The sequence below is a fragment of the Myxine glutinosa genome, chromosome 1 (genome assembly GCF_964187855.1).
Source record: "Myxine glutinosa chromosome 1, kmMyxGlut1.1, whole genome shotgun sequence".
Taxonomy (NCBI): domain Eukaryota; kingdom Metazoa; phylum Chordata; class Myxini; order Myxiniformes; family Myxinidae; genus Myxine; species Myxine glutinosa.
The window spans coordinates 89836784-89980962 of NC_136261.1; the positions used below are offsets into that span (position 1 = coordinate 89836784).

The following is a 144179-nucleotide window of genomic DNA, read 5'->3' on the forward strand; positions in this document are numbered from 1 at the left end:
ATCGTCCTAAAGGTGAGGAAGTATGTAGAAAATATAAAATTTATTCATCTCAAGAACAGTGTAGAGGTGAAATTTCCCGTCTGTCTGATTTCCCGTCTGTCCGAATCACCTGATCACGGAGGTTTTCAAATTTCAACAGTCCGAGCCACGGAAAGCTTTCTAAATTCTAGACTTAAGTTAGAGTCTGAACTTATATCTAGACTACCCTATTACTAGAATTAAAGTTAGATCTAACAAAAAGTTAGTCAAGATCTAGGTACTTACCTCCCACTTCTTTCATCATCATCGTCGACCTGCTGCGGCTGTTTTGCCGGTGCCTCTGCCGCTGATACACAGTCCCAGCCATAGCGGTCTGCGTTGTGTGCTACTTTACTTTCGGGCGTGTTTTCGATTTCCTTCCAGAGATTAGCACATTCTTTGAATTTTTTGAAGGATTTCTCGGCAAGAGGAATAACCCTGCTGTGCGTTGCAATGACGTGCATACAGCAAAATCCAGATGATGTCCCTTCTGAATCATCGGCAGATGCACCACTGGCATCAGCATCCGAAGACGACATGAGCGTCGCCATGTTTGCTAGAGTCGCTTCTTTGAAACGTGTTATCTGATTGGCTGTTGCTTATGGGATAGTCCGATGCGTTTATGAAAGGACAACTATGACTGGATAATTTTAGCGAGGTCCTTGTCGAAATTATTGAGGTTTTTTTCCACTTTTTAAAATAATGGTGGTTGCCGAGATTGCCGAGTTATATGGTATGCTTTTAAACATGTTTTTGGACAATAATATTTCAACATTGATTAGTTACTCGATGTGGGTCACGAAAGTTAAGAATTCTGACCGACGGCCCACGGTCTACAGGGAGGTTGGCTACAGTGCCATGGGCCTTAAACGTCCTGATAACATTGCGTACGGTGGACACAGGAACATCAAGGTCTCTGGAGATGGACTTGTAGCCTTGAGATTGTCCAATGCCTGGCTACAATCTTGTGTCTGACCTCCTCAGACAATTTTCTGGTTTTCTTTCTTTTTGCGGTAAACACAGTAACGTACACCATGCTCATCGCGGTACACACAGTAACACAAAACAGCAGAATGACTCCTTTTGTCGATTCAAACTGGTTGAATGAGTGATTTTTATATTGCAGGCACCTGCACCTCACCACAGGTAAGTTCAATTCCAACGTAAAGGAGAATCACCTGCTTGAAATCTAATTATTTCTAACAACTTCTAATCGGAGCCAATAATATTGTCCGGGCCATTTTAGGATTTCTGTGTGGAATAAGCTAAGATTTAGTGATTTTGGCAGCTCTTTTTTTTGTTCCACTGCAAACAAAAGAAATACATATGTGGATACCAAAATATTTTTTCATTTCAACAATTTTCTGGAAGAAACGGTGCATTATTGGAAAAAAAGTGCAAGAGCACCAATATTTTTGGCCACGACAGTTTGGATAAATAAATATGTCATGCTAACACCATTTCTGCTCCCATCTTCACCACTGTATCTCAATTCGAAACTGTTCCCAATTTATCTCGACTGGTTTACCCTCCACATTGTTACCTGCCCATGCAGAATCTGTAGACTCCTCCTCTCCATCACATCAGCTATCTCTCTGCCTCTCCAAGACATATTTCCCACATTCAATGTGGCCACCTGCACCTTTTTGCTCTATCACACTCTATCTCTATCTCTCTATATATAAGATATATATATATATCTCTCTATCCCACATACTCGCTCATTTAACCGCATCCACTCTTGAAACGGTAACCCTTGCCAATTTCTCACAGAAACCAGACGATGTGTCTATTCATCGCATATGGGGTACACCCTGGCATGCTCCACATTCCTCAGGATCCACATTCCATCAGTTTCAGCATTTGAGTTTTACAGCCAGATGTCTTCCCTGACGCCAACGCTCTTCCTTTAATCCAGGCCTGGGACCAGCATTGGATATACTGGCTTGCACATCCTGGGCAGAGTTCTTCTTCATATATGCATCTATATATATATATATATATATATATATATATATATATATATATATATATATATATATATATATATATATATATATATATATATATATATATTTATTTATTTATTTATTTATTATATATATATTCTCTTCTAACCTCTGACTCATTCACTCATTCACTTACGTAAATGTGTAGTACATTCTAGGTGGGTGAGAAAGCTGAAAATTCACATGATGATGCAACAAAAGCCAATATCCCAGGGGACAAAATCACAAAAAAATCGGCAGATTTCTGCAAACGAAAACTCTGGCTGAGCTCCAGAGATCCTGTGTGGAGATGGGAGAAACTTCCAGGACAACCATCACTGTAACACTCCACCGATCTGGGCTTTATGGCAGAGTGGCCAGACGGAAGACTCTCCTCAGTGAAAGACACATGAAAGCCCGCTTTGAGTTTGCATAAAAGCACCTAAAGGACTCTCAGACTGTGAGAAACAAGATTCTGTGTTTCAAAAACAAGATTAAAAAAGAACAAGATTCAAAAACAACAAGAGACCTTATACAGACAGGTGTGTGCCTTTCCAAATCATGTCCAATCAATTGAATTTACCACAGGTGGGCTCCAATCAAGGTGTAGAAACATCACAAAGATGATCAAGAGAAATGGGAGGCATCTGAGCTAAATTTCAAGTGTCATAGCAAAGGGTCTGAATACTTATATCAATGTGATATTTCAGTTTTTTCTTTTTAATAAATTTGCAAAACTTTCTAAAATCCTGTTTTCTCTTTGACATTATGGGGTATTGAGTGTAGATTGGTGAGGGAAAAAATGAATTTAAACGATTTCAGCATAAGGCAGCAACATAACAAAATGTGAAACAAGCGTTACGCCTAGGTCCCCCGTCGTTGAAGTGATGTGAGTTGACAAAGTGGAAGACGCAAGGCGGCCATCTTGGATTTCGACATAGTGACCCAATTTTCAATAGCCTTTTTCCTTATGCCTAGATACACCCACACACCAGATTAGAAGTTGGGACTTCGCTTATTTTTCAAGATATTCCACTCACAAGGTTCAGACATACATGGCGGCGGCCATCTTGGGTTTTGACGTGGCGACCCAATTTTCAATAGCTTTCTTGCTTATGCCAAGATACACCCACACACCAGATTAGAAGTTGGTACTTCGCTTATTTTTCAAGATATTCCGCTCACAAGGTTCAGACATACATGGCATCAGACATCCATGACGGCGGCCATCTTGGATTTTGACGTGGCGACCTAATTTTCAATAGGGTTCTTCCATATGCCTAGTTGCACCCACACACCAAATTAGAATTCGGTCCTTCGCTTACGCGCACACGCACGCACGGACGCACACACGGACGGAGGGGAAAACCATAGTCCCCCTTTCGCTCCGCGGTGCGACGGGCGACAAAAAGTGAAGGGGTCAGAATACTTTCTGAATGCACTGTACAAGTGAATAAAAAAATGTATGCTAAATTAAAAAGGCAATGTGGGGATGACAAACTATAGTCTAAAAAAGGTCCTAAACAAGATAGGGATGATGTTGATTTAGAGTTTAGACTCTCGAGTCTAGAAACTAGCTAACAGTATTGCCATCACATAACAATCCCTACATCACTGCCTCATTCACACTTCATCAATTATTGCTTCAATCTTCTACAAACATTTCACTGGTTACCACAGTACTTGATTACTCTTGTAGGGTAGCCACATAATGAGACTACAAATTAGCAGCCTGAGTACAATGTTTTAATATCAGTACATGATCATCAACTTCTCACAAACTGCATGAACATCTCAAATAACAGCATTCTATAATTATCTCCATTTGTGATTGGTTACTCTACGTTGATAAAAAAGAAAAGTGGGAAAGACAACTGAAGCTGCAAGAAGTCCCTGAAATTATACAGGAGCTTCTTATACTTAAGGGGTGTTGAAAAACATTTTACCTTTTTTCCCCCCGAATGCGTGCACAACCGTAACGGGTTCTCAGGGGAAAAAAAGGTAAAATGTTTTGCAACACCCCTTATGCAGAAATGAACTAGAACGGGCACTCGGTAGAGCGCATACCTTCGCCGCAGCTACTGTTCTGTACTTGGCATGGGAGTGTAGGGAACAGAACAACAAAAATACGATTTTGACCTTTTCGTGACCTTGACCTTTGACCCGATTGCTCCCAAAATCTAATCAAATGTGTCCCGTATAATAACCAATCATCCCACCAAATTTCATGCAATTCGGTTGAATACTTTTTGAGTTATGCGAATAACATACACACACACACACAGACATACAAATAAATACACAGCGATCAAAACATAACCTTCCGCTTTTGCGAAGGTAAATATAGGAGCTTCTAATACTTTTAGCTCAGCCTAGCCATAGACAATAGTCTGGAGGCAGTGAAGTATGCATTGTTATGTGATGGCAATACTGTTAGCTACTCTCTAAACCAACATCATCCCTATCTTGTTTAGGACCTTTTTTTAGACTGTATTTTGTCATCCCTACATTGCATTTTTAATTTAGCATAATTTTTTTATTCACTTGTTTCTGTAATTTTTTGCAATGTGGAATAACACAATGGTATATGGTACTCAGAGGATACCCAATCTTGGAGCAAAAGTGCCAAAATATCTTAGTCAGCAGAGTCAAACAGTGCACATGTGTTCCTACGTAACCCTGACTGTATCTTGCAGCTCTGTCTCATTGCTCGTTTCTCAAAGAGTAATGTCTCATCCAGCCTCAGGCCACACAAGGACCTGCACTTAGAAATGCCAAAATAACTGGTGTGGTTTCCCTCTAACCAAAAGGGTGGGGACAGAAGGGAGGGGCGGGGCCTCTCGAGAGGTATTTATTCATACACGGCCGGACATGAAAGACACTCGTGGTTTTTACTGTTTTGTTTACTTGGTGTCAATAAAACCTATTATACACAAACTGCAAGTGTCCTCGATAAACTACTACGAGAGTACAAAGAGGTACTCCAACTTTTGTTTTGTATCAGAGGGTGGGGCCGGCATTTTTTATCCACGTCATCCCTAAGTTAGTACGTCGAGTCGACAGTGCCAGTGCACTCTCTGATAATAGTTTTGTAAAATTAAATTCAATGAAGAACTTTATGAAGACAAGACATAAGTATTTATCTGAAGTATCCAAATCCTGGTTCTGAGAAATCAGAAGACCTCAGTAATACTTGAGTAGATTCTCGCCAGACAAAAATACATCACTATACTGTATATCATCAGAAAGACATTAGTCCAACACACTGTACACGTGACACGCTTTCTTATCTGAGCATGCGCATAGCAAGGTTCAGGGTTGATCGAGTAGGCGTGGAGAAGGGCGTGGCCTTGCCAAACGACGATGGCCTCGGTTGAGTACGAGAGAACACGCTCTCAGAGAGTATCTGTAAATATTTAACTGGAGAAATAAACTGGAGAAACAAATTATTAAAGCGCGGCGTTACGCGCGCTGCTTGTGAGCAAGGAGGAAGCGGACAAGCGGTAACATATAAATGTCTTTATTGTAAGACTACACTGTAACACTGTACTGTCCCGGGCTGGGCGCCCGGTGTATATCATCAGGCCACGCCTACCCCTCGTGCGTGGCCACCGCCCGCTTGGTGCGCGGAATGATGTCACCACGCCAGTGGGCTTTTGTGTCCGCCACACGCGCCCCCCCAGAATTCCCGCGCACCTGGAGGGCCAGTTTGCGGGGCAGACGAATGACCCGGCCGAAGCGCCCCCTGGCGATCGGCGGCGTCCGGGGTGCAGGGATGCCAGGTGGGATGCCCCTGGCTGCCCCTGGGATGGGTGCAGGACCGGGGGGCGGCGTGGCGGCGGGGCTGGGTGGTGCCGGGGGTCCGCCCGCAGGAGGTCGGCCCCGACGTGGGGGTCGGGCCACTGGCGGTGGATGGTCCACATCGAGGTGGGCCGGCTTGAGGCGGTCTACCGAAACGCGGTCAGGAGTACCGCCGATGTCCAGGGTGAAGTGCTTCGCCCCGGTCTCCAGCACGCGGAAAGGCCCGTCGTATGGGGGCCGCAGTGGTGTCCGATGGGCATCGTGGCGGACGAAGACGTACTCCGCCGTGCGAAGCTCCGGGGCGACGTGCGTCGGTGGGTGCCCGTGGCATGCCATTGGCACCGGGGCGAACCTCTGGGCGGTCTCTTGCAGAGCGGAGCGCTGCTGTGCCGCGGACCATGGTGCCGTGGAGTCGGGGAGGAACTCGCCCGGCACCCGCAGCGGTTGCCCGAAGACCAACTCCGCCGCGGATGCGCGCAGGTCCTCCTTGGGCGCCGTCCGGAGGCCCAGCAGGACCCAGGGGAGCCTGTCGACCCAGCCGCCGTCGCGGAGGGTGGCCCGGAGCGCGGCCTTCAATGAGCGGTGAAATCGCTCACACAGGCCGTTAGCCTGGGGGTGGTAGGCCGTGGTTCGGTGCAGCCGGACCCCGAGCCCCTGCGCAACCGCCCCCCAGAGCTCCGAGGTGAACTGGGGGCCGCGGTCGGATGAGATGTCTGAGGGGGCGCCGAACCGGGCGACCCAGGTGGCGATGAAAGCCTGCGCGACATCGGCCGCCGTTGTCGACGCCAAGGGCACGGCCTCCGGCCACCGGGTGGTGCGGTCCACCATGGTGAGGACGTAGGTGAAACCCCGCGAGGGGGGCAGAGGTCCCACCAGGTCCACGTGGACGTGGTCAAACCGGCGTTCCGGCACCGTGAACGGGGCCAACGGGGCCTGGGTGTGCCGGTGCACCTTGGCGCGCTGGCACGCGAGGCACGTCCTGGCCCAGCCGCGGACGGCCTTCCGGAGGCCATGCCAGACGAACTTGTCGGCGATCAGCCTTTGGGAGGCCCTCGCGCCCGGGTGGGACAAGCCGTGGATGGCGTCAAACACCTGGCGCTGCCAGCCCGCGGGCACGATGGGGCGAGGACGCCCGAGAGAGACGTCGCACAAGAGGGCCGCGCCCGCGCCGTCGAACGGCACCTCGGTGACGCAGAGGCCCGTGACGGCGGTCCGCAAGGCCTGGACGTCGGGGTCAGCGGCCTGGTCCGCTGCCATCCGGGCATAGTCGATGCCGAGGTGGACTGCGTGGGCGACGGCCCGGGAAAGGCAATCCGCCACCGGGTTGTCCTTCCCCGCGACGTGCTGGATGTCCGTCGTGTACTCGGACACGGCCGAGAGGTGACGCTGCTGCCGGGCCGACCACGGCTCGGTGACCTTGCCCATCGCGAAGATCAACGGCTTGTGGTCGACGAAGGCAGTGAACGCACGGCCCTCGAGCAGATGGCGGAAGTGCCTGACCGCCAAGTGAAGTCCGAGCAACTCGCGGTCAAAGGTACTGTAACGGCGTTCGGGCGGGCGAAGCTGCCGGCTAAAGAACGCCAGCGGTTGCCAAGCTCCACGCACCCATTGCTCGTGCACCGCGCCCACCGCGTAGTCCGAGGCATCGGTGGTGAGGGCGATCGGTGCATCGGGCGCCGGGTGCGCGAGCATGGTGGCGTTAGCTAAGGCGAGCTTCGCGCCCGTGAACGCCGTGTCCATCTGCTCGGTCCAGGTAACGTCGCCTTTGCCCGGCTTACCTCGGAGAGCTTCGTGCAGGGGGCGCAGGAGCTGGGCGATACGGGGCAGGAACCGATGGTAAAAGTTCACCATGCCCAGGAACTCCTGCAGCCCTCTGATCGTGCGGGGGCGCGGAAACCCCTTCACCGCCTCCACCTTGGCCGGCAGGGGGACGGCTCCGTGCCTGGTGACACGGTGCCCCAGAAAATCGATTGTGGTGGCGCCGAACCGGCACTTTGCGGGGTTCACAATTAGGCCATGCTGGCCCAGGCGTTCGAAGAGCGTGCGGAGGTGGCGTAGGTGCTCTTCGCGGGACGCACTGGCGACGAGGATATCGTCCAGGTAGACAAAGACAAAATCCAAGTCGCGCAGGACGCTGTCCATCAGTCGCTGGAACGCCTGAGCCGCATTCTTCAGACCGAAGGGCATGCGCAGGAACTCGAAGAGTCCGAATGGCGTGATGACCGCCGTCTTCGGGACGTCCTCCGGCCTGACGGGGACCTGATGGTAGCCGCGTATGAGGTCCACCTTCGAGAAGAAGGACCTGCCCGCCAAACGGGCGGAAAAGTCCTGAATGTGGGGGACGGGGTAGCGGTCGGGAGTCGTAGCGTCATTGAGACGGCGATAGTCCCCGCACGGTCGCCATCCCCCGCCGGGCTTCGGCACGATGTGCAGCGGCGACGCCCAAGCGCTCTCTGAGCGCCGCACGATGCCGAGTCGCTCCAGGGTAGCGAACTCCGCTTTTGCCACCGCCAGCTTCGTCGGCTCGAGGCGGCGTGCCCGGGCATAGACCGGTGGCCCGACGGTGGGGATGTGATGGGCCACCCCGTGCTTGACGGCACCCGCCGAGAAGGTGGGCCGCGTGAGGGCCGGGAAGCCGGCGAGGAGGCGGGTGAATGCGTCCGCTGCCGGAAGCGTACAGCCCAACGTGGCCGGAACCGAATCGTTCGGCAAGCCGCTTGGCAAGCCGCTCGTTGAGCTGGGCAACGCGCAAGCGAGCGAGCTGAACGTCTCGGCCTGGACAAGCCGTCTGCGCTTGACGTCGACCAGGAGCCCATTAGCGCACAGGAAGTCCGCGCCAAGCAGTGCCATGGGCACGTCGGCAGTGACGAACGTCCATCGGAAAACCTGCCCTCCAAACCGCAGAGAGAGGCAGCGTTTTCCGTACGTACGGATGGGCGTCCCGTTCGCGGCAAGCAGCGCAGGGCCCCCACCCGCGGCGTGCTTGTCTGACGTGCCGGCGGGAATGACACTCACCTGCGCTCCCGTGTCGCACAGGTAACGTAGCCCGGAGAAGGTGTCCGTTATGAACAGCAGGCTGTTCGAACGGCCGGCGCTCATCGCCACTATTGAGCGCCGGCCCGGGCGTTTCCCGACCCGTGGAAGGAGCACGGCGGATGACACCGCCGAGCTTCGTGGCCGAACTTGGTGTGGAACCAGCACCAGGTGGTGGAGCTGGAGGAGCGCAGCTGGCTCCGCCAGGCCGGTGGAGTTGGCGGGTTTCCCCGCGGTGGCGGTTTTCGCCGCGGCGGTGGGCGGGGCGTGGCGGCGCTCACGAGGCGCGTATCAGCGTGCTGCTGAACATCAGCGTGCTGCTGAACATCAGCGTGCTGCTGAACATCAGCGTGCTGCTGAACATCAGCGTGCTGCTGAACATCAGCGTCGAGGGCCGTGAAGACCACGCCGACGCTCGCCCGCGTGTCCGAAGCGGCGAAATACCTGTCCGCCTCGGCTGCCAATGCTCGGGGTTCCGTTAGCTCTGTCCCGGCCAACGCAAGGCGAACCTGCGCTGGAAGTTGGCGCCGGAAAAGCGCCCGGAATAGCGAACCGGGGGCTTCGTCGCCCAACAGTGACAGCATATGGTCCATTCGGACCGACGGGCGCGTCTCACCGAGCTCGGGGAGATCCAGGAGGCGATCGGCACGTGCGTCGTCCGTGAGGCCGAACGTGGCTAGGAGTAGCCGCTTGAGTGTCTCGTACTTGTGGCCGTCCGGTGGGTGGCGAAGGACGGACACAACTCGAGCGGCCGTGCCGGGCCCGAGGGAGGCGACGACATGGCAGTAGCGCAGGTCGTCGTTGGTGAGGCGCCGAAGCTGAAACTGGGCTTCGGCTTGAACGAACCAGACCTCGGCCTGGGCCTCCCAAAACTCGGGAAGTTTAATCGCCAATGCCATGGCGTCGTGTTCGGAAGGATCGCTTCGGCGGATCCAACGTCGAGGGTCACCAGTAAAGCGCGGCGTTACGCGCGCTGCTTGTGAGCAAGGAGGAAGCGGACAAGCGGTAACATATAAATGTCTTTATTGTAAGACTACACTGTAACACTGTACTGTCCCGGGCTGGGCGCCCGGTGTATATCATCAGGCCACGCCTACCCCTCGTGCGTGGCCACCGCCCGCTTGGTGCGCGGAATGATGTCACCACGCCAGTGGGCTTTTGTGTCCGCCACATTATAACAAAGGATTCTGCACCAAGTAAAACTCCAGTCATTGCCATTGAGAGAGGCCCAGCTGAGAAATACACCGTCTGAATAATTATTGTAATATTCGAGTAGATGATGTTCTACTACTGATTTACAAATGTTGCAGTACAAACTTTATAGACGTGCTCACCTGTGGTGTACCGAGGGTGTCTCGCATAACTTTAATTTTTTTTTAAACAACAATTTTCCCTCTTGCCCCCCATCTAACCTCCTCTCCGCCCTCTCCCGCACCCCCTGCTTCCACTTTCCTCTCCCAAATCCCCAAACCCAGTAGCCATAGGAAAGAGGGCATAGACATAAGGAAACTTGAATCTTTATATTTAAACATTAATTAATTGACCATTGACCTCTCCAGGCGATGCAGTATGCCAAAACAAAGATGAAAGGATCACTAAATGTCATTTCAAAACTTATTAAACGAGGGGGCCCGTTGGTCCATTGGACCAAATTTTAATTGGGGACTTTTGGATCTTCGGGAACTTTTGGGTCTTTGGTGACTTTTGAGTGTTTGGGGACTTTTGAGTCATCAGGGTCATCTGGGTCTTTTTGGTCCTCGGGGACTTTTGTATCATCCTGGTTTTTTGGGTATGTTTGGTTCATCGGGACTTTTTGGTTATCTGAGTCTTTTGGGGGCCTTTGAATCTTCGGGAACTTTTGGCTCTTCAGTGACTTTTGGGTCATCAGGGTATTTTGGGTCATCAATGACTTTTGGGTCCTTGGGGACTTTTGGATCCTCGTGGACTTTTGGGTGATCTGGATATTTTGGGTCATCAAGGACTTTTGGGTCATCTGGGTGTTTTGGCTCAAGTATTTAGGGTCCTCAGGGACTTTTGAGTCATCAAGAACTTTTGGGTCCTTGGGGACTTTTGTGTGATTTGGGTCCTTGGGGACTTTTGGGTCATTAAGGACTTTTTGGTTCCTTGGGGACTTTTTGGTCCTCGTGGACTTTTGGGTGATCTGGGTCTTTTGGGTCATAAAGGACTTTTGGATCATCTGGGTGTTTTGGGTCCTCGGGGACTTTTGGGGCATCTGGGTCTTTTGGGTCATCAAGGACTTTAGGGTGATTTGGGTCATCAGGGACCTTTGGGTCATCAAGGACTTTTTGTGTCCTTGGGGACTTTTGGGTGATTTGGGTCCTTGGGGACTTTTGGGTCATCTGGGTCTTAAAGGTCATCTGTGTTAAAGGGTCTTCCAAGGTCTAAGGGGTCTCAGCAGTCTGAAGGGTTAAAAGGTACATTTTAATAGTACTTAATTAATTGACCTCAAAAAGTATGACACACATACACACACACGCACGCACACACGCACACCTCCATTTATAGTAGATTCAATCTACTATATCCCGTGGATTCCTTGTTCAGGCTGTTTATACGACGCCATCCATGATACGCCGATGTAACGAATCTGGCGCCGAGAAACAGTGACTTGAGATGGTTATTGATCACGTGGTTTGCTTTTGCCTTGACCCACGACTGGAGGGATGGTGATCATGTATCCATGTGCGGTGTATAGCACTGGTACCTCGCTATTATTTTAATTTCATAAATGTAACAATGAAAAACAAGAAAAAGAGCAATCAGAGATTGCAAATCCTCACCAGGATGTACTTTCAGTGGTTTTTAAGGCTTTTGTGTTAAAACAGGTGGCTGAGCCACGTGACTGATGACGTCATTAATGTTTTTTTCCTAAACTAATTTATTCCTAGATTAATTATGCTCAAGAAATTTCATCTTCATAGGATGAAGTTTTGTACTTGTCGAATTATGACAACGTCATAATGGAGGCACCTATGACATCATCATTAGCATTTTATTCCCCATGGAGAGTTCTTTACAATGAGCCATGTTTCAATTTTTTCTATTCAGCACTTTCGGAGATATAGAGGTGCAAATTTTTTCGGTTTTTCCAAGATGGCGGCCGGACCACGTGACTGATGACGTCATCATTAAAAAAAATTCTCCACTAGTTTATGTTGAAATGGCACTCAAGAAATTTCATCTTGATTGGATGAAGTTTTGTAATTGTCGAATTATGATGTCATAATGGAGGCACCTATGACATCATCATTACCCTCGCCAAAGGAGAGGGTATTGCATTTGAGTCCGTTTGTTACTTGCCGGAAAAAATTCCGGCCGCGAAAGGTAAAAATTGGGCACAGTCTATTCCAGGGCAAGGCAAATATGTGTGTATTGATGATGTCAAAATTCTTGAAATAGACGGTGGAGTTGTCTCCACAGTCGCCACCGGAAAACATCCGGAGGCTATGTTTTCACCCCTGTCTGTGTGTCCGTTTCTTACTTGCCAGAATAGAATCCGGCAAATATGTTGGTTGGTTGGTTACTTGCTGGAATAGATTCGCCGGAATAGATTTTGGGTGGTGAGGGGGCTTGAAGCCAGATTTTAATCTTACAGCCGCCATGTTGGTGCTCGCCGTCACTGCGATGCGAAGCGAAAGATGCCTCAGAGCTGTCACATTCACAATCGCTATGTCGTATGTACTCCCGATACGTGTTTCCTTCATTGTAAAAACTACCAAGTCAACAGTTAAAAGGATTTTGAGCCGATAGGTGTTACGGCCTTGGCAAGATCGATGGAGACAGCGATCTGTTAGCTTATACACCACCCAAATAGCTATGTGGAATTCTCTCATGTAGAGATTAAACCCACGTCGTTTGAACTTTGGCAGAGGTCATTATTTACTTTTAATGATGTTTATATACGAATCAAAAAGAAGATAATTGGTTTTGGGTCGTCTTTTCCACATATCTCGTGGGATTGTGAGTTGGAGAGACGACCGTGATGGCGGGGAGTGGGTTGGCATTCTCTCAAGCAGGGATTCCACCCATGTCCTTATGTAATATTATTTTGATCTAAAATGGCCGATAAAAAAGTACATTCCGGCAAGTCCTTGGTCTCTGACCGATTTTCTATTTGTCTGTCTGTGCACAGTACTACGTCTACATCGTTGCACATAGCATCGCCATACTTGACACACATATTTGCCTTGCCCTGGAATAGACTGTGCCTTGATTTGAAAACATACCTTGATTGATTACAACAGCAATTAATGAAAACATATTATAATTAGAAATTCGCTGCGGGGTTTGCCTCGTCACCGCGCCGTCTGGCGGCAAAAATATATCAAAATGGCGCGGGCGAGCTGAACTATAAATATATATATATAATGATTTTTGTCCGATATTGGTGAAATACTGCTTGTGATACCTCACAGGGGAAGAATAAGTACATTCACAGGGGAAGAGTAAGAATAAGTACAAAAGATTTTTAAAAAGTACATTCCGGCAAGTCCTCGGTCTCTGACCAATTTTTCATTTGTCTGTTTGTTTGTCTGACAGAATAAATATGATTTTCTCTGCAACTGTTGGTCTGATTGACAGGAAATTTTCACCATCGGTGCAACTCCACCTGTGGAATTTTTTAATGATAATTATGACGTCATAGGTCACGTGGTTTGGCCGCCATCTTGCAAAAATCAAAAAAAATTGCACCTCTATATCTCCGAAAGTGCTGAATAGAAAAAATTGAGACATGGCTCATTGTAAAGAACTCTCCATGGGGAATAAAATATAGTAATGATGTCATAGGTGCCTCCATTATGACATCATAATTCGACAAGTACAAAACTTCATCCAATCAAGATGAAATTTCTTGAGCACCATGTCGGCATAAACTGGTGGAGAAAAAAAATAATGATGACGTCATCTGTCACGTGGTTCGGCCGCCATCTTGGAAAAACCAAAAAACTTTGCACCTCTATATCTCCGAAAGCGCTGAATAGAAAAAATTTAGACAAGGCTCATTGTAAAGCACTCTCCATGGGGAATAAAATATGTCAACAAGAAAAAGAGCAATCAGAGATTGCAAACCCTCGCCAGGATGCATTTTCAGTGGTTTTAAAGGCTTTTGTGTAAAAACAAATATCGCGGCCCAACCCCGTGACCGATGACGTCATCAATATTTTTTTCTAAACTAATTTATTCATAGATTATGCTCAAGAAATTTCATCTTACTCTCATATGTAGCCGAAGCGAGTTTTTAAAGAAGGTAATCCTACTATCCCCACATCGAGTGTTCTTCCCCGACATAGAGTTTTCTTCCGCACCATCCCTACATAGAGATTACAACCATACTCTCTGATATATATATATATATATATATATATATATATATATATATATATATATATATATATATATATATATATTGTTACAGACGCGGATTAAAGATGTTAGTTTACCGAGCGGTTTGGTATTACCGCGTCCGAACAGTTACTCCCCGATTAGAACCCGATCCCGCCCGACATTGACCAAATCGGGCTATGCTAAATCAATGAAGGAAAGGACACAACGGCTGGGATTAATGAAACGACACAAGGGGGTACAGTTCTCAAGACCTCCGGAGGAGGATATAATTGGTGATGCAGAAAAGGGTAGATTACAAGGTAAGAGGTAAAGCACACAAAAGATGGGCACTTAGACACAGTCTTATCTATCCCCGACAGACCACAGACAAACGGGACAAGACTGACTTACACAGGGATTGATGGCAAGGAAGGACAGGCAGTCGATAGCACAAGGTGCACCTTGGCTCAGGGGCAGAATCAACACGGTCCGGTCCAGAGATGCGGGGAGGTATTTCAGCACTCGGAGGTGGCGTCTTCTCTCTCCAAGCTGAGGGCGCATCTGACGTCACCTCCCTCTTCCTGCGCATGCTCAGCGGGGAGTGACACGTCCTCGGCTCGTTAGCTCCGCCCCAGATGGAATCGGTCCGCCGCTTCTATTGGGTGCGGGGGGTTACCGGGCTCCGCCATTGACGAGAAGCTGACAGCGAGCCCCTGCGTGGTAACCCCGTCGGAGCACATGTTCAATGGCGGCTAACCAAGCCGGAGTGAGGACGCACACTCCCCGCGCCGCCGCCGCTGTTGTTGTTGTTGTTGTTGTACCATGAGGAAGAGCTGCGGGGAGGTATTGGGAGGTCCTAAACTTTCTAACGGTGCCATACAATCACATTCTGGTGCAACGAAGAGTCAGAATTAATGGAAACGAGTCCTTAACTGACATAGACTAAGAATAACTAGCAAGATGTCCTATAGTTGTCTACGTGAGATGTGGTGGACCTGGATGCGACATTTAAATGGGGGAAATAGGGGGAAGGTCGGGTCTACAGAGTGTTGTTTACAGAAAATGGGACTAGGGAATGGGGGGATTGGGGATAGTTGGGAAGTATTGGGGAAATAGGGGAATATTTACAAGCGGATATGGATGGAGGCCAATCTCATATCCGCAACATTGCACCCTTCTCTACCTCGGGGCGTCCCGACCCGATAAATTTTTACTTACTTTAGTGTGGCACTCAGATGTGGTTCCCTCTACTATTAACTCAACCCTGAGTGCGACAGTTTTACAGATGTTCACAAATGAGTAAATATGTCCCCCTGCGACGTTGCACCCTTCTCCTCACAGAAACACACCCACAGGATAACCGAATCGCGGAAAGAATCCTCAAACTAAACATACAGCCGGTAGGGAGCATTATTTACACAAGACTGATATTTACACTACGATCCAGGACCTGTTCTTTGAGGAACACATGCAGATGTTATGCATAGCGAGAGAGCACGCATGCCAGCATCGATACACCAACCCACGAGTGCCCTGTGGCCCTACGGCCTTTAATAATGTGCAGAGCACCCCATCCAAGCACCAAAAGCACCACCCCATACATACAGTCAGCACCATCCGGTGCACCAATAAAGTGTTCAATAATCACCGGTGGTGTCGCAGCCGGCCGATGTTCTGCCGCTGGTCTTGCCTTCTTGGAGCACTTGGCCTTCTGGCTTCCTTCGAAATAAAGAAAGGCGCCAACCGCGTCCATTTCTAAATTGTGGCCGTCAGGGGGCCAACTATAGTGGTTCACCTCTATGGCATAGGTGCCACGTTGACCCAGAGGTCCATCAACGGGTGGTGCTTGCCCGCAAAAGAACTGTGGTCCATGGTGGGCGGCCACAAAAATTGCGGTCCATATGGTGTATCGATCCAGGCAGCAAGCAGCGAAAGTACAGGCCCACAACTGCAGAGCCAGCACCTCTCTCTCCTCTCTCTCTGCCCCAAAGCCAGATCCTCAGAGGTGGGAGACAAAAGAAGACAAGCGAGTAAGGTGGTAAGGGCGCAAAAGTGCACGCAATATTAGGTAATGCACACTAGGGGCACATGGGAACCAGGTGAGACAGGTACGTTCCTACCGTACGCCCCCCCCCCCCCCCCAACCAGGTAACCTACATTGCCCCTCCATTACCCCTTACTGTATCCACAAAACACAACACTACCCATAAACATCTACTTTACACATCAACTAACGTCCCTACTGTCTTCCCCGTTCCTCCCATAAACCAAATTCGTCTTCTCTCCCTCCTAACCAATCAAATTTGCCATTTCCAACTCTCATCAAAATTTGCCATCTCCAACTCAACATCAAAATTTGCCATCACCAATTCATCATCAGTCCCTCCTAAGGAGGGAGAGATGGAATCACCCCAATGTCTCATCCACGTCGTGATGCGTCTCACAAATCCAACAGCAATTCTCATTTCCTGCAACACAGAACAAAGAAAACACAGGTGTGGAGTCATCATCACCACAGGTAAGTGGCTGCGTATGGGGCGACAGGTTCATCAATCCTAACTATTTCCTAAATGACTTTAACACACTTTACACTACCCGGGGTCTCTCCCTGCCAATCCATTGGCCAACTTACACTATGGGTTCTAAAAACCAATTCCCATTGACCAAACTGTGGTGCCTCTCAATTTGGGGTCTCACTCCCCCGATTCATCTCCCGGTGCCCTCGCACAATTTCTGGGCTGTGACGTGTAGCTCTCCCAGCAGGTCTACCCACCTGCACACCTCCACCACTGTAGTTGCCACCCGAGCTTACCTAGCTCCTCACCCTAACCTAACTAACTGGGGAAGGCCCTCTCCTGGCTCTGTCACCCCTTGGTGCCCTCTGGCACTGGGCTACCCGGGTCCGTCCTCCGGATCCTCAGGCCCCATCCACAACTACCGGCTCCCAGAGCCCACCTGCGGCCTCACCTGGCCGACATCCTCACAGTGGTGGAGTGCCCAAACCAACTACACACACTAACAGGCTACATGCCCAGCCATTTCCACAACACTAATGCACCCATCCACAATACCATTCTGCAACCGCACCACAAATGCCAATATCCAACCACAATTTACCTATACCCTCTACCTAACACTTACACTACCCGCCCCGGGTACTCGTGAAAGGGGTCCACTCTTCCCCCATCCACACCTTCGCACCATGCACACCACTCCGTACCACTTACTCCAACTCTCTCCACACCACTCATTCCAATACTCCATGTATTCCACACACCTGTACTTGCACACCTGTGCTCTCACACCTGGTGCCACCTGCACCCTTCTCTCCCCAAGCGCATTTGCGCTGATCCACAACATTCACTACTCATACACTGCTCCACACACCTGTCCAGTTCTCACACAGCATCATCTCATCTAACTACTCCCCTCTGAAACTTGCGCTTCCCAGTCGTCCCTTTAAACTATTGCGCTCCCTCGTCATTATCATCCACACTAATCTACCTGCGTCCCCACTACAGGTATCAGTCACTAACTAACCTTAACGTCACCTAATGTCATCTTCGCTAGATCCCTACACACCATATCCTAACCCACCCGGGCTAGTTTTCACTGCCATACACCCCATAAGCTATAGCGCATTTGCCCCACGTTTGTGAGGGATGACAGAGTTGCCATCCCACCACATCGGGCACCTCCCACTACCAATTTTGCACATCAAATTTCAACAATTCAAAAATTTGCCAATCACTACTCATCATCTGCCAATCATTACTGCCAATCCTTTGCCAATCATCAAATTTTGTTTTTTTTTCTAATTTTGGGTGCAAAACACTAACCTCATCACACAGTCTACTCACTAATGCCTCTCGGTGCGCCAATTCCTGTCCAAAGCCCGGCTTCGTAAAGCCGAGCAATGAATGCGGGTTGTTTGGTGCCAGCGGCTGGATACGTCCCGCATTCGGTGCAGGGAAGGAGGTTTACCCGGGCCGAGATCCCACGCACCATCTCGGCACGGAGCCATCCCATGGCCCGATCTCGACCTGCCGGAATGCCTCAACAAAAAGTGGTCGCCATGGCGACCCTTCCTATCGGGCTGCCCGCTCCGCCTAGTGGAGCACGGACGCGGCCGTTCAAAGCGCGGCCCGGCGTGGATCGCGTACGGCGGTTCTTTCGAAACCGCCGTGGTTCGGATCCCCGCTGGTCCTCGCGGCACGCGAAGCTGCCCGACGCGCACCGAGGGCCCGATTCGGCTATAAGTCGCTCTAACCGCTAACCCGGTTACCGTCGATGCTTCACCTGCATGCTTACATGCATACGCTACCCCTTGCTTGCTCATACCTCCAGCCGTTCCCATGCTCCTCGTACCTTTCCTTACACACCCAGGTACACTCATTCCACTCACAGACTTGGTCACACACCTGACCACCGAACACTTTGGCACACATTCGTCGCTCGCACACCTCACCAACACACCTCTTCGCGCCCCTTCCTCGGTCACCTCCTCTGTGACAATCACAGGTGTGCTCTTACTCGCACACCCAACCACGTGCCTCACTACCAATTCCAGCGTGCATTCCCACACACGCTCTACCATTCCAGGTGTGCATCCTTCCATTCCAGGTGTACATCCTTTCTCACCTGTCACAACCAACTCACGCTCCGTGTCACTCTTACTACTCTCACCTCCACTCTTGACAGCGCACTCACCCTTACTCTTGACAGCGCACTCTTTCCTCATGCACCCGTCCGTTACACACCTCTCTCGCGCACACTCTTGCGCACACTCTCCCGTCACACCCTCTGTAACACTCACCACAGGCGTGCATTCTTCCTTGCCTTTGACAGCGCACTCTTTCCCCATGCACCTGTCCGTCACACACCTTTCTGGCGCACACTCTTGCGCACACTCTCCCGTCACACCCTCTGTAACACTCACCACAGGCGTGCATTCTCCCTTTACACCCTCCGTAACACTCCTCACTACGTGCTTCCATGTGCTCCCTCGCACCCGCGCTACGACCGACTCACTCTCAACAGCACCCTCACTCCTTGGCACGCACTTTTTCCGCACACACCCCAGAGTCGGACTTTCTCGCACACCTCCTTTTTCGCACACCAGACCTGTCGCACACTTCACCAACGGCCTCTCACGAACACCCGGGTCCATCTCGACCCCCAAGCTTATTAAATCACCTGGCGCATCATACGCACGACCATATTGGTCACCACTTACACCGGGTCCTCTTCCTCTTCGCTTCTCCTCCATCACCTGCGAATCCCTCATCCGGTTAATGAGCACATCATCACGATCCGAACACAGACTTTGGACCAATTCTTTTACTTCCTCTTTTATCTCTTTCTTATCCCCTCTCCGTCGCTTCTTAATTTCGCTCACCCCTTCTTCCACTTCTTCTAATTTCTGCTTCACCTCTTTTATTTCCCGGTACGTCTCCTCAAGTTCATCCTCTAAGGCCACCTGGACCGTTTCCATGTGCGTCCTCACCTGCCGGTCCTTCGTCTCCATTACCTCTGTCACCTCGTCCAACCTCGTTGTCAGTCCCTCACGTACCATCTGACATTGCCTCTGTGTCGCTATCAAGTCATTGTTTAGGTCCTTTTGTGTCGCTTTTAAACCCTCTATTACCGCTGTGTTCTTCTTTACCTGGTCCCCCAACTCCTTTTGTCCCACTGTCAGTTGTTCTACTCCCAGCGTCAACTCCTCTATACCACCTTGCAATTTTACAGTCCCCTTTCTCACCTCCTTCTCCATGCGCTCCTTACAGTGCCTCACCTCCTCGCGCACTCCTCCGACCTCCTCACTCACACCTCTTCTGATCTCCTCTCCCATCACTTGCATCTCCTGCCCAGATGCCACCCTCATCTGCTCCATTTCCTCCCTGTGAGCATCCAATTTAGTTTCTACCCCCATTCTGATCCCCTCTATCTGCTGCCCCATTTGTTTAACTTCCCTTTCCGCTTGGTCCCTCATGTCCCTCAATTTGACTTCCATACTGTTTTCTAACCCCTCTAACCCCTTTTTCATCCCTTCCATTTGATTCTCCTGAACGGCCATTCTGTTTTCTACCCCCATTAACCCCTCCTGTATTTCCCCTAATCTATTGTCTAATCCCTCTATTCTACTCCCTAGCCCTCCGATCTGGGCCCCCATCCTTTGTTCTAACCATTGGCTATTGGCCCCCATGTCCTCCCTCAATTTCTCGCTATTGGACCCCATTTGGCCCTCCAATCGCTCACCCAATCGCTCACTATCAGCCCTCATTTGCTCACTATTAGCCCTCATATCGTCCTACTGTAGGTTGAGGGACGCCTGCATTTGCGCCATAAATTGCTCCATGAGGGCCTGCATTTGGGCCATCCCTCCCACTTGTGCAGCGGGTGCGGCCGCCGCAGCCATGTGCGAGGCGCCATTTTGCGAACCTGCCGCCCTCCCTGCTTCGCGCTCCTCTTGTCCCTCAATTTGGTCCTGGATCGACCCTGCCTCACTCTCCTCTACCGGAACCCAGCCGTCTTGATCCGCCATAGCGCGACTTTCAAAATTCGGGTTTTTATTTTTGTAAAACAAAATCAAATTTCGCCGTTAATAATTTCGAGCGTGTGAAGCGCGCTTCGGGTCCAATCCCACTTCCCGACACCAATTGTTACTTAATAACACAATTGGTGTTCCAAAATTTGGGCCTAACAAATTTAGTCCCAGGTCCGAATCCAACTCCTGACAACCAATTGTTACTGATATAACACAATTGGTGTCCAAAATTTGGGCCTAACAAATTTAGTCCCAGGTCCGAATCCAACTCCTGACAACCAATTGTTACAGACGCGGATTAAAGATGTTAGTTTACCGAGCGGTTTGGTATTACCGCGTCCGAACAGTTACTCCCCGATTAGAACCCGATCCCGCCCGACGTTGACCAAATCGCGCTATGCTAAATCAATGAAGGAAAGGACACAACGGCTGGGATTAATGAAACGACACAAGGGGGTACAGTTCTCAAGACCTCCGGAGGAGGATATAATTGGTGATGCAGAAAAGGGTAGATTACAAGGTAAGAGGTAAAGCACAGAAAAGATGGGCACTTAGACACAGTCTTATCTATCCCCGACAGACCACAGACAAACGGGACAAGACTGACTTACACAGGGATTGATGGCAAGGAAGGACAGGCAGTCGATAGCACAAGGTGCACCTTGGCTCAGGGGCAGAATCAACACGGTCCGGTCCAGAGATGCGGGGAGGTATTTCAGCGCTCGGAGGTGGCGTCTTCTCTCTCCAAGCTGAGGGCGCATCTGACGTCACCTCCCTCTTCCTGCGCATGCTCAGCGGGGAGTGACACGCCCTCGGCTCGTTAGCTCCGCCCCAGATGGAATCGGTCCGCCGCTTCTATTGGGTGCGGGGGGTTACCGGGCTCCGCCCTTGACGAGGAGCTGACAGCGAGCCCCTGCGTGGTAACCCCGTCGGAGCACATGTTCAATGGCGGCTAACCAAGCCGGAGTGAGGACGCACACTCCCCGCGCCGCTGCCGCTGTTGTTGTTGTTGTTGTTGTACCATGAGGAAGAGCTGCGGGGAGGTATTGGGAGGTCCTAAACTTTCTAACGGTGCCATACAATCACATTCTGGTGCAACGAAGAGTCAGAATTAATGGAAACGAGTCCTTAACTGACATAGACTAAGAATAACTAGCAAGATGTCCTATAGTTGTCTACGTGAGATGCGGTGGACCTGGATGCGACATTTAAATGGGGGAAATAGGGGGAAGGTCGGGTCTACAGAGTGTTGTTTACAGAAAATGGGACCAGGGAATGGGGGGATTGGGGATAGTTGGGAAGTATTGGGGAAATAGGGGAATATTTACAAGCGGATATGGATGGAGGCCAATCTCATATCCGCAACAATATATATATACATATATATATATATATATATATATATATATATATATATATATATATATATATATATACATACATACATACATACATATATATGTATATATATGTATATATATGTATATATATTGTTACGTGGTCCCCTCGGTGACTACCTGGTCTCGGTGACCCCCGGACCGTGAGAGGACCTTCGCCAGCAAGTAGTATTATATATATGAGCTTTCGTAACGCAATCAATAGGAATTCCAATCAAAAGGAAACCCCACACCAAGGATCCGGAATAATCAATGATATATTCCCCGAGCAATCAACCATCAACAATCAGCAATCAATATCACAAAGATGTAAACTCATCTACACTAACTCTAAGATGGCCATCTTATACATTCCTCACGTGAGCCCCACTCCTGACTCCCTCCGTGGTCAATGTCTCTCCCAATGTCTCTCTTCTCTGCCCACGGGCGGTTGAACGAACCCCGGGCGGACGTGCTCCAAACGTGCCGTCTCGTACCGGGGACAGCTGCTGCAGCGCACACCTCCTTGCCAAGCAACGGGGCAAAACCCAGCGCGGCTTCCAACGCGCGCGAGGCCCCAAAGTGCGACCCGTACGCGTCCTTGTAGACGGGGCAAAACCAAGCGCGGTTTGCAACGCGCGCGAGGCCCAACGTGCGACCCGTACGCATCCTTGTAGACGGGGCAAAACCAAGCGCGGTTTGAAACGCGCGCGAGGCCCAACGTGCGACCCGTACGCGTCCTTGTAGACGGGGCAAACTGTGCCGGACGCTTGGTTCCGTGCACGAACTCACGGTGACTTGCCGTGTCAAAAGGTAGTTACACGTCCAGGTAACTCCTCTCGCCAGACGGGTTTCGGAACGCCGCTTTTTCACGCAGCGCAAGGTCGATCCCACCTTTTGTCGGAGCGGGCGAGGAAGAATAAGAATCGTCCTTTTTCCTCGTGTCTTTTCTTCTTCCGTTTCCGGTCACTTCCGTTTCCGGCCACTCCCTCAGAAGGGCTCCTGACCCTCCACCCACAACAACTACCCAACAACTTAATATACTACACACGGATAAGCAAAGACCTGAATGGTAATTCACATACATTCACATAAATATGTAACACTCCCCCCCTTCAAGAAAGAAAGTTTGAACCCAGCGAAAACTTTCTTTGCCGGCCAATTTGGAGAAACAAACCAGATAACTCAACCCCCCCCCACATTATCCGTTCCCCCCGGGCACAGTTATCACTTAAAAATAAAGCAACCAAAATTTCACCACAACCCCTCCAGATTACTCCCTCTGGACTAAGTACCAACAACGACATTGTCCCTGCCAAATCAAACTCCATCTCATGACCCTCTGACTTTGACCGTCAGTTTCTTGGGAATGAAGGTTAAGGGGTTGATCAAAGATCCAAAGTTAAGCAACTCGATAGCACTTTTTCCGGGAGGCCAAGCCGAGTATTCACTACATGGATGCCTTTAGGAACGCGGAGTTCACGGTTAGTCCGTGCAGGAAAGTTCTCTACATGGGCGCCTTGAGGAACGTGGAGTTCACGGTTAGTCCGTGCATGAAAGTTCACTACATGGACGCCTTTAGGAACGGCGTTCACGGTTAATTCGTGTAGGAATCTTGGCTCGGCGGCTCCGCCGCCTTCAGTGCTTCAACTTCTCAGAACTTCCCTAATAATTAGGGTGGGACCACTGGTCCCTGTAGTCCCATGAATAGCGGTCTCCTTCTCGGCCACTACCAAAACTACCACCCAGTTGTCCTCTCCTGTAGACCTCTCGACGCCTACGAAATGCCTTCCCTACTGTTATGGTCCGACCCTCCAAATCCTTGCCATTCCAATTCTTCTCTGCCTCTCTGGCGTCTTTTGTGCTGGCAAACGTGACAAAGCCGAACCCTCTTGACTGTTGCGTTTCCCAGTCTCTTACCAACCGCACTTCCACCAGCGGCCCATATCTGTTGAAGACGGAGGTCAGAACTTCTTCCTCTGTTTTGAAGTTCAGTCCCCCTACAAATAACTTGGCACTTTTGTCGCCATCCCGAGCTGGTGTGGTGTTATTTTCCCTGCTGGGCTCTTTACCAACCCTCAGGTTACCATAAACTTGACCCCCGGCCAAATCATTCCCGATAACCACAGATACACCCTCTACAGGAAGCGTGGCTTGTAAACCGACGGTGACCGGTCCTGACACCAAATCGGACTCCAACTGGATGACCTGAAGGGGAGCACTAACACCACCCCCGATCCCCTGTAAACGAACACTATCCCCCGTTGCCGTCTCCTCGGACCATGGCAAAATGCCTTCAAGCATTAAAGATTGATGGGCCCCTGTGTCCCTCAATATCCTAACCGGTCTCCGGTTAGTCGAGGCTCCATCCAGTGACACAAACCCCTCTGAAATAAATGGTTGGTAACCCTTTTGATGGCGATTTCTTACGCTAGCCATCGCATTCGGAGTTGTAATAGTCGGACTCCGCTCTGGGTTGTCCCTTTTCATGAGGTAACAACTGGACATCAAGTGTCCAGGTTTCTTGCAAAACGCGCAAGTAGGCCCGGAGGAAAAACTCGGGGTCTGCCTCGGGCCCCCCGAACTATAAGTTTGTCTTGGGCCCGCATCCCTCTGATTTCGAACCGGTGGGGTATCATAGTTGTCCCCATAATCATCTCGAGGCCGCCGCCATGTATGGTCGTTCTCCGCACCTGCTGTTCCCCACCTCCCCTGCGGAGATCTAGGCGAGGAGTTAGGTTCGTGGACCCCTATTCGGTGGGTTAAGGCATAATCATCTGCCATGGTGGCTGCGTCCCACAACTTTGGTACCTTCTTTTCCTGTAGGTACACTTTGATGTCCTCGTGGACACACTGCTGGAATTCCTCCACCAGGATCAAGTCCCGCAATGTCTCGAAGTCTTTCCCGACTCCTTTTGACTCACACCACCGATCAAACATGTTTTCTTTCACTCTGGCAAACTCCACATGGGTCTCACTCTCCCTCTTCCTGGCATTCCTGAATTTTTGCCTGTAAGCTTCCGGAACCAACTCATACGCTTTGAGGATGTGCGTCTTCAGTACCTCATAATCTGCACATTGGTCCATTGGTAGCGCCGAATAAATTTCCTGAGCTTTCCCCACCAGCACACTTTGCACGAGTATGGTCCATGCCTCCTCCGGCCAGTTTAATTGTCGAGCCACTTTCTCAAAGTGTGGAAAAAATTTCGCGACTTCTTTTTCACTGAACGCTGGAACCAGCCTCACATGTCTGCCCACATCCCAGGTTTTCTGGTTAGGTGTCGACCCCGTCAGCAAGGGTGGTGCCTCTCCCCGTTCTCTCATTAACTCCAGCTCCTTGAATTTGATTTCTTGCTGAAGCTCCATGTCACGTTCCTTTAATTCCCTTTCCGCTTTTCTCTCCTCTGCTTCGAGGTCCCTTGCAGCTCTCCTTTCCTCTGCTTTTTTGTCTTCTAACCTTTCCTGGAGTTCTCGTTCCACTCTCCTTTCCTCTGCTTGTTTCTCTTCCCTCCTCTCTTCTGCTTTCCTTTCTTCTTCTGCTCTTTCCTTTTCTGCTTTCCTTTCTTCTTCTGCTCTTTCCTTTTCTGCTTTCCTTTCTTCTTCTGCTCTTTCCTTTTCTGCTTTCCTTTCTTCTTCTTTAATCCGTTCCTGGCTCCGTAATTGCAACTCCAGTTTCCGGAGCTCAACGTCTTCTGGTTCTTCGGGTAGCCACTCCCAGGCTAACTCGTCCCATGTTCCTAATCCCACCATAGATTGTATCACCGTGGCCTGCAACTCTGCCTTCCTCAAATTAGTTCGGACCTCCAAGTTAAAATGTTTGGCCAATTTCAAGAGGTCCGACTTTAGCAACGCTCGGAACTGTGCCTCACTCGGGGTTACCCCAAAGTTCTGTGCCACGAACGCCATGGTGCCTATCGTTAACACCTGTTAACCTTCACCCAAGACTTTACCCCAATTTCTCAAAAAAAAAAAAAAAAAAAAAAAATAATAATTAATTAATAATTTTTAATTAATAAAAAATTATTATTTTATTATTTTATACAATTTTAAATCCCGGACGTAGACCCAATTGCGAAACCGCAAATCGTAATTTGGACGAGCCCCCAATTCTGTTACGTGGTCCCCTCGGTGACTACCTGGTCTCGGTGACCCCCGGACCGTGAGAGGACCTTCGCCAGCAAGTAGTATTATATATATGAGCTTTCGTAACGCAATCAATAGGAATTCCAATCAAAAGGAAACCCCACACCAAGGATCCGGAATAATCAATGATATATTCCCCGAGCAATCAACCATCAACAATCAGCAATCAATATCACAAAGATGTAAACTCATCTACACTAACTCTAAGATGGCCATCTTATACATTCCTCATGTGAGCCCCACTCCTGACTCCCTCCGTGGTCAATGTCTCTCCCAATGTCTCTCTTCTCTGCCCACGGGCGGTTGAACGAACCCCGGGCGGACGTGCTCCAAACGTGCCGTCTCGTACCGGGGACAGCTGCTGCAGCGCACACCTCCTTGCCAAGCAACGGGGCAAAACCCAGCGCGGCTTCCAACGCGCGAAAGTGCGACCCGTACGCGTCCTTGTAGACGGGGCAAAACCAAGCGCGGTTTGCAACGAGCGCGAGGCCCAACGTGCGACCCGTACGCGTCCTTGTAGACAGGGCAAAACCAAGCGCGGTTTGCAACGCGCGCGAGGCCCAACGTGCGACCCGTACGCGTCCTTGTAGACGGGGCAAACTGTGCCGGACGCTTGGTTCCGTGCACGAACTCACGGTGACTTGCCGTGTCAAAAGGTAGTTACACGTCCAGGTAACTCCTCTCGCCAGACGGGTTTCGGAACGCCGCTTTTTCACGCAGCGCAAGGTCGATCCCACCTTTTGTCGGAGCGGGCGAGGAAGAATAAGAATCGTCCTTTTTCCTCGTGTCTTTTCTTCTTCCGTTTCCGGTCACTTCCGTTTCCGGCCACTCCCTCAGAAGGGCTCCTGACCCTCCACCCACAACAACTACCCAACAACTTAATATACTACACACGGATAAGCAAAGACCTGAATGGTAATTCACATACATTCACATAAATATGTAACAATATGTATACATATATATGTATATATATATATATATATATGTATATATATATATATATATGTATATATATATATATATATATTGCATCCCTGGTGTTGGGCTAGCGGCTAGGGTGTCAGCTTAGGATCCTAGGATCCTGGGTTCGAATCTCGGTCGATCGCTGAATTAACGCCAGGGGGGTTGACTCAGCCTGTCATCCTTCCGAGGTCGGCTAATTGAGGACCAGTTCACTGGTATATTCCCTGTTTGTCGTTAAAGGCGGCATTGTCGTTAAAGGCGGCAAAAAGGGTTGGCGTCAGGAAGGGCATCCGGCCGTAAAACATTGCTTCAAAAAGGGGACCGAAAAACAACAGCCACGGTTCCCGAAAAAGGCCAACCCCCGCTTGCAGGGAAATATGGCCTCTAAAGGTGGTTATATATTGTTACAGACACGACTTTGATGTTAAGGTGGGCCGAGCGGAATGGCCGTCGTGTCCGCACAAATTACCCGATTGTACTCGAACGTTGACGAAGCCGCGCCACGCTGGCTCAATAAGAAAAAGAAGACACCCGGCTGGGTTATAAAATGACGACAGCAGGGATACGGTTCTCAAGACCTCCGGAGGAGATTATATTCGTTACGGAAGGTCAGATTACAGGGACGAGAGGTACAACATAGAAAGACAAGCACTTAGACACAATCTTATATTATTCCCCAACAGACGACAGGCAAACGGGACAAGGCTGACTCACACGGGGGTTGATGGCAGGAAAGCGGTTGTCGATGGCTCCAGGTCCTCCTGGGCTCAGGGCAGGATCGACCCGGTCCGGTCCAGAGATGCGGAAGGTTGCACAGCGCTCAGAGGTGACGTTCTTTCTCAGGCGGGCCTTTCTCTCTCAGCGCTCGCAGGTCCTTCTTTCTCCAGCTCGGGGCGCATCTTTTGTCACGTCCGCTACGTGGCCGCGTATATCCGGCGGGGAGTGACACGCCCTCGGCTCGCTAGCGCCGCCCCAGATGGAATCGGTCCGCCCTTCTGATTGGGTGCGGGGGGTTACCAGGCTCCGCCCTTGAGGAGGAGCTGACAGCCAGCCCCTCCGTGGTAACCCCGTGGAGCGCGTGGTCAATGGCGCTAATCGAGCCGGTGTGAGGACGCATCCTCCCCCGCTCCGCCGCCATCTCCTCTGTTGTTGTTGTAATTGTTGGGGAAGAAGATGGAAGGAGGTATGGGAAAGGTCCTAAACTCACTACTGATGCCATATAATCACATTCTGGTGCAACGAAGAGTCATAATTAATGGAGACGAGGCCTTAACTGACATAGAATAAGAATAACTAGGAAGATGTCCGAAAGTTGTCTACGTGTGGTGCGGTGGACCTGGGCACGACATTTAATGGGGGAATAAGGGGAAGGTCGGCTCTACTGATTGTTATTTACATGCAATGGGACTAGGGAATGGGGGATTGGGGAAAGTTGGGGAGTATTGGAGAAAATAGGGGAATATTTACAAGCGGATATGGAGGCCAAATTCCATATTCGCAACATTGCACCCTTCTCTACCCTCGGGGCGTCCCGACCCGATAAATTTTTACCTACTTTAGTGTGGCACGCAATGTAGTTCCCTCTACTATTAACTCTACCCTGAGTGCGACAGTTTTACAGATATTCACAAATGAGTAAATATGTCCCCCTGCGACGTTGCACCCTTCTCCTCACAGAAACACACCCACAGGATAACCGAATCCGGAAAGAATTCTCAAACTAAACATACAGCCGGTAGGGAGCATTATTTACAAGATTACGCTGATATCTACACTACGATCCAGGACCTGTTTTTCGAGGAACACATGCAGATGTTATGCATAGAGAGAGCGCGCTTGCCAGCATCGATACACCAACCCACGAGTGCTCTGTGGCCGACGGCCTTTAATAACGTGCAGAGCACCCTTTCCCAGCATCAAAAGCACCACCCCACCACCAATCGGTGCAGTCACCATTGTTCATTGGAATAAAAATAAATTCGACAACCCCTAACCCTGCAGGTGTCTCTTGCTCTTCTTGTGGTGCACTTGGTGTTAACTAAAAGTGGTTCACCTGTATGGCATAGGTGCCACGTTGACCCATAGGTCCATCCCCGGGTGGTGCTTGGCCGCAAACGAACTGCGGTCCATTGTGGGTGGCCACAAACATTGCGGTCCATATGGTGTATCGATCCCGGCAGCAAACAGCGAAAGTGCAGGCCCACAACTGCGCAGCCAGCACCTCTCTCTCCTCTCTCTCTACCCCAAAGCCAGATCCTCGGAGGTGGGAGACAAAAGAAGAAGACAAGTGAGTAAGGTGGTAAGGGCGCAAAAGTGCACGCAATACAAGATGATGCACACTGGGGGCACATGGGAACCAGGTGAGACAGGTACGTTCCTACCGTACGCCCCACCCCCACCAGGTAACCTACATGGCCCCTCCCTTACCCCTTACTGTATCCACAAAACACAACACTACCCATAAACATCTATTTTACAAATCAACAAACGTCCCTACTGTCTTCCCCGTTCCTCCCATATACCAAATTCGTCTTCTCTCCCTCCTAACCAATCAAATTTGCCATTTTCAACTCTCATCAAAATTTGCCATCTCCAACTCAACATCATAATTTGCCATTACCAATTCATCATCAGTCCCTCCTAAGGAGGGAGAGATGGAATCACCCCAATGTCTCATCCACGTCGTGATGCGTCTCACAATCCAACAGCAGTCCTTATTTCTGCAACACAAACAAAGAAAACACAGGTGTGGAGTCATCATCATCACCTCAGGTAAGTGGCTGCGTATGGTGCGACAGGTTCTTCAATCCTAACTATTTCCTAAATGACTTTAACAACTTTACACTACCCGGGGCCTTTCTCCGGCCAAACCATTGGCCCTCTTACACTATGGGTTCTAAAAACCAATTCCCATTGGCCAAACTGTGGTGCTCTTCAATTTGGGGTCTCACTCCCCCGATTCATCTCCCGGTGCCCTCGTACAATTTCTGGGCTGCGACGTGTACCTCTCCCAGTGGGTCTACCCACCTGCACACCTCCACCACTGCAGTTGCCTCCGAGCTTACCTGCTCCTTACCCTAACCTAACTACCAGGGGAAGGCCCTCTGGCACTCTCCCCACTCGGTGCCCTCTCTGGCACTGGGCTACCCGGGTCCATCCTCCGGACCCTCGGGCCCCATCCACAACTCTACCGGCTCCCAGAGCCCACCTGCGGCCTCACCTGGCCGACATCCTCACAGTGGTGGAGTGCCCAACCAACTACACACACTAACAGGCTACACGCCCCGCCATTTCCACAACACTAATGCACCCATTCACAACACCATTCTGCAACCGCACCACAAATGCCAATATCCAACCACAACTTACCTATACCCTCTACCTAACACTTACACTACCCGCCCCGGGTATTCGTGAAAGGGGTCCACTCTTCCCCCATCCACACCTTCGCACCATGCACACCACTCCGTACCACTTACTCCAACTCTCTCCACACACCTGTACTTGCACACCTGTGCTCTCACACCGGGTGCCACCTGCACCCTTCTCTCCCCAAGCGCATTCGCGCTGATCTACAACACTCACTACTCACACACTGCTCCACACACCTGTCCAGTTGCACACCTGTGCAATCACACCTGTTCAATTCTCACAAACACGGCATCATCTCAGCTAACTACTCCCTTCTGAAACTTGCGCTTCCCAGTCGTCCCTTTAAACTATTGCGCTCCCTCGTCATTATCATCCACACTAATCTACCTGCGTCCCTACTACAGGTATCAGTCACTAACTAAACTTAACGTTACCTAATGTCATCTTCTAGATCCCTACACACAATATCCTAACCCACCCGGGCTAGTTTTCACTGCCATACACCCCATAAACTATTGCTCCTTTGCCCCCCACATGGGAAGGATGGTGGATTTGCCATCCCACCACATCGGGGGTCTCTCACTATAAATTTTGCACATCAAATTTCCACAAATTAAAAATTTGCCAATCACTGCCCATCATCTGCCAATCACTACTGCCAATCCCTTGCCAATCACCAAATTTTGTTTTTCTCCAATTTTGGGTCCAAAACACTAACCTCATCACCCAGTCGACTCACTAATACCTCTCGGTGCGCCAATCCCTGTCCAAAGCCCGGCTTCGTAAAGCCAAGCAATGGATGCTGGTTGTTTTGTGCCTGCGGCTGGATGCGTCCGGCATTCGGGGCAGGGACGGGGGCTTACCCGGGCCGAGATCCCACGCACCCCCTCGGCGTGGAGCCATCCAATGTCCCGATCTCGACCTGCCGGCACGTCTCCACAACACGTGGTCGCCATGACGACCCTTCCTATCCAGCTGCCCGCTCCACCTAGTGGAGCCTGGACGCGGCCGTTCAAAGCGAGGCCCGGCACGCACCGAGGGCCCGCTTCGGCTAAAAGTCGCTCTAACCTCTAACCCGTGTAACGTCGATGCTTCACCTGCATGCTTACACCCCGCAGCCCGTTCCTTGCTCACACATCCAGCCGTGCCCATGCTCCTCGTACCTTTCCTTACACACCCAGGTACACCCATTCCACTCACAGCCTTGGTCACACACCTGACCACCGAACACTTTGGCACACATTCGTTGGTAGCACACCTCACTAACACACCTCTTCGCGCCCCCTCCTCTGTCACCTCCTCTGTGACAATCACAGGGGTACTCTCATTCGCACACCCAACCACGTGCCTCACCACCAACTCCAGCGTGCATTCCCACTCACGCTCTACCATTCCAGGTGTGCATCCTTCCATCCCAGGTGTACATCCTCGCTCACCTGTCACAACCAACTCACTCTCCTTGTCACTCTCAATACTCTCACCACCACTCTTGACAACGCACTCACCCTTACTCTTGACAGCGCACTCTTTCCTCGTGCACCTGTCCGTCACACACCTTTCTCGCGCACACTCTCCCGTTACACCCTCTGTAACACTCACCACAGGTGGACACTCTTCCTTACTTCTGACAGCGCACTCTTTCCTCATGCACCTGTCCGTCACACACCTTTCTCGCGCACACTCTCCCGTTACACCCTCTGTAACACTCACCACAGGTGGACACTCTTCCTTACTTCTGACAGCGCACTCTTTCCTCATGCACCTGTCCGTCACACACCTTTCTCGCGCACACTCTTGCGCACACTCTCCCGTCACACCCTCTGTAACACTCACCACAGGTGGACACTCTTCCTTACTTCTGACAGCGCACTCTTTCCTCATGCACCTGTCCGTCACACACCTTTCTCGCGCACACTCTTGCGCACACTCTCCCGTCACACCCTCTGTAACACTCACCACAGGTGGACACTCTTCCTTACTTCTGACAGCGCACTCTTTCCTCATGCACCTGTCCGTCACACACCTTTCTCGCGCACACTCTTGCGCACACTCTCCCGTCACACCCTCTGTAACACTCACCACCCCGCGCTTCCACGTGCTCCCTCGCACACGCGCTACGACCGACTCACTCTCGCCAGCACACTCACTCCTTGGCACGCACTTTTTCCTCACACACCCCAGAGTCGGACTTTCTTGCACACCTCCTTTTTCGCACACCAGACCTGTCGCACACTTCACCAGTGGCCTCTCACGAACATCCGGGTCTATCTCGACCCCCAAGCTTATTAAATCACCTGGCGCATCATACGCACGACCATATTGGTCACCACTTACACCAGGTCTTCTTCCTCTTCGCTTCTCCTCCATCACCTGCGAATCCCTCATCCGGTTAATGAGCACATCACGATCCAAACACAGACTTTGGACCAATTCTTTCATCTCCTCTTTTATCTCTTTGTTATCCCCTCTCCGTCGCTTCTTAATTTCGCTCACCCCCTCTTCCACTTCTTTCTGTGTCGCTTTTAACCCTCCTAATACCGCAGTGTTCCTTTGAACCTGCTCCACTAACTCCGTCTGTCCCACCGTCAGCTGCTCCACCTCCTGCGTCAGGTCCTCTATGCCCCCTTGTAACTTTACAGTCCCCTTTCTCACCTCCTTCTCCATGTGCTCCTCACAGTGCCTCACCTCCTCGCGCACTCCTCCGACCTCCTCACTCACACCTCTTCTAATCTCCTCTCCCTCTACCCCATTTTTCACTCCCTCTATCTGATTCTCCTGGGCAGCCATTCTATTTTCTACCCCCGTTAACCCATTTTTTACCTCCTTTATCCCGTTGTCTAACCCCTCTCCGGTACCCCTCGCTTCGTCCCTCATTACCCCCATCTGGTTTCCCATTACCCCCAATCGCTCACTCCGAGCCCTCGCTTCGTCCCTCATTACCCCCATTTCGTTTCCCATTACCCCCATTTGGTTATTCATTACCCCCATTTTTGCTTCTAGCCTCTCCATAAGGGCCCCCATTTGCAACATAAAAAGGTTCGGATCCACCAGGGGCGCTGCCACGGTCGCGGGCGCGGTGACCAGCGAGGCGCCATTTTGCGCTCCCGCAATGTCGGGCACAACGACGCTATTTTGTGCGTCTGCTACCCTCGCTGCTTCGCTCTCCTCCTGTCCCTCATGTCCCTCAATTTGGTCCTGGACCGACCCTGCTTCACTCTCCCCTACCGGACCCCAGCCGTATTGATCCGCCATAGCGCGACTTTCAAAATTCGAGTTTCGTAACACCAATCCAAATTTTGCTGTTATAATTTCGTCGAGCGCAGTAACCGCGGGACCGCGCTCCGGATCGATTTGGTCGAGCGCCGTACGCACTCCGGCTCGATTTTCCCTCCCAAAATTTGGGCCTAACTAATTTAGTCCCGGGTCCGAATCTCACTCCTCGACACCAATTGTTACTCTAATAGTACAATTGGTGTTCCAAAATTTGGGCTAAATAAATTTAGTCCCAGGTTCGAATCCAACTCCTGACAACCAATTGTTACAGACACGACTTTGATGTTAAGGTGGGCCGAGCGGAATGGCCGTCGTGTCCGCACAAATTACCCGATTGTACTCGAACGTTGACGAAGCCACGCCACGCTGGCTCAATAAGAAAAAGAAGACACCCGGCTGGGTTATAAAATGACGACACCAGGGATACGGTTCTCAAGACCTCCGGAGGAGATTATATTCGTTACGGAAGGTCAGATTACAGGGACGAGAGGTACAACATAGAAAGACAAGCACTTAGACACAATCTTATATTATTCCCCAACAGACGACAGGCAAACGGGACAAGGCTGACTCACACGGGGGTTGATGGCAGGAAAGCGGTTGTCGATGGCTCCAGGTCCTCCTGGGCTCAGGGCAGGATCGACCCGGTCCGGTCCAGAGATGCGGAAGGTTGCACAGCGCTCAGAGGTGACGTTCTTTCTCAGGCGGGCCTTTCTCTCTCAGCGCTCGCAGGTCCTTCTTTCTCCAGCTCGGGGCGCATCTTTTGTCACGTCCGCTACGTGGCCGCGTATATCCGGCGGGGAGTGACACGCCCTCGGCTCGCTAGCGCCGCCCCAGATGGAATCGGTCCGCCCTTCTGATTGGGTGCGGGGGGTTACCAGGCTCCGCCCTTGAGGAGGAGCTGACAGCCAGCCCCTCCGTGGTAACCCCGTGGAGCGCGTGGTCAATGGCGCTAATCGAGCCGGTGTGAGGACGCATCCTCCCCCGCTCCGCCGCCATCTCCTCTGTTGTTGTTGTAATTGTTGGGGAAGAAGATGGAAGGAGGTATGGGAAAGGTCCTAAACTCACTACTGATGCCATATAATCACATTCTGGTGCAACGAAGAGTCATAATTAATGGAGACGAGGCCTTAACTGACATAGAATAAGAATAACTAGGAAGATGTCCGAAAGTTGTCTACGTGTGGTGCGGTGGACCTGGGCACGACATTTAATGGGGGAATAAGGGGAAGGTCGGCTCTACTGATTGTTATTTACATGCAATGGGACTAGGGAATGGGGGATTGGGGAAAGTTGGGGAGTATTGGAGAAAATAGGGGAATATTTACAAGCGGATATGGAGGCCAAATTCCATATTCGCAACAATATATACATATATATATATATATATATATATATATATATATATATACAAATACTTACATATATATATATATATATATATATCTACATGTATATATATTATATATATATATATATATATTGTTGCGGATCTCAGCGCCGGCCCTTTCCCCTTACCAAGGGGGGATTAGTCCCCTTGTCTTTTACTAGCCAACGGGACCCCGGACCTCTGACGTCACTCCTGGACAGCGCGAAGTCGGATCGTAGGAATAATCACTAATACCTAAGTACTCGCGCCGCCCAGAAACGAGGAAATAAGCCCCGCCCAAATCACGGGTGTTGGTGGAAATGCCAAGCGGTAGCGAACCCGTGACCTGAGCCGTTAGCAATGACTAAACCCGATCCAAGCGGTTCTTAATCGTGCCACGCTTACCCAATGGAAAAATCATGGAAACGGTCGAATTTGGAAGAACAGGAATAACAGAATTTATTTACACTTTGTACAAAAAGAAGAAGAAGAATACACAGTGCAGCCTTAAACAGTCTTAATTTATCCCAAGACAAACGGGCCCGACACACTCAGACACACTCACACAGGGGTTGCAGACGAACAGGTCGATGGTCCAGGGATGGCGTCCAGGCAGCTCGCTCTCCGGTCCCCAACTCGCACCGCGAAGCAGATGAACCAGACGGCAGGAGCTCTCCACGTGTCGTTTTTATGGGGCGTATTTTATGGTTTTTATGGGATTATTATGGGGCGAACGGTCGGGCTGGCTTTGGCGGTTACACTCGCGGGGCTGCGTACGTAATAAATGGACAGTTCAATACGCGCTTCTCAATGCGCTTCTCAATCAATGCCTCAAAACTGTCATGTGCACACCGGTCCTCTCAGTGCTGTTCTCACACAAGTGCTCCGGATCAGTTCTCTCGTATCAGCCAGTTTGCTCGGTCCTCATACAGTCCTTTTACAAAGCGCAATTCGTTGCAGTCCTCTCAGCACACCCTCTCCCCACGAGTCCTTTCGCACGAGTCCTTCTGGCCAGTCCCTTTTGCATCCAGTCCTGATAAGTCCTCATACCAGTCCTCTCAATACAGCCAGTCCTCTCAGCACACCCTTTCCCCACGAGTCCTGTTCAAGGGCTTTGTGTGAAGACTTATATAGCCTTGCCCAGCGAACCCTCTCGAACTTACTCGATGCGTCGTGCCACGCCCTATCAAGCCATGCCCTCTCAGCCCTGGTTGGCTGTTGCTCTTACCGTCACTGCCTTCTGACGTGCTGCTTGTCGCGGCCACACCTCGACCCTCGCGCTCCGCCGTCTTTTCAGGCCTACCTCGTGGTTACCCGACTAGTTTGAGCGAGCAAAATGCAGCTAATGCTGCTGGCAGCCAAAGCACCACACACGGAGGGATCATCCAAAATGGGTCGCGAGATCGAGTTTGCCCATTGATGAAATTAGAGGGTGGCCGCAAAATGAAAGGACCTCCCGGTAAGCTTAATTCTTTACACAACGCAGATGCCACGAGGGAAATGGCCTACTCTTACACATACTATGACATAACTAATTCTAATGGGCCTACGTGTTGCTTGTGGACGAACTATGGGGGGCAAACCTTTAACCTTTAATGATGTTATATTTACAATCTCAAAACCTCAACAATACATATATATATGTATTGTCCTTCCATATATACTGTATGTATGTATAACGTCTCCGTTCACGAGAGCAGTGTGATACGGTTTCATTGGCTGTCCAGCTTTGCCAACCCCACTTTGCATATACCCCGCCCACTTTGCATATAAGGGGATGTTGAGATGATTTTATCACTCTTGAGGAAGATTAACGGATGCGTGTGGCTTCACATGTTGTTAATCGAAACGTTGAGTCATTGTTTGTTCAATTAAAGGTTGGAGATCTTACCATGGAGTCATATATATATATATATATATATTGTTGTGGATATGAGAATGTTTTTTTATTTTTTTGTTGTGGTAAAATGTTGTTGTAAAAGTTTGTTGTAAAATATCACCCCTCCTCCCTCCGTTGTGGTTGTATAAAGGTCAAAGGGCGTTCCCGTAGTTAGTCCATAAAAACATACATGCAGGACACGATATATCCTTTCTTTTGACAGTTATATCCTTATTATGTGTATTAGCGTAAGGCTGTGTCTTCCATTAATTGAAATACTCCATTGCACCAGTGAAAGAGATAGATTCCCTTCCATTCCCCCCTTTCCGTCAATTGCAATTCGAAGCGCCTTCCGCATTTTGGTCGGTTTTTCCCAATAACCGCCATTGACCACGAGGCTCGAGTCGGGGAAGAAAGGCGTGTCTCCACCTCGTCATAGAGGGGAGGAGTGAGCCGGCCCCAATCGACCAACCATGAGCCAGGGGTTTGGCTAGAGAGGGCGGAGGAAGAGCGATCGGGGAGGTTGGCAAAGGTTGAGGGGCGGGGGCCTATATAACCCAAGGCAAGGGCGTGTCCACCAGGAGATGCGTTTTTACAGAGTCGAGCTTGGAAGCAGAAACGGAGATGCACTTTTGAGCCGAGACAAGGAGGGTCACAAAGAGCTGAGTTGGTCGTCAGTGGTTGCGTTCAGTGGTTGCGTTCAGTGGTTGCGTTCAGTGATTGCGTTGAGGGGTTGCGTTGGAGACGGAGTGGTTGGACCAAACAAAAGAAGAGAGGAGAGAACCCGTCACGCCAGACCCCCCACCAGCGCGTCGGCTCTGACCGTGATCCGACCCGTGATCCGACCCGTGATCCGACCCGTGATCCCACGCACACGACAGGATCGGAGGCATCAGCGGCCGTCGAGGTCCCGCCCGACGTCCCGTGCAGGATCAAGCTCCAGCCAGCTCCGTGCCGTCCTCCCCCTCCAGCCACGCACCGCCGTCCAGCCAATCCACTCTGCAATTCCCCGTGTGAGTCGTCTTTGTTTGTTCTGTCCTGGGGTTAATTAAGTCTGTATAACGATAAGCTAGTACTTCCCTGTGTCACCTGCGTCTTATGTGCTTGTAAATAAACGTCACTGCTTTCTTTTTGCTTGTGTGTAAATAGTAAATAAATGTAGTAGTATTTCAAACCTTTCTTGGCCTTCGTTTTCCTCTTTACATTGCGTCGTTTTTGTCTTTTCCCTCATTGAGCAGCTAGGGTGCGATACGGCCAAAGTTCTGGGTGAATCGGGTGAGTCAGGGATCCTGTAACGGTCGCGGAAATACCAAACCGCTCGGTAACTAACATCTTAATCCGCGATCGGTAACAATTGGTAGTCAGGAGGTGGGATTCGAACCTGGGATTAAATTTATTTAGCCCAAATTTTGGACACCAATTGTGTTAGAATCGGTAACAATTGGTGTCTGGGAGTGGGATTCGAGGCCCGACCAAATTTTTTTTTAAAAAACGAATAGAGGAAAAAAAAAAAATTTGGTCAAAATTTGGAGCGGCCGAAATTTGTTTTGTTTTACAAAACCTGAATTTTGAAATCGCGCCATGGCTGTTCAAGGCGACGGGATGCCGGTGGGAGAGATAGACGGGGTAGAATCGACCCAGGACTTAGGAAAAAAAATGGTGGAGGAGAGTAAAGAAGGTGTGGTTGAGGGTGTATCAGGTGCACAAAATGGCGGTCTCGCGCACGTGGTTGAGGGGGCAGCTGCGGCCGCACCCTTTGTACTACCAACGGTGGTCCAAATGCAAGCCTTCATGGCGCAATTCGCCGAGATGCTGGGAGTAATGAGGGACGAAAGGAGGGCTAACAGTGAGCGATGGGGAAACCAAATTGAAGCAATAACCAACAGAATGGGTGACCGCATGCAAAAATGTGGGGAGACCATGGATCGCATGGTGGGCGAAAGGGTCCCAGGGGTGCACAAGGAAGTAACGCGGGTCGAGAAGCGCCGGTTGAGCGAAGCGGAGGAAAGCACGGGTACAATGACGGGGGTAGAAATCGCGACACGGTGTTGGGAAAAGCCGGCGACCGCTGAGGTAGAGGAGGGTGTTTTATTAAAGCCAACGGTCGCCGAGGTGAATAAAGAAAAAGCAGTAGCGGGAATTAAAATTGAAGAGATGACGGAGGTAACCCGGGAATTGCAGGGAGAAATGGATTATGTACAAAGTCCCTGCTCACATCACGATGCTGTGCTTAACCCGAATGGAAGTTTGCAGGTTCGCGTGGAGAAAAGGATCCCCCAGGTGAGTCGTGCTGTATATTGTGCGGGTAGATTTTGCAGGAGGATGTTTAGCGACAAAAGAATTTTCGCGCGCTTGGGATCGAGGAAGCACCCGGGCGTTGGTGAGGGGTCCCGAGTGAGTGGAAATGGCACGCGTGGGAGGAAAAAGTGTGCGTCGGCGAGTGGGTGTGTTATAAAGTGTGGGAGTGAAACCGAGTGCGAGCGAGAATGCACGTCGGTGTGTACGGGGTGTGACACAGGGAGTGAGAGCAATGCGGAGTGCACGCCCATGGTGAGTGTTACGGAGGACGTAACGGAGGAGAGGTGTGGACCGAAGTGTGCGCAAGAGGTGTGGTGTGTAACAGAGAGAGCGTTGGTGGAATGTACGGACGGCGTTGGAACGCCAGGTTTTGTGAGGGTGAAAGGGGTAGCGTATGCTTGTAAGCATGCAAGTGAAGCATCGATGGTAACCGGTTTAGTGGTTAGAGCGACGGATAGCCGATGCGAGCACTCGGTGCGAGGGGTGCTTGGTTGGGTGCGAGGCCCGGCGCCGATCGAAGCTGCGTCGTTTCTCTTCGAAGCGTCGTTGCCGATTCGGGCTTGGCCCCGCCCCGCACGGTCGAGTCCGGGCTTTGTCGGGCGAGGCGACCGGTCCGGTTCGAGGGCGAGTGGGAGGAAGCGGAACGGTGCCCCCTCGTGGGGACGGGGTTCCGACCAGGGGAGATTGAGCCATCGGGCCCGGGACCGCAAGGTGCCGCGCCGAGATGGTGCGTGGAATCTCGGTCCAACCAAACCACCTCCCTTGAACCGAAAGCCGGACGGATTCAACCTGCAGGCGACCAAACCACCCGAATTCATTGCTCGGCTTTGCGAAACCGAGTTTAATGATGTCATGGCGCACCGAGAGGATGTAATAAGTAGACGGACGATGATGGTAGTGATTTGATACGAAATTTATAATAGTGGGTAGAATTGGCAGTAAATGGAAAATTTTTGAATTGGTTGGAATTTGGTGTGCCAAATTGATAGTGAGAGACCCCCGATGTGGTGGGATGGCAAATCCACCATCCCTCACAGGTGGGGGCAAATGCGCTATAGTTTATGGGGTATATGGCAGTGAAAACTAGCCCGGGTGGGTTAGGTTATATTGTAGGGATCTAGCGAAGATGACATTAGGTGACGTTAAGGTTAGTTAGTGACTGATACCTGTAGTGGGGACGCAGGTAGATTAGTATGGATGATAATGACGAGGGAGCGCAATAGTTTAAAGGGACGACTGGGAAGCGCAAGTTTCAGAAGGGAGTAGTTAGCTGAGATGATGCCGTGTGTGTGAGAATTGAACAGGTGTGATTGCACAGGTGTGCAACTGAACAGGTGTGTGGAGCAGTGTATGAGGGAGTAGTGGTGATTGTGTGTTGTGTTGACCAACTGGTCCAGGAAGAAAGGAGGGTGCAGGTGGCACCAGGTATGATTGCACAAGTGTGCAACGACAGGTGAATGGAGGACAGGTGTGTGGAATAAATGGTTGTATGGAATAAATGGTATGGAGTAGTGGAATGGATGGTCGTGGAGTGAGAATGGTGGAAATTGTGGAGTGGAGTGGATGGTGCGAAGGTGTGAATGGGGGAAGAGTGGACCCCCATCACGGATACCCGGGGCGGGTAGTGTAAGTGTTAGGTAGAGGGTACAGGTAAATTGTGGTTGGATATTGGCATCTGTGGTGCGGGTGACAGAATGGTATGTGGATGGGTGCGTTGGTGTTGTGGAAATGGCTGGGCGTGTAGCCTGTTAGTGTGTGTAGTTGGTTGGGCGCTCCACCACTGTGAGGATGTCGGCCAGGTGAGGCCGCAGGTGGGCTCTGGGAGCCGGTAGTAGTTGTTGTGGATGGGGCCCGAGGATCCGGAGGACGGACCCGGGTAGCCCAGTGCCAGAGGGCACCGAGTGGGGTGACAGAGCCAGGAGGGGCCTGCCCCAGTTAGATAGGTTAGGGTGAGGAGCAGGTAAGCTCGGAGGCAACTGCAGTGGTGGAGGTGTGCAGGTGGGTAGACCCACTGGGAGAGGTACACGCCACAGCCCAGAAATTGTGCGAGGGCACCGGGAGATGAATCGGGGGAGTGAGACCCCAAATTGAAAAGCACCACAGTTTGGCCAATGGGAATTGGTTTTTAGAACCCATAGTGTAAGAGGGCCAATGGTTTGGCCGGAGGAAGACCCCGGGTAGTGTAAAGTGTGTTAAAGTCATTTAGAAAATAGTTAGGATGAAGGATCTCCTCGCACCATCTGCATCCACTCACCTGAGGTGACAGGTACTCCACACCATGCCATGTTTTGATTATTTTTTATGATGCAAATGTTTGGATTGTGAGACGCATCATGACGTGGGTGTGACATTGTGCTTTGATGTTCCATCTCTGCCTCCTTATGAGGATTGATGATGAATTTGGTGATGGCAAATTTTGAAGTAGAGGGATTGTGGAGACGAATTTGGTATAGGGGAAATATGGGGAAGACGTGACAGTAGTGACGAATTTGTAAATGTGTAGATTTTTGTACATATGGGGTAAGGGCAAGGGTAGGCTAGGTGACAGGGGGGTGACGTACGGTAGGGACGAGCTTTCTCACTTCGCCCTCCGTACGCATTTCGCCTTGCATTGCCTTATTGACGTGTACCCTTGTGACCTTACCCCTCGCTCAATTGTCTTTCCCCTTTTGTCTCCCACATGACCTGTGCGCCGTTGGGCGCCGAGGGGAGCGTGCGTGGGTCGGCCATTGTGCGCCCGAAATTCCCAGAACCAGCTGTCTGCATCGATGCACCACATTATGGACCACATGCCTGTGGCCGAGCACCACTTATGGACCCCATGGGTTGGGGCATGGCCCCTCTGCTGGAACCGGCCATGAGGGCCTGAAATCTTGCTGGCGGACCTTGGCCACAGGGCACCGATGCCCCACAGGTGAACCACACTAGTCGGCCCTGTGGGCTATAAATAAAAGAAAATAAAAAAGGGACACATTGGGCACACTTTATTGAAAATAGGCCGCCAGTAAGCAAAGCAAAATGAAAATGACAACATCTGGAAGACAAATAATAATCACCAGCAGAGGGAGCCGAAGAGCAAGAGACCACCTGCAGGGTTAGGGGTTGTTGATTTTATTTTTATTGAACATTCATTGAACAATGGTGACTGCACCGATTGGTGCTTGGGTGTGTATTGGTGCGTTTTTGGGTGCGTTCATGGTGCGTCGATGCAGAGCAGACTGTCTCCCCCCCAGAAAGAACAATTACAGGTCCTGGGTTAATTTTGTAAATAAAAGTAGCGTCAATGGTAAATAATGCTTCCCACCGTCAGTGTATAGTTTGAAGACCATTCCGCAATTCGGTTAACTGTGGGCGTAAGTCTGTTAGGCAGGGTGCAATGGAGCAGCGGGACACATTTATTTATGTTTTAAAACTGTCGCACTCAGGGTCAGGTTAAAAGTAGAGGGAACTACACCTACGTGCCACACTAAGGTAAAAGTAATAGGCCCGGGACGTGCCTAAGGGGAGGAGGGTGCAGTGTTGTGGATATGAGAATGTTTTTTTATTTTTTTGTTGTGGTAAAATGTTGTTGTAAAAGTTTGTTGTAAAATATCACCCCTCCTCCCTCCGTTGTGGTTGTATAAAGGTCAAAGGGCGTTCCCGTAGTTAGTCCATAAAAACATACATGCAGGACACGATATATCCTTTCTTTTGACAGTTATATCCTTATGTGTATTAGCGTAAGGCTGTGTCTTCCATTAATTGAAATACTCCATTGCACCAGTGAAAGAGATAGATTCCCTTCCATTCCCCCCTTTCCGTCAATTGCAATTCGAAGCGCCTTCCGCATTTTGGTCGGTTTTTCCCAATAACCGCCATTGACCACGAGGCTCGAGTCGGGGAAGAAAGGCGTGTCTCCACCTCGTCATAGAGGGGAGGAGTGAGCCGGCCCCAATCGACCAACCATGAGCCAGGGGTTTGGCTAGAGAGGGCGGAGGAAGAGCGATCGGGGAGGTTGGCAAAGGTTGAGGGGCGGGGGCCTATATAACCCAAGGCAAGGGCGTGTCCACCAGGAGATGCGTTTTTACAGAGTCGAGCTTGGAAGCAGAAACGGAGATGCACTTTTGAGCCGAGACAAGGAGGGTCACAAAGAGCTGAGTTGGTCGTCAGTGGTTGCGTTCAGTGGTTGCGTTCAGTGGTTGCGTTCAGTGATTGCGTTGAGGGGTTGCGTTGGAGACGGAGTGGTTGGACCAAACAAAAGAAGAGAGGAGAGAACCCGTCACGCCAGACCCCCCACCAGCGCGTCGGCTCTGACCGTGATCCGACCCGTGATCTGACCCGTGATCCGACCCGTGATCCGACCCGTGATCCCACGCACACGACAGGATCGGAGGCATCAGCGGCCGTCGAGGTCCCGCCCGACGTCCCGTGCAGGATCAAGCTCCAGCCAGCTCCGTGCCGTCCTCCCCCTCCAGCCACGCACCGCCGTCCAGCCAATCCACTCTGCAATTCCCCGTGTGAGTCGTCTTTGTTTGTTCTGTCCTGGGGTTAATTAAGTCTGTATAACGATAAGCTAGTACTTCCCTGTGTCACCTGCGTCTTATGTGCTTGTAAATAAACGTCACTGCTTTCTTTTTGCTTGTGTGTAAATAGTAAATAAATGTAGTAGTATTTCAAACCTTTCTTGGCCTTCGTTTTCCTCTTTACATTGCGTCGTTTTTGTCTTTTCCCTCATTGAGCAGCTAGGGTGCGATACGGCCAAAGTTCTGGGTGAATCGGGTGAGTCAGGGATCCTGTAACAGTCGCGGAAATACCAAACCGCTCGGTAACTAACATCTTAATCCGCGATCGGTAACAATATATATATATATAACTGTGAGAAATAGTAGAAACTCCACAGTACGAGCAGGGCGTCTCATTTGCATTAAATAAATAATGGGGAGATTCAATCAGACGCGGACGTAGCTTCAGGACGTCGATCTTTAATTTGACAAGCTTTCGACCAACAAAGGTCTTCTTCTTCATCGTCCCCAAGTTCGTCCCTTCGTTCCGTCTTAGTCGTCCCTTCCGTTGAACTTGGGGACGACTAAGAAGAAGACCTTTGTTGGTCGAAAGCTTGTCAAATTAAAGATCGACGTCCTGAAGCTACGTCCGCGTCTGATTGAATCTCCCAACAAGTACAGATACATTCAAAGTACACCGCCCCCATGCCAAATAATTAAATATCCTACAGCGCGGCATTGCCGGGGCCTACGGCGCCTATGGCGCCCGGCAATACCGCAGTGCACCTCATAGAGGATGCATTGGGAGGCAGAGGTGTACGCTAATTGATTGATTAATTGCAGAATTAAAATCAATAAAAGATTATCACAAATTATTTTCTTAATCAATTGGCTAATAGCATAACTAAACCACTCGTGCTTCATCCGAAGATGTATCTTTTAGAAATTTAATTAAATAAGTCTTTAATAAAAAATTTAATAATTAATTGATTCACCGATAAATAATTAATCGATTAAAGGATTAATCAATAAATCAAAAATATCCTTGATAGCCACATCACTTGGTCACTGTCATGTCCAAATATTAGCTTCCCAGCTCGAAAGGTGCCTGAGATATTGGCCAAATGAGAAAGACAATAAATAAATGATTAATAATGAAAATAAATAAATAATAATCATTAAAAAAATTGCATTATCAATCAATTCGGTCACAGAACACATAAACCACCACCATTTCATCAGAATCTGTAACTGGGGAAAAAAAAAAATTGTCATTAATCAAATAATTAAATAATTAATCGATTAATTGATTAATTGATTAATTAATAATTGATTAATTAATAAATCAAAAATATCCTTGATAGCCACACCACTTGGTCACTCATGTCCAAATATTAGCTTCTGAGCTCAAAAGGTGCCTGAGATATTGGCCAAATGAGAAAGAAGATAAATAAATGATTAATAATGAAAATAAATAAATAATAATCATAAAAAAATTAAATTATTAATCAATTCGGTCAGAGAACAAATAAACCACCACCATTTCATCAGAATCTGTAACTTAAAAAAAAAATTTTTTTTTGTCATTAATCAAATAATTAAATAATTAAATAATAAATAAATAAATAAATAAATAATAATCATAAAAAAATTAAATTATTAATCAATTCGGTCAGAGAACACATAAACCACCACCATTTCATCAGAATCTGTAACTTAAAAAAAAAAAAATTTTAGTCATTAATCGAATAATTAAATAATTAATCGATTAATTGATTGATTAATTAATAAATCAAAAATAGCCTTTGCAGCCAAATCACCTAGTCATTGGCATGTCCAAATATCAGCTTCCTAACTCAAAAGGTGCCTGAGTTAATGGTCAGAAGACAAAGGAAATTGAATTAATTAAATAAGTACTTAATTAATCGCTAATAATTAAATAAGTCCTCAATTAATTGATTAATCAAAAAACAAAAAATACTGTTTTTGACAAAGGACTTACTCACTACTGTGCCGAAATTTCAGCTTCCTAGCTCAAAGGATGGCTGAGATATCGTCCGGACAAACAAACAAGAAAGAAAACAAGAAAGCAAGAAAGAAAACAAGAAAGAAAACAAACAGAGTGAAAACTGAGTACTCCCTTTCAGCGTGCGTCACTGCCGAGCACCCTTCGGTGCCCAGCAATGACGATTTTCAATGCCTGGAGATGGCATAGGAAAGGTGCGGTGTACAATTATATATATATATATATATATATGTGTATATATATATATATATATATATATATATATATATATATATATATATATTGTTGCGGATCTCTACGTCGGCCTTCTTCCCCTTAAGAAGGGGGGATTAGTCCCCTTGTTCGTGACTGACCGATGTGAGTCCTGCACAGCTCCCTCCGGGAGCGCAACTCCGTTCGCGACCGCGGACAGATGTTAATTGCCGAGCGGTTTAGCAACCGTGGCACGAACTATTAACAAGAACTGACCCGATCCTTAACGTTGGCCAAATCGTGCCACAGGTATTCGATGAGGGAAATCACTAAAGCAACCGGACGAGCATGAAGAAGAAGAACAAAGGTAGGAAATACAAATATAATTTATTACGAATATGTACACAATCAAAGAAACCAAGGAGAAGGAAGGATAATAAAATAATTGACAGAAGGAGGGAAGGACCAGAAGACACAGTGCAACACTCGGTGGAAGCAGCGTTTTCGGTCGCACCTCACCATGGAACGCTTGGTTCGTGTTCTCTCCCACTCCTGTGCTCTGTCACGCTTCTTCTTCGTCCACGCATCTCCAGCATTCCCTGTCGGGGCGTCCGCCGCGGGTTTTATTCCACGCCTTACCAAGCCATACCCACCGAGCCTGTGGTTGGTCGTTCGGGGCTCCACCCTTGATGACGAGGTGCGGGCTATGCCCGTAAGGTGGCTCCTCCCCCCTTTTCTGCGAGATTACCTCGTGGCTAATGGAGTCTTGCGGCGAAGAACACAACCCCAAAGCAGCAGCGGTGAACGCCGCCTTGCTGGCAGGTTTCGGAGGCCATGGGGATATTTCAGGGAATTCTACCTTATTTGAATTCGGTGCAATGGAGTGTCAACTAATGGGCAACAGAGCCTTAAACTCACACAGAATAAAGAAATAACTATTTAAAAGGGTATATGGTGGCCTGCGTGTATGTATATGGAGTAACTAGGAGGACGACCTTTAACCTTTACACACCAAACGGAGATATTTACAAGGAATTCATTACACTTACAGAGGGTGATATTTACAACAATCTCAAATCCACAACAATATGTATATATACACAAAGAATTAAGTTAAGCACCCCCCCCGTTTTTTTACAACCTCGCACATTACAAGTTTGTTGTCGTCAAAACAGTGTAATATACCCATGATATTGCTATATTTTCTGGAGAAGTGATATTATGGTCACATAAAAACATAACAATCATGCCGTTTTCAATATTTTATTCTGAATAATTTAAGGTGAAATTTTTTGGGAATTTTAGGCATATTTTCACCTCAATTTAAGTATGGAGCTATAGGTCCATCACGGACAGTGTGGATGACGTTTATGTTTTCTAACGTACAGTCATTGTTCTGAGAAGACCTCTAGCGATCTTTGCGTCAATAACGTGTGTAGGACCCACGTGATCGGATCACTGACTCAACCCTACGTCTCATAGACCCTGTAAGCCGTCGTATGCGTTGCTGTGGCAGGTTGTTCCATTCCCGATGTAATGCACGTTCCAATTCATCCAGATTGGCTATTGGAGGGACCATCTTCGCAATTTGTCGTCCCAACATGTCCCAAACGTGCTCGAGGGGGTTCAACCTGCCACAGCAACGCATACGACGGCTTACAGGGTCTATGAGACGTAGGGTTGAGTCAGTGATCCGATCACGTGGGTCCTACACACGTTATTGACGCAAAGATCGCTAGAGGTCTTCTCAGAACAATGACTGTACGTTAGAAAACATAAACGTCATCCACACTGTCCGTGATGGACCTATAGCTCCATACTTAAATTGAGGTGAAAATATGCCTAAAATTCCCAAAAAATTTCACCTTAAATTATTCAGAATAAAATATTGAAAACGGCATGATTGTTATGTTTTTATGTGACCATAATATCACTTCTCCAGAAAATATAGCAATATCATGGGTATATTACACTGTTTTGACGACAACAAACTTGTAATGTGCGAGGTTGTAAAAAAACGGGGGGGGTGCTTAACTTAATTCTTTGTGTATATATAAACAACACACACACACACACACACACACACACACACACACACACACACACACACACACACACACACACACACACACACACACTGTTAGACCACGACATTTACGGTGAATACGTTCCTGTAATATTCTGCGAATGTGGGGGAATTGATTCAAAGGGATAGGGGCAGATAGGTTCCCGGCAGTGATTTTTTTTTTCGGGTAAATCATTCCCTGATTTATCGGGGAAATTTTAAAAGTTTAATTTTTTTGCGAAAGTGAATGCATATGATTGGTTTCATAAAAAATGCTTACAAAAAAAAACAAAAACAGCAACACCAGGTACCGTTTCCAATGTTTATTGAAGGAACAGCCCACCCTCGTGATAGCCCAGGACCCCGAGCAGTGAGATTGTAACAAATCTTTGGGCTTGGGGGCCCTCAAAATCCCAGGGTTCCTTTTGATGGTTAAATAAGGTTGTGTAAAAGATGACTTCTAAAATAAATAAAAGTTTTCTCGAACCTTTGAAATATTTTTACGGCTTAGCCCATAGGGCAAAGCCGTCTAGAACAGTGTTCGTCCGTCTGTATGTATGTATGTATGTATGTATGTATGTATGTCCCCTCAAAGTTATACCAATCAGAGCTGAGGATCTGGTCACATGACAGGGTGATGTGATTATGTCTGATGTCAATACGGCGGTGCGCGGCTGACTCTCCACACTATGGCATTTTGATTCCAATTGCGTTTGGGCCGAACATATCGTCGAACCTGTCATAAATCACAATCGCCATGCTATACCTTTACGTATTTTCATTCACTGTTAAACACAAACAAACGGATTGTTAAAATGACCATCAAATATCGAAAGCATAGACGTTACAACTCTTGCAACAAAACGGTACACCTTAGGCTTCATGCCTCACCTTCGGGCTGTTTCGGACAAATTAAGCCAAGGTTTCCTTCCACAGTACTGTATCGTTCAAGTATTATTGTTTTCGAAATCGTAATAATCATAATAATATAGTAAATATGACCATACCACTTTCATCCCAATGTCGTGAATGCAAAGTTAATGGATTGAAGCGGTGCATGGTTCCTGAATCAATGATGAGCGGTGTTTGGACGAACAACTGCGGAAGTAAGGAATCACCTCGGTTTTTTGATAGCATGTTATTAACCCAACCTTTGTGGTGTATATAGATTACAGTAGATCTTCGCTCAGTTCTGTAAGTAAAACTTACCTCACGAATGTCGGGATTCCTCCAAATTTCTTTGTTTAAAGTTATAATCAGCATTAGCGACTGTTTAAAAAGCTAATCATATGTGTTTGTGGTTTATAATATATTACAAGCCCAGCTACGCTGCTGTTAGACTTTCAGCCTTATTTATTTAAATATACTTCACAGTAATTATATACATACTTGAACACTGTAGAACACAAATCGTCTGTTTGGCACTTTCAATACCCTTCCATTTAGCGGTATTTGGACAAAATGTTATGACATTTTACATCAGCACGACCAATAAAATTATCTGTTCATAGCTACCCCGCCCATGACCTTGATTCCCAAGACAGTGCGCCTGCACAGGGTAATGTGTTCTATGAACTCTCTAGTTACCCTCGCCTGAGGAGAGGGTATTGCATTTGAGTCCGTTTGTCTGCCTGTCTGTCTGTTTGTTTGTCCGCACAGAATAAATATGATTTTCTCTGCAACCGTTGGTCCGATCGACAGGAAATTTGGTGCAACTCTACCTGTAGATTTTTTTATTATAATTATGATGTCATGGGTCACGTGGTTCGGCCGCCATCTTGGAAAAACGGAAAACCTTTGCACCTCTATATCTCCGAAAGCACTGAATAGAAAAAAATGAGGAATGGCTCATTGTAAAGAACTCTCCATGGGGAATAAAACATGTTAATGATGATGCCATAGGTGCTTTCGTTATGACGTCATAATTCGACAAGTACAAAACTTCATCCGATCAAGATGAAATTTATTGAGCGTTATGTCGGCATAAATTGGTGGAGAAAAATAGTAATGATGACGTCATCGGTCACGTGCTTCGGCCGCCATCTTGAAAAAACTGAAAACATTTGCACCTCTATATCTCCGAAAGCACTGCACAGACAAAATTGACACATGGCTCATTGTAAAGAACTCTCCATGTTGAATAACATCTGTTAATGATGATGTCATAAGTCCCTCCATTATGACGTCATCATTTGACAAGCACAAAACTTCATCTGATCAAGATGAAATTTCTTGAGCATAATCTAGATGCTAGGAATAAATTAGTTTAGAAACAAAATAATGATGATGTCATCGGTCACGTGGTTCGGCCGCTCACTCACTGCCGGGTGAGTGAAATCACCGCCGGGAACCTATCTGCCCCTATCCCTTTGAATAAATTCCCCCACATTCGCAGAATATTACAGGAACGTATTCACCGTAAATGTCGTGGTCTAACAGTGTGTGTGTGTGTGTGTGTGTGTGTGTGTGTGTGTGTGTGTGTGTGTGTGTGTGTGTGTGTGTGTGTGTGTGTGTGTGTGTGTGTGTGTGTGTGTGTGTGTGTGAGTGTGTGTGTATGTGTGCGTGTGTGTGTGTGTATATATATATATATATATATACATATATATATATATATATATATATATATATATATATATATATATATATATATATACACAGTCATGTGAAAAAATAAGTACACCCCATGTAAAGTTTTGACCTTTTGAACATATTTCAACATACAGCTATTTGATCTTCATTTCAACAATATTGATAGATAAAGGTGATATTATATAACAAATATCATGAAACATTTACATTTTGTAGTCCATTGTATAATTTAAACAAACATAAATGCACATTTCGCATGTGGAAAAAGTAAGTACACCCCTACATTTATCACTACTTCAAATACCTAAAATTAGAATCAGGTGCACCAGCTCAGGTGCAAATGATTAGAACATCGTTAGAGAGGATCTTGGAGGAACCTGTCTTATTTAAACCTCAGACATTTAGTTTGGTTTACTCTTTGTTGTTGAAGTGTGCGGCGTCACCATTCCTAGATCAAAAGAGCTCTCTGAGGCCTTCAGAAAGGTTATAGATGCCTCCGTGTCTGGGAAGGATGGCTCCGTTTTCTTCTTCTCCTACAAAAGGATGCTTTCGTCTTGCTCATCAAATCTATTCATTCCAAAAAATAAAATAATACCATCTCTTACAGTTCCTCTTTTCTGCATTTCTACAGTTCCTCCTCAAATGTATTTTTGACTCGAAGGTCTCAAACTCATTTTGCAAAAAATGTTCGTTTCCCATGAATCGTACACTTTTCAAAATCCAATCTCACCCCTCCCCTCCAAATCCTCCCCATCACCCATCCCTTTCAAATCTCCCCTCTTGCCCCTTCCCTCCCCTCCCTCCTAAACTCCCCCCACACCCCTCCCCTCCGAGACTCTCCCTCGCTCCTCCCCTCTCACCCCTCCTCCTCAAAGCATCCTCCCTGGTTCTTCCCCCTTCCAACTTTCACCTTCATCTCCCCCAACCTTCTGCCTCGCTCTTCCCCCTCCTCAAATAACACCTCACTGTGCCTCACCCAATCTCCATCAAACCTTTTGTCCGCCCCATTCTTCCCTTTCTCCAAGCTATTCTGAAATCTCTGAAATCTCTGACACACCTTCAACAGCTCTCCCTACCTCTTCCTCCTTTTCCACATCTTCCACTACCCCTCCCCCCCCCCCCCCCCCCCCCGTGTTCTGTACCAGATGCTCCCCCTTCCTCTTCATTAACGGTATGGACCTCAAAAATCCGGGGCCTTCGCTCAAACTTGACTGATCTCTCCATACAGGTTGCTTCTGACAAACCAGATGTGATCTGCTTAACAGAAACTTTCCTCCTTCATGATGTCTCTGATTCCTTAGTATCTCTCCCGGGTTACTCCCTCCTCCGGTATGATAGACCTGAGCCTCGTCCTGGAGGTGAGGTTGCTATCTTTATCAAAAACTCTCTTCCTCACTCGCCCTGCACTGCACTCTCTCCACCTCACCCCCAGGAATACCTCTGGCTACGGCTTCCCCTTCGCTCCCACCTCTTGTTCATATGTGTGTTGTACCGTCCACCAAACAGTGATGACTCCATCTACATCTCGCTGTCTGATAATATGGACCAACTTCTATCTACTCATCCCAACTCTCTCTTCCTCATATGTGGTGATTTCAATTGTCACCATGCCAGTTGGCTGGGTGTGGGTACCTCTCTCACCAGCCATGGCTCCCCAGCAAAGGACTTCTGCGACTCACTGGGACTGACACAATCTGTCAATTTCCCAACCCGGATCTCAGTCAACGGAGCATCTTCTCTTCTGGACTTGGTTATGACTAACTTCCCTGAAAATGTCTGCTGCTCTTCTTCTGCTCCAATCGGCTCATCTGATCATGTGCTTGTGAAAGTGGACATCTCTCCGACCATTCTCAGAGAGCCTCTTCAGCGGCGACGAGTCTGGCATTTCACTCAGGCCAACTGGCACGGTCTTCAAGCAGCCATCAATCATCTGGACTGGTCTCCCATCTCTACCGCCTCTGACATCAACTCATCCTGGAAATTCTTTCAAAGTAAATTGCTCTCTCTCATGCACAGATTTATCCCATCTCGTCTTCAGTTGTCATACCCATCCTCCCGTCCATGGTACACGGAATCTTGTGGTGAGGCTGTTGCCCTGAAACAACTTGCTTTCGTCTCCTGGAAAGCAAATCCAACAGAAGGAAATCTCATTTCCTTTCACAAAGCCCGAAACAAGTGTGTGTCCACCCTCAGGAGAGCCAGGAAACAATATCTCACTGTTCTCAAGACCGAACTCTCTTATCTGTCTCCCTCTTCCAAATCCTGGTGGCGTCTGGTCAAATCTGTTTCTGGTGTCTGTTCCCCCTCCATCCCCTCCCTCACCTCAAACGGCTTAACGGCTGACTCCGCACGTGAAAAAGCTGAATGCCTCAACTCTGTGTTTGCCTCTAAATCTTGTGTCCCAAACCCATCCCTCTCTGTACCCACCGTGCCCAGTCGTACCCAGCTGCTCCTGGACTCTGTGTCCTTTCCTCCTGACAAGGTGGAAAAGTTTCTGTCAACCCTCGACTCTGATTCTGCAACTGGTCCTGACGGCATCAGCCCACGGGTCCTAAAATCATGTTCTTCCGCTCTTTCACTCCCTCTTTCTGTTCTCTTCACCCTCTCTTTTGCTCATGGTCATCTGCCATCTGCTTTTTAATCAGCCAACATCACCGCTTTGCACAAAAAAGGTACAAAAACAGATCCTAGCAACTACAGACCAATCAGCCTTCTCCCAATTATCAGCAAAGTCATGGAATCCATCATTGCTTCAGATATGAAATCTTTCCTCTTCTCCAATGGCTTGATCTCTGATCATCAATTTGGTTTCAGACCTGGTCACTCTACTCTGGACATGCTGCTTCTGCTTTCTCAACAATGGATGGATGTCCTCAACGCCAAACAGGAAATTAGAGCTGTCTCCCTTGACATTTCACGTGCCTTCGATACGGTCTGGCACCCTGCTCTGCTCACCAAACTCTCCTCCTTTGGTATCCGTGGAAATCTCCACACATGGCTGGCGGACTTCCTCTCTGGTCGTAGTCAACATGTGGCCCTGAATGGGTTTCTCTCATCTCCTCTTCCTGTTCAGGCTGGAGTTCCCCAAGGTAGTGTTCTGGGCCCTGTGCTTTTTCTGGTCTTCATCAATGATCTCTCTGAATCTCTTGAAAATCCTCTCTATCTCTTTGCTGACGACTCTACTCTCTGTCGCTCCATTCCTCATCCCTCAGATCGGCAGTCTGCAGCCTCCTCACTCTCTGCAGACCTGGACAAAATCACAGACTGGGCAAACAAATGGAACATGTCTTTCAATCCTGATAAATCACACACTCTTACGATGTCTCTCCGAAAAGACCGACTGGCCAACACTCCCATCCACTTTCTGAATAATCCTCTCCAAGAAGTTCTCCGAAAAGACCGACTGGCCAACACTCCCATCCACTTTCTGAATAATCCTCTCCAAGAAGTTCTGTCACTCAAGCTTTTGGGTCTCACTATTTGCCATGATCTTTCCTGGGAAAACCACATTTCAAATCTGGCCTCCAAAGCCAGTCGCCGACAGGGCATCCTCCGTCATGCGAAGTCCTTCCTTGGCACACCTGAGCTCCTCACCACATACAAGGCTTTCATCCGCAGCTCTATGGAATACTGCTCTCCCCTCTGGTCTGGTGCTCCTGCCTCACACCTAGCTCGTCTTCACGCTGTTGAAACCAAAGCGTTCAGAATCATTGGAATCTCCCGCGATGAATCTAACTCCAAGGGCCTTTCACTCACTCACCGCAGGCAGGTTGGTGGTCTTTCCGTCTTCTACCGACTCCTCTCTGGCCTTGCCCCCGCTGCTCTCTCTGAGCTCTGTCCCCCAAATATTCCTACAGGTCGCACAAGATCTGCCTGCAACCCTCTTATGGTTAAACTGCCAAAATCCAGACTTTCTGTTCACCTTCACTCCTTCATTCCTCTTTTCTCCCGCCTCTGGAACAAACTCCCTCACTCTCTTCAATCCCACTCCACCCTCCAGGTCTTTAAAACAGCTGTTCACCACCATCTCTTATCCTCCCCCATCCAAAACCTTGATCTTTTCTACCCCCGCTAATTTCGGTCCCCTTGTGTTTTATACCTCTCCCCCCCCTCCCCCTTCCCACGCCTCCTCCCCCCAAGCCCTCTCCCTCCCACACTTCTCCCTGCTCTCAAATGTTGTGGTTGTGTGCTTCCCCTTCTCTCCCCATCTTGTCTTCCGCTCCCTCTTTTTGTATATTTTGTTTGTCTGGTTGATTTGTTTGTGAAATAAATGTTAGCTCTTCCACGAGCCTCGATTCAGTATACAAAAAGGAAAAAAAAGAAAAAAAAAGAAAAAGGAATTTAAAAAGATCTCCAAACAATTTGAAATCAATCATTCAACTGTCCGGAAGATCATCTACAAGTGGAGAAGATTCCAAACAACTGCCAACTTGTTCAGGCCAGGCCGCCCCAGCAAGTTCAGCCCGAGAGCAGACCGCAAGATGCTGAATGAAGTCTCTAAGAACCCCAGAATGTCATCACGGGACCTACAGGTAGCTCTTGCCACTGTTGATGTCAAAGTGCACGAGTCTACCATTAGAAAGAGGCTGCACAAATTTGATCTACATGGGAGGTGTGCCGGGAGGAAACCTTTGCTGTCCAGAAAGAACATCAGGGCAAGACTAAAGTTTGCCAATGAACACCTAGGCAAAGACCAGCACTTCTGGAACAATGTGCTTTGGACGGATGAGTCAAAGGTAGAGCTATTTGGCCACAGTACCAGAAGACATGTTTGGCGAAAACCAAAGACAGCATTTAACCACAAGAACCTGATACCAACTGTAAAGCATGGTGGTGGAAATATTATGGTTTGGGGCAGCTTTGCTGCATCAGGGCCTGGGCAGCTCACCATCATAGATTCCACGATGAATTCTTCATTGTACCAGAGGGTGCTTGAGGATAATGTGAGGCCATCTGTCGGAAAGTTGAAGCTCAACCGAAGGTGGACCTTGCAACATGACAATGACCCTAAACATACCAGTAAATCCACCAAGGAATGGCTGAAAATAAAGAAATGGAAGGTTCTGGAATGGCCAAGTCAAAGCCCAGATCTAAATCCCATCGAGATGTTGTGGGGGGATTTGAAACGAGCTGTGCATGCAAGAAACCCCTCAAACATCGCACAGCTGAAATAATTCTGCATGGAGGAGTGGGCAATAATTTCTCCCAGTCGATGTCAGAGACTGGTAGACAGTTATAAGAAACGCCTACTTGAGGTTGTTTCTGCCAAAGGGGGCAATACCACCCATTAGAGCCAAGGGTGTACTTACTTTTTCCACAGAAGGAAATGGCATCTCTGTTCATTTTTTGTTGAATAAATTATTGCAAAGTCAATCTTTCATTGTTTTTTGTTCAATTAGAACACCTTTATCTATAGATACTGTTTAAATTAAGATCATATATTGATGTGTCCACATATATTAAAAAGATTTTAAAAAACATTTCAATTTTCATGGGGTGTACTTACTTTTTCCACATGCGAAATTTGCATTTATGTTTATTTAAATTATACAATGGACTACAAAATGTAAATGTTTCATGATATTTGTTATATTATATCACCTTCATCCATCAATATCATCATCCCCCCCACTCCCCTCCCCTTCCCATGCCTCTTGCCCCCAAGCCCTCTCCCTCCCACACTTCTCCCTGCTCTCAAATGTTGTGGTTGTGTGCTTCCCCTTCTCTCCCCATCTTGTCTTCCGCTCCCTCTTTTTGTATATTTTGTTTGTCTGGTTGATTTGTTTGTGAAATAAATGTTAGCTCTTTCACGAGCCTCGATTCAGTATACAAAAAAAAAGAAAAAAAAAGTGAAGACGAAATAGCTGTATGTTGAAATATGTTTAAAAAGTCAAAACTTTACATGGGGTAGGTGTACTTACTTTTTCACGTGACTGTGTGTGTGTATATCTATCTATATATATATATATATGTGTGTGTGTGTGTGTGTAATGAGAAAGTGAGTGGTGAGGAAAAGATATCAGTGGATGTCAAAAAGATGTCAAAAAGAAAAAGGATCAGTGGTGAGAAAAAGTTTTTGACCCCTTCATAATTTTCTATATTTCTGCATAAATTTGAAAAATTATGTGATCAGATCTAATATTTAAATGTGATCCTAAAATATTCCTAAATAAAACATAATATTCCTAAAATGTGATCAGATCTTCATCTAAGTCCTGATAATAGATAAAGAGAGCCTGATCCAACAAATAGCACACAAAAATCTACTTTTTCATTTATTTATTGAGCAAAATGATCCAACATTCAATTTCTTTGTCGGAAAAAGTAATGTGAACCTCCAGTTTAATCAGTTCAATTGAAGGGGTAATTACAGTCAGGTGTTTCAATCAATGGGATGACAATCAGGAGTGAGTTTGGTGACCCTGTCCTATATGAAAAACATAAACTTTGTTCATCACCATTAGAGTCTAGTCTTCACCACACAGGTGGAGTCTGATGTTGGCTTAACGGTTGGGGATCCTAGGATCCTGAGTTTGAATCCCGGTTGACCGTTGAATTAATGCCAGAGGGGTTGACTCAGCCTGTCCTCCTTCCGAGGTCGGCAAATTGAGTACCAGCTCACTGGTAATGGGGGCACTGCATCAGCGGCACAAACACACTTCCAGAGAAATGATGCAACTGGCAGCCACGGGCTGCATACGAAAAGAACAACAACCACACAGGTTTGTGGAAGCGTGTCATGCCCCGATCAATGGAGATATCTGAGGAGCTCAGAATAAAAGTCGTCGATACTCATCCGTCTGGAGAGGGTTAGAACCGCAGGGTAACGTCTAAGGATCTGCAGGCCTCAAACATTGGCCATGTTCATGACTGTTCATGACTGTGTCAGTGTTCATGACTCCACCATCAGGAAAACACTGAACAAGAATGGTGGGCATTGGAGGATAAAAAAACCACCTTTTAGAGGCCATTTTTCCCCGCAAGTGGGGGTTGGCCTTTTTCGGGAACCGTGGTTGTTGTTGTTTTTCGGTCCCCTTTTTGAAGCAATGTTTTATGGCCGGATGCCCTTCCTGACGCCAACCCTTTTTTGCCGCCTTTAACGACAAACAGGGAATTACCAGTGAACTGGTACTCAATTTGCTCGACCTCAGAAGGATGACAGGCTGAGTCAACCCCCTGGCGTTAATTCAGCAATCGACCGGGATTCGAGCCCAGGATCCTAGGATCCTAAGCCGGCACCCTAACCGCTAGCCCAACACCAGCGTTGGAGGATAGCAAGAAGGAAACCACTGCTCTCCAAGAAGAATATTGCCACCTGTCTCAAGTTTGCCAAAGATCACATGGATGATCCAGAAGTCTATTGCAAGAATGTCCTGTGGACAGATGAGTCGAAAGTGGAACTTTTGGCTAAAATGAAAAATGTTTTTGAAAAATGTCTTAAATTTATTAGAATGCAGCCAATATGATTTATATGTTGCCCATCAGGTGAAGTCCATGTCTGCAGCGTACGCTTTGGTTGTTTGAACCAAATGTTTGCAATGACGAGTTCATTCTCCACACAGAACTCCAGCATCCGCTCCCCTGGCTTTTTTCGGATACCAAGTCGCTGCTTTCCTGCAATCCCTGGTGCTCCTGCTTCTCCAATTTTTGCATACTTATCTCCCATAATAATTAAAACATCTCCTTTTGTCGCGTGCTCTACCAGTTCCTCCAACTATCCATAAAACTCCACATTTTATTAATCTGCTGCAGAAGTTGGAGCATATGTCTGAATGATGATGGTGTTCACTGGATGTCCTTTCAACCTCAATGATATACAGTGCATTCAGAAAGTATTCAGACCCCTTCACTTTTTTCACATTTTGTTATGTTGCAGCCTTATGCTGAAATCGTTTAAATTCATTTTTTCCCTCATCAATCTACACTCAATACCCCATAATGACAAAGAGAAAACAGGATTTTAGAAAGTTTTGCAAATTTATTAAAAAGAAAAAACTGAAATATCACATTTAGATAAGTATTCAGACCCTTTGCTATGACACTTGAAATTTAGCTCAGGTGCCTCCCATTTCTCTTGATCATCTTTGAGATGCTTCTACACCTTGATTGGAGTCCACCTGTGGTAAATTCAATTGATTGGACATGATTTGGAAAGGCACACACCTGTCTATATAAGGTCTCACAGCTGACGATGCATATCAGAGCAAAAACCAAGCCATGGGGTCGAAGGAACTGCCTGCAGAGCTCAGAGACAGGATTGTGTCGAGGCACAGATCTGGGGAAGCCTACAAAAAAATTCTGCTGCATTGAAGGTTCCCAAGAGAACAGTGGCCTCCATAATTCTTAAATGGAACAAGTTTGGAACAACCAGGACTCTGCCTAGAGCTGGGGCCGCCCGGCCAAACAGCAATCGGGGGAGAAGGGCCTTGGTAAGAGAAGTGACCAACAACCCGATGGTCACTCTGGCTGAGCTCCAGATATCCTGTGTGGAGATGGGAGAAACTTCCAGAAGGACAACCATCACTGCAACACTCCACCGATCTGGGCTTTATGGCAGAGTTGCCAGACAGAAGCCTCTCCTCAGTGAAAGACTGAGGATCTCCCCCCCCCCCCCCCCCTTCACATGCCCCCTCCTCAAGCCCTCTCCCTCCCACAGATCTCCAGATCTCCCTGTTATCGACTGTTGTACTTGTGTGCTCCCCTCTCTCTCCCCATCTTGTCTCCCGCTCCCCTTGTCATATGTTTTATGTGTCAGTTTGTTTTGATGTGATTAATGTTCGCTCTTACACGAGCCTCGATCTTGTATACAAAAAAAAAGAGAGCAAAGAAGAATGGTTACTTCTTGTAAAGTTTCTCGGAGTTACAACTCCAAAAGATGGACACCAATAATTACGGCACTGCTTTTATTGTCAGGGATGCGGTTTTCTACTTGTAAAGTTTCTTCTTGTAAAGTTTCTCGTTTATGTCAACGGAAGTTTCTTGGAAAAGTTTGTAAAGTTTGTAAAGTGGAAGTTTGTAAAGTTTGTAAAGTGGAAAGTTTGTAAAGTGGAAGTTTGTAAAGTTTGTAAAGTTTCTTGTAAAGCCCAGAGAATCTTTTTTCTCACAGTCTGAGAGTCCTTGAGGTGCTTTTTGGCAAACTCCAAGCGGGCTTTCATGTGCTGCTGAAATGTGAATGCACTGTAAACCTGTCATTGATTGGGCTGTATCCCAGTAGTGACCCTGCTTTCTTAGTATTGAAAATAACTGCCACCCTATTTCTTTTCCACGTTTAGTGACCAGAAAATAACACTTTCTCATCATCAGATTGAAAATGACCCAAACCAGTTCATCTCTAAGTTCACTTATCCCCAAAATTTCAGTTCTTGTCCTCTCCATCTCTCTCATAACATCCAATTTTCCCCGATTCATTAACCTTACATTCCATGCTTTCAGTTCTGGCGACCTCAGCGACTGGATTTCCTTACGGTTTTGATCCAATCCCTTCATGAACGGCCAGTCGTACTCAACAAAGTACTTTCCTCTGCCCCAGTATCCATTTGGGTGTGTGTACTTGCTATATATACGAGTACTTGTATATTACAAGAGTTCAATAAAGTTGCAGTTTCTTTGATGATTGTGTCTTGTTCTGATAACTTTTTTGTATGGCCCTCATGTGTAGAGGTTCATAGAAGAAGGTTTGTGTGTAGGAAAGTGTTAGAAGGAAAAGGGCATAGGAGGTTATGGAGTGTCCAGAAAGAAGTATAAATGGAACGAGGTTTAAGGGTGTCGTGTTACCTCTATTTATACTGCCGGTGAATTTCATTGCAACCTTTGGACCTTTACAGTTCCATATTTACAACCAAATTGCCTCAATATATTTTATCCATTCCTTTACTGATGATTTCAGCCTGGTGTTGCCTTAGCGGTTAGGGTGCCGGCTTGGGATCCTAGGATCCTGAGTTCGTAATCCTGGTCATCGCTGAATTAACGCCAGGGGTTGACTCAGCCTGTCATCCTTCCGAGGCCGGCAAATTGAGTACCAGTTCACTGGTAATTCCCTGTGTGTCGCAAGAGGTGACTAACAGGGTTGGCGGCAGGAAGGGCATCCGGCCACAAAACATTGCTTCAAAAAGGGGACCACGGTACCCGAAAAAGACCAACCTCAGCCTCTGCGGGGAAAAAATGGCCTCTAAAGGTGGTTCTATATTGATGATTTCACCATGCTGACCTTTATATTGTTTACACATTACAAGACATCTATCCCCAAAATAGCATTGAGCATCGCAATTTCCAAGGTCTTGTATTGGTCATAAAATGGACTTCACATTCTCCATACTTTAAATTCGGATAGCTCCTCATAACTATTTTATCAGTTACTCATAGCTCATACCTCACTCACGTCATAGGCCGTGTGTGTGCGTGCATGCGTGTGTGCGTGGGTGTGTGCGTGCGTGCGTGTCAGTATACGTAGAATATCATTGTCTTCTAGATCTTTTTCTGCATGTGTGTATATATATATATATATATATATATATACATTGTCATGTGCTCTACCAGTTCCTACAATGGAATCATAGTATGTATTTTTATTTTTGTGTATATTGTCTCGGTCAGCAAAATGAGTCGCAGCTTACTGGGATGAATTATCCATTCTTTGGGACTGCTACTGGTAACATGTAACCCTCGCTACCTGCCGCAGGGTCAGTTGTCGGTGACTAAACTGATACCCCTCACTGCCTTCGCTGGTAGGGAGGGTAACTGTGACACCCTGCTCGGACTAAAAACAACACCCGACAAAAGGCGGATGACCTCCCTTCGGGAGTTAATGGCCATCCAGTAGTGAGATGGTGTTTTCCTTAAAAAACACCCAATGGGGGAATAATGAATGAATGATCGTTTTAAGGCCATTTTCCCCACGAGAGCGGGGGTCAGCCTTGCGGGCCCCATGACAATCATGGTTCCCTGTTTGAGGCAATGTTTTTATGGCCGGATGCCCTTCCTGACGCCAACCCTTAGTCGCCTCTTACGATGCGCAGGGATACGGTGTACCTATTCTAAACCGGGGTACACACCGGGAGGAAAAGTGGAAATGTACCCAATGTACATTGTACAAATGTACAAATGTACAAATGTATACCGGGTACCCAATGGGGGGAGGAAAAGTATTTTTCCGCCTGGCCTAGTTACCGCCTCCTGCACTATGGTCCTGTGAAGAGGTTTCCTTGTTTCAGAACTAGGTGAAGGTTCTGCCAGTTTTTCCCCTTTTTCTCTGTAGACATTCACATTTCGTGGCTCTCAGTCTTGTTTGGGGCGAATTTCAATTTTTTTAAATGTGCTGAGGTTTTGAAGGAATGGCGGTAAGAGCACGATAAGACAGACTCGGGGATTATTCCAGATAGGAAACTATAAGAGGAATATTAACTGCTAAGGTGAGAAGTAGGTAGTAGGTTGTAGACAGCAATCGCCCAGGGTAGTACTACCGTTCTGACTAACGGGGTTGAAGTGGTGCCCAAAACCATCTCTCGAGCTGCCCTGGTCAACTGTAAGTGCTGTTATTGTGAAGTGGAAACGTTAGCACTCAAACTACAGCTACCGGGCTAGCTTCAATCTCTCTTTCTTACAAACAAACATCACACACTTTCCTTCTCTTTTATTTAAGGCCTGGCCTCGATGAGGGCTACACAGTCCGTGCCTTCAACATCAAAAATAAATAAATAAAAAAGCCCCATTGAATCAGTATCCTGCTGGGAGATCCTGATAAGTCTGAGGGTCATGGATTCCATTGCCTCTGGTAAGAAGGGGTGACGTGTGATTCAGCAGCACCGGTTCACAGAAGGAAGCCATAGAAAACATCATAAAACATCACATCACTGAGAAGAAACTCCCTTTCAACCTTGGGGAGTAATTTCTGAAATCTATCTATCTGGGATCTTCCTGAAACCTACGACCTTTGTTCTTTTCACACATCATTCTGCTTTTCACATTTCTCTTTATTCATTCTAATTCTTGCTTTTTACCTTTTCTTTTTGTTAATTTTCCTCCCTTTTATCTCTATTTCACTCTTGATTATCTCCGCCAATGAAGTTAGATGGAGGTCATGTTTTCACCCCTGTCTGTTTGTCTGTCTGTGAACAGCATATCTCAAAAAGTTTTTTTTTTTTTTTTTTTTTTTTGTATACAAGATCGAGGCTCGTGAAAGAGCGAACATTAATCACACAGAAAGACAAACAGACACATAAAACAAATAACATCGGGAGCGGTAGACAAGATGGGGAGAGAGGGGGAAGGACACAAACACAACATTTGAGAGCAGGGACCGAGAGACATGGAGACATCGAGAGATCTGTGGGAGGGAGAGGGCTTTGGGGGGGAGGCATGTGAAGGGGGGGGGGAGGCATGTGAAGGGGGGGAGGCATGTGAAGGGGGGGGGGTGGGAGAGGTATAAACATATGGACACTGCCAGGATTTCCAGGAAATAAGTTGGAATTTCAAACAAGGTGGATCTGGGGTGAATTAGTGGGGGTAGAAAAGATCAAGGTTATGGATGGGGGAAGATAAGAGATGGTGGTGAACAGCTGTTTTAAAGACCTGGAGGGAGGAGAGGGATTGAAGGGAGTGTGGGAGTTTGTTCCACAGGCGGGAGAAAAGAGGAATGAAAGAGTGAAGGTGAGCAGAGAGCCGAGATTTCGGCAGTTTAACCATCAGAGGGTTGCTGGCAGATCTTGTGCGACCTGTAGGAATATTTGGGGGACAGAGCACAGAGAGAGCTGGGGGAGCAAGGCCGGAGAGGAGTCGGTAGAAGACAGAAAGACCACCTACCTGCCTGCGGTGAGTGAGTGAAAGGCCCCCAGAGATAGCTTCATCGCGGGAGATTCCAATGATTTTGAAAGCTTTGGATTCAACAGCGTGAAGCCGAGCCAGGTGTGAGGCAGGAGCACCAGCCCATAGGGGAGAACAGTATTCCATTGAGCTGCGGATGAAAGCCTTGTAAGTGGTGAGGAGCTCAGGTGTGCCGAGGAAGGACTTCGCACGACGGAGGATGCCCAGTCGGCGACTGGCTTTGGAGGCCAGCTTGGAAATGTGGTTTTCCCAAGAAAGATCATGGCAGATAGTGAGACCCAAAAGCTTGAGTGACAGAACTTCTTGGAGAGGATTGTTGAGAAAGTAGATGGGAGGGTTGTCCAGTCGATCTTTAATTTGTGGACGGATTCGGACGAAATGTGGTGGAGAGGTTGGATATGTGACAAGGACGAAATTATTGGATTTTGGTGAAGATTCGGATCCGGATCTGGATCAGAAAATTTTTTAATGTGATTCTTCACCATTGAGTGATAGGGCTAAAACCGATATATAGCACGATATCTCAAAAAGTTATGGACGAATTCGGACCAAACTTGGTGGACAGGTTGTGTGTAACAAGGACGAATCGATTCGACTTTAGTGAAGATCAAAATGCAGACACGAGATTAAAAAAAAAAAATTAGGTGATTTTTCACCATTGATTAACCAACCAAACCACCGTTTAGAGGCCATTTTTCCCCGCAAAGCGGGGGTTGGCCTTTTTCGGGAACCGTGGTTGTTGTTGTTTTTTTGGTCCCCTTTTTGAAGCAATGTTTTACGGCCGGATGCCCTTCCTGACGCCAACCCTTTTTGCCACCTTTAGCGACAAACAGGGATTTTGCCAGTGAACTGGTACTCAATTAGCCGACCTCGGAAGGATGACAGGCTGAGTCAACCCCCCTGGCGTTAATTCAGCGATCGACCGGGATTCGAACTCCAGGATCCTGGGATCCTAAGCCGGCACCCTAGCTGCTAGCCCAACACCAGGGATTTATCCAACACCAGGGATACCGCTAGCCCAACACCTCTTTCTTTTTCTCTCTCTCTCTCTCTCTCTCTCTCTCTCTCTCTCTCTCTCTCTCTCTCTCTCTCTCTCTCTCTCTCTCTCAAGTGATGTGTTTAATAATTTTTCACCATTGATTGATAGAGCAAAAAACGATAATGGATGAAGTCTGATGAGTATATTTCAAGAAGTTGTGGACGACTTGTAACAAAACTATGTGGATGAGTAGGGTAAGTGACAAGAAGAAGCCGATAAGATTTTGGTTCAGGTCCAAATCCAGATCCGGCCTATCAGTGGGATACAAAACATAATCTGTACAGCCTGGTGGAGGTATGCGCGCTACCGAGTGCAGTTGTAGTTTCTCTCTTTCTTTATCCATCGATCTAAGGAGAAGTGAATTCTTAGAAAATATATATTACATTTCACTTGGCTGCATCTGGATGGGTTTGAGCGTAGAGGAGCAGCAGCTGAAACCCAGATCCTATGCAGGTTCCTGCTGATGTCTCCATCTTTGTCTTCGCTTATTCTGGTTCTTTCTGATGACTATTACAGTCCAGTATTTGATCTTTCATTTGATTGTATCCCTCAACAAACTGAAAATTGTGAAGTTAAGGACTTGCCTCTCCACGAAGATTCAAAGCTAGCACTCATTATTGATCTACAGTTGTTGTGCACATTTCAAACGACAACAAAAAAACCACTCAAAAGCTAAAATTATTAGGTTACATGTAACGTGAAAAAACCGTCGCATTTCCCACAATGTTCTTCCTCTCCTTCCACCTAACCTCAGCAGCATCTGCAGCATCTGCAGCATCTTCCACCTAACCTCAGCAGCATCTGCTTTCATTCCACTCCATGTAGAGTTAAAGAAATAATTCCTTCCACAATCATCCAGACTTGAACATCTTGCTACTATTAAGATGCTCCAGTGCTGCACTTTTTGTTGTTTTTAATAAGCTACCTTTGTGTATTCTTCCACTAAGCTTCGTGTCTTGCTTCAATTGCCGAAAAGTTAATAAGAAACTCTGAAGCTGCTAATCTATCCCAAAATTTGTGAAATAACCGACATGAAACCATCTTCAGCTATAAAGGATAAAAGTTTGTTGTTGTTGTAGCTGCTGCTCTGCAAACCGCCACATTGATGCAATTGCCTGTAAGCAGACTTTCGTCTGTGTCACCAGAAACTTGAGAGGCTTCGGTGCATTTAACTCGCTTAAGCTCACTCGGTGCCTACCCCTGGCAGCTGAGGCTGTTGTGCAATTCTCATCCGCGTCTTTCAACGCCGGTTGGAACAGAAGGACAAGTCTTCTCCGAAGCTCGTGAAACTCGCTCCTGCTTTCGACCAACGCCGTTTCTAATCTCGCTGCACGTCACCTGTCATCATGGATACTCTAATGGATGAAGTCTTGTCGAATTTTCCCAGCATTTCTTGGCCGGTGGACTGGACGCACTTCTCTGCGTCTCCTGAGCGGCTGCTCTTGGCTGCCGGTGGACTTCCTATTGGTGTATCTCTCGTCTTTGGCGTCGGTGTAGCTATCGTAATGACCCGTCTCCTTCGATCAGAAACTCCACCTAAAGCCGATCACGCTGCGGCCGAAGGTTCCAGCGCCGGAGTCAATCGTGTGGGCCGGTTTGGAGAAACTTGTGCAATGGGCGACAGGTCGACGGGTGAACACCGAGATCTTGAGCTGGACAACGACACCTTCGACAAAATCCAGGAGCGTTTTAATCTTGTGCTGCAAAGGCAGGACGCAACGGCGCACACAGATGCAGGTGAAGAATCCCCTGTGGAATGTCACGGCCACACACCTACTGGCCAGACGATCGAAGACCCAGAAGAGGATACGGTGGGGGAGCAAGAGGAGCAGATGATAATTGATGATGATCATGAGGAAAGCGTGAGTTGTTCCTCCACCTGCTTTTGCAGCTTACACTGTATTACATTTTGCTGACTATCGTGTCGATGAATGTAAGGAAGCACTTTGTGTTCAGTGAAATCGTGCAGGGTTATAATTAAACAAACCATCTCGTTTTAGTGAAATGTGCAGCTTTAGATCGAATGGCTATTTAATCATAGCATTTGACGTTGAAGCACGCCCATGCGGCCATCCGCTCACCCTACCCCTCTGCCATCACAAATGCCAAGGCAATTGCGAATGAGTGCTCCGCTAATTGGCATGGAAATGTGGCTTTGTCCGTTATCGTGCTGGCAGGTTGCGGAGGCAAACACGTGTTACTGTTGAACTTGCTTTTAGCAGAAGTGCATGAACAAGCCAGCACTGTGCGGCCTAATTTTGGTTGGGCTGACATAGTGCTATCTGTTCCAGCAACTGGGCTCAGCTTTTGGCCTCTGAGGGTGTTCCAAATGTGAAGCCTCAACTCACCAGTTGGTCCAGCGAGAAGCATTGGTCCTTTCATGGCATCGTGCTCTCACGACAAGATGTTTATGCTGCACATGTGCCTAGTCCTCAAGGTTCTTTACAAAGCAAACACTTCTGTGGTCTTGATTAGTTCAATCAGCCAGTAGAAACTTAGGTCATGCTGTTGTATGCAGAAAAGAATGAAAAGCTCAGAATGATTAATCTCACTCTCTGTTTTCAGTATGTATTGATTGAAGCTCATGAAAGGGGGAAAAAATGTGCAGCAACACATCAAATATACAGTACAATGGTTGTTCAGATCAAAAACTCAAAACATTCATTACAAATGTTACAGTAACTACAATTAAGCATAAATAGTGAATGCAGGTGTGCAATGATGGGATCTGGCAGGCAGATATAATGGTAACTTGTTAACCACTTACTTGATCAGAATGAACCACATACTGTACCACCAACACGCTCTTATACAACTATGTGCAGCAAGTTGTATATTTTTAGCCCGTCCATTGCACAGCAGGAGATGGAGTTTTATAATCACGTGTGTGTGTGTGTGTGTGTGTGTGTGTGCGTGTGTGTGTGTGTGTGTGTGTGTGTGTGTGTGTGTGTGTGTGTGTGTGTGTGTGTGTGTGTGTGTACATGTGCGTGTGTGTGTACATGTGCGTGTGTCTGGGCTGTAACCTTTTTACCATTTGAGTTTTGTCATCATATTTTCACGAAAGCTTTATGATGATAATGCGGAGAAGGCAAATGAATAATTTTGTCAAAAGACTAAAGGTTAAAGGTCAGCATCACCTTAAATCGTCAATTTTCATACATTTGACCTGAAATGTAAATTTACCATTTGAGTTTTGTCATCTAATTTTCAACAAAGGTTTATTATATCAATATGGAGAAGGCAAATTAATCATTTGGTCAAAATGTCAGGTCACATAAAATCGTCAATTTTCATCCAATTTACCTGAAATTTTAAGAATTTGAATATTGGTCACATATTTCATGTGGGTCACCAATTTTCATTGGTCAAACTGTATAATTTGCATATTGGTTCACCAATAAAAATCTAGAAGTTTTTTTCTTTTTTTTTTAGATGTAAAGCTCAAAGGTCAAGGCTGCATAAAATCACAAATTTTCCTTATATATACTAGTGAGGTACCCGTGCTACGCATGGGTGGGAGGCCAGAAGCAAACAGACAATGCAGAAACGGCAAATGCTAAAGCATGAAACCAATAAATTCCACATTCCTGTAGCACCTTCTGTCGCACATCAGACATGGACAGCAAGTTCGTGAAGGACTTCCATGAAAAACGTTGCCGTTGGCAAACAATCGGGTACGTTTGTTCCATACCCAGTCAATGGCAAATCTGCATATGGCGATCCGCGAATTCACATTTAGAAAGTAGAAACCGTCACGGCATTTCGTCATTCACTTGAACTCCATATCTCTTTTTTCATTCCAAACAGCATAACTCCAATCACAAATTAAATAACATTAATGTAAAAAATAAACTTTTAACAACATTCGTGACATAAACAAATATTTATATCCTGATGTGAAGTTCCGTACGGTTGGGTGAACACAATTACGAATTCAAAATCGTAATTGTATTCGCTCAATTCCAATCATCAATTGATACTTTAACAAAATGATTCACACGATTAACGTTTAACGATTAAACATTACGATTGAATGACGGTTGTAGTATGATTCTACATGCTGCCCGTCTTCGAGCAACCATTTAAGTTGATTTAAACTACCTTTAGTCACTGCAGTATACTGTTTATTCTACCAGGTGAGCACCAGGGGTATTGCCCCTATTTTTTTTCTTTGCAATCAGGTGGACTGTATTGAACATTGGCTTTATTGTATCATGACAAAGAAGGTATCAGTGTGGTCTTCCTTTTTAGGTGTCTCATGATAACATTATGCACATCTTTGAAAAGTTATCATGCAGGGCTATCATGCAGTATACATAGGACTTGTGCCTAGTGAGGGCTTAACGATTAAGGTGGTTGGCGTAGGTCCTGAGTTCAAACCCCAGCCCTGCCAAAATAACACCGAAAGGGTCGACTCATGCAGTACGTCATCCTTTTGCGAAGATTAACAAGATGGCGTAGAGCCACCCTCGCTTCTAAGCTGTGTAGCCTGGGTTTGAGTCCCAGGCCAGTTCCGCACTGCCATCCTCGTGTTTCACAGGCAGGGTGTTTTCCATCTGCAAGCAGCATTAGTTGATGGATGTCAAAGATTCCATGCTGTCCTTCGTGAAGAATAGGCGAGCACCATGGCCAAATTCCAAATTCCTGCCCTAATCTACGGAGGGAATTGCATCAGCGGCACTGCCAAGCCCGCGTGCGAGCAGCCAAGATGCTACCCAGCAGCCTTGTGCTCCATATGAAATCCTTTTGAGGTCAGCAAAACGAGTACCAGCTCGCTTGGGGAGAGATATCTACTGTTGTTGATATGGGTATAGCAGTGCCCCCTTCCCCTTGCCACCCCTATTCCCAAAGTGGTAGAAGCCAGTGAAAGAGAAATCTACAGGTCACATCTGACTCTGTTTGATACTTCACCTTAACTTACATAGATCTTGTGAAAAATGGTGGAATTAACATCCCTCCTTGACTCCCACCCCCGACATTTCCTGTATGTTCCATTGATTCCTTGTATTTCAGCTCAATATTCTTTGTCAAATTCACCTCCAAATCCCTTTTCTCCCCACTTTCCCCAATTTCCCCCGAGTACACCTCTTTTCCAGGCCATTAAAAAAAAATCTTAAATTTATACCCCGAACCCATTCCCCTCACCTTTGTGTACATCATTTGTAGATAACCCCTATTTTATACTATGGTTACCAATCTGAAAATATCTCCTTGTTTGAACAGGAAGAAGCTGAATATATCAACAATGAAGAAGGTGGGTCATCTTATCCTGAAGAAGGTGCGATTTCTATTTAATTGTAACGACAAGGAAATTTGAAAACCACAAATTTGAAAACCCTTTGTTGACTTTTTTTCACAAAAACAATTACACCAGGACCTTAATTGGCGCACCTATTAGAGAGAAATGAATTGATTATTTTTGTTTGTGTGTAATATCCCTTTGCATTGATTATGTAATTATGGTATAAGTGGAAATCACCATGGAAACAGTGAATAGTTGTACAGTGCTGGGTGCTTGATCCTATTTTATATGTGGTTGTACACAGTGGCCATGAGCCCTATCTTTTATAAGGCAAAAATCATGAGCCGATCCCTAGGCATCTTCTATCTATAATTCCAGTAATCTCTGTGTGTCTGTGTGTCTGTGTGTTTGTGTGTTTGTGTGTTTGTGTGTTTGTCTGTGACCGCTGTTTCTCGACAACCACGGGTCCGATATACTTGAAACTTGCCAGGTATATTGCTGGGGACCCGAGGATGTGCCTTTTCAAGGTTTCATATTAATCGGACAAGTAGTTACCGAGCTATGTCCAAAAAACGATTCAACCAATCAGAGAGCAGCGAGCTATCACGTGTGCCGAACGTGGCGAACAGACTCTGCCTCGGACGGCACATTTGAGAGCGTATTCATTTATTTCACGTTGGCAAACTATGTTGCCGCTATGTTGGCGTTAAACTATGTTTTAAAACTAATTAAAACTAATTTGCGATTCTTTCGCTTTCCTGCGCGTTTGTGCACGCTATGGCGATTTCTTTACCAAACTCCGCAAGCCGTTCGCTTTGGACCAAACCATTTCATGTAAATAGAGGGGGGGGATTGTCACCGTACTCGCAAGCCGTTCGCTTTGGACCAAACCATTTCATGTAAATAGAGGGGGGGGATTGTCACCGTACTCGCAAGCCGTTCGCTTTGGACCAAACCATTTCATGTAAATAGAGGGGGGGGATTGTCACCGTACTCGCAAGCCGTTCGCTTTGGCTTTGCGAATGGACCAAACCATTTCATGTAAATAGAGGGGGGGGGGATATAATTTTAGATATATATATAGTACGGGCATGCCCTAGTTTATTAAAAGTCAACAACAAAAATTTTCGAGACAACAGAATGGGCAGGAAAGTTGCTTCCTCCCGAACGGTTCATTAATGGGCTGACTGGGTTTTTAATCAACAGTCCGATGGTGACTTGGTCATCCTCTTGAGATTAGTGAAGCTTGCAGAAGTTTTTGATCTAAATCCTTAATACTGCTGTATCTGCACTATGAGCATGCTTCTTTGTCTTTGTATGTGTTTGCTGCATTGGCCTTAAAGGAAATGAAGCAGATCAGTAGATATACCTATGAGGCTGGTTCAAAAAAGGTATTCAAAAATTAGGTATTCAGAATAGTGCAAGACAACGCCAACTTCAGTCTTCCTCAATCTCTTCAATCTCATTCCTCGCTCTAGCGATTCAAGACATCTGTTCACCACCATCTGATCAGATCATCCCCCATCTACAACCATTAACTTTTCTACCCTCATTAATCCGCCCCAAGTCCACATCTTTCCAAGTTTCAGTTTTTCCTTCCTGAGAGTTTGCGGCTGTATGAATCGGCATCAATGAACACACTGACTGTGGCGGAAAGCCAACAAAATAGCCAAGCAAATCTTGAGCGTGGGCCTGCATGCCCATCTCGATTTATATGCCCATATAGAGGGTAAATAATCCAATTATCTAAGCACAATGGTTAATGCTCCCGAACCCCACACAAGATTTACACTGGGGATGCATTTATACACCCAATACCTGGATGTGGTTCTCCTCATCTTTCACGAGTATGTCACCTGACCAAGTGAAGCCTGCCAGCTCCTTCGGCACCTGCAGCCTTGTGTTGAACTCTTGTAGGGTCACACCCACTTCGGACCCTGCCACCTTGACACATCCTTACGCCTCCTCCTCTATACCTTCTATCTATTCTGCTACCATCTCTAATCTCCCAATGATCTCTTCATTCCTTTAGAGTTCTGCTTTGATGAAAATTCTTCGTCTTCTGTGCAGTGAAGTTGCCAGCCCTGAATTCTCTGGCTACATCTGGGTGCTTCATTGGGAGTGCAACCATGTCCCTCAGGTGAACAGGGACCCACCTGGCATAGTGTGTGTGGTCTAAGGCATGGAACCATGGGACCAGTTCCGTCAGGGCATCAAGGTACATCGTGAATGAAGCCTGCCGCAGAGAACGCATGTAGACCAGTACCAACATCTCTAGTTCCAGCACAGTTGCCCAGTACTGAAAGTTGGGAATGTCTTCTCCTCTCTGGTGACACCAGTCTTCGAACTCAGGCAGGTCTTCTGCATCATCAGCATATGTCATACAGTGGCGTTCATACGCACGGTGTTGCAGGATGTGCAGTGCCACTGCAGTGATTTGATGAGCTCTTCTTGTGCGGGTGACGTGGGCAGCTCGCAGGAAGGAGTCGGCCGTCCTGGCGTTGCAATCTCAGCTTGCAAATCTGCAAAATCTGCAAATCTTGCATAAATCAAATCTCTGAATCTGAGATGGCCCAATATCCAGATCTTTTCATAATATGATAGTCTACTAGTGTGCCAAATTTGGTGCTTTCCTCACAAAATGCACAATTGTTATGCTATATTTAGCTTAGCTGCCGGACTATTATAGGTATATGATGTCATTGCGGTGTAAACACCCACTCACGACGGGAGCTGCAGGAAGGGTCATGTGTGTTCATTTACCAAGTTTCTTGTGGAGAGATGGCCAAGTGCTTTAAGCATTCGAGCAAGCACTCCATACAAAACCGTTAAGGAACGGCTGGCTTGGCAAGCGCTACCTAGCTGCTTGGTAAATGAGCACACTTCCAATCCTTGTGGGGTATATAGATTACAGTAGACCTTCGCCCAGTTCTGTAAGTAAAACTTACCTCATGGATGTCTGGATTCCTCCAAATTTCTTTGTTTAATGTTATAAATACCATTAGCGACTGTTTAAAATGCTAATAATATGTGTTTGTGGTTTATAATATTTTACAAGCCGGCTACGCCGCTGTTAGACTTTCGGTCTTGTATTGTTTTAATTGGTTTGAGTTTGAAGAATTTCTTCCTCCAGCTCCGCTTTTATTCTGCATTCTACTTGCATATTTAGAAAACAGAATTGCTGAGAGAAACTTTGAATTTGGACATTTGAGGGGTATGATGCAGTGGTGTCAGAGATCACGATGTTATCTCTGGGGTGTCGCATCGAGCAGGCTAAACACATCATGTCCTTTCGGCGGCAGGCATTGTGTTTCCTGCATCCAATGTGGACAAGTAGGGCTGCAGATTGAGCATGAAAATGAGGGTGAAGTGGCAACTAGCTTCCTACCAGCTAATTTTGATATTTTTTTATAAAGCATGGGCCCTGACTACTTCACTCACCAAAAATACCCAGAATCCCCTTGGGGGAACATGTTCAAGTGACGTCATCAAGATGGCCTCCATTTTTATTAAGTTTTTGTATTTTATTTTTACATTGACGGTCCCTGTGTCCTGATCTGTAATAAAATGATACCAGCATCTGATTTAAATATTCTATTTAATAATATTAATATTTAATAATATTTAAAAATAATATTATTAATTATATTTAATAATATTTAAAACAATATTTAAAGAATGTTTAAATAATAAATTAATTTAAATGCATGCATTGCAAATGCATTTAATTTAATTTAATAATTTAATTTAAATATTTAAATAATATTTTAATTAAACGCAGCTGATGCATTAAGATCAATTTCTTGGGTACTAGGGTATTCAGTTGTTGGTTGTAATTTTTATATGTCTCTGCGAATAATACTAACTGCACGGTGAAGTATTTGGGAATCATTTTTGTAATCAGAACCATTGTTGTAAGCACATTCTCACGAACTTCTGCTGGCTTCATATTCGCTGCTGTAAGTTTTATTCCGTTCTTTTTATTCTCTGGTTCTCCACAAATGAAAGTGTTCATCCCAGGAAAAGGCTGATGTTTTTTCTCTTGACAGTAAAACTACTATATAAACGGTTCGGTACCACGTCAGCACCTGCACACAATGCCAAACTTTACAATTTTGGCAGCCATTTTGATGACGTCATTTAAGCTTGTTCCCCCAGAGGTATTCTGGGTATTTTTGGTTTGTGAACTTGTCAAGGCCCCTACTTTATAAAAATACCAAAAGTAGCTGGTAGGAAGCTTGTTGCCAGTTCCGCCATTTTTAAGGCACTTTTTGACAATAATCTACAGCCCTAAAGGTGCTCAACGCGGTATTTACGTTTCGTGTGGATAATCACGAGTACCAGGTATATGCGTCTACGGAAACGTTAAAATGTTTTGGCTGTGGGAACTTTGGGCATCTAAAACGGTTTTGTCCACAAATTGCCCCCGCAGTAGCCGAGCAGACAACACCCCCTGATACTGTGACAGAAAACGTACCATCGACATCGAAAACCTCCGAGAATGATAACGTTTGGGATGGTTTTACACTCGTCTCCTCTTTGAGAAAGAGGAAAACACCTCGGAATGTCCCTCCACCCCGTAAGGAAAAGAATGTGGTGTTAGACTCCGATGCATTGGACTCGGTACCACCTGATAAAACATCGATGAATAATCGATATGAAGTATTGGTAAATGTGAATGCAGATCCTCTGCCTGCTGCCGATATGGACCCTCAGCCTAATGTGGAGGAGTTGCATGCGCTACCTCCAGATGAGGTTGGAGTGCAAGCTACGTTAAATCCTTGTGCTGATTATGACGAGTCGGGTCGAGATTCGACTGGGGGGGGGGGGCTAAAAGAGCAAATTTCGACCCCTCAGTGTTCCAACGCACCTGATGGCGATCGTTCAAATCAAATAGTCGTTGTACCGGCCAATTTAGAAAATATACCTGCGCACAATGATTGTCCCGAGGAAGAACCTCAAATTGTGCAACAGGTTGCAGAATCGCCCCTCCCGCCCCCCCCCCCACCCCACATTACCCGGGGTTCTGGTGGAACCTCTCCCTCAACCTGTTCCTACAGAAACAGGGCAGGATGACACCTGCACACCACAGAGTATTCTGATGTCTCAAAAGCCAGGGGTCCCAGGTAGTGCTTCTAACATGTCTGAGGAGGAATCCTATGACATTGAGGAATTCCCCACATACAGTGATTCCAACGTCTTACCATCGCAAATACTCAAGTTTCTGAACCAGACTTTTAGAAAAAGATATATTGAAATAAAAGATCATTTTTCTGATCTACATGGGTTTATTGAAACGGCAAGGTGTATTATTCGCTGACCCAGTGACCACAATTTCACGGAACCCCAATGCAGTAGGCTTAAGAAACACATTGTTAAGGCAAAAAACGAACTAAAAGGATGAGATGCATATTTCCCTTTCCTTACTTCTTTTACATCTCTATGACTATTTTTGGTAGCCTCAATATAAATGGTGGTGCGAGCCAGTCGAGGATGCTCCAAGTGGTCAACCTTGTAAGGCAACGGAAACTAGATGTGGCTTTCTTACAAGAAACCCACTCGACTCCATCGTCTCATGCTATCTGGAATCGAATGATGAAAAAGGCCGGCTATTTTTGCGATTCAACCTCTCGTACAGCAGGAGATGCTTTTCTAATTAATCCCCATTTTGCCCGCTCCAACTCTCATTTCAGGAAATAATCCCAGGTCACTTAGCTTCACTGGATTTTGTTGATGGAGACATTAATTTTACTTTAATAAATGTCTATGCCCCTTCAAAGGGCACAGACCGACGAACCTTCTATGACAGGTTACGACTCCACATGATGCAGTTAGACTTGCAGAAGTGCATTATAATAGGTGGTGATTTTAATTGCACCCTGCAACCTGAGTGCGATCGGAATGGCGCAGAACCTCACCCCGGACCAGCCAGACTGTTATCTAAACTAATAAGAGATTTTGGTTTTCAAGATATCTGGCGGATACAAAATCCAGGCACCCATCAATTTACCTGGTGTAAGGTTGCCAATAATCAAGTGGCCCTTGCCAGACTTGATAGATTTTATATAATTTTGCCATTTATCAACCTCTCCCCCACCACTGAAATTTCCCCGTCTGGTTTCTCCGACCATCACCTCATTACCATGAGTTACCGTGTAGGGTTATCTCCAAATCGCCACTCTTTTTGGAAACTGAACATTTCCATATAAGATAACCCCTCCTTTAGGAATGCCTTTGAGAGGGTGTGGTCCAATCTGAGAGGCTCCAAATCCAGTTTTAAGGACCAGCGATTGTGGTGGGACAATACAAAGGTCCAAATTAGAAGTTTCTGTCAACAGTTTTGTTTTCTAAACACACAGGTAGAACGCAGAATGAAAATGGAGCTGGAGAAGGAGATTCTCCAGATTCAAACAAATTTAAAACCCATCCCACCCCCCAAAATAAACTAAGACTATGTGAGAAGAGGTCTCTTCTTAATAATATAATTTCTAATCAAACCCAAGGAGCGCTAATGAGACTACGCTTTCAGCACCTTTACCTCCTGGATTCTCCGACCCGGTTTTTCTTTGATTTTGAAACAAAATTTCCTCATTCCCAAATTACTGCTTTGAAACGTCCTGATAATTCAATCACGACCAACCCTGTAGAAATTAAGAAAGATGCAAGACTCTTCTTCTCTACACTTTACCAGGCAACAGATGTTGATGCAAACTTGTTCCGAACTTGTTTGATGGTGTCGGTACACTAACTCCAAAGCAAAGAACGGATCTGGAGTCACCGCTCACGCTTGAGGAACTTTCTGTTGCCCTTCAAATCCTGGACAGAGGGAAATCACCTGGCCTGGATGGTCTGCCAGTGGAGTTCTTCGAGAAATTTTGGGACTTGATTGGACATGATTTGCTTCTGGTTTTCCTGGAAAGCTTGAAGAAGGGTGAACTTCCAATGAGCTGCAGGAGAGCCGTGCTTACTTTGCTTCCTAAAAAAGGAAATTTATTGCTCATCACAGTGGAGGCCAGTGTCCTTATTGTGTATGGACTATAAAATTTTCTCAAAGGCTTTGGCCTTGCGTCTCTCACCCATACTAAAAGACATTATACACATGGACCAGAGTTATTGTGTTCCTGGTCGCAATATTCAGGATAATATCTCTGTTGTCCGAGATGTCATTGAAATCTGTGAGACTAATTATGGAAGTTGTGACTTTATCTTCCTCGACCAGGAGAAAGCTTTTGACTGTGTTTTCTCATACATACCTTTTTGAAGTGCTGAAATGTTTTGGGTTTGGACCTCTCTTTCTATCCCATATACAATTATGTTATTCAAACATATCGGCTATCTTAAAGATAAACAATGAACTTGAACCCCCCTTTTGTGTTGCGAGAGGAGTAAGACAGGGCTGCCCTCTGTCAGGAATTTTGTATGCTTTATCCTTTGAGCCCCTCTTAAATACATTTCGGAAGTCCTTGTCTGGTGTTACTTTTGGAACCCACCTCTTAAAAAGCATTGCTTATGCAGATGACATCTGTGTCTGCATCAGACAGTCAGAAGATGTTGATTTGATGATGAGTGCATTGGATCTCTTCAGCAGGGCATCATCGGCCAAGATAAATTGGACAAAAACAGAAGCGCTGCGGCTTCAACCCTCTACCTACCCCCTACCTGCCCCCATATTTCCTCTCCCTCCTCCTCTCCCTGCCAGTCTTTCGTGGAGAAGAGATGGGATTAAGTTCCTAGGGGTGTTCCTTGGCCCTGGGAATTTTGTGAGGCATAACTGGGAAGGCTTGTTGGCACACATTGAAGTACTGTTACTAAAATGAAAGAACTTGCTCTGCCAACTGTCCTACAGAGGTAGGGTACTAGTCATCAACAGTCTGGTCACCACTAAGTTATGATACAAGGTTCTTTCCCTGCAGCCAGCCAAAACTCTGTTGGAGGACATACAAAAATGCATCACCCATTTCTTCTGGTCCGGAAAGCATTGGATGAGACCAGAGATTCTAAACTTACTAACCGCAGAGGGTGGCCAAGGGCTGGTCAATGTCAAGTGCTGCCTCATGGCTTTCCGCCTACGAACAACATGGCGCTTCTTGTTTGAACCATGTTGGGCCTGGAGACAACTTACCAGCTGCATCTTACGTCAAGCGGGGAAGTTGGACCTTGCACAGGAGCTGTTCCTGATGGACGCGACCAAGATAGACCTATCGATGCTACCTGCCTTTCACCAAAGCCTACTGAATGCGTCTGCCTCAACTCTGTGTTTGCCTCAAAATCTTGTGTCCCAAACCCATCTCTCTCTGTTCCCACCTTACCCAATCGAACACAACTGCTCCTAGACTTTGTCTCCTTCTCTCCTGACAAGGTGGAGAAGTTTTTGTCAAACCTCGACTCTGATTCTGCAACTGGACCAGACGGCATCAGCCCACGGTTCCTAAAATCCTGCTCTGCCGCTCTATCTCACCCTCTCTCTGTTCTTTTCACCCTCTCTTTTGCTCAAGGTGATCTGCCAGCATCTTGGAAATCAGCAAACATTACCACTTTACACAAAAAAGATGTAAAAACAGATCCTTGCAACTACAGACCAATCAGCCTGCTTCCAATTATCAGCAAAGTCATGGAATCAATCATTGCTTCAGATATCAAGGCCTTCCTCTTCTCCAATGGCTTGATCTCCGATTATCAATTTGGATTCATACCAGGTCATTCTACTCTGGACATGTTGCTTCTGCTGTCTCAACAATGGATGGAGGTCCTCAATGCCAAACAGGAAATCAGAGCTGTCTCCCTTGACATATCACGTGCCTTTGATACGGTCTGGCCCCCAGCTCTGCTCACCAAACTCTCCTCCTATGGTATCCATGGAAATCTCCATGCATGGCTTGCGGACTTCCTCTCTGGTCGTAGTCAACGTGTGGCCCTGAATGGATTTCTTTCAGCTCCCCTTCCTGTTCTGGCTGGAGTTCCCCCAAGGTAGTGTTCTGGGCCCTGTGCTTTTTCTGGTCTTCATTAATGATCTGTCCGACTCTCTGGAAAATCCTCTCTATCTCTTTGCTGATGACTCCACTCTCTGACGCTCCATTTCTCATCCCTCAGATCGGCAGTTTGCAGCCTCCTCACTCTCTGCAGCCCTGGACAAAATCACAGACTGGTCAAACAAGTGGAACATGTCTTTCAATCCTGACAAATCTCACACTCTTACTATGTCTCTCCGAAATGACCGACTGGAAAACCCTCCCATCTACTTTCTCAACAATCCTCTCCAAGAAGTTCTGTCGCTCAAGCTTTTGGGTCTCACTATCTGCCATGATCTTTCTTGGGAAAACCACATTTCCAAGCCGGCCTCCAAAGCCAGTCGCCGACTGGGCATTCTCCGTCGTGCGAAGTCCTTCCTTGGCACACCTGAGCTCCTCACCACATAGAAGGCTTTCATCCGCAGCTCAATGGAATACCGTTCCCCCCTCTGGGCCGGTGCTCCTGCCTCACACCTAGCTCGGCTTCACGCTGTTGAAACAAAAGCTTTCAGAATCATTGGAATCTCCCACGGTGAAGCTAACTCCGAGGGCCTTTCACTCACTCACCGCAGGCAGGTTGGTGGTCTTTCTGTCTTCTACCGACTCCTCTCCGGCCTTGCTCCCCCAGCTCTTTCTGTGCTCTGTCCCCCAAATATTCCTACAGGTCGCACAAGATCTGCCAGCAACCCTCTTATGGTTAAACTGCCAAAATCTAGGCTCTCTGCTCACCTTCACTCTTTAATTCCCCTTTTCTCCCGCCTCTGGAACAAACTCCCCCACTACCTTCAATCCCACTCCTCCCTCCAGGTCTTTAAAACAGCTGTTCACCACCATCTCTTATCTTCCCCCATCCAAAACCTTGATCTTTTCTACCCCCGCTAATTCACCCTAGATCCACTTTTTGAAATTCCATCTTCTTTCCTGGAAGTCCTTGCAGTGTCCATATGTTTTATACCTCTCCCACCTCCCCCCAAGCCCTCTCCCACCCACAGTTCTCTCGATGTCCCTGCTCTCAAATGTTGTGTTTGTGTTGTTACGTGGTCCTCCCGGTGACTACCTGGTCTCGGTGACCCCCGGACCGTGAGAGGAACTCCGCCAGAAAGATCTATTATTTCTGCGCTTTCGTAACGCAATCAGTCTGAATTCCAATCAATAAGAAACCCCACACCAAGGATCCGGAATAATCAATGATATATTCCCCGAGCAATCAACAACCATCCACAATCAGCAATCAATAGTACAAAGATGTAAACTCATCTATAATAACTCTAAGATGGCCATCTTATACATTCCTCACGTGAGCCCCACTCCCGACTCCCTCCATGGTCAATGTCTCTCTCAATGTCTCCGTACGCCTGTAGTTCGATCTCCGCACGTGGGCGGTTGAACGGACCCTTCCTGACGTGCTTTCACCGGGCACGTCCCGTACCGGGAACAACGGCTGCAGCACGCACCTCCTGGCCAAGCAAAGCGGGTACAGCAAAGCAGGCAAAGCAACACGCGGCTTGCACAGCGCACGCGGCCCAAGGTGCGACCCGTACGCGGCCTTGTAGACGGTGAGGCGAACCGTGCCGGCTGCTTGGTTCCGTGCATGAACCCACGGTGACCTGACGTGTCAAAGGGTAGTTACACGTCCCGGTAACTCCTCTCGCCAGATGGGCTTTTAAACGCCGATTCTGTTACGTTGCTCAATCGATACCGCTCGCGTCTGAGCTCGGCGAGGAAAAAGAAGAATCGTCGTGTCTCCAGGACCTCGTGTCTTTTTTTCTTCCGTTTCCGGTCTCCTTTTTCTCAGAAAGGCTCCTGACCCTTTAATCACAACAACCTTTAATCGACTACACATTGATAAGCAAAGCCCTGAATAGTAATTCACATACATTCCCAAAAATATGTAACAGTGTCCTTCCCCCTCTCTCCCCATCTTGTCTACTGCTCCCATTATTTTGTGTTTTATGTGTCGGTTTGACTTTTTGTGTGATTATTGTTCGCTCTTTCACGAGCCTCGATCTTGTATACCAAAAAAATAAAAATAAAAATCCTTTACCTGTCTCCGTGACCCCTCGACTTATGTTCGATCCATGTTCTTCAACGAACCATTATTTCACAACTCTTTATTTCGTGAGTGGGTGAATGAAAGCACCTTCATTCAAAAGTTTACAAATGCCTCAGTAACAAAAGTGTGTCACTTGAGAAACGCCACCAATGACAGGTGGATCAGTGCTTCCGCTCTGGCTTCGACGGTTGGCATTAGATCGGGTCGCAGAGTTGACAGCTTTTTGAAAATGGTGCTTCACATCTACTGTGCCTCAAATGGCTGGGCAAGCAACCCTCCCGTACCCACCTCTGAATCTTCTCCACTGTTCCCCAATCTTTGTCTATCTGGTCTCCCAGTTTGGAACCGATTAGTTTTGGCCGCTCGCTATCCTTTTCTGGGAGGAATCGAAAGACCCTGTATGTGCAATGCTTTAAAATCTTTTTTCCTTCGTTGTCCTCCCCTGTACCCTGCAGATGGCCGTTTTCCTTTGCTTTTGATTTTCCTGCCTTTATATTTGGCCCAAGTGGGCGGTTCATTTCCCCAACAACCATTTTAATTCATTTCTTTCTTGCGCAAGCCAAGTTGGCGATATATAAGAGCAGGAAATCAAATATACGGAATGATTCGTGGAGTACAGATGTTTTGGAAATGTTTAAAGCTCTCTGTGTTTCAAGAGTGAAGCTGGAATTTTGTTGTTGTTCTGAGGTACAACTCTTTGAGAAGCAGTGCTGTGTGAGAGATGCATTTTGCAAAATAGCTGAGGGTCAGTTAGTATTTACTATGTCGTTGATTTCCTTAATACTTGCTTGCTTATTTGCTTATAATTACTCCCGCCAGGGAGTAATGCATTCGATCGTGTCCGTCCGTCCGTGTGTGTGTGTGTGTGTGTGTATGTTTGTGTGTTTGTGAACAAGATATCTGGAAAAGTTCTGAACGGATTTGGATGAAAGTTGGTGGGATGATTGCCCTTGGGATAAGGAAGAAGAGATTAGTTTTTGGTGAAGCTCAGGATATTATTCCGGATCCAGGAATTTTTTTGGGGAATTTTTTGGGGTATTTTTTTTTCTTCTGTTTTACTGGATTAAAGCTTTTATTCTTATTCTTAAATGATGTTTTTCTCCTCTAATTCCGAGATATATCAAAATAAATTCTCTGACAGTTAGGGCCTACTTTCTTTTTCATTTATTGTTTTGGGGAGACGGGATGTTAAACAAAACGTATTATTCCACCTTGACCCACGGCGAGAGTATGCGCTCTACTGAGTGGCGTTCTAGTTTGTTTATTTATCATGTAAATGCTTGTGCAACTGTTGTGATTGTTTTCTTTGAATCATCATTTATTGGTTTTTTTGTACTAAAAGGACATAAAATTACTTTTGTAATAAAAGGACATAAAAGTCAAAGTATCTCTCTCTCTCTCTCTGTATCTCAGAAGAAAAAAAAAAGTGGAAAAAAATGAAATTGAGAATAGAGATTAAATGTAGCGGTTACCGCTGGATGCACACAATCGCCTTGCACCGGCCAGAACACGGCCAGACGCGCCTCTCCCGGGCACGCCCGGACTCACTGTTCTCGGGCACGCCCGAACCTCCCGGGCACGCCCGGTCTCGCCTTTCCAGGGCTCGCCCAGAGCGTCCGGGCATGCCCGCTATCGCCTTTCCAGGGCTCGCCCAGAGCGTCCGGGCATGCCCGCTATCGCCTTTCCAGGGCTCGCCCAGAGCGTCCGGGCATGCCCGCTCTCGCCTTTCCAGTGCTCGTCCAGAGCGCCCGGGCACGCCCAGCCTCGACTTGCCAGGCCGCAGCCAAACACGCCCGGGCAGGTCCAGACTCGCCTTTCCAAGGCTCGCCCTTGATACCCGGGCATGCCCGGTATAGCTTTTGCCGGGCAAACTTCCCGACATAAATGTGTATATATATTGCTGCCCGATAAACGGGCTTGTCAGAATACCTGAGCTGTTTTGTTTCAATAAAGCAACTCGGACGAATTCCGTCTTTGGTCGCGTCAATTCTTTCGACTCGCGTTGGAGCGCAGCTCCTTCAATAACAACACATGCAAGTGGTGTAATTGGGTTGGGGGATGGGGGGAATATGCGAGGGGTGGGGGGAACGGGTGGAGGATTGGGGGAACAAAAGGGGAACTGTGAGGTGGGGGAGGAAAATGGGAGGGTATGATTAGGGTTGTGGTGTCTGGTCTGATAAAAACGGAGTGGTGGGGATAGACAGGAGAATAGACAATGTGAGGATAAACAAAAATGGGAAAGAAAATGTGAAAACGACGAGAGAAAGGGGGTAGTCCAGAACTACCGTAAGATCGAAGGTCAGAAAAGCTCGTGCCTCACCACACATGCACAGCCTCCATCTTGCCACACCCAAACACACCGACAGCCAACAGGGGGCTGATGAACCTCTGAAAGTTTTATGAAGATCCATTCAGCAATCTCTGAGAAAAATGGCGACAAACCTACACACACAGACAGACAAATGGCTCTCTTATAGTATACATGAAAGGTTTCTGAGACAAACTTTACAGACCCAGTTATGTATATTCATGAAATTTTTAATATGATCAAGGGTAGCCATCATAAATACATAAAATATAGTTTTTCCTTCCCAAATTACGAGCCATCTAATTGGGATGAAACATCTTTTTCCTATAACTGAGTTTCCTTGTGTCACTTATTGTATAAAAACAACAATTTCTTTTCTGCACTGCTGTGGAAGCCAAAGCTCTCATCATTGGCATACATGTGATAATAAAAGCTGCATTATTAACTCGGTGACCAAAATGTATTGTATATTGCAAAATTGATTTCTCACCGTTTCCATACTATGTCTACTTGCGTTTAAAATGATTAATTAGACACGCAATAACTGTCATGTGTTACTTTAACCTTTAAAACAACTCGCTTTTCAGTGACGATCACCTGCAATTTCAGATCTCGAGTCCGAGCCAGTCGAATTGGATATTACAAAAGAAGACACGACTCACACTGAAAGGTGCACGTAACACCATTTTCGATGTTATATGGAAGATTGATTGTGCAGTGTTTCTTTTTTTTAACAATGTGAACATGTCATATTGAGTAATGTTGATGGCAAACACGGGCACATGTGCACTCACATAAACAATCATGAAAAAAGCATGTTACAACATGGGAGTTATTGACCAGTAGATGTTACCTCTATTAACATTACATTATGCTGCATTTTGGCAGGTATCACTTCACATGTCCATCATTATTAATCAGATTGTTGTTTATTTATTATGTATATGTGGGAGTGTTGATGGAGTGGGATGCAAGAGAGTGGAAAATGAAGGAGGGAGGGACAAGAGTACCTGAGCAGGGGGAACAGGATAGAGTTCGGATGGTCGGCTGGAGATATGAGGGTCTGGACGAGTTGTGAGGGTTGGAGAATGTTGGGAGAGATGGGAAATAAAGTTGGGAAGAAATAGAGGCATTCAGGGGAAATGAGGGGAGTTCAAAAATCCAGCCATCTTTAAATATTCAAGAAATAGACGATGCCCCCAGGGCTATAATAAATTATATGTATATATATATATATATATATATATATACACACATGCATACATACAAGACAGCCTAAAAAGGCTGCATCTCATATTGGAGTACATTTACAATGAGAAAAGTTAACAAAAGACGACAATTAATGGTGAGACGCGGAACACCACTCCGATATTAGTGGAAAATCCCTTACTGTAAGGCCACACCTAGTTCAACAAGACTGATAAAATCTAACAATGCCGTAGCCAAGCTTGGATCTGCTGAGTGGAGCATCTGCTGTCCCCCTATCATGTGACCAGATCCTCAACTCTGATTGGACGTTTGTGAGGGACATACATACATACACCGGACGACTAAACAAATGCTGTTCCAGACGACATTGCCCTATGGGCTACTCCGTAAAAATATGACTGCCGAACCATGTGACTGATGTCATTAATTTTTTTTTCTCGACCAATTTATCCCTGGATAACAAGAAATTTCATACTGATCAGTTCAAGTGTTCCACTTGTCGATTTATGACGTCATAATAAAGGCACAAATGACATGATAATTAGCATATGTTATTCCCCATGGAGAGTACTTTACAATGAGCGAACATTCAATTTATTCCATGTAGCGGTTTTGGAGATATAGAGGTGCAAAGTCTTTTGGTTTTTCCAAGATGGCATCCGTACCACGTGACCTATGATGTCATAATTATCAACAAAAAAATGCACAGGAGGAGGCGCTCCTATGGTGAAAATTTTGTGTCAATGGCACAACGGTTGCAGAGGAAACAAATTTTAAAGGGAATAAAGCCACAAAATGCCAGAGGAAGGGAAATACACATATACATACACACATATGTGCATACATACATACATACATATGTACATAATGCATATGTAGATACATACATACATACACACATGTACGCATACATACATACATACATACATATGTAGATACATACATACATACACATACATACATACTTATGTAGATACATACATACATACATACATACATACACACATATGTACAAACATACATTTGTAGATACATACATATATGCATACATTGGACGGACAGATAAACGCTGCTCCAGATGTCATTGATTGCCCAACGGGCTGATACAAAAACGTTAATGATTTCAGAATTTTTGATTTATCTTGCAACAAACATCTTGTTATGCTTAAATAACATGCTCTTCTCTTGAAGTAGTAAATTTGAACTCGGTTAAATTTGAACTCAGTAATAGAATTGAAGGTTCAAAAACATTTTTTTATTTGAGTATACAGAGCAGCAGCAAAGTAAAACAATGACTTTAAAGCAGACCTCATTCCAGCCCCCCGAAGTGACACCAATTCCATCATTTGCTTTTCTTGCTTCCTTTAACAGCTGCACCCAACTCCTCTAGCCAAATGGTCACAGTATCGATTGTACCTTTACACTCTGAGCTGCTATTGATCATAGCTGGGTGAGAGTCTCACCCTTACAGTTGCTTTGATCCTCCATGATGAAAGCTTTTGTGCAAACCAAGCTTTTACTTTAATTGACTATTTTCAGTTGAAAACTGGATTATAACAGGACTGTGTGACGTCACAAATATACAAGATGATCTTAACCTAATGTTTTCAATGAAGATATGGTGAGTAATACAAATAGTTATTCAGTTGCATTAGCCAGATTCATCAAATCATTAAATCCATCCACATCAAGCTGGATGTACAACAACTTCAATCCATTGACTGCGCTCCTTCTTGAGAGGTGGTGTACATATTCATCATTCAAACAAAGTATCAACACGCACAGCTAAAAGTATCAACCTAGCTAAAAAGGTGCCTGAGATATTGCCCAGATGAGAAAGAAAATAAATAAGTGATTAATAATGAAAATAAATAAATAATAATCGTAAAATGATTAATTTTTTAATCAATTGGCTAATATGATACCTAAACCACCACAGTTTCATCTGAATCTGTTCATTAAAAAAAATAATTATGTCATTAATCAAATGATTTAAAAATTGATCGATTAATTGATTAATAAATCAATAATACCCTTTATAGCCAAATCTCTTGCCAGTGTCATGTCCAAATGTCAGCTTCCAAACTCAAAATGCACCTGAGATATTGCCCAGGTGAGAAAGGAAATAAATAAGTACTTAATTAATCGAGAATAATTAAGCAATTCATCAATTCATCAAAAAACAAAAATACCCTTTTTGCCAAAGTACGTGCTCACCATTGTGACGAAATTTCAGTATCCTAGCTCAAAGGATGGCTGAGATATTGCCCGGACAATCAAACAAGAAAACAAGACCAGATACATTCAAAGTACGCTGCCTCCATGCCAAATAAATAAATATCCTCCCATGGCAATACCACCATGCAGCTCATCGAGACTGTATTGGGAGGGAGACAACAACATTGGCGTATGTTGACCAACAGGCACTTTAAGGCAATTTTCCCTGCTAGAGCGGGGGTTAGCCTATTGGGAGGGAGAGGTGTACAATAATTGATTGATTAATTGCATAATTAAAATCAATCAATAAACAAGAAGACGTCATGCGGAGCACGATACTTGCAAAATCCGCCCCCCACCCCCAAGAAAAAAATTCCATTGATACAGCAAATGGTCCATTTCATCAAGATTAAAATTGACAATCTTGATCAAAGCTCAGGTCAACAGGAAGAAAAGTGACGATTTTTCATATGAAAAATGATAATTTTGGAAGGTTGACCATGAGTTGACCTTTGCCCTTTTGACCTCAAATATACTTAGTTTCCCTATTTAGTGACTCAATGTGCAAATGCTGTTCAATTTTCAAGTCAATTCGATGAAAATTGAGGATTTTAGAAATTTGGCCTATGTTGACCTTTTGGCCTATGTTGACCTCAAAAATACTTGGTGGTTGAATTCAGTGACCAGATATGCAAGTCCTCTTCAAATTCCAAGTCAATTGGATGAAAATTGAGAATTTTAGAAATTTGGCCTATGTTGACCTTTTGGCCGATGTGAACCTCAAAAATACTTGGTGGTTGAATTCAGTGATGAGATATGCAAGTTCTCTTCAAATTTCAAGTCAATTAGATGAAAATTGAGGATTTTAGAAATTTGGCGTATGTTGACCTTTTGGCCTATGTTGACCTAAAATATAATATGTGGTTGAATTCAGTGACCAGATATGCAAGTCCTCTTCAAATTTCAAGTCATTTGGATGAAAATTGAGGATTTTAGAAATTTGGCCTATGTTGACCATTTGGCCTATGTTGACCTCAAAAATACTTGGTGGTTGAATTCAGTGACCAGATATGCAAGTCCTCTTCAAATTTCAAGTCAATTGGATGAAAATTGAGGATTTTAGAAATTTATCAATGTTGGTGACCTTTGGCCTATGTTGACCTTTTGACCTATTGACCTCAAAAACAATAGGCTTCTTGCTTTTGACCAACTCTACCATTTCGTGAAGATCGGTTGAAAATTGTGACCTGTAGGCCGGTGACAAACAAACAGACAAACAGACAAACAGACAGACAAACAAACAGACAGACAGAACCACAAACACAACCGACCAATATACTTGAAAAATCTTCGATTTTGCAAGTAATAATGATCATATTCTATTTTCTTAATCAATTGACTAATAGCATACCTAAACCACCAGTGCTTCATCCAAAGCTGTGACTTTTCGAAAATTAATTAAATAAATCATTAATCGAAAAAAACAAAAAAATTAATTGATTAATCAATAAATAATTAATCGATTAATTTATCAATCAATAAATCAAAAATATCCTGTAGAGCAGTGGTTCCAAACCTTTTTGTACTCGCGACCCCTTTCTCAAAACCCCGAAACACACGCAACCCCCCCTGCCATCAGCCGTTTCAGTTTTACAAATTTCTCTGAGAAGGAAAAGGGAAGAAAGAGAAAACAATCATTAATTCATCAATTTTTACAAATTTTGCTGCAATATTCCTTGCACATTATAAAATTCGGGTAATTTTAGTTAGTTAGTCAAACCAAGCTCATCATTTTTTCTCACTGCCATCCATCGTCACACAATTCATGATCGTCATCACTAACATATCATCATCTCTCCAACCTAGCTAGTGGGATGTTTGGGGTTGCATCTGAGCAGCGAGTCTTGGAATTCGTGGCGGGGTGTTTGTAAGAGCCAATCTCATGTCATCCTCGACATCCAATCTGTTCCTGGTCTTCGTTTTGATGTGGACGAGGGTAGAAAATCCGGCCTCGCAGAGGTAGGTGGAGGCAAATGGAAGAAGAACACGTAAGGCCAGCATGCTGAGTTTGGAATATGATTGATGCATAGCGCACCAGAATTGAGTCACCGATTTCTCCTGGAACAGGTCACGCGCCGGAGAGTCGTTCCGTAGATCCAAGAATTCATCTTGGACTTCGTCGGGGAGGCTGGATACGTCAAGTGTAGCAGAGAAAGGGTTTCTTACCAGTGCCACCTCTTCTCCTGTGAGTTCAGGGAAGTATCGCTGGGAATTCCTTTTCTAGGGACTCAAGGTGTCCGGTAATCTCATCCTTCAGGAACTGATCTAGTTCGTCCTCAGACTCATCCATCACTCCGCAGAGTTTTTCAAACATGGCGATGTTCCCAAGATTGACTTTCCGACGCCAGTTCTGCAGTTTGGATATGAAGGCCCGTAGATTGTCTTGAAATAGGAGAACGTGTGTTTCCCTTCCCTGAAATTTCAAATTCAGCTTGTTCAGCTGGTCGAAAATGTCCGCCAAGTACACAACCCGTTTTTTCCACGTTTCATCATCGAAGTGAGCCAGAAGATCTCTCTTTTCTTGCACTTCCAGAAAGAACCTGATTTCGTCTTTCAGCTCGAAGACACGATTCACAATGTTCCCTCGCGACAACCAGCGTACAGCCGTGTAGAAGAGAAGGACCTCATGGTCAGCATCCATGTCTTTGCAGAGTTCTTTGAATAGACGAGTGTTGAGTGCCCCCAGCCTTCACGTAATTCACAATTTTGATCACAGAATCGAGCACTTCCCACGGAGTGGCAGGAAGCGTCTTACTGGTGAGAGCATATCGGTGGATCATGCAGTGGATGCCCTTAGCTTGTAGAGCCAGCTCCTTCACTCTTGTCTGGAATCCTGACTTCGATCCTAGCATAACTGGTGCTCCGTCCGTACAAACCCCGCACACGTTTCCCCATTGCAGACCTTCGGTATGAAAAAAGGTAGAGACCTTTTCCATGACGTGTTACGTGGTCCCCTCGGTGAATACCTGGTCTCGGTGACCCCCGGACCGTGAGAGGAACTCCGCCAGCAAACTGTACTATATATGCGCTTTCGCCACGCAATCCATATGAATTTCACCCAGGAGACAACTGATGTTCAAGGATATATTTCCAATGGTAATGATACCATACAATTCCAATGACACAACCACGGAGATTTTTCCCGAGCAATCAACAATACACAACCATCAACAATATTTCCCAGCCACAATCAATTCCCTATGAGTAAGATGGCCATCTTATATATGTGTGTCCCGGTGAGTACTCACACCCCCTTTCGGTCTCTGCTCCTCACAATGTCTCTGGGCCCCTCCTGACCAAGATACTGGTCGGCGTCTCCGCACTCGGGCGGTTGAACGAACCCCGGGTGGACGTTTCTCCACCGGGCAGGTATCGTACCAGGCACCATGGCTGCAGCCCCTCGTGGCCACGCGGAGCGGGTACGGTAGAGCAAGCCAAACCCCACGCCGCTTGCAAGGCGCGTTAGGCCCCAACGTGCGACCCGCACGCGTCTGTTTAGACGGTGCCGCGAACGATACCAGACGCGGGGTCGATGCACGGCCCCACGTCACTGGACGTCTCCACCGGGTAGGTACACGTCCCGGTGATTCCTCTCGCCAGACAGGCTTCGGAACGCCGCTTTTCCACGCAGCGCAAGGTCGATCCCGCCTTTTTGGTCGGAGCGGGGCGAGGAAGAATAATACTCGTCCTTTTTTCCTCGTGTCTTTTCCTTTTCCGTTTCCGGTCACTTCCGTTTCCGGCCACTCCCTCAGAAGGGCTCCTGACCCTCCAACCACAACAACTACACAACAACTTAATATACGACACACGGATAAGCAAAGACCTGAATGGTAATTCACATACATTCACATAAATATGTAACACTCCCCCCCTTCAAGAAAGAAAGTTTGAACCCAGCGAAAACTTTCTTTGCCGGCCAATTTGGAGAAACAAACCAGATAACTCAACCCCCCCCCCACATTATCCGTTCCCCCCGGGCACAGTTATCACTTAAAAATAAAGCAACCAAAATTTCACCACAACCCCTCCAGATTACTCCCTCTGGACTAAGTACCAACAACGACATTGTCCCTGCCAAATCAAACTCCATCTCATGACCCTCTGACTTTGACCGTCAGTTTCTTGGGAATGAAGGTTAAGGGGTTGATCAAAGATCCAAAGTTAAGCAACTCGATAGCACTTTTTCCGGGAGGCCAAGCCGAGTATTCACTACATGGATGCCTTTAGGAACGCGGAGTTCACGGTTAGTCCGTGCAGGAAAGTTCTCTACATGGGCGCCTTGAGGAACGTGGAGTTCACGGTTAGTCCGTGCATGAAAGTTCCCTACATGGACGCCTTTAGGAACGGCGTTCACGGTTAATTCGTGTAGGAATCTTGGCTCGGCGGCTCCGCCGCCTTCAGTGCTTCAACTTCTCAGAACTTCCCTAATAATTAGGGTGGGACCACTGGTCCCTGTAGTCCCATGAATAGCGGTCTCCTTCTCGGCCACTACCAAAACTACCGCCCAGTTGTCCTCTCCTGTAGACCTCTCGACGCCTACGAAATGCCTTCCCTACTGTTATGGTCCGACCCTCCAAATCCTTGCCATTCCAATTCTTCTCTGCCTCTCTGGCGTCTTTTGTGCTGGCAAACGTGACAAAGCCGAACCCTCTTGACTGTTGCGTTTCCCAGTCTCTTACCAACCGCATTTCCACCAGCGGCCCATATCTGTTGAAGACAGAGGTCAGAACCTCTTCCTCTGTTTTGAAGTTCAGTCCCCCTACAAATAACTTGGCACTTTTGTCGCCATCCCGAGCTGGTGTGGTGTTATTTTCCCTGCTGGGCTTTTTACCAACCCTCAGGTTACCATAAACTTGACCCCCGGCCAAATCATTCCCGATAACCACAGATACACCCTCTACAGGAAGCGTGGCTTGTAAACCGACGGTGACCGGTCCTGACACCAAATCGGACTCCAAATGGATGACATGAAGGGGAGCACTAACACCGCCCCCGATCCCCTGTAAACGAACACTATCCCCCGTTGCCGTCTCCTCGGACCATGGCAAAATGCCTTCAAGCATTAAAGATTGATGGGCCCCTGTGTCCCTCAATATCCTAACCGGTCTCCGGTTAGTCGAGGCTCCATCCAGTGACACAAACCCCTCTGAAATAAATGGTTGGTAACCCTTTTGATGGCGATTTCTTACGCTAGCCATCGCATTCGGAGTTGTAATAGTCGGACTCCGCTCTGGGTTGTCCCTTTTCATGAGGTAACAACTGGACATCAAGTGTCCAGGTTTCTTGCAAAACGCGCAAGTAGGCTCGGAGGAAAAACTCGGGGTCTGCCTCGGGCCCCCCGAACTATAAGTTTGTCTGGGGCCCGCATCCCTCTGATTTCGAACCGGTGGGGTATCATAGTTGTCCCCATAATCATCTCGAGGCCGCCGCCATGTATGGTCGTTCTCCGCACCTGCTGTTCCCCACCTCCCCTGCGGAGATCTAGGCGCGGAGTTAGGTTCGTGGACCCCTATTCGGTGGGTTAAGGCATAATCATCTGCCATGGTGGCTGCGTCCCACAACTTTGGTACCTTCTTTTCCTGCAGGTACACGTTGATGTCCTCGTGGACACACTGCTGGAATTCCTCCACCAGGATCAAGTCCCGCAATGTCTCGAAGTCTTTCCCGACTCCTTTTGACTCACACCACCGATCAAACATGTTTTCTTTCACTCTGGCAAACTCCACATGGGTCTCACTCTCCCTCTTCCTGGCATTCCTGAATTTTTGCCTGTAAGCTTCCGGAACCAACTCATAGGCCTTGAGGATGTGCTTCTTCAGTACCTCATAATCTGCACATTGGTCCATTGGTAGCGCCGAATAAATTTCCTGAGCTTTCCCCACCAGCACACTTTGCACGAGTCTGGTCCAGGCCTCCTCCGGCCAGTTTAATTGTCGAGCCACTTTCTCAAAGTGTGGGAAAAATTTCGCGACTTCCTTTTCACTGAACGGTGGAACCAGCCTCACATGTCTGCCCACATCCCAGGTTTTCTGGTTAGGTGTCGACCCCGTCAGCAAGGGTGGTGCCTCTCCCCGTTCTCTCATTAACTCCAGCTCCTTGAATTTGATTTCTTGCTGAAGCTCCATGTCACGTTCCTTTAATTCCCTTTCCGCTTTTCTCTCCTCTGCTTCGAGGTCCCTTGCAGCTCTCCTCTCCTCTGCTTTTCTCCCTTCTAACCTTTCCTGGAGTTCTCGTTCCACTCTCCTTTCCTCTGCTTGTTTCTCTTCTCTCCTCGCTTCTGCTTTCCTTTCTTCTTCTGCTAACCTTTCCTGGAGTTCTCGTTCCACTCTCCTTTCCTCTGCTTGTTTCTCTTCTCTCCTCGCTTCTGCTTTCCTTTCTTCTTCTGCTCTTTCCTTTTCTGCTTTCCTTTCTTCTTCTTTTAACCTTTCCTGGAGTTCTCGTTCCACTCTCCTTTCCTCTGCTTGCTTCTCTTCTCTCCTCTCTTCTGCTTTCCTTTCTTCTTCTGCTCTTTCCTTTTCTGCTTTCCTTTCTTCTTCTGCTCTTTCCTTTTCTGCTTTCCTTTCTTCTTCTGCTCTTTCCTTTTCTGCTTTCCTTTCTTCTTCTTTAATCCGTTCCTGGCTCCGTAATTGCAACTCCAGTTTCCGGAGCTCAACGTCTTCTGGTTCTTCGGGTAGCCACTCCCAGGCTAACTCGTCCCATGTTCCTAATCCCACCATAGATTGTATCACCGTGGCCTGCAACTCTGCCTTCCTCAAATTAGTTCGGACCTCCAAGTTAAAATGTTTGGCCAATTTCATGAGGTCCGACTTTAGCAACGCTCGGAACTGTGCCTCACTCGGGGTTACCCCAAAGTTCTGTGCCACAAACGCCATGGTGCCTATCGTTAACACCTGTTAACCTTCACCCAAGACTTTACCCCAATTTCTCAAAAAAATTTACCAATTAATAATTAATTAATAAATTTTAATTAATAAAAAATATTATTATTTTATTATTTTATACAATTTTAAATCCCGGACGTAGACCCAATTGCGAAACCGCAAATCGTAATTTGGACGAGCCCCCAATTCTGTTACGTGGTCCCCTCGGTGAATACCTGGTCTCGGTGACCCCCGGACCGTGAGAGGAACTCCGCCAGCAAACTGTACTATATATGCGCTTTCGCCACGCAATCCATATTAATTTCACCCAGGAGACAACTGATGTTCAAGGATATATTTCCAATGGTAATGATACCATACAATTCCAATGACACAACCACGGAGATTTTTCCCGAGCAATCAACAATACACAACCATCAACAATATTTCCCAGCCACAATCAATTCCCTATGAGTAAGATGGCCATCTTATATATGTGTGTCCCGGTGAGTACTCACACCCCCTTTCGGTCTCTGCTCCTCACAATGTCTCTGGGCCCCTCCTGACCAAGATACTGGTCGGCGTCTCCGCACTCGGGCGGTTGAACGAACCCCGGGTGGACGTTTCTCCACCGGGCAGGTATCGTACCAGGCACCGTGGCTGCAGCCCCTCGTGGCCACGCGGAGCGGGTACGGTAGAGCAAGCCAAACCCCACGCCGCTTGCAAGGCGCGTTAGGCCCCAACGTGCGACCCGCACGCGTCTGTTTAGACGGTGCCGCGAACGATACCAGACGCGGGGTCGATGCACGGCCCCACGTCACTGGACGTCTCCACCGGGCAGGTACACGTCCCGGTGATTCCTCTCGCCAGACAGGCTTCGGAACGCCGCTTTTCCACGCAGCGCAAGGTCGATCCCGCCTTTTTGGTCGGAGCGGGGCGAGGAAGAATAATACTCGTCCTTTTTTCCTCGTGTCTTTTCCTTTTCCGTTTCCGGTCACTTCCGTTTCCGGCCACTCCCTCAGAAGGGCTCCTGACCCTCCAACCACAACAACTACACAACAACTTAATATACGACACACGGATAAGCAAAGACCTGAATGGTAATTCACATACATTCACATAAATATGTAACAGACGTCAACAGCTTTTGTGGTGGTTTCAAGTGCACTCCAGAAGAGGAATTCTTCTTTGATGTCGTCTGAATGAATGTACCTCACGAAGACAAGCAACTGAGAACATGAACTCGCATCCGTTGATTCAGTGAGTTGAAAGGAGAACAACGGAGAATCTTTGATTTCATCGAAAACCTGCTCTTTCACATCCATAGACATATGAGAAATATGCCTCTGAAGAGTATTATTCGACAAAGATACTTGCTGCATCTTCTTCGCGCTGGCTTCCCCGAGAACGAGCTTCACCATCTTCAGCATGCAGGGTTTGATAAGTGTCTCTCCAATGGTGTGAGGCTTTTTGTGTTTGGCAATTTCCAACGCAACTTCATATGAGGCCTCCACTGCTGCTGCACTATGTTCCTGAAAAGACCCACTAGCATCGAGCTTTTGACGTTTGAGAAGAAGCTCATGGCGTTTGAAGAACTCCAAATCCTTCTCTGCGTGTTCCGGATGCTTAGTCTCCAGGTGACGCTTGAGTTTCGAAGGTTTCATCGACTCCGCACTCAGGACAACATGGCACAAGACGCATTGTGGCTTCTCGACGCCGTTGTTGGCGAGTACTGTGGTAAAGCCAATGTTGAGGTAGTCTTCCGAGTATTTGCGCCTTTTAGCCATTGCTTCAGATCTGTAAATACAAAAACCCGGAAATAGACTATGTTCATCTCATATCGGCAACACATCGAAAAGAGGGAGCGAAAACTATAGCCAACTCCACCGGCACAACATCATGTTGTGTGTTCTAGGTATCAGCGAAATGAAAGTTTTGGTAATGTTCCCTTCTCCCAAGGCTACCAAGTTCTCCCAAGGCTTCTCGACCCCCAAGCCCACCCTCCGCGACCCCCTGGGGGGTCGCGACCCACAGGTTGGGAACCCTGCTTTTGAGCCACATCACTTGGTCACTGTCGTGTCCATATATTAGTTTCCTAGCTCAAAAGGTGCCTGAGATATTACCCAGATAAGAGAGAAAAGAAATAAATGATTAATAATGGAAAAAAATAAAATAATAATCATAAAATAATTAAATAATGAATCAATTGGCTAATATAATACCTAAACGACCACGGTTTCATCCGAATCTGGAACTTAAAAAAAATAATTAATCGTCATTAATCGAAGAGTTAAATAATTAATTGATTAATAAATTAATTAATGGCCAAATTAATGGCCTTTACAGCCAAATCACTTGGCCATTGTCATGTCCAAATATCAGCTTCCTAACGCAAAAGGTGGCTGAGATAATGCCCAGATGAGAAAGGAAATAAATAAGTGCTTAATTAATCGAGAATAATTAAGCAATTAATCAATTAAAACACAACAAAAATACGCTTTTTGCCAAAGTACGTGCTCACCATTGTGCCGAAATTTCAGCATCCTAGCTCAAAGGATGGCTGAGATATCGCCCGGACAATCAAACAAGAAAACAAGTGCAGATACATTCAAAGTACGCTGCCTCCATGCCAAATAAATAAATATCCTCCAGCGGGGCCTTCGGCGCCCGGCAATACTGCCGTGCAGCTCATAGAGACTGTATTGGGAGGGAGACAACAACAACACCAACAACAACAACAACAGGCATTTTAAGGCAATTTTCCCTGCTAGAGCGGGGGTTATCCTTTTGGGAGGGAGAGGTGTACAATAATTGATTGATTAATTGCATAATTAAAATCAATAAATAATAGTCATAAAATATTTTCTTAATCAATGGACTAATGGCATACCTAAACCACCAGTGTTTCATCCAAAGCTGTAACTTTTCGAAAATTAATTAAATAAATCATTAATTGAAAAGAACAAAATAATTAATTGATTACTCAATAAATAATTAATCGATTAATTGATTAATCAATAAATCAAAATATCCTTTAGAGCCACATCACTTGGTCACTGTTGTGTCCAAATCTTAGTTTCCTAGCTCAAAAGATGCCTGAGATATTGCCCAGATGAGAAAGAAAATAAATAAACGATTAATAATGAAAAAAAATTTTTTATAATCATAAAATAATTAAATAATGAATCAATTGGCTAATATAATACCGAAACGACCACCGTTTCATCCGAATCTGTAACTTAAAAAAATAATTAATCAAGTCATTAATCGAAGAATTAAATAATTAATCGATTAATAAATAAATTAATGGCCAAATTAATGGCCTTTACAGCCAAATCACTTGGCCATTGTCATGTCCAAATATCAGCTTCCTAATGCAAAAGGTGCCTGAGATAATGCCCAGAAGAGAAAGGAAATAAATAAGTACCTAATTAATCGATCATAATGAAATAACTAATCAATTAATTGATTAATCAAAAACCAAAAATACTGTTTTTGCCAAAGTACTTGCTCACTATTGTGTGAAATTTCAGCTTCCTAGCTCAAAGGATGGCTGAGATATTGCCCGGACATACAAACAAACAAACAAACAAACAAGAAAACAAACGGAGTGAAAACTGGGTACTCCCTTTCATCGCGCATCATTACTGGGCCCCTTTCGGTGCCCGGAAATGACGTCATGCAGCGCCTGGAGATGAAATATGAAAAGAGCGGTGTACAACAAACAAGAAAGAAAGAAACCGGAGTGAAAACTGAGTCCTCCCTTTCAGCGCGTCATCGCCGGGTCCCCTTCGGTGCCCGGCAATGACGTAATGCAGCGTCTGGAGATGGCATAGGAAAGGAGCAGTGTACAACAAACAAACAAGAAAACACGAAAGAAAACAAGAAACCGGAGTGAAAACTGAGTCCTCCCTTTCAGCGCGTCATCGCCGGGTCCCCTTCGGTGCCCGGCAATGACGTAATGCAGCGTCTGGAGATGGCATAGGAAAGGAGCAGTGTACAACAAACAAACAAGAAAACACGAAAGAAAACAAGAAACCGGAGTGAAAACTGAGTACTCCCTTTCAGCGCGCATCATGCAGCGCCCGGAGATGGAATAGGAAAGGAGCAGTGTAGAACAAGTACAGATACATTCAAAGTACACCGCCCCCATGCCAAATAAATAAATATCCACCAGCGCGACATTGCCGAGGTGCCTTCGGTGCCCGGCAATACCGCCGTGCAACTCATAGAGCCGGTATTGGGAGGGCGAGGTGTACAATAATTCATTGATTAATTGCATAATGTAATAAAAACTCCCCTCCCATCCCTTTCCCCTTCTCTCCCCCTTCTCCCCACCCTCCCCTCCCCCCCCCCCCCCCCCAACGCCAGAAACTTCAGCTCACCTCTAATATATAATAAAGCTCATTTTAACCACTGATTGACTGACTGATATCAAGTTAGTTAAATCTTAGCAATAACATATGTGTGGTGGTATACTGACTCATTTCTGTTTTCTGTTTAAATTTTTGTGTTTCATCAACTTTTTCGTTTTCTGTTTAAAGTTGAGTGTTTCATCAACTTCCCTATCTCACTGGGACCCTTCTCTGGTCTATGCGCTTGATGAAACACGTCCTGCCTTGTGAAGGATTATCTAGATTCTAGACTATTATATCTTGTTTCAATAGGGAAATGTAATTGAACTTTGTTTTGGATTCTCAAGAGACAGACTTTGGCTGCTTAGCTGGATTATTCATTAGCACGACTTCGGGCAGCAGTAGATAAGGTTAGGATTTTAGGATGCATGAATGAAACTGTTAATGTGGTGGTGAAGCGAAATAACATTCACTCTGTTTTTTTTTTTGTTAAGCTCAAATAAACAAACATTTCATCAGAAGACAGCATTTCAATAAGTAATTAAATATTTAGATTTTATCCTGATATTGTTTATGATATATTCCTCCTTTTAGATGTTACTGTTAATGTACATTATAAGGTGATGATAGTATTCTTTGTGAGTCATTTGCAATTGCATGTTTTGAATTTTGTTGAAGTGCCATTCACACTTTTGGTGAATTTCACCAAGGTCTCTTAACCCTTTGTTGGATCAAACGAGCTGTCCTCACAATAATGTTGCACCAACGTTTGGTTAGACCTCACTTATGATGTCATGGTTGCAACAATCAATGCAAAGTTCAGGGAGAGAAGCTCAACTTGAAAGATGTTTGATAAATGTGCTTTGAAAAGTACAAAGGTGAAATGGCGTTCTATCTGTGATGATCTGGTATACACACAGTGCCTATAGAGAGTCTACACCCTCTTTAAAAATGTTCACCTTTTGTTGCCTTATGGTTGGAACTAAAATGCATTAAATCACACTTTTTCCACCTTCATTTACACATCGTAACACACAACTTCCAATTGAAAAACAAATTCTACAAATTTCAGAAAATTCATTAGAAATGCAAAACTAGATTATCTTGGTTGGATAAGTGTCCACCCCCCTGAGTTAATACTTGGTGGAAGCACCTTTGACAGCAACTACAGCTGTGAGTCTGTTGGGATAGGTCGCTACCAACTTTGCACACCTTGATTGGGCAATATTTGCCATTTCTTCTGCACAAAACTGTTCAAGCGCAGTCAAGTTACGTGTGGAACGTTGATGTACAGCAATCCTCAAGTCATGCCACAGATTTTCGATTGGATTTAGGTCAGTGATCTGACTGGGCACTCAAGGATATTTATGTTTTTGTGCCTTAGCCACTCCAGTGTAGCTTTGGCTGTGTGCTTCGGGACGTTGTCATTCTGAAAGGTGAACTTCCGTCCCAATTTCAGCTTTCCTGCAGAGGGCAGCAGGTTTTCCTCTCGGATTTTTCTGTATTTTGCTCCATTCATTTTCCCTTCTATCGTGCCCCAGTTCCTGCTGATGAACAACATCCCCATAACATAATGCTGCCGCCACCATGCTTCACAGTAGGGATGGTGTTCTTTGGCTGATGTGCTGTGTTGGGTTTGCATCAAATGTAACGTTTTGCATTTAGGCCAAAAAGTGCCATCTTGATTTCATCAAACCACAAAACTTTTTGCCACATGGCTTCAGAATCTCCAGAGTGTTTTTTTGCATACCTCAAATGGGACTCAAGGTGGACTTTTTCAATAACGACTTCCTTCTTACCACCCTACCATACAGGCCAGACCTGTGAAGTGCTTGGGATATTGTTGTCACATGCACAGTGATCAATCTTTGCCATAAAGGCCTGTAGCTCTTTCAAAATTGACATTGGCGTCTTGGTGGCTTCTCTCAATAGTCTCCTCCTTGCTTGGTCATCCAGTTTTGAGGGACGGCCTGATCTAGGCAGGGTCTTGGTGGTACCATACGCCTTCCACTTCTTAATGATTGGCTTGACTGTGCTCCAAAGGATATTCAAGGCCTTTGAAATATTTTTATACCCATTCCCTGATCTGTGCCTTTCCACAACTTTATCCCGGAGGTCTTTTGAAAGTTCTTTGGTGCTCATGGTTGAGTGTTTGCTGTGAAATGCACTACCCAGCAGAGGAAACCTACAGGAACAGCAGATTACCTCCGTCACCAAAGCTGGAGCGAGGTTATGTTTTCACCCCTGTCTGTTTGTCTCTCCGTTTATCTGTGAACAAAATATCTCAAAAAGTTGTGGACGGATTCGGACGAAATTTGGCAGAGATGTAGTGTATGTGACAAGGACGAAATGATTATATTTTGGTGAAGATCCTCATTCGGATCCGCCTACTAGAACTTTTAAAGTGTTTCTTAACCATTGGGAGATAGGGCCAAAAACGATACATAGCAGGATATCTCAAAACTTTGTGGACGGATTTGGACAAAACTTTGTGGACTGGTTGGGTGTCTGACAAGGACGATTCAATTCGATTTTGGTCAAGATCTAAATATGGATTCGGAGATGAGAATTATTTATTTTTTTAAGTGATTCATCACCATTGGGAGATCGGGCTAAAACGATACATAGCAGGATATCTCAAAAAGTTATGGATGGATTTGGACGAAACTTGTTGGACAGGTTGTGTGTGTGACAAGGAAGAATCGATTTATTGTTGGTGAAGATTCGGATCTGGATCCAGCTGGTAAATTTTTTTAAGTGATTCTTCACCTTTGAGTGATATGGCCAACCAGGCGGATGTATGCTCTCTACTGAGTGCCGTTCTAGTTTTATTCTGAAATAATCAGAATCGTCACAATTTAACACAGGCGGAGGCCAATTAACTTGGTGTGTGATTTTGAAGGTGAATGATTACACCTGAGCTAATTTACAATTGTTACTATAATGGGGTGGACACTTTTCCAACCAATAAAATCTAGTTTTGTATTTTTAATTAATTTTCTGAAATTTGTAGAATTTGTTTTTCATTTGTAAGTTCTGTGTTACGATGTGTGAAGAAAGGTGGAAAAACTCTGGTTTAATGCATTTTAATTCCTGGCGGTGAAAAAAGGTGAAAAATTTTCAAGGGGGTGTAGACTTTCTATAGGCAGTGTAGATATATCATCAGAAAAGGGGACTGTATCTCATGACAATGTTGGTGACATTTGAAGATGGTTGCTCAGCCATTGGTTGCAAGAATGAGGGATGTTTTCCTGAATCATTGGAAGTACCATGCTTTTGTCAGTGCAGGATCAATATGAGCTCACTTCAAAAATGGAAAAATCTGGGAAGGAAATCCCTTACAATATCTTCTTTCTTTACATTTTATGTAAATAACTACAGCACTGCAGTAAACATTTGATAATTCAATAACTACAGCACTGCAGTGAACAATTGATAATTGAATAACAACAGCACATACAACGGACCACCAGTCTGGTGATCTTGTCGTTGTTGAGAAATAGTATTCATTCTCCTGTATTTTGAGATAATTAATCTGTGGATTTGCTCGTTGTCTGTGAGATGGCCCTGGGTGACAGCAATGTGGAATTCCACTTTAAACACCAGGAAAAAAAAAAAAAGAAAGAGAATCAGCCCGAAGATGCGAGTCAGAAAAACCAGTGTTGATGGAATATATTTCTCCCTCGTTTGCAAGTACAAATTATTGTGCATAAAAATAACCAGCTTTCCACTGATGTCCACGTATAGTCGTTTCTAGAATAGTTACTTGCAACAAACAATTGGTTAAATGAAGCTTACAGAGTCTGCACGGACTTCATGCTTATTTTCCTGACAGTTGTGACCATCTGCCATGCAAACACAACACTCCTCTTCTCTCCTCCCACAACCTTTCAACTCTCCGTGCAAAATGTGGCAGCCTTGTGTGTGTGTGTCATGTTGTGTTGGTTGTTATCTTCATTCATCCAGAAAGATCATCGCTGATAGTGAAGCCCAAAAGTTTCAGTGACTGAACTTCTTCAAGAGGATTATCAAGAAATAAATCTTTCGGAATTTTCAGAAAGACAGAGTGCATGAGATTTGTCAGGATTGAAAGATATTCCAAGTGTTTTACAAGCTTGTGATGAGAGAGAGAGAGAGAGAGAGAGAGAGAGAGAGAGAGAGAGAGAGAGAGAGAGAGAGATATAGATATAGATATAGATATAGATTATAGATATAGAGCTACTGCCTACCTATCTTCAAGATGAGAGATTTACAACAGAGGGTGGAGTCAGTCATCAGTAAAAAGCTAAAGTGGATTTTCCCTGCGAGTCATGAAGATCCTTGAAGATTACAAAGAGGACTGGGCCCAAGACACTGCCTTGGGACACTCCAGCCTTGACAGGGTGCATGAAGTGGTAAGAGAGGTGGTAAAGGGTGGGAAGACAGAGGTTGTAAGAGGATACCTTTGAGAGCCATGTGTTAGCTATTGAAAACTTGTTGAGTGTGAAACAATTCTTTTTTGGAATATGAAGACGATGTGCAGAAAATTGTTAATAAGAAAATGTGTTTTGCACAGTTTATCACTGATGGATGTCACGTGATGGTGACGGTGTCAGTGGGATACAAACAGCTTGCTCTGGCCTTCTTTTAAATGTAATTAACAAAGTTCGAATCTAATTGGGAGAAAATTGTCATCCCATGGGATCTATGCCATGGTCAGAAAGAATAAAAATGCAGCATTTTGGCCCTAATGTTTCAAAGATTTCCAAGGGGGACTCCCTGGGAACCACTCTCCCTTTATAACATAACTGACACCTGTCGGTATCGGTGCTTTGAGCATAAGGTTGTGTCGCTATAAAGCATTAGCTTGGAAGGAAGATCCCCCTCTTTGCCTTGCATTTTACTGGTCACATCTTGGGTGACATTTAATTTAGGAAGTATCTAAGGAACTGTTAAAGGAAAGGGACCCTGAGAATACTACAATCAATTCCCCTGTTCCACTGCCCTCTTCCCCAAAACTAACCCTGACTTGCATAACAAGCATTCCGAGTATTGCGCTGCAGTACATGTCCCCTACCGGCAGTCTGTCGTCCGGAAAACTGTTGGGTAAATTACCAAAGTTCAAAGTGCCATAACTTTGTCAAAAATGATCGAAACGTCGTGAAGTTCGAACTTGATCTGTAACTTATCATGAGGAAACCAGGTGCCAAGTTTGAAATCATTAGCATTAAGAGTTTAGAAAGAAAGTCCGGAAAGCTGTTCTTTGCGTGACGGACGGACAGACAGACAGAATGACAGATGGAGGGACGGAGTGCAAACCTATAGTCCCCTCCGGTGTACACCGGTAGGGGACTAATAACAATGTGGACTAGAGAGTTCATTGAACACGATACCCCACGCAGTGTTCAAGATTATACAGGAAGGCATTGCCATTCCCGGGGGTTACATTCTTGAAAATTCCTGTGAATTGCAAATCCGCAAACTTAGGGAGTAATGGGGGAAAATAGGGTTAAGGACTTCAACTTTAAAATTTGTCCAAACTGTACCCTTAATTAACATGTATGTGCATTGTTTTTGTGCAATTAATTTTATTGAATAAAAGAGTTATTAAGAACATAAAATAAAGGTTATTTTCTTGAATTATTAAGATCATGAAACTTACCTTTAATTGTAATGACTAGGGCATGCCCGTACTATATATATAGGACGTGCCCGTAAGTGCGTGATGTTACCGTACAATGAATGTATCGTCCCGACGCCGCAGCTCGGATGGCGCTGCAGTTAATCGGGCCCCCAAATTCCTCATCGACGATAACTAAACAATATATTATATGAATCGCACCGTACATACCTTCTTCTAGATCTTGTTCTTGTCTTGATATACTCACTCAGGCTCACTCTATCACGACTGGGTCCTCCCAGCTCCTCCAAATGGCGCCCGCTAGCCGCTACGTAAGTCCGGAAGTGACGTCCTCATTTGACTGTCCGGAAGGTCGCAAATCGCAGTTACGATGAATCGCAAATTAGTTTTAATTAGTTTTAAAACATAGTTTAACGGCAACATAGTTTGCCGACGGGAAATAAATGAATACGCTCTCAAATGTGCCATCCGAGGCAGAGTCTGTTCGCCATGTTCGGCACACGTGATAGCTCGCTGCTCTCTGATTGGTTGAATCGTTTTTTGGACATAGCTCGGTAACTACTTCTGCGATTAATTTAAAACCTTGAAAAGGCACATCCTCGGGTCCCCAGCAATATACCTGGCAAGTTTCAAGTATATCGGACCGGTAGTTGTCGAGAAACAGCGGTCACAGACAAACATACAAACATACAAACATACAAACATACAAACATACAAACAAACATACACACAGAGATTAGTGGAATTATAGATAGATGATAAAAGTGATCCAATAATGCAGTGGTGATGATGATGGCGACGATAAAGACGACTTGATGGAGATGATGATGTTGGGTGGGTTTGAGGCTATTGTGTTGACATTCCATGTTAATTAGGTGAATAAATGTGGGAAATAGTTCCCCAACCCGCGATTATTCGAGTCTATTAACCATTTTATTTTTGATCCGCAAATCTTGCCTCAATAAATTCATCACGATCGAGCGAATCCACAAAGGGAAAACTGACAAATGGCAAGGCCCTTCTTCTTGTGCTTTAATTTTAATAAAATAACGATTTTAAAGATTGTTTTAAAAATCCGGAAGTTTAGCCCTCTTGAAGCATTCTTATACACCAACCACCCTTGTACACTGTAATATGACGATGTTGAGTCGCAATTTGGGAGATGGAGGCTTTATTGATAACCATCGGATGCAGCGTCAATCAGCATGGGACATGGCCAAATTACACCATTCAGATGGGTAGTAATTGTGTTCTGCTTGTGCGACGTTAACACGATGCCTCCAATATGTCCACCGGAAACATAATAACTGTATGGTTTTTGTGGCATCTAAAGCCACGGGTACACAATCCAGTGTTCGTTTAATGTTACAGAATTTCGGCTGGTAGAATTCAGAGGAGCTTGAAGAATTCACTCATTACCTCCGCTACCAAAGGATGTAGGTTATGTTTTCACCCCTGTTTTTTATCTGTTTGTCTGTCTGTGAACAGGATATCTCAAAAGGTTATGGACGGATTCCAAAAAGAATTGGTGAACAGGTTGGGTGTGTGAGTGACAAGGACGAATCGATTCGATTTTGAAGATTTGAATCCAGATCTGGAAACGGAAATTTTAAAATGTTTCAAGTGAATCTTCACCATTGAGTGATATAGGGCCAAAAAAGATAAACAGTATCTATACAAGACAAAAATGGCTGTCCATTCATTCCATGTTATGCTGATTGGCTGTGTGAGGTTACGTGCTCTGTGTTGGATCCTGGCAAGATTATAGTGTCGGTAATTAAAAGCTGATACCGGCATTCCTCTATTTACACCCATTCATTTTACGCATTTTCGGTTTAACACCATGGAAGAATTAGGGAACACTTTTCCATTTATGCCTGCGATATTCGGTTTATCGCCTTTTCATGCCATTTAACACCTTTAATACTTACATTTAGATTAATGGGTAAAATCACATTCATTTTATGCCTTTTTGATTTACACCCGGCTTTCCAGGAACGCATCCTGGACGTAAATCGAGGAATAACTGTATTCGAAATCTGATTCGAATACTTTTTATGGTCGGAGCTCATGGCTTAAATAATTATGTCGAAATCAAGAGTGAAATCGGAAAATAATTCGGAAAAAACAATTTTTAAAAGCCCGATGTATAATTGAATAATAAGCTCCAGAGCGCGAGAGGTAAAACCGCTCCAAACCGAAGTGTTATATTCACAATCACCATGAGTTCCCTTTAACTTTTCTCATCAGTGTGAAAAATACCAACAACAACTATTAAAAGCATCATCAAATGTCGAAAGGTTACAGCTCCCATGGGCATCACAGACATTCTGAGGCACACAGTTTGTGTAGGCCTCAGGCTTCAAGCCTACCGGTCTATAGAATAATTCCTTTATGTCTCAGTGGAATTGGAATCAATCCAGGCTACAGTCACGTGAAAAAGTAAGTACACCCCGTGTAAAGTATTGACTTTTTCAACATATTTCAACATACAGCTATTTGATCTTCATTTCAACAATATTGATAGATAAAGGTGACATAATATAACAAATATCTTGAAACATTTACATTTTGTAGTCCATTGTATAATTTAAATAAACATAAATGCAAATTTCGCATGTGGAAAAAGTAAGTACACCCTTGGCTCTAATAGGTGGTATTGCCCCCTTTGGCAGAAACAACCTCATGTAGGCATTTCTTATAACTGTCCACCAGTTTCTGACATCGACTGGGAGAAATTTTTGCCCACTCCTCCATGCAGAATTCTTTCAGCTGTGCGATGTTTGAGGGGTTTCTTGCATGCACAGCTCGTTTCAAATCCCCCCACAACATCTCAATGGGATTTAGATCCGGGCTTTGACTTGACCATTCCAGAACCCTCCATTTCTTTCTTTTCAGCCATTCCTTGGTGGATTTACTGGTATGTTTAAGGTCATTGTCATGTTGCAAGGTCCACCTTCGGTTGAGCTTCAACTTTCCGACAGATGGCCTCACATTATCCTCAAGCACCCTCTGGTACAATGAAGAATTCATAGTGGATTCTATGATGGTGAGCTGCCCAGGCCCTGATGCAGCAAAGCTGCCCCAAACCATAATATTTCCACCACCATGCTTCACAGTTGGTATCAGGTTCTTGTGGTCAAATGCTGTCTTTGGTTTTCGCCAAACATGTCTTCTGGTACTGTGGACAAACAGCTCTACCTTTGACTCATCTGCCCAGAGCACATTGTTCCAGAAGTGCTGGTCTTTGCCTTGGTGTTCATTGGCAAACTTTAGACTTGCCCTGATGTTCTTTCTGGACAGCAAAGGTTTCCTCCTGGCACACCTCCCTTGTAGATCAAATTTGTGCAGCCTCTTTCTAATGGTAGTCTCGTGCACTTTGACATCAACAGTGGCAAGAGCTACCAGTAGGTCCCGTGATGACATTCTGGGGTTCTTCGAGACCTCTTTCAGCATCTTGCAGTCCGCTCTCGGGCTGAATTTGCTGGGGTGGCCTGGCCTGAACAAGTTGGCAGTTGTTTGGAATCTTCTCTACTTGTAGATGATCTTCCGGACAGTCGAATGATTGATTTCAAATTGTTTGGAGATCTTTTTAAATCCCTTCCCAGCCTCGTATGCATCTATAACCTTCTTTCTGAAGGCCTCAGAGAGCTCTTTTGATCGAGGCATGGTGACGCCGCACACTTCAACAACAAAGAGCAAACCAAACTAAATGTCTGAGTAGGCGTTTAACATAAGACATGTTCCTCCAAGATCCTATCTAACAATGTTCTAATCATTTGCACCTGAGCTGGTGCACCTGATTCTAATTTTAGGTATTTGAAGTAGTGATAAATGTCGGGGTGTACTTACTTTTTCCACATGCGAAATTTGCATTTATGTTTATTTAAATTATACAATGGACTACAAAATGTAAATGTTTCATGATATTTGTTACATTATATCACCTTTATCTATCAATATTGTTGAAATGAAGATCAAATAGCTGTATGTTGAAATATGTTGAAAAAGTCAAAACTTTACATGGGGTGTATTTACTTTTTCACGTGACTGTGTATAAACACGTATTAAATATGCACATAAGCAATAGCAATGTTTATTAAGATTGCCAAAATCATACGTAACTTTCTCTACAGGACAACTTATTTCCTTTTGGATTGAAAAATAATATGGTGGAAGGGTGACGTCATTATCCACCACTACATGGCAGCACCATCTAGACATCATCCTTGCTTTCTTTGAAAACTGCAATGTTTCCACTAACCCCACGTTCCGACTAACCCCACATTCCAAATAACCCCATGTTCCAAATAACCCCATGTTCCAAATAACCCCATGTTCGAATTAACCCCCTTCCCCGACATACAAAATACAGTACTGTATACTAATCCGTCACAAATTAATCCATTTCAGCTTTTTGTATACAAAGTCGAGGCTCGTGGAGGAGCTAGAATATAGAATGGATCAGGACGTAACAGAACTAAAGAAACAGTAGAAAGAGAGGAGGCACACCAAGCGGCATTGAGGGATAAAATAGAGGACTTGGAGAAATAAGGGATATGGGGACAAATGAGGGTAAGGGAGGACATGCTGAGTGGACAGGATGGACACAGCTACAAACTCTCACGCAGAAAATACTAGAAATTTGGAAAAGGTAGACTTGCGGTGAGTTAACAGGGGTAGAAAATATCATGGTTTTGGATGGGGGATGATCTGAGATGGTGCTGAAAAGTTGTTTTGAAAACCTGGAGGGAAGAAAATAAGACCTGGCGAGAATGAGACTTGATAGGGCAGTGAAGGCATGGTATGAGATCACCAGGTATGAGATGGCTGAAGACTGCTAGGATGGTACACAGATATCACACTTACCTTTGAATGGTCTAGTCTAAGTTTGATGCTCCACCTGACGATAAACCTGATATATGTTAAGCTCGGGATTCTTCTGCTACCATAGTTTCAGGTGGACGTTAAAGATCCCACGGTGTCTTGTAACGAAGAGTAGGCCAGTTAATGCTGGAACACCCCTGGCCAAATTCAAAATCCAGCTCCAGTCCAATGCCAAACCTGGATCGATGATTCGGGACGGATTTGAGCCAATCTTTGATGCCAATGAACTAGCAACCCATACTATGGAACATCGCACAACAAGAAGACTGCTCGGTCACTAATTTGTCTGCAAAGGGAGAGTCGCAAGTGCTGTACCTTTTGTAGAGAAACAGGAATTATACTCATGTGCCTGGATTCCACTTTTTTAATTTAGCAATTTGCAGGATAAATTACACGTTAAATCCCATCATTATGGGCCAATCGAAGAAAATGGAGAAAAAAGACGAGGTTGTGGGGGAGGGAAAGGAGGTTTGGAGAATATTACAGGAAACGGAAAAGAGGAGAGAGAGAGGGCGGAGTGGGTGGTGACCTCAACAATTCCTCCATTTTTTCACAAGTAATAAGCGGATGTCCCCTCATTGCGACTTCTTTGATGACGTGTGGCAAAATTGCAATGATTTTAATATCTATTTTATGCATTATCCAAATGATTGTCATGACATCAATATTACACTGAAATATGCAATATTTCATGATTAACATAATATTTGCTGTAAAAAGAGCTACATACTATATATGCCCCATTGAATATTCTTATCTGAGCTCACTGTTATTTAACACAGATTTTGAAAGCTTATATTGCTTGTTTTATATTTGTATTTTCAGGACACAACATGAAAATTGATGTTGGACAAGAGAAGACTATCGAAAACATCCATAAAAGAACAGCAGTGCATATGCTCCCGACGTGAATCTCGACAGCCGGCTTCGCTTCTTGTCTGTTATCCCACTCAATATGTTGTTTATTTTCCAGTACGCATTCATGAAGGGTGAGTGGGGGTAAGATGAGCCACCATACATGTTGAGCCACCCCCTGTTGCTAGGAAACTAAATTGTTCCAAGATTTGTATGAACCCTCAACAGTTTTTTGAAGTCAGTAAGTCTTTCTATGTTATCATTCTGGCCTATGAGGGTTTAAAGGAAGACAGTTTTACTAAAATATGTGCTTTTTCATGTCCTGTCATGGGAAAGCTCCATACTAGGTTTACTGACATACAGGTACTGTCATGGGAAGGCTCCACACTAAGTTCACTGACATAAAGGTCCTGCCGTGCAGTGAAGACTCCATACTAAGTTTAGTGCACAATTTTGTTGATGAAACTTGGAAAATTCCTTCAAAGATCAAGTTTAATGAATAGCAACCAAATACATGTTTTGTGTTTTACACAGGATGTGTTTGAGTGGTGTTTAGGGCTTTTGTGTTAAAACAAATATAGCGGCCGAACAACTTGACCGATGACGTCATCATTATTATTTTTTCTCCACGAATATATCCATAGATAATGCTCAAGAAATTTAATCTTGATCGGATGAAGTTTTATACTTGTCGAATTATGATGTCATAATGGAGGCACCTATGACATCATCATTAACATATTATTCCCCATGGAGAGTTCTTTACAATGAGCCATGTCTCAATTTTTTCTCTGCAGCACTTTCAGAGATATAGAGGTGCAAATTTTTTCGGTTTTTTCAAGATAGTGGCCGAACCACGTGACCGATGACGTCATAATTTATCATTAAAAATTGTACACGTGGAGGCGCACCTATGGTGAAAATTTACTGTCAATTGGATCAATGGTTGCAGAGAAAATCAGATTTATTCTTTGCGAACAAACAGAGACAAACGGTCTGAAATGCAATGCCCTCTCCTCTGGCAAGGGTAACTAGAAAGCATCTGAAAATGCAAAGCTCATCCACATTCACTTTGTATTCAGACTCGTTTCCTCTTCCGTATGCTAAACATGACAAAACAGCTAAAAAAAAACAATACAAAAAGATTGACGATTTTAGGCGACCTTGACCTTTTCACCTCAAAAGCAAAGGGCTTCAATGGCCCAATATGCAAACTCTGCTCAAATTGTAAGTCAATTGGATGAAATTTGACGATTTTATGCACCCTTGATCTTTGAGGTGACCTTTTGGTCAAAAAAACAACACCAACCGCTTCTAGCTTTGATTGGTGAACAAATTCAGTGACCCACTTTACAAATTCTTAAAATTTCAGGTAAAGTGGATGTAAATTGATGATTTTATGCGATGCTGACCTTTGAACTTTTGACCCAATTATGAATTTGCCTTCCCCATATTATCATAATAAAGCTTTCTTGAAAATTTGATGACAAAGCTCAAATGGTAAATTTAAATTTCAGATCAGTTGGATGAAATTTGATGATTTTAGATGACACTGACCTTTGACATTTTGACAAAATTATTAATATGACTTCTCCATATTCTCATAATAGAGCTTTGTTGACAATTTGATGAGAAAAGGTCAAATTATAAAAAGTTATGGCACGGACAGACACACGGATGGACACACAGCTTGCAAATTCCCATCTTCTGCTGCATGGGGACTGGCTAATAATTCAACATTTCTGAATAACAAAATGATTGGAAGGCTTCGGGTAGTGATTATAATGAATAACCCGTAATATACTTGTGCACATTATATAGAACTAGGGCATGCCCGTACTATATCTATATCTAAAATTATATCCCCCCCTCTATTTACATGAAATGGTTTGGTTCATGAAATGTTTTGGTCCATTCGCAACGCCAAAGCGAACGGCGAACGCTTTACATGAAATGGTTTGGTGCATGAAATGTTTTGGTCCATTCGCAACGCCAAAGCGAACGGCGAACGGCTTGCGAGTACAGTGACAATCCCCCCGGGGTTTTTATTAGTTTTAAAACATAGTTTAACGCCAACATAGCGCCAACATAGTTTGCAAACGTGAAATAAATGAATACGCTCTCAAATGTGCCATCCGAGGCAGAGTGTGTCCGCCACGTTCGGCACACGCGATAGCTCGCTGCTCTCTGATTGGTTGAATCGTTTTTTGGACATAGCTCGGTAAGTAATTGTCCGATTAATATGAAACCTTGAAAAGGCACATCCTTGGGTCCCCAGCAATATACCTGGCAAGTTTAAAGTATATCGGACCCGTGGTTGTCGAGAAACAGCGGTCACAGACAAACAAACGTACAAACGTACAAACAAACACACAGAGATTACTGGAATTATAGATAGATAAAAGTCGCAAAATAATTTTCTTAATTTTTCTTTTGTGCTGGGCCTACTACTACATTTTTGTTTGGAAGCATTGTTATTTTGTGTTTAATAAACGTTACATATGAAAAAAAAAATGCATTACCTGTTTTGAAAATTATTATCTCATTTATTGTTTGTTACAAAGAAAGAAATAGGTCATGGCTCAACTTACCCACATGGCTCAATTTACCTGAGACCTATGATCATCTCACCACATAGCATAGCATGGACAAACTAGATGGTATTCATAGAATACTTACCCTGCACAGTCAACTTGTTGCGAGCCAACTCTTCTGTTTTTGAACATTTAAAAAAAATTTGATCTAATATGGCTGCCAGACCACGTGAGCGATGACATCATAAATTTATATTCTCTAATATAATTGTTGCATAGATCACGCTCAATACATTTCAAACTGATCAGACTAAGCGTTGTCCCTGTCGAATTATGAAGTCATAATTATGGCACCAATGACGTCATCGTTAACAACACCTATTCCCCATTTGGAGTTCTTTACAATGAGCCATGTTTCAATTTTTTCCATGCAGCGGTTTTGGAGATAGAGGTGCAACATTTTTCGGTTTTTCCAAGATGGCGCCTGTACCACGTGACGTATGACGTTATATTTTTTCCATTTAGCGGTTTGGGAGATATAGATGTGTAACGTTTTTCCTGCAGACACGTATGGCACACGTACACAACTGAATGCTTAACTCCGCTTTTCACTTTGCGAGCGCAGGGTAATAACGCTTTATAAGGACGTTCTTGAGTCTACACTCAAGTCTTGTGCCATTCCATTTGTCACCTGGGAACGTCAGGCCACAAACAGTTCAGCTTGGCGTAAAATTTGCCACAAAGGCCTGGACCACTTTGAATGTGGGAAACTTGTTATCGAGAGACAGCGGAGGCAATAAAGGAAAACCTACCAACGTCCATCAAACCTGTGATGTTTGCGATAGACACTGTGGGTTCCACATTGGACTATGCATCCATCGCACAAAGCACAATGCTTAGTGAGTACGCTAACGAAGGGAAGAGATTCATCGAAAGCGACGACTCACGCCATCATCATCACATAGCATAGGAATGTTGAGCTATTGGACTTTTTTGGGGCCCACCATCCAAAAACCAAAAGCAATTCAGCGAATGTTTTATTACAAAAACATGGCGAGATGGTTCCACTTTCATTTGCACCCCTTTCGTTTTCCACCCCCACTTTCATTTGCACGCCTAAAATTAGCTATACACCATTTATTTTACCATGAAGACTCACAAAGACTATTTAAATCAAGTGATGGGAATACGTTAGTCAATAGAAACTCTATAGGGCAGATTGGCAAATGATTTTCCTGAAAGCATGAGGTGAAAGATTCTGTAGTCTGATGAGACGAAAATTGAACTCGTTGTCCTGACTGCAAAGCGCAACGTCTGGCGGAAACCGAGCACAGCTCATCGCCCATGTAACATCATTCCGACCGTGAGGCATGGTGGTGGCAGCGACTTTCATTGTTCTCAGATTAAGCAAATAAAGCAAATACTGGCAAATCCTTGAGGAGAACCAGCGTCAGAGTGCCAAGGACCTCAGACTGTGGTGAAGATTTATGTTCCAACAGGACAATGACCCCAAGCATACAGCCAAAGCAACACTGGAATGGCTTCAGAACAAGAACATGAAAGTCCTTGAGTGGCCCAGCCAAAGCCCAGATTTGAATCACATTGTGAATCTGTGGAAAGATTTGAAGATTACTGTTCATCGACGCTCCCCATCCAAATTTACAGAGCTTGATCAAATCTGCAAGGAGGAATGGGAGAAACTCCCCAAATACAGATGTGCAAAGCTGAGACAGACATATTGAAGAAGACTCAAAGCTGTAATCACTGCAAAATACGCTTCTATAACATATTGACTCAGGCAGGTGACTGAATACTTATGTAAATTAGATATTTCTGCTTTTTATTTTGTAGAAAAGTATTTAAAAAACGTTGCACTGACATTATGCAGTATTATGTGTAGATCAATGACAAAAAAAATCTCAATTTAATCCATTGTAAACTCACCTGAAATACAATAAAATGCGAAAAAGATGAAGGGGTGTGAATACTTTCTGAAGGTACCGTACTGTAGATATCCATACATGAAGTAAACAAAAATATTACAAACGCCAATGTAAAGTCACATAATAGTGCGTTGGGCCACCACGTGTGGCCAAAATGGCCTGTAGAGACATGTACTCTATGCCTGCACTGTGGCATAGAGTCCATCAGCATATGGAATTCCGCAGGAGGGCTGTGGCACCATTCTTCCACAAGAAGGTCAATCAACTCACAACTGTTTGATGGAGGTAGAAAATGCTGTCTCAAGCATCATTCCAGACTATCCCATAAATACTCAATCGGGGTCAGATCTCGAGACTGAGAAGGCCATGACATATGGACAACATCAGTGTCATGCTCATCAAACCGTTTGGTGACCACACGTGCTATGTGAATGGGGGGTTTGGGGGGGGGAGGGGGTTCATCTTGCAGCCATGCTAGCCATAATTACAGGCAACTAGGCTTGTGCAGCATACTTATACATTATTCTAAGCATGCTGGGATGTTATATTTGCTTAATTAACACATTGGTGTCCCTCATTAACCTCGGTGTTTCAATTTTTTTGCCCACTACATATATACAGACTTGACATTTAATATGGAATATTTTTTTTGTGGGGGTGAACTTACTTTTCAAGATGAATTAGAACCAAAAGTTCATTGGAATTATGTTGAAATTATTCTAGATTTTGTTAATGTGACCTTTAAAAGAAACAAAAACCACATTTGACATTTCGTAGCAAATAAATTGATCCTTGAAAGTGATGTAAACTGATATCGAACTCAATTCACGGACAGTACTGTGTTAAACTTCTGTACGTTTTCCAGAAGTATGTCTTTATTTTGCACATTAGCCAAAATTTTTTTTAACAAAAACAAAAGTTAAATTACGACTGGGATTACGGACAGTAAAATTACAGTTCAGTACTTCGTGTAACCCCCACGAGCATTCAGGAGAGCACGTAGACGTTGAGGCATGCTGTTCACGAGATTTGCCAAGGTTTGGACAGGAATCGCTTGCCATGCAGTGACAATAGCCTGCTGCAATTCACGCACAGAGGTGGGCTGCTGGTCCAAGTTGTCGATTTGACGCGTTAATTCTGCGCACTAGTTCTCTATCGGATTCATATCTGGGGACATGGCAGGCCACTCCATATGCTCTACACCACGGTCAGCAAGAAAGTGTTGGATCATGCGAGCACGATGAGGCCGTGCATTGTCATCTTGGAAGAGAAAGTTTCCTCGAAAGGCTGCACGAGCAAATGGAAGCAATGTTTCTTCCAGAATGGCCCTGTACTTGAACTGGTTCAGGTTTCCATTCAGAACAACCAGGTCAGTTTTGCCACCTGCATGAAAAGCAGCCCAAACGGTCACCTCACCACCTCCAGCTTGGACTCTTGGCACTATACAATCTTCATTGTAGGCTTCATGCACTTGTCTGCGCACTCGGACGTGGCCATCTTCACGATAGACCAGAAATCTAGACTCGTCACTGAAGATCACGTGATTCCAGTGTCCTGGCTGCCATTGACGGTGCCCTCTGGCCCACTGCAATCGGCACTGGCGGTGTTGTCTGGTCAGGCATGGCTTTCTCAGGGGGATGCTTGGCACGATAGCCTGTTTGAACCAGTCGTTGGTTGACTAGCCTTCTGGATACAGGCACATTTGTCAGTTGCTGCCACTCAGCCCTAAGCCGATTAGCTGACTTGGTACGAACATTGCGGACTAACCAGTGCAGCTGGCGATCATCCATCCTTGTGGTTCTCCGGGGACGTCCTGGCCTCGGTATTGGGGTAGGGACACCCCTCTGAGCATTTCGTTTCAGGATCTTTGACACCTGACCTTGAGTGATGCCATACTGCTGAACCATAGCATGCTGTTTCATGCCGGAATTTCGTAAAGCCACCACTCCATGACAAACAGCATTGTCGAGTTGACGGACCATCTCCAGCAGAAGCGGAAATAACTTTTGTAGACGTGCAGCAGTTGTTTTCCACTATTACAGAACGCAACAACCCTTATATACCCGATTGTGAAGCCAATCGTCAAATGTACCTGCCCGTACATTTTGTCACGCCACCTGTGATATAATCTTGTTATTGACTTCTTTCTGTGACAGACAATCAGTGACATGGTTCTTTTAACAAAGAAATCACCGAAGCGTAAAAGAAACTCTCCAGATTGATATACTGAGTTCAGAAAGTAAACCCAAGTCAAGAAAAAAAATATTCCATATTAAATGCCAAGTCTGTATATATATATATATATATATATATATATATATATATATATATATATATATATATATATATATATATATATATTGTTGCGGATATGGGATTTGGCCTCCATCCATATCCGCTTGTAAATATTCCCCTATTTCCCCAATACTCCCCAACTATCCCCAATCCCCCATTCCCTAGTCCCATTGTCTGTAAACAACACTCTGTAGAACCGACCTTCCCCTTTTTCCCCCATTAAATGTCGTGCCCAGGTTCACCGCATCTCACGTAGACAACTATAGGACATCTTGCTAGTTATTCTTAGTCTATGTCAGTTAAGGACTCGTTTCCATTAATTCTGACTCTTCGTTGCACCAGAATGTGATTGTATGGCACCAGTAGTGAGTTTAGGGCCTCCCAATACCTCCCCACAACCTCATCTCCGCATCCTCCCATCATCTCATGGAACTACAACAACAACAACAACTACAACAACAGCAGGCGGCGGCGCGGCCGCGGCGCGGGGAGTGCGCGTCCTCACTCCGGCTTGGTTAGCCGCCATTGCCCATGTGCTCCGACGGGGTTACCACGAAGGGGCTGACTGTCAGCTCCTTGTCAAGGGCGGAGCCCAGTAACCCCCCCGCACCCAATAAGAAGCGGCGGGCCGATTCCATCTGGGGCGGAGCTAACGAGCCGAGGGCGTGTCACTCCCCGCTGGATATACGCAGCCACTTACCGGAGGTGACGTGAGATGCGCCCCCAGCTTGGAAAGAGATGTCGCCACCTCCGAGCGCTGAGAGACCTCCCTGCATCTTTTGGACCGCGTTTTATCCTGTCCCTGAGCCAAGGTGCACCTTGTGCTATCCATCGACTACCTGCCCTTCCTTGCCATCAATCCCTGTGTGAGTCAGTCTTGTCCTGTTTATCTGTGGTCTGTCGGGGCTACTATAAGACCGTGATTAAGTGCCCACCTTCCTATGCTGTACCTCTTGTCAGTGTAATCTAAACGTTCTGCATACAAATATTATAACCTCCTCCGGAGGTCTTGAGAACTGTACCCCTGGTGTCGTGTCATTTAACCCAGCCGTTGTGTCCATTCCTTAATTGATTTAGCATAGCGCGATTTGGCCAACGTTCGAGTGGAATCGGGTAAACTGTGCAGACGCGGTCATACCAAACCGCTCGGTAAACTAACATCCAAAACCGCGTCTGTAACATTTGGTGTCGAGGAGTTGGATTCGGACCTGGGTCTAAATTTGTTAGGCCCAAATTTTGGAACACCAATTGTACCATTAGGGTAACATTTGGTGTCGGGAAGTGGGATTCGATCCGGAGCGCGTTTCACGCGCTCGAAATTATAACGGCGAAATTTGATTGTGTTTTACAAAAAAAATAAAAACCCGAATTTTGAAAGTCGCGCTATGGCAGACCAAGACGGCTGGGTTCCGGTAGAGGAGAGTGAGGCAGGGTCGATCCAGGACCAAATTGAGGGACATGAGGAGAGCGAAGCAGTGAGGGTAGCAGACGCACAAAATGGCGCCTCGCACATGGCCACGGCGACCACGCCCGCGACCGTGGTAGCGCCGCTGGTGGATTCGAACCTTTTCCTCCGGCAAATGAGGGCCCTTATGGAACGAATGGGAGACCAAATTGTGGGAATGAGGGCTGATAGTGAGCGGTTGGGAAACCAAATGGGGGTAATGGGAAACCAAATGGGGGTAATGAGGGACGAAGCGAGGGGTACCGGTGAGGGGTTAGACAAGAAATTTGGGAAGTTAGACAATAATTTTGAGGAGTTAGACAAGAAATTTGGGAAGTTAGACAATAATTTTGAGGGGTTAGACAACGGGATAAAAGAGGTGAGAAATGGGTTAATGGGGGTAGAAAACAGAATGGCCGCTCAAGAGAATCAAATGGGAGGGATGCAAAAGGGGTTAGAGGGGTTAGAAAACAGTATGGAAGGCAAATTGAGGGACATGAGGGACCAAGCGGAAAGGGAAGTTAAACAAATGGGGCAGCAGATAGAGGGGGTCAGAATGGGGGTAGAAACCAAACTGGATGCTCACAGGGAGGAAATGGAGCAGATGAGGGTGGCATCTGGGCAGGAGATGCAAGTGATGGGAGAAGATATCAGAAGAGGGGTGAGTGAGGAGGTCGGAGGAGTGCGCGAGGAGGTGAGGCACTGTAAGGAGCGCATGGAGAAGGAGGTGAGAAAGGGGACTGTAAAATTGCAAGGGGGTATAGAGGAGTTGACGCTGGGAGTAGAACAACTGACAGTGGGACAAAAGGAGTTGGGGGACCAGGTAAAGAAGAACACAGCGGTAATAGAGGGTTTAAAATCGACACAGAAGGAGATGAAAAAGGACGTAGGGGTAATTAAAAAAGAGTGTCAGACGGTACATGAGGACCTGACGAGGAAAATGAACAAAGTGGTAGAGGTGATGGAGGTTAAAGAGCGGGAGGTGCGGGAGCACATAGAAAAAAATAAAGTGGAGTTAGAGGAAGAACTTAAAGGGGCGCACGAGGAGATGAAGGAGGTGAAACAGAAATTAGAAGAAGTGGAAGAAGGGGTGAGCGAAATTAAGAAGCGACGGAGAGAGGATAAGAAAGAGATAAAAGAGGAGGTAAAAGAATTGGTCCAAAGTCTGTGTTCGGATCGTGATGATGTGCTCATTAACCGGATGAGGGATTCGCAGGTGATGGAGGAGAAGCGAAGAGAAAGAGGACCCGGTGTAAGTGGTGACCAATATGGTCGTGCGTATGATGCGCCAGGTGATTTAATAAGCTTGGGGGTCGAGATAGACCCGGATGTTCGTGAGAGGCCAAGAGTGAGGTGTATGGCTGGTCCGGAGGGTATGGAACGAGAGGTGCGAGGTGTGGGTGAGCAAGGTTGTGGTGGTATGGAATGGGTAGCGGGTTGCGGAGGTGTGACCCATGCATCGACACGAACAGGGGTAGTTGTTGGAGGGACCGGGGAGGCACGAGAGCCCCTTGGGGGTAATGTACTGTGGGGGCCCGGCCGGTTCGGCCCCGCGCTGACCCCGCAAGGGGCGACGCACGGGGTCCGGCAGGCGGGCAACGACTCGCATACGAGGTGGTCCCACAAGGTCCCACTCGCGCCGTATGACGGCAAGAGTGATATACGCGCGTACCTGGCGCAGTTTGACTGTGTGTGTAAGGGCAACGGTTGGGGTGAGGACGAAGGTGGAGTACACCTGGTGGCCGCATTGCGCGGCGCGGCGGCGGAGGTGCTGACGGCATTACCAGCGGGTGCTCTCACCCTGCCAGCCCTCCGCGACGCCCTAATTAATCGATTCGGCATTGAACAGCAGAGCGAGCTTGTTAAAGCTCAGCTCGCGCTGCGAAAACGCAAGCCCCAGGAAGCCATCGGGGAACTTGCCCACGACATTCGCCGCGCAGTGGGGATCGCACATGCTAGCATGGCAGCGGATTCCCGGGAAAGCCTGGCGCTGGACCATTTTATCCAGGCCCTCCCGGATATTGAGCTCCGGCAACAGCTCGCCATGTGGCGCCCGCAGACTCTGAGCCAGGCGGCTGACGCTGCAGCCCGTTGGGAAGCAGCGAGGCCCCTGGCCCGGGGGGGCGAGCGTCTCGCAATGGCGGTCCGCCAGTTGGGACCCCCGATGGAGGGCGGACCCCTTAGGGGGCCCGCCCCCGACGTGAGTCCTGACCTGGCGGGCATGGTCCGGAGGCTGGTGGACCAGCGCCTGGCGGGACCTGGACCATGGCAGGCGGCCCCGGAGGTGGCCCGCGGTGGACCACGAGCGGGTAATCCAATTCGGACCTACAGGGGGGGAAATTTGGAATTCCGGAGACAAGCACCTTATCAGGTGAGGTGCTATACCTGCAACCGTCTGGGTCACCTGGCGCGGCACTGTCGAGCCACGCGCCGGGATGATCCCCGGCGGTTGAGGTCCTCAACTCCGCCCAGGGGGGAGCGGGTTAGCCGACCCCAGACACCCCCCCGCCAGACCCCGGGAAACTAGAAGGTGTCGGGCACGTAGGGCGGTGTTCGGCAGAAGAGGATGGAGGAGAGCCCTCATTGACGTGACAGGTCATTTATTGTGGCCAAATTGGAACCGGTAGCCTGACAATCAGATGCAAAATTGCCGGCGTGGGGGTAGACGCCGTGGTGGACACAGGAGCTAGCGCCACGATCATCAGCCCTGTGGTCCTTGATTCGAGCGCAGGTGGCTGGGATAAGATCCAGCGCCTGCAAAATTATAGTTTGCAACTTGCTACCGGGGTAACGGCCCCGATCATAGGGCGTGGTTCTGTGACCCTCAAGTTAGGGTCGGTAAGGAGGGAGATAGATGTTTGGGTGGCGGAGGTGTGCGACCCATGTTTAATAGGGTTGGATTTGTTGACTGCCAGCGGTTGTAAAATCGACTTGTGCCGGGGGATCCTGCAGGTGGGAGTAGAAGAGCTGCCGTTAGGGGGAGTGAGCACGGCCGAGAGAGCGGAGCTGGAGGCTTCCGAGGCCGTGACCATCCCCCCAAGGGCCGAGGCGATAGTGCCGGCCCGGTGGGCAGCTCGCCCAACATGGCAGGAGTCCTGCGGCCTGGTCGAACCGGTGGCAGCGCAGTCCATACCGGGTTTAATCGTGGGCCGCACCCTTGTAAAAACGGACAGACCGGTAGTGGCCGTCCGAGTAATAAATATGAGTACAGAACCACGCACTATAGTAAGGGGCACGAGGGTAGCTGGCTGCACCCCAGTTGAGGAAGTCGCGACAGTGAGGGGCGAGAACGTCCAGCCGAGCCGACCCCGGGGGGAGCCTTCAATAAGAAGTAGGAATTGGCCCGATCCCATTTGCGAGATGGTAAATCGTAGTAGCGTAGAGTTGGGAGGTACCCAGAGGGAGGCCTTACACAAACTGGTTGGGTCCCATTTGGACCTCTTCTCCCTGTCCACCGAGGATATTGGACGTACGGGCCTGGTGAAACATCAGATCCACACCGGTGAGGCCCGGCCTATTCGTCAGGCCGCCCGACGGCTCCCTTGGAGCAAGAGGGCGGAAGCTGACGAGCAGGTTGAAAAAATGCTCGACGCAGGTGTGATCGAGCCCTCGGGAAGTCCTTGGATGTCACCTGTTGTGCTGGTCAAAAAGAAGGATGGGACCACGCGGTTCTGCGTGGACTATCGCCAGCTAAACAACGTGACACTCAAGGACTCATATCCCCTGCCAAGAATTGATGACACCCTCGATGCCGTTGCGGGCTCAAATTGGTTCTCGACTTTGGACCTCAAGAGTGGGTATTGGCAGGTGGAGATGGATAGGGCAGGGAAGGAGAAAACGGCATTTTCCACAGGTAAGGGACTGTATCAGTTTACTGTGATGCCGTTTGGTTTGTGTAACGCCCCCGCCACCTTTGAAAGATTGATGGAGCATGTACTAGGCGGCATGCCATGGCAATCATGCCTGGTGTACCTGGATGACGTCCTAGTACATGCCCAAACGTTCCCCCAGGCAGTAGCTAATTTGGACCAGGTGTTCGGGTGCCTCAGACAGGCAGGGTTGAAGCTGAACCCGAGTAAGTGCACCTTGTTTGCCAAGGAGGTGGCCTATTTAGGCCACGTCATCGGTTGCGAGGGGGTAAAAACGGACCCAGACAAAATTAAAGCGGTAGAGGAGTGGCCCGCACCACGTACCATCAAAGAGGTGCGGGGATTTTTGGGACTCTGCTCCTACTACCGGCACTTTGTGGCGAAATTTGCGGAGTTGGCCCGTCCCCTCCACCGGCTTACGGAGAAGGGGACGCGATTTAATTGGACACGGGAGTGCCACGAGGCCTTCCAAAAATTGAAGGGGTGTCTAACATCCGCACCCCTTCTAGCTTACCCCACTAGCAACGGGGCATTTACCCTGGACACGGATGCGAGCCAGGAAGGATTGGGCGCAGTTTTGTCTCAGACACAGGAGGGCGTGGAGAGAGTGATTGGTTATTATAGTCGGGCCTTAAGTAGGCCCGAGAGAAATTATTGCGTCACTCGCAAAGAGTTATTGGCTATGCTGGCTGCCATGAACCATTTCCACCCGTACTTGTACGGGCGGAAATTTTTGGTTAGAACTGACCATTCCTCCTTGCAATGGCTCCTTCGGTTCAAGGAACCAGAGGGCCAAATTGCAAGGTGGTTGGAAAAGTTGCAGCAGTACGATTTTGATGTGGCCCATAGGGCCGGGAAGGCCCATGGTAATGCGGACGCACTCTCTCGGCGTCCTTGTCTGGGGGAAAACTGCAAATTTTGTGCGAGACACGAGGAGAGGGAACAATTGGGCGATTGGGACCCGACCCTCGTTGTCCGGGCAACCCGGGTGAGAGGGCCAATTTTGCCACTAACCGCAGATGAGGAATTCGGAACTTTGGCATGGAGCACGGCCCAGCAGGAGGATCCTGTCCTGGGGCCAGTGTTCAATTGGGTCAAATTGGGGCAAAGACCTATGGGGGAAGAGGTCACCCCCCTCGGGGCACAGACCAAGGCGTATTGGGCTCAGTGGCAGACCCTGGAATTGAAGGATAACATCTTGTATCGCAAGTGGGTGGAGGTTCCCTCTGATAAAACTTCCTGGCTGGTGGTAGTCCCAAATAAATTTAAGACCGATATATTGCAACAGGTGCATGGTACCCGCCCCGGCGGCCATTTGGGCAGGACAAAGACGACATCGCAGGTACGCCGGAGGTTTTATTGGGTGAATATGGGGCGCGACATACAGGACTGGTGTCGGAGATGCGACGCCTGTACTGCCAAAAAGGGACCAGCACGGAGGATGAGGGCCCCCCTTCAATTACACCAGGTGGGGGCCCCCCTAGAGCGGGTGGCCATGGATATCCTAGGCCCACTACCCCGCACCCGCCTAGGTAATAAGTACATCCTCGTTGTGCTGGACTACTTCACCAAGTGGCCGGAGGCCTACGCCCTCCCCAACCAAGAAGCAGGGGTGGTAGCGCAGGCCTTCGTGGAAGGATTTGTGTGCCGGCATGGGATTCCACAGGAGTTGCACACCGACCAGGGACGAAATTTTGAGAGCAAATTGCTAAAAGATGTGTGCAGTCTCCTGTCAATTCGGAAAACCAGAACAACGCCTTTAAGACCTCAATCTGACGGGATGGTGGAAAGATTCAACCGAACTTTAATCCAACAACTGGCACTGTTCACCGCCACCCGTCAGGATGACTGGGACGAACATCTCCCTTATTTGCTCATGGCCTACCGAACCAGCCAGCACGGGGCCACCGCATGCAGTCCAGCGTTGCTTATGCATGGGCGGGAGTTACGGGCTCCCGCCGACTTGCTATGCGGTCCCGTGCCAGACACAGTGGTTAACCCGCCGAGGGAGGGGTACGCACGTCACCTAGAGGAAGGCATGGAGCTAGTCCATGCCTTACCCGCCGCCAACTCCATCTGGCGGGGGAAAAGATGAAGCGCAGGTACGACGACCGGAGCCAGGGGAGTCAATATGCTCCGGGGATGAAGATTTGGTTCTTTAATCCCCGGAGGCGGAAGGGAAGGTGCCCAAAACTCACCTCCCCCTGGCAAGGCCCAGGAGTCGTCCTGTCGCAAATCTGTGACGTGGTCATTAAGATCAAAATGGGGCCACGAGCCCTCCCTCGGATCATCCACGCCGACCGGATAAGGCCTTACACCGGCGAGCAGGCGCCCCCGTGGATTGCCTCGGCTTTAGATGCCGAGGCGGGACCCAGTACCTCTGAATAAGGGGGGCTTATTAGTGCCAGAGGACTGGGGGATTGATGAGCGATGGGCCCGGTGGGTAAGGGTGGCATCCCTGCCACCCTTCCCATGTGGGGCAAATGCGCAATAGCTTATGGGGTGTATGGCAGTGAAAACTAGCCCGGGTGGGTTAGGATATTGATAGGGCCCTAGAAGATGACATTAGGTAACGTTAAGTTTAGTTAGTGACTGATACGTGTAGTGGGGACGCAGGTAGATTAGGGTGGATGATAATGACGAGGGAGCGCAATAGTTTAAAGGGGCGACTGGGAAGCGCAAGTTTCAGAGGGGAGTAGTTAGATGGGATGATGCCGTGTGGTTGAGAATTGAACAGGCGTGATTGCACAGGTGTGCAACTGGACAGGTGTGTGGAGCAGTGTGTGAGTAGTGAGTGTTGTGGATCAGCGCAAATGCGCTTGGGGAGAGAAGGGTGCAGGCGGCACCAAGAGTGAGAGCACAGGTGTGCAAGTACAGGTGTGTGGAGAGAGTTGGAGTAAGTGGTACGGAGTGGTGTGCATGGTGCGAAGGTGTGAATGGGGGAAGAGTGGACCCCCATCACGGATACCCGGGGTGGGTAGTGTAAGTGTTAGGTAGAGGGTATAGGTAAATTGTGGTTGGATATTGGCATTTGTGGTGCGGTTGCAGAATGGTATTGTGGATGGGTGCATTAGTGTTGTGGAAATGGCTGGGCGTGTAGCCTGTTAGTGTGTGTAGTTGGTTGGGCACTCCACCACTGTGAGGATGTCGGCCAGGTGAGGCCGCAGGTGGGCTCTGGGAGCCGTTAGTGTCAGTGGGGCCCGAGGATCCGGAGGACGGACCCGGGTAGCCCAGTGCCAGAGAGGGCACCGAGTGGGGAGAGCGCCAGAGGGCCTTCCCCAGGTAGATAGGTTAGGGTAAGGAGCAGGTAAGCTCGGAGGCAACTGCAGTGGTGGAGGTGTGCAGGTGGGTAGACCTGCTGGGAGAGCTACACGTCGCGGCCCAGAAATTGTGCGAGGGCACCGGGAGATGAATCGGGGGAGTGAGACCCCAAATTGAAAAGCACCACAGTTTGGTCAATGGGAATTGGTTTTTAGAACCCATAGTGTAAGAGGGCCAATGGTTTGGCAGGAGAAAGACCCCGGGTAATGTAAAGTTGTTAAAGTCATTTAGGAAATAGTTAGGATTGATGAACCTGTCGCACCATACGCAGCCACTTACCTGTGGTGATGATGACTCCACACCTGTGTTTTCTTTGTTCCGTGTGCAGGAAGTGAGAATTGCTGTGTGGATTGGTGAGACGCATCACGACGTGGATGAGACATTGGGGTGATTCCATCTCTCTCTCCTTAGGAGGGACTGATGATGAATTGGTGATGGCAAATTTTGATGTTGAGTTGGAGATGGCAAATTGTGATGAGAGTTGGAGATGGCAAATTTTGATGAGAGTTGAAAATGGCAAATTTGATTGGTTAGGAGGGAGAGAAGACGAATTTGGTTTATGGGAGGAACGGGGAAGACAGTAGGGACGTTTGTTGATTTGTAAAGTAGATGTTTATGGGTAGTGTTGTGTTTTGTGGATACAGTAAGGGGTAAGGGAGGGGCAATGTAGGTTACCTGGTGGGAGGGGGGGGCGTACGGTAGGAACGTACCTGTCTCACCTGGTTCCCATGTGCCCCTAGTGTGCATTACCTAATGTTGCGTGCACTTTTGCGCCCTTACCACCTTACTCACTTGTCTTCTTCTTTTGTCTCCCACCTCCGAGGATCTGGCTTTGGGGCAGAGAGAGAGGAGAGAGAGGTGCTGGCTCCGCAGTTGTGGGCCTGCACTTTCGCTGCTTGCTGCCGGGATCGATACACCATATGGACCGCAATTTTTGTGGCCGCCCACCATGGACCGCAGTTCTCTTGCGGGCAAGCACCACCCGTGGATGGACCTATGGGTCAACGTGGCACCTATGCCATACAGGTGAACCACTTTTAGTTGGCCCCCTGACGGCCACAATACAGAAATGGACGCGGTTGGCGCCTTTCTTTATTTTTGAAAGAAGCCAGAAGGCCAAGTGCACCACATGAAGGCAAGACCAGCGGCAGAACATCGGCCGGCTGCGACACCACCGGTGATTGTTGAACACTTTATTGGTGCACCAGATGGTGCTGACTGTACATGATGGGGTGGTGCTTTTGGTGCTTGGATGGGGTGCTCTGCACATTATTAAAGGCCGTAAGGCCACAGAGCACTCGTGGGTTGGTGTATCGATGCTGGCATGCGTGCTCTCTCTATGCATAACATCTGCATGTGTTCCTCCAAAAACAGGTCCTGGATCGTAGTGTAAATATCAGCGTAGTCTTGTGTAAATAATGCTCCCTACCGGCTGTATGTTTAGTTTGAGAATTCTTTCCGCGATTCAGTTATCCTGTGGGTGTGTTTCTGTGAGGAGAAGGGTGCAACGTCGCAGGGGGACATATTTACTCATTTGTGAATATCTGTAAAACTGTCGCACTCAGGGTAGAGTTAATAGTAGAGGGAACTACATCTGAGTGCCACACTAACGTAGGTAAAGATTTATCGGGTCGGGACGCCCCGAGGTAGAGAAGGGTGCAATGTTGCGGATATGGGATTTGGCCTCCATCCATAACCGCTTGTAAATATTCCCCTATTTCCCCAATACTCCCCAACTATCCCCAATCCCCCATTCCCTAGTCCTATTGTCTGTAAACAACACTCTGTAGAACCGACCTTCCCCTTTTTCCCCCATTAAATGTCGTGCCCAGGTTCACCGCATCTCACGTAGACAACTATAGGACATCTTGCTAGTTATTCTTAGTCTATGTCAGTTAAGGACTCGTTTCCATTAATTCTGACTCTTCGTTGCACCAGAATGTGATTGTATGGCACCAGTAGTGAGTTTAGGACCTCCCAATACCTCCCCACAACCTCATCTCCGCATCCTCCCATCATCTCATGGAACTACAACAACAACAACAACTACAACAACAGCAGGCGGCGGCGCGGCCGCGGCGCGGGGAGTGCGCGTCCTCACTCCGGCTTGGTTAGCCGCCATTGCCCATGTGCTCCGACGGGGTTACCACGAAGGGGCTGACTGTCAGCTCCTCGTCAAGGGCGGAGCCCGGTAACCCCCCCGCACCCAATAAGAAGCGGCGGGCCGATTCCATCTGGGGCGGAGCTAACGAGCCGAGGGCGTGTCACTCCCCGCTGGATATACGCAGCCACTTACCGGAGGTGACGTGAGATGCGCCCCCAGCTTGGAAAGAGAAGTCGCCACCTCCGAGCGCTGAGAGACCTCCCTGCATCTTTTGGACCGCGCTTTATCCTGTCCCTGAGCCAAGGTGCACCTTGTGCTATCCATCGACTACCTGCCCTTCCTTGCCATCAATCCCTGTGTGAGTCAGTCTTGTCCTGTTTATCTGTGGTCTGTCGGGGCTACTATAAGACCGTGATTAAGTGCCCACCTTCCTATGCTGTACCTCTTGTCAGTGTAATCTAAACGTTCTGCATACAAATATTATAACCTCCTCCGGAGGTCTTGAGAACTGTACCCCTGGTGTCGTGTCATTTAACCCAGCCGTTGTGTCCTTTCCTTAATTGATTTAGCATAGCGCGATTTGGCCAACGTTCGAGTGGAATCGGGTAAACTGTGCAGACGCGGTCATACCAAACCGCTCGGTAAACTAACATCCAAAACCGCGTCTGTAACAATATATATATATATATATATATACATCACACATACACAGACACGATTCCTAGGCAGATTATAACAGGCCAAGCCTTGCTTTTAGGTCTGCAGAGCAACCTGTCAGCTGTAACAGCTGGGAAAGTTTGAACAGACTGCAGTGCCCCTGCTAGTGCAGATGAAAAGGCTATACTTCGCAATCCAAAAGGCTGGCCTTGGCCTATTCTCAACAGACAATAAATCATTTGTATTTATGCATAAAAAGTGTTGTTTCAGTAACAGTTGTGGTTAGGTAGTGGGAGTAATTGGCCACAACTGCCTTCTCGGGTGAGAGATATGAAGGGCTTGGAAATGAGTTTATCAGCACGCAGTTGGACATTACTCAGAAGCCACCACAGCCGTGCACAAACAGCTCACGTGGAATGAAATCATTGGAAATGGCTTCTTACACCCTGAGGCCAGATGAGTCATTAGTTGAGCGACTCATTAAACCGAGTGCTGTCGATCGCCTGGATTTAAAACCGGTCAGCCACTCAATCCAATGTTTCTCCATCTGCACGTCCATTACAGACCTCCCAGGCACTTTCATCGTCTCCAGTGCAACACTGCCACACAATGACAGTTGTTATTCAAACTGCTTCCATCTAAAGTTAGCCCTCAAAAAACGAATTGCAAGGCAAGATATTTCGGTGAATAGGTAGAAATTCTGGTGTTACCCCAAGGATATGATATAGACACCTTCCACGTGGTGTGTCTGGTGTAACGTCTAACTCGGTGGTGGAATTAACCTGTCGCTCCGGAAAAGCTGCTCGGGAACTTGTTTGTCTTCACTTGCTGGATGGGAGAGTTGATGGTTGAATCGGATCGAAGTTCATCGGTCCAGGGTTCCGTAGTAACTCGATTTATAGGCCACGGGAGATCTTTGCACTCTCCTGTAATGGGTAAAGATTTACAACCAATCTTGCTTTTCTTCTTCATCTTATTACAAAGAACATCAATTCATCTCTCAAAAAGGTCAAACTACATTGCTGAAAACAATAAAAAAAATAATGTAATTAGAGTTTCCTACCCTATGCCATTTTTCAGTGGCTTCTAACAATCCAAATCTTCTTCAGTGAAATGGAAACATTCAACCATCTTGGTTCAGGTCTGTCATGTTTTACAATTGTTATGGAAATCTTTACACTGATACTGTTCGGTCTGGTAAAAGGAAAGGTGGATGGAGGTTATGTTTCCACCCATGTCCGTCTGTTGGTCTGCCTGTGTCTGTCTGTGAGCACGATATATCAAAAAGTTATGGACTGATCCGCAAGTGATTTGGTGACAAGGTTGCGTGTGTGACGAAGACTAATCGATTCGATTTTTGTGAAGATCTGAATCCGAAAAAAGGATTTTAAAATTTTTATAGTGATTCTTCACCATCGAGAGATAGGGCCAAAAACGATATAATAGCACGATATCTCAAAAAGATGTGTACGAGTTATGAGAAAACCTGGTGGACAAGTTGGTTCGGTGACATGAACAAGCTCATTCGATTTTGGTTAAGGCCCGGATCCAGATCTGGCCAATCAGTGGGATACAAAACGTGAATTGTTTATCCTGGCGGAGGTATATGCACTCGGTATTGAGCACCATTCTAGTTTTAACTGCTTTACTTTTCCCTTACCATGAAAATTTACATATCAGGTGACATCATTCATCAGTGGATGCTTGATTTTATTTGAAAAGTGAACTCAGCAGACATTGTTTTGTTTAATTGTTGTTGTTTTTTTTTTACTTTTGAGGACAACTGGTTCTGCCTTGTAGCCTTTGTTGCAAAATATAGCCATTCTGCCCAAAGCAGGCAGAATAAAAAATAAATAAAAACAATATACACTTTAAATTGTTGGTGATGAGAAAAGCATGCCGTCGTGACTTTGTGCAGGTCAGAGTACATCCCATTTGTATGCTCACCGGTAGGACAAAAGACGAAAGTTATAAAAAAGGAAATGCAATTTGGTGTCCGTCTGGTTCTGTATGTCTGTGGCTGATGCATTTAGTCGTCACTTATCTAATCTCAACCAAACTTGCCAGGGGGACTATGGGGCAAAAGACGAAGGTTGTAGCTATTTGGTTCTCCCCCCTTTCCACCCCCCCCCCCCCCCCCCCATGTTGCGAAGGTGGTTCGATGCAAAATTCTCCATGTAAATGTGCACCGTGCAGTGCCACTCCCACTGGTGGTGGAGGAAGGTATTACAAGTGACACTTCAGGGCCCTGAATTGCATCACAAGTGGCCTTCACCTAATTTTCTTACTCGCTTAGTCTATGTTGCTTTTTTTTTTTTTCTTTTTTTTTTTTGTATACAAGATCGAGGCTCGTGAAAGAGCGAACATTAATCACACAGAAAGACAAACAGACACACAAAACAAATAACATCGGGAGCGGTAGACAAGATGGGGAGAGAGGGGGAAGGACACAAACACAACATTTGAGAGCAGGGACCGAGAGACATGGAGACATCGAGAGAACTGTGGGAGGGAGAGGGCTTTGGGGGGGAGGCATGGGAAGGGGGGGGGGGGTGGGAGAGGTATAAAACATATGGACACTGCCAAGACTTCCAGGAAAGAAGTTGGAATTTCAAACAAGGTGGATCTGGGGTGAATTAGTGGGGGTAGAAAAGATCAAGGTTTTGGATGGGGGAAGATAAGAGATGGTGGTGAACAGCTGTTTTGAAGACCTGGAGGGAGGAGTGTGATTGAAGTGAGTGTGGGAGTTTGTTCCAGAGGCGGGAGAAAAGAGGAATGAAAGAGTGAAGGTGAGCAGAGAGCCGAGATTTCGGCAGTTTAACCATCAGAGGGTGGCTGGCAGATCTTGTGCGACCTGTAGGAATATTTGTGGGACAGAGCACAGAGAGAGCTGGGGGAGCAAGGCCGGAGAGGAGTCGGTAGAAGACAGAAAGACCACCTACCTGCCTGCGGTGAGTGAGTGAAAGGCCCTCAGAGATAGCTTCATCGCGGGAGATTCCAATGATTCTGAAAGCTTTGGATTCAACAGCGTGAAGCCGAGCCAGGTGTGAGGCAGGAGCACCAGCCCATAGGGGAGAACAGTATTCCATTGAGCTGCGGATGAAAGCCTTGTATGTGGTGAGGAGCTCAGGTGTGCCGAGGAAGGACTTCGCACGACGGAGGATGCCCAGTCGGCGACTGGCTTTGGAGGCCAGCTTGGAAATGTGGTTTTCCCAAGAAAGATCATGGCAGATGGTGAGACCCAAAAGCTTGAGCGACAGAACTTCTTGGAGAGGATTGTTGAGAAAGTAGATGGGAGGGTTGTCCAGTCGATCTTTTCGAAGAGACATAGTAAGAGTGTGAGATTTGTCAGGATTGAAAGACATGTTCCACATGTTTGACCAGTCTGTGATTTTGTCCAGGTCTTCAGAGAGTGAGGAGGCTGCAGACTGCCGATCTGAGGGAAGAGGAATGGAGCGGCAGAGAGTGGAGTCATCAGCAAAGAGATACAGAGGATTTTCCAGAGAGTCGGAGAGATCATTGATAAAGACCAGAAAAAGCACAGGGCCCAGCACACTGCCTTGGGGAACTCCAGCCTGAACGGGAAGGGGAGATGAGAGAAATCCATTCAGGGCCACACGTTGACTACGACCAGAGAGGAAGTCCGCAAGCCATGCATGGAGATTTCCATGGATACCGTAGGAGGAGAGTTTGGTGAGCAGAGCTGGGTGCCAGACCGTATCGAAGGCACGTTATATGTCAAGGGAGACAGCTCTGATTTCCTGTTTGGCATTGAGGACCTCCATCCATTGTTGAGACAGCAGAAGCAGCATGTCCAGAGTAGAGTGACCTGGTCTGAAACCAAATTGATGATCAGAGATCAAGCCATTGGAGAAGAGGAAAGATTTCATATCCGAAGCAATGATGGATTCCATGACTTTGCTGATAATTGGGAGCAGGCTGATTGGTCTGTAGTTGCAAGGATCTGTTTTTGCACCTTTTTTGTGTAAAGCGGTAATGTTTGCTGATTTCCAGGATGCTGGCAGATGACCTTGAGCAAAGGATAGGGTGAAAAGAACAGAGAGAGGGTGAGATAGAGCGGCAGAGCAGGATTTTAGGACCCGTGGGCTGATGCCATCTGGTCCAATTGCAGAATCAGAGTCGAGGTTTGACAAAAACTCCTCCACCTTGTCAGGAGAGAAGGTCACAGAGTCCAGGAGCAGTTTGGTTCGACTGGGAAAGGTGGGAACAGAGAGAGATGGGTTTGGGACTAAGGATTTTGAGGCAAACACAGAGTTGAGGCATTCGGCTTTGTCACGTGCGATGTCAACTGTGTGGCCATTTGAGGTAAGGGAGGGGATGGAGGGGGAACAAACACCAGAAACGGATTTGACCAGACGCCACCAGGATTTGGAGGAAGGAGACAGGTTTGAGAGTTCATTCTTGAGTGAGGAGAGATAGTGCTTCCTGGCACTCCTGAGGGTAGACACACACTTGTTCCGAGCTTGGTGGAAGGAACTGAGATTTCCTTCAGTTGGATTAGCCTTCCAAGAGGCAAAGGCAAGTTGTTTCAGGGCAACTGCCTCACCACAAGATTCAGTGTACCATGGACGGGAGGAAGGGTAAGACAACTGAAGGCGAGATGGGATAAATCTGTGCATGAGAGAGATCAGTTTGCTTTGGAAGAATTCCCAGGAAGAATTGATGTCAGAGGCAGTGGAGATGGGAGACCAATCCAGACGATTGATGGCTGCTTGAAGACCGTCCCAGTCGGCCTGAGTGAAATGCCAGACTCGTCGACGCTGAGGAGGCTCTCTGAGAATGGCCAGAGAGATGTCCACTTTGACAAGCACATGATCAGAAGAACCGATTGGAGCAGAAAAAGAGCAGCAGACATTAGCAGGGAAGTTAGTCATAACCAAGTCTAGAAGAGAAGATACTCCATTGGCTGAGATCCGGGTCGGGAAATTGACAGATTGTGTCAATCCCAGTGAGTCACAGAAGTCCTTTGCTGAGGTGCCATGACTGGTGAGAGAGGAACCCACACCCAACCAGGTGGCATGATGACAATTGAAGTCACCACATATGAGGAAGAGAGAGTTGGGATGAGTGGATAGAAGTTGGTCCATGTTGTCAGACAGTGAAATGTAGATGGAGTCATCACTGTTTGGGGGATGGTACAGAACACATATGAACAAAAGGTGGGAGCAGAGAGGAAGACGTAGCCAGAGGTACTCCTGGGGGTGAGGAGGAGAGAGGGCAGTGCAAGGAGAGTGAGGAAGAGAGTTTTTGATAAAGATAGCCACCCCACCACCAGGCCGAGGCTCAGGTCTATCATACCGGAGGAGGGAGTAACCAGGAAGAGATATTAAGGAATCAGAGACATCTTGAAGGAGGAAAGTCTCTGTTAAGCAGATCAAGTCTGGATTGTCAGAAGCAACCTGTATGGAGAGATCAGTCAGGTTTGAGCGAAGGCCCCGGATGTTTGAGGTCCATACCGTTAATGAAGAGAGAGGGGGAGCATCGGGTACAGGACAGGGGAGGGGAGGAGTAGGGTAAGATGAAGGATGAGAGGGGGAGGTAGGGAGAGCAGTTGTTAGTGTGTCAGCGATTGCAGAAGAGTTCCAAGAAAGGGAAGGATGAGGAGGATGAAAGGTTTGAAGGTGAAGGGATGAGGCACAGAGAGGGGTTGTTTGAGGGGGGGCAGAGGAAAGAAGAAGGTTGGGGGGGGGGGTGGCGGTATGAGATAGAAGGGAGACGAAGTGGGGAGGAGGCAGCTTTGAGGAGGAGGGGGGAGGAGGGAGAATTGGAGAGGAATGGTATGGGGGGAGATTTGAATGGGAGGGGTTGGGGGGGAGTTTAGAAAGTGGATGATTAATGAAAGACGAACATTGAAAACAAATTGGGTTTGTTGTGATTTTCAAGTTAGCAATCCGGTTCAGAATGATGGAGGAGGGATGGAATGAATGTGAATTTAGACCATGTAGTGAGGGAGACGTATAAGATATTGAATTTCTTTTTTTTGAGGTGGAATGAGTTGGAGAGGAAATTGAGAAAAGCCTTTTAAATAGGAAGAAAAACAGCGTGTTGTAAAATACCACTGAGTAAAACACTGAAGGGGAAAGGTTATACATATTTAAATAATATTTAAACAGAACCGTGAACAATCTTATGTGCACAAAAATACCAACGGGGGGAGAGCCGAGAGGGACCACCACGAGTCACGTGAAGGGCAAACGGTGGATGGCAAGGAGTTAATGGGGGCGGGGCGAACAGCACACCTGGACAGAAAATACAGGATGAGTCAACAGTACACGTGGAGAAAGGAAAATAAATGTTTTTGGTTTTTTTTTTGTTTGTTTGGTTTTTGGGGGTGGGGGGGGGGAGGTGGGGATTTAGAACGTTAGACAGAGTATTATGTTCGGGGTAGAAGGGAAAAAAACTAAGAGCCAAGCAAAACACGATTAAGATAACAAACACCGACGGGGGTACAACTACAAGGCCGCACACGAGGAGCAGAACACGATTAAATAATTACAAGTTACAGGAAATTCAAACCAAAAGTAACTATAATCAAAACAATAACGCATGGACGATAAAATAACGAGTTGAAATTTGACAATCTATCTGGGGAAATGGGGGAGAAACAAGTGGTCGAAGAACGAACGAACGAACGAATAAGAATGAATAAACGAATGAGAACAGAGAAGGAAATGTTTTTTTGGGGATTTTTTTGAGTTGTGATTTACACAAGGAAGAGGGCTATGGGGTGAAAAGATTGGGAAAACAGAGAACGAAAGTTATTGGATCACAAAAACACGGACCGCTGAGAGAAAAACAAAGCCTCAAGGTTGTACAGTGTTTACTGTACAACTACAAGGCCTCAAAACACGACCCGAATTAACACGATTTTCAATACAGGTATGAAAGATTTGCACCGAAAATCTTCGTCGGGAGACAATATATACACCATAAAATAAATAGTTATAACGAAAATACAAATGGGAACAATTACTTAACTTCGATTTCGATGGATAGCATGGAGAGCTGAGAATAAACGAACCCTCGCCAGCAAGACCGGAAACGGAAGTCAAGATTGACACAAACGACGAGCGTTCTTGTGTCTATGTCACTGAACTATAACACTACGTGGAACGGACGGTGCCCGTGATCCGCTGAAGCCACCGACATGTATGGCGCCCCCTATCGTATGCACCCAGAAAAATGAATGCCCCCATAGCCTTTGTGGGTAGGTGTAAGTTTTCCAAGATAAATTTTGCCATTATTTTCATCGCAAGAACGTACTAAAAATATTGAATCCATGATTATCAATGTTACACACATGACTAATACTGTAATGTACACTGTACTTGCACAAAATACAAGGCAAAACATGGCTATCAAGGTCGAGTTTAGGTAATTTTGTGGCATACTGTCCATAATTCACACACAAAGCAAATTACAATAAACATGTCAAAAAAAATTAAAGGAAGTGTAGCACAACAAAGCGCTTAAATTGCATCATATACTTCATACATGTACACATACATAGATATAATAGTGAGTAAACATGCATAAATGTCCATGATAGGTACATGAACATTTTCTGTACAGTGTATACAGTAACAAATATGTTGCATTTCAGAAATGAGCTGATGAGAGTGAGGCAAGAACTTTCAACTGTAGTTATACAAATAACAAGGCAAATTACTGTACACAGTCAAGTGTCAAAGCTTCATACTATTAAAAAAATTACCAGTGACAATAATTTTCACTATCATTAAGATCATACATGTCTTTGAAATATCTGGATGTTGTATGCTAATAAAAAAAAAAATCCAATTTATTATCATTTTCTACATAATATAAAGTCCATGTCTACTGATGACGAAACAAAATTGTTTTGGCTAGGAGCTTCCTTACTTTGGGCCCGGTAGCAGCATCTGTTTTTACCCTTCCTAAGTGGTAGAGCTTGATCTGTCCATACCGTGATGCAATTTTCTTGATCAGGCTGTGAATGTGGTTGTTGTCAATTGTAGTATCAAACTGGTGACGGTGCAACTGAGGAAATAAGTTCATGTGGCTTGTGTTCTCCAGAACTGAGGAAGAGATAGCAGATGTCACTCCACGGCCTTGAGGAAGCTTTCCTTGAGTTATTCTTAGAAGTCGCTGGAAACATTTCTCTGTTTCTCTACATACAGATACTACGCTAGCTGATGGCCTCTGCAGCCTCCCGCGATCTTTCATGGTGACAAAGTCATGAGCATTGCCATCAGAAGATGACATTGCATTGGCACATTCCATACAGTCCATATGCAGCCTAAGAGATTTCACAATGTATCCACTGATGTAGTTGACAGCCGCATCCTTATATTCTGATAAGGGCTCAATATGTGGCATGTCACTGTAGTCATGATCTGTCTTGCTGGGTTGTCTGGGAATGAGATCATACTTTCGAGTAATGTTCATAGTTGTGACATCATTGACGCTCTCAGTGTGAAGAATGGCTGTGTCATCACGAAGAATACAGTTCCCAGTGCCATTTTTTATGTGATGTCTCATCAACAGGCGTTTGTATGCAGCTTTGAACTGTCTTGCAGTGGGGTTGTTGTTGAATCCTCCACGTGCTCTGAGGGCGGAAAAGAACAATTCAATGTGATCCTGAGAGAATTTATACGTTAGTAGGTATTTGAGTGGGGCATCGGTTGGTGCGACAAGTTCTTGATACATGTTTAAAATGCTTCTGATGCTAACAACGAAGCCAACAAAACCAGTCTTTCTTGGTCCTTCACACATTTTCCTACCAGATCCATCTTTGAGACCGAGAAGGAAGACTTCAGCATCATGCAATCGTTGTTGAATGGATGCATGGTTGTCCCCTTTCAATGGTGCTTTCAGCCCCCTTCCAAACGGATTTCTGCTGTTTAAAGCATCGAAGGCTGAATCAACATGCCGAAGAAACTCTATAGTTGCACTGCAGCCCTGGAATTGTGGAAGTTGAAGTTTTTCTTCGCAATATTGCAGAGCATCAGCAACACTGGCACTGAATATTTGTGCTGCCAGGTTCACTTTCATTTTCTGCGTTCTCCACTGAATGTGGGCATTTTTTACCTTGTTCCCAAGTCGGAGTCCTTCAGATCCTTGAAGTTTGTGAAGCTCTTCAATGTATGTCCATTTCACACTTTGACCATCCTGCGTTCTAAAAATCCCACCATCTGCAAATGAATTGCGAAGTAGTTTCAGCATATGGCAGACGTCAAGTATCACATATACGCGCACGGAAGGGTCAGCTGGGTGTGGAAATGAAGGATCCATTCCATTGATGTTCACGTTTGCTCCTAGTACCTTCATCATTGCAATATGGCAGGATGGCCCATCGCACGTTAATGACACAGCACGTACACCAATGTTATTCAGTCGCAACAGACATTCCAGAACCAAATTTGCCCTTTCTGCTCCCGTCATTCCATCTATGAGGAAATATGCTAATGGTATTTTCCAAGATTCATTCACTGAGACTGCCATGAGAACAAGGGCATCTTTAGCTAATGGGGTGGCATCATCTGTTGCACCATTTCCAACATCTACATAGCCATGATATTTGCCTTCAGCAAATTCCACATGCTTGTGAATAGACATCTCGTCCAACATCAAGGCGATGATAGTCTCCTTTCCAGTTTCTCTGTTTCTGGTCACTTTTCCTGCTAGTGAGGAGAATGCCTGTTTCGTGAAACCTGGATCACCATCAATCCTACTGTACCATCTCCGAAGTTGGCGTGGGTGGGGTATGCTCAAGTCAAAAGTTTTTCTGACATATTCATAAGCCTTTGCCGAGTAGAATTGTAGTGTGAGTGCAAAGGACTTCAGCTCCTCAGGATAAGCAGATGATCCCTTTCCCTTTTTGCATTCAACGATTCTTGTCATCAAATCTTTAGGTATGCCATCAATGGTGCCATCAAGCAAGTCCGCGCAATTGGTGGAAATCAGGTTTTCATTCCGTAGCTCATTGATGACACCTCTCAGGGTCTCTACCTTCCGCTTAAAACGGCGTGTTCGTTGATGCACTACTTTCATTTTCTTTTGACATATTTCCAGTCTCTCTATGGACTTATCTAACTTGTGCTTCAATTTCCTCGGAGAGTCCATTGTAGCATAATTGTGCTCAGCCAGCGGGTCAACAGGGGCATTTTGCTGTGGCAATGGGCAAGAATGAAGATCTGGTTCCCTTAAAGGTGGTGTAGAAATGCGGACTGCTGGGCATTTCCGGTTGTTCACTTTCTGAAACAAAAAACAAAAAACAAAATTTCAAAGGGTAATTCCATGCAAACAGTGATGTACATTGCAGAAGCTAATAATTAAAATTGCTGTAATCACTATAGGAACTAGTAAATTTCATAAATTAGTATTTTAATCACAAAGTACCAGAAGGTCTTACATTGGTTGCCCATTTGTGTGCACACAAACAAAATCAGAATTTCTGCCAGTGTGCATTAGCAGGTAACATAAATGTTCCCAAAATGTGATCTCTTTCAATACATTAGTTGTCTAAGAGACTAAGACAATCAAATAGACAATGTCATCAGATATAAAGATAAATTCTTTAAAACTATTTTATTGCAGCCGTCTAATGACAGGTGCCTCTTTTGGTGAAAATTGTCATCCCTTAAACAATGGCTTTATTCCAAAGTGTTACTAAAATTCATTATGAAATTTAATTTTGTTTTACACCTCACCAATTGCATCAATTATTTCTGATGTGAAGGATTGTCTTAGTACCTCAAAACCTGATCAAGACACACAATATCAAAGATGGAATCACATGTGACATATATACTGTACATGTCACAATGTACTCTACCTGTATTTCTTAGTCTAAGTTTGATATAATTATTAATAATAGAACAGTGTACACTCAGAGCAACTTGGATTTAAATGTACAGATGTGAATACAACATACCTTTTGGAGATGACGAGGGAGGTCAAATATTGTTGGCACAGCAGAATCACGGAGCTTTACACGCAGTCCAAACGTGTGGAAGCTTTGTGCTGTGAAGTGCTTGGAGCATAGCACAGACCTGGCTGTTGGCATCCATCTGTCCCTCCGCATGTTTATCAGCCATTGCCTCAACCGATCTGGGTTGCATCGTGGAAACCTGAAAAAAAAAGTGATTACATGTAAGTGACAAAAGGGTGACAAGGGAAAAAAATGGAAAAAAATTGGCGTTTCCTTACCTGTGAAATGTCAACCCTTTCTCGCGATTTTCACGAACATCTCGATTCGTGCAGTTGATTGCAGAACAGGATGGCATTCTGTTTTACTCTAGTATCATGTCACCGAAGTGAAACAACTAAGAACAAATGTGCAATTATGAAAGAAATCTCTATATAAATCTTGCAAGATGTGTACGTCGTTCAATCACAGCGATACAAAAGCAATACGCTTTTTGCGTGACTAAATCCCATAATGCATTGCGATCCCGTGGCTTCATGTAAAACTCACTGCCTATGGGCCTTTTGTGTGTGTGTTCGCAGACTGTCCGTTCCACGTAGTGTTATAGTTCAGTGGTCTATGTCAACTGCAAATTCACCCCATACAGTCAACTGCTTTGTCAACTGCTTTAGACTCGACTGCAAATAATCTGGAGGAATTCCCATGTTTTATTGAATTTCCATCTTGGAAAAATGTAATGTTAAGGTGTATACATAGCAGCTTGAGGGTTGTTCCACATTATCGTGGCATTTTTCCAAAGCCACTTCCCATAACAAAATAAACAAGAAAAAGAGCAATCAGAGATTGCAAACCCTCACCAGGATGTATTTTCAGTGTTTTTTTTAAGGCTTTTGTGTTAAAACAAATATGGCGGCCGAACCACGTGACCGATGACGTCATCATTATTTTGTTTCTAAACCAATTTATTCCTAGCATCAAGATTATGCTCAAGAAATTTCATCTGATCAGATGAAGTTTTGTGCTTGTCAAATGATGACGTCATAATGGAGGGACTGATGACATCATCATTAACAGATGTTATTCAACATGGAGAGTTCTTTACAATGAGCCATGTCTCAATTTTGTCTGTGCAGTGCTTTCGGAGATATAGAGGTGCAAATGTTTTCAGTTTTTTCAAGATGGCGGCCGAAGCACGTGACCGATGACGTCATCATTACTTTTTTTTCTTCACCAATTTATGCCGACATAACGCTCAATAAATTTCATCTTGATCGGATGAAGTTTTGTACTTGTCGAATTATGACGTCATAACGAAAGCACCTATGGCATCATCATTAACATGTTTTATTCCCCATGGAGAGTTCTTTACAATGAGCCATTTCTCATTTTTTTCTATTCAGGGCTTTCAGAGATATAGAGGTGCAAAGGTTTTCCGTTTTTCCAAGATGGCGGCCGAACCACGTGACCCATGACATCATAATTATAATTTAAAAAATCTACAGGAAGAGTTGCACCAAATTTCCTGTCGATCGGACCAAAGGTTGCAGAGAAAATCATATTTATTCTGTGCGGACAAACAAACAGACAGACAGGCAGACAAACGGACTCAAATGCAATACCCTCTCCTCAGGCGAGGGTAACTAGAGAGTTCATAGAACACATTACCCCGTGCAGGCGCACTGTCTTGGGAATCAAGGTCATGGGCGGGGTAGCTATGAACAGATAATTTTATTGGTCGTGCTGATGTAAAATGTCGTAACATTTTGTCCAAATACCGCTAAATGGAAGGGTATTGAAAGTGCCAAACAGACGATTTGTGTTCTACAGTGTTCAAGTATGTATATAATTACTGTGAAGTATATTTAAATAAATAAGACTGAAAGTCTAACAGCAGCGTAGCTGGGCTTGTAATATATTATAAACCACAAACACATATGATTAGCTTTTTAAACAGTCACTAATGCTGATTATAACTTTAAACAAAGAAATTTGGAGGAATCCCGACATTCGTGAGGTAAGTTTTACTTACAGAACTGAGCGAAGATCTACTGTAATCTATATACACCACAAAGGTTGGGTTAATAACATGCTATCAAAAAACCGAGGTGATTCCTTACTTCCGCGGTTGTTAGTCCAAACACCGCTCATCATTGATTCAGGAACCATGCACCGCTTCAATCCATTAACTTTGCATTCACGACATTGGGATGAAAGTGGTATGGTCATATTTACTATATTATTATGATTATTACTATTTCGAAAACAATAATACTTGAACGATACAGTACTGTGGAAGGAAACCTTGGCTTAATTTGTCCGAAACAGCCCGAAGGTGAGGCATGAAGCCTAAGGTGTACCGTTTTGTTGCAAGAGTCGTAACATCTATGCTTTCGATATTTGATGGTCATTTTAACAATCCGTTTGTTTGTGTTTAACAGTGAATGAAAAACGTTAAGGTATAGCATGGCGATTGTGATTTATGACAGGTTCGACGATATGTTCGGCCCAAACGCAATTGGAATCAAAATGCAGGAGTGTGGAGAGTCAGCCGCGCACCGCCGTATTGACATCAGACGTAATCACATCACCCTGTCATGTGACCAGATCCTCAGCTCTGATTGGTATAACTTTGAGGGGACATACATACATACATACAGACGGACGAACACTGTTCTAGACGGCTTTGCCCTATGGGCTAAGCCATAAAAATATTTCAAAGGTTCGAGAAAACTTTTATTTATTTTAGAAGTCATCTTTTACACAACCTTATTTAACCATCAAAAGGAACCCTGGGATTTTGAGGGCCCCCAAGCCCAAATATTTGTTACAGTCTCACTGCTCGGGGTCCTGGGCTATCACGAGGGTGGGCTGTTCCTTCAATAAACATTGGAAACGGTACCTGGTGTTGCTGTTTTTGGTTTTTTTTGTAAGCATTTTTTATGAAACCAATCATATGCATTCACTTTCGCAAAAAAATTAAACTTTTAAAATTTCCCCGATAAATAAAAAAAATCACTGCCGGGAACCTATCTGCCCCTATCCCTTTGAATCAATTCCCCCACATTCGCAGAATATTACAGGAACGTATTCACCGTGAATGTCGTGGTCTAACAGTGTGTGTGTGTGTGTGTGTGTGTGTGTGTGTGTGTGTGTGTGTGTGTGTGTGTGTGTGTATGTGTATGTGTATATATATATATATATATATAGATGTTGGAACCCATCTGTGGATCGGTCCCATCGGCCGATGGGTCTGACCCATCTGTGGATGCACGAGAAATGACAATGCAGACCCATCGGCCGATGGGTCTGCGCCATCTGCGGATGTGTTGTTCACCTTGAAGGAATGTGTTGACAGAATGGTGCTCTTCAATCAGGTACACAGTCATTGGAATTACATGTGGTAGGAATTTAACAGAGATGATTTTTAAATGTTTTATTATCTATTTCTACCCATCTATTTATACATTTTGTCAATACATTTTGTAATTAACAGATACATGGCAGTTTTGGTAAAGCTTTACATAACATACTCAACATTCATACAAAACATTAGGTGTTCTTCTGATAATGGCGGAGGGGAATGGTGGCAGGGTAGAGAGTGGCAGGTGCTGATGAAGGTGATGGCGAGGGTAAATGTAGTTTTGGTGGCAAGGATCCTGACCTTCCAACAGGGTCCGCACATCTGCAGATGGCGCAGACCCATCGGCCGATGGGTCTGCATTGTCATTTCTCGTGCATCCACAGATGGGTCAGACCCATCGGCCGATGGGACCGATCCACAGATGGGTTCCAACATATATATATATATATATATATATATATATATATATATATATATATATATATATATATATATATATGTATATATATATATATATATATATATATATATATATATATATATATATATATATATATATATATTGTTGTTGCGGATAGGGGATTTGCATCCATCCATATCCGCTTGTAAATATTCCCCTATTTCCTCAATACTTCCCAACTATCCCCAATCCCCCATTCCCTAGTCCCATTTTCTGTAAACAACACTCTGTAGACCCGACCTCCCCCTATTTCCCCCCCATTTTATGTCGCATCCAGGTCCACCGCATCTCACGTAGACAACTATAGGACATCTTGCTAGTTATTCTTAGTCTATGTCAGTTAAGGATTCGTTTCCATTAATTCTGACCCTTCGTTGCACCAGAATGTGATTGTATGGCACCGTTAGGAAGTTTAGGACCTCCCAATACCTCCCCGCAGCTCTTCCTCATGGTTCAGAAACAACAACAACAACAACAGCAACGGCGGCGGCGTGCACAGGGAGTGCGCGTCCTCACTCCGGCTTGGTTGGTAGGGGGTGTTGGGAGGGCACGAGGCCTTCCCCACGAGCCGCCATCAAACATGTGCTCGACGGGGTTACCAAATAGGGGCTCCCTGTCAGCTCCTCGTCAAGGGCGTAGCCCGGTAACCCCCGCACCCAATGGAAGCGGCGGACCGGTCCCATCTGGGGCGGAGCCAACCAGCCGAGGGCGTGTCACTCCCCGTTGAGCATGCGCAGCCGAGGGAGTGGTGACGTCAGATGCGCGCTGAGCATGAAGCAAGAGAGACGTCCCTTCCGAGCGCTGCGACACCTCCCCGCATCTCTGGACTGGACCGTGCTTTATCCTGTCCCTGAGCCAAGGTGCACCTTGTGCTATCGACTGCCTGTCCCTTCCTGCCATCAATCCCTGTGTAAGTCAGCCTTGTTCCGTTTGTCTGTGGTCTGTCTGGGTTAAGATAAGATTGTATTTAAGTGCCCATCTCTTCTGTGTCTTTTACCTCACTCTACCTTGTAATCTACCCCTTTTCTCCACCACTAATTATACCCTCCTCCGGAGGTCTTGAGAACTGTACCCCTGGCGTCATTTCATTTATCCCAGTCGTTGTGTCCTTTCCAATCATTGATTTAGCGTAGCGCGATTTGGCCAACGTTCGGGTGGAATCGGGTGAGTTGGGGAAGAATCGGGGGAACTGTTAGGTCGCGGCAATACCACCGCTCGGTAAATAACATCTAATCCGCGATCCGTAACAATTGGTGTCGAGGAGTGAGATACGAGGCCCGAAGCGCGCTTAACGCGCTCAAAATTACAAGCAGTTGGAAATTGTTTTGTTTTTAAAGAAAAAACCCGAATTTTGAAAGTCGCGCTATGGCAGATCAAGACGGCTGGGTTCCGGTAGAGGAGAGTGAGGCAGGGTCGATCCAGGACCAAATTGAGGGACAAGAGGAGAGCGAAGCAGTGAGGGCGGCAGGTTCGCAAAATGGCGTCCTCGCGCACGAGGTTTCGGGCGCACAAGATGGCGTCCTCGCGCACGTGGGTGTAGCGGCACCAAATTTTGCCGCGCCGTGTCCGTAGCAGTACCAAATTGCGCTGCGCCCGTGGTCGCGGCAGCCGAGCCAGAGATGCCAGAGTACATGCGAGTCTTTATGATTCAAATGATGGCAAAAATGGATGCTCAGGGGGAGCGATTGGAGGGCCAAATGGGGGTAATGGGGAATCGGATGGATGCTCAGAGTGAGCAAATGAGGGCTGATAGTGAGCAAATGAGGGCTGATAGTGAGCGATTGGGGGGCAGAATGGGGGGCAAAATGGGAGAAATGGGGGAACGGTTAGAACAAAGGATGGGGGCCCAGATCGGAGGGTTAGGGAGTAGAATAGAGGGATTAGACAATAGATTAGGGGAAATACAGGAGGGGTTAACGGGGGTAGAAAACAGAATGGCCGCTCAAGAGAATCAAATGGAAGGGATG

General features: G+C 46.2%; 1 protein-coding gene and 1 long non-coding RNA gene across 5 annotated transcripts in view; one reads left to right on the forward strand and one right to left on the reverse strand.

The window, feature by feature from the left end:
• The window catches only part of LOC144891327 (uncharacterized), a 1125-nt gene extending 832 nt beyond the window's left edge, over nucleotides 1-293 (reverse strand). The window contains exon 1 of the long non-coding RNA XR_013622853.1: nucleotides 265-293. This is a non-coding gene — a long non-coding RNA (uncharacterized LOC144891327). The remainder of the gene's footprint in view (nucleotides 1-264) is intronic.
• Nucleotides 294-65784: 65491 nt separating this feature from the next.
• On the forward strand, nucleotides 65785-111799 carry LOC137425980 (uncharacterized). 4 transcript variants are annotated; one of them, XM_068114704.2, is made up of 4 exons: nucleotides 65785-66482; nucleotides 69844-69898; nucleotides 83841-83901; nucleotides 109265-111799. In XM_068114704.2, exons 1-4 carry the CDS (start codon nucleotides 65967-65969, stop codon nucleotides 109281-109283), a joined length of 651 nt encoding a protein of 216 aa, XP_067970805.2. In that variant the 5' UTR covers nucleotides 65785-65966; the 3' UTR covers nucleotides 109284-111799. The 4 variants fall into 4 exon arrangements, with proteins under 4 accessions (XP_067970805.2, XP_067970824.1, XP_067970810.1 ...); XM_068114723.2 differs by having other exon boundaries at nucleotides 65801-66482; nucleotides 69844-69874; nucleotides 83819-83901; XM_068114709.2 differs by having other exon boundaries at nucleotides 65817-66482; nucleotides 83819-83901.
• Nucleotides 111800-144179: the final 32380 nt, after the last annotated feature.

What these genes read in the sequence shown, in the direction of transcription:
- LOC137425980 (XM_068114704.2), top strand. Translation starts at nt 65,967, where the DNA reads ATGGATACTCTAATGGATGAAGTCTTGTCGAATTTTCCCAGCATTTCT. An exon ending in ATGATGATCATGAGGAAAGC is followed by an intron (nt 66,483 to 69,843) that starts GTGAGTTGTTCC and finishes TTGTTTGAACAG; the next exon opens with GAAGAAGCTGAATATATCAA. An exon ending in GTCATCTTATCCTGAAGAAG is followed by an intron (nt 69,899 to 83,840) that starts GTGCGATTTCTA and finishes CTGCAATTTCAG; the next exon opens with ATCTCGAGTCCGAGCCAGTC.